At 40.5% G+C, this 121,896-nt stretch overlaps 1 protein-coding gene across 1 annotated transcript; it reads right to left on the bottom strand.

The window, feature by feature from the left end:
• Positions 1 to 762: 762 nt before the first annotated feature.
• On the bottom strand, positions 763 to 106,912 carry RNF150 (ring finger protein 150; the record flags this gene model as incomplete). The annotated part of the gene is made up of 7 exons (XM_081332721.1): positions 763 to 881; positions 10,653 to 10,863; positions 12,073 to 12,169; positions 12,765 to 12,847; positions 13,219 to 13,290; positions 34,413 to 34,663; positions 106,405 to 106,912. The coding sequence occupies 7 exons, from the start codon at positions 106,910 to 106,912 to the stop codon at positions 763 to 765; spliced, it is 1,341 nt and encodes a 446-aa protein (XP_081188847.1).
• Between the last annotated feature and the right edge of the window lie 14,984 nt (positions 106,913 to 121,896).

Here is a 121,896-nt window from a genome sequence, read left to right as displayed (position 1 = left end):
AACAATTTGCCAACCTCTATCAAACCAGCCTCTGTTTTCCTGTCTGGAAGATCCTGGAAGCACAGATCTCCAAGGGCCAATAATATCTTAATAAAAAGAGTCTTCAAATCAAGTCAAAGTTGGAAGCACCATTTCTTCCTGAAGCCATGCTTTCTTTATGTAGAAAATGCCTGGCATTCATACATTTTTGTGTCACACCATAATGTTCAGATCTCTGAACTGAATATTTGAATAAGCTTGGGTTATTGAGAAGAAAGAAAAATAATGTCCATCAACATCAGCTATAATCATTTTCTGGTATCCCTTTTGTTTAAAAAAAAACAAACCACAAGAGGTGTGTGTGTGTGTGTGGGGACTTCATTTCAGTTATATGATTATATGGTTCTAAGCCACCAAGCAGAGGCATATTCTTCTGGCACCTGGATTAGAACAATACATTTTCAACTTCTGTTTTCAATGAAATGAACAAATATAATTGATAATGAAACTGCATCCAGGCAGACACGTCTGTTACTATTGCTTTTCATGACCATCCCAGAATGGAATTAACTGGAGTTCGCATAATCTTCCGGATGTCTTTGCAGGTCATACAATTACATATGTGCACGTGTGTATATGGGTATTCATGTATACACAACTGACCCAAATTTTACATATGTGCACATATGTATATGGATATTCATGTGTGTACCACAACTGATTTCTTCTTCCTGCTACTGCCTGTTAGTTTAGTAGAAGGATGTTTTGATAGTTTCCTTGTTTTCAGGATTTCACCTCCTCGCAGTCTGGATCAGTGGAAAGCTCCACATCAGAGAGTCCAACCTCCATTGCCATAATCAATGAAATATCTGAATCACTACTAACTGCTGGTTCTTGCTCATCTGAAAGAAGAAAAAAAAGATTAGAGCCAGGTCTTTCATCATTTACAAATCATCTTCGGACTTTTATTTTGTTCTTGTCATCTGATTTTGAATAAGAAAACGCATCAAAGTGTAAGTCCACAATATTTTTTACAAGATCAGCTCTTACATTTGAATGGCATCATGAAGTCTATATTTCCAAAAGTATATAGATTCAGGACAAAACATTATTAGGATTATTCTTGCACATTCAATTTCTTATACTGGGAGCTACAATTTGGTGGCAAGAGGAGGTGACTGGAAACCTTGAGGGAACACATGTACGTCTGGATCTTTAGGTTAGATACGCCTGATTTCTCCAATTAATCAATGTCTGCTAGTACTGGCTGTCAGAGGTAGACCGGGACATAATCTGCAGTAAATTAATAAGGATTATTGATGTCTAATTAATATTATCACAAAGTCAGTATCATAATCTTGTCTCAATTTTTAAAATAGATGTAGATAATTGTTCTGGTATTTGGTCTTTCTTGAAGTGAGTGAAAATCCACCTTCACAAAACTAATGATAGAAAAGTTAAGAGGTTCTTCAATGCATTTTCACATCCCTCTGTGAAACTTTATCCAAAAGTAATATTTTTCCCCCTAATTGTTTTGATGTGATCTCTGAGAAGAAATCTGCTAACTCCATTCAATGGTTTATGTGCAAAAACTCACAAAACATTTTCATCTTGGGAGAGAAAATAGGCATTTGTCAAATACCTATTAATCTTTAGGGAACAATTGTGCTTTGCAGAATATGCTTTAAAAAGTATGGTTAGGTCATTTATGATGAATACCAACAACTGTAATTATGCCTCATGAGCAACCAATGCAGATATTTTAGTACAAACCTCATATATTTCCTATTTGTTGCACAGCTTAATTTACTTGCCATTATTTGCACCATTTCCAGACATTTTTCAAGGGCAACCTCGTATAGGCTATATTGCAGTAATCAGGATGGGATGTTACCAGCAATGTAGCCTACATGAAGTTGGCTTTGAAAAATCTGGAAATTACAAGTGGTAAAAATAATGACAGGTAAATCACTAAGCAGTACAATACATTACTGTAAAATTATTAAGCTTATAATTGGCCACAGCTGGAACTAGTAATTATATAATTAAAGTCTTTGCCACAGCCACCATTTGCAAATCCAATGACAGTACTTGCTTTTTCAGGGGGCTTGCTATCCTATCCAAACAGGCTAAAACACAATAACTTTGTCTCATGGCTCAGAATTCAGACTCTGACAAAGATGCTCTAGTTGAACCTGTGGATTGTAAACTTCAGAAATTACCTAGCCAGGAATCACTTGAAGCTGATCAAACACAGGTACCATCAGAACAGCTGGAGTAGTGAGATGATGAGGCATGAACCCCAAGCCCTTGGACTCTGAGTAGAGTGGAGTAAAGAATAAGAATGCTCAATGAGTCTCCTTGCTAAGCAAGGGAGTAACTGTCTTGATTTAAGATAACTTGGTCACAGCCCTGAGCTACCTTTGTTCGAAACAACTGTCTGATCTCTTGCTTTAATGCAGGGGTCTTCAAACTTGGCCCTTTTATGACTTGTGGACTTCAACTCCCAGAATTCCTCAGCCAGGCAGGCTGAGTTCACACAGTTGAAATATTTGATAGGGTGCTTTCTTTTGGAGTCTTAAGTGGGAAAGCCTGAATGGAAGGAACTCTTAAAAGAAATGGGGTCAACTTTTTACAAAAGATTCAAAAGTTTATATTGATCAGGTTACATTTTTCCTGGAGCCTGTACATGTTTAAGGCATCAAAGGGCAATTTGATCCTTCTCTACATGCAAACCTCTCTTTTTATATAGATAGCATTAGGGAAGAGCATTATGTTGACTCAGATTCTATATTCTACATTGAAAATGGACTCTTAGCCTAAAACTAGTAGTATAAAATATTATGTTTCAAAACAAAATAATTGCTTTTAAAAATTTCTTTTTTAGAATTTCCACTGCAAAGATATAGTTATTTACATCTAAAATTACCAATAGTCAATATTCAGCAACAAATTTTCATTTTAAATTACACAAAAGGTTTCCTTAGGAACAACTATATTCAGTACAAAACTAATTTATGCTCATGGCTCTTCATGTTATTTTCAAGAACTACAACTCCGTCTCTGAAATGCACACCCACATGCTAACCAGTGTGTACCCATGTTGGATCATAGTTACTGAAACAGTGAAAAGCAGAATGCCAGATGCATAACGTCAATATGTAAATGCAACAAACCACCAGAAGGTAATTTGAATTTTTATGCAAATATCCTGAATATACAACTGGGCCTTGAACAAAATACCACAATATGGAATTTTCATATTCAGTGTTCTACCCACTTAGTTCCATTATTCAACTTTCCCTTCCCCCCCCCAAAAAAAATTAATATTATGTAATACTCGTTTACAATTTCTATATGTGCACATCTCTTCTATCTTTTATTTTAGTCACTCTACTTCATGTTTCCTGGTTTTTACTTTTCCTAATCATTCTACTCCATGCTACATCTATAAATTTTCCCCCAGTTTCCCAATATCACGCCATACTATTTCTTCTTCAATTTGATTGTCATTTCTCTCCTTCTCTCAGGCTATCAACATTTTATTTCACTATGTTATTGCTAAAATATTTCCTCCTTTTATGTTTTTGTTTAGATAGTTTTCTATCTTTTCTCTTCTTGGAGTTTCCCCTGAATATAGGATATTCTCTATTTTTTTTCCTCCATCTCTGTATGCATGAGATTATTCTATTCATTTAATAGAAATGTAATAGGAATTGTGGTGATTTTATGTGCCTTAGGACAGGGATCCCTAAACCCTGGTCCGCGGACCAGCAACAGTCCACGGCATGCCAGAAAGCAGGTTGCGCAAGCAAGCAAAGCCCCATCCAGGAATGCAGGCAGCACACAAAACCACGGCCCCTCTGGTCTGTGGAAAAACCTCTCTCCATAGAACTTTGTCCCTGGTGCCCAAAAGGTTGGGGGCCATGGCCTTAGAAGGTACATCAAACTGATATATTTTGATGAGGGCCCTAAACGTTCATGAAATACTATTAGATCTTTAAACACAGAAACATGACATGCACAGAATACTGGAAACAAAAGAATGGAAGTTTGGGGCTAGCACTTTGCATTTCTATTCTGTATATGATTTGGGTAAATTTATAATGAAATCTATGTTATTTATTTATTTATTTATTTATTTTAATTCCATTTATATCCCGCCCTTCTCCGAAGACTCAGGGCGGCTTACAGCAGTGCTTTTTTTGTAAAAGAAAAAGGTGCTGGAACTCACACATGTCATACAACCTGCCTTGCCTACCCTACAAGGTTCCATCCAAAAAAGGTGCCGGAACTCCGTTCTGAGCGTTCTATGAGAAAAAAAAGCCCTGTATTTAAGTAAATGTAGGGTTTTTTTTGTCATAGAACCCTCAGAAAAGAGTTCCGGCACCTTTTTTGAATGGAACCTTGTAGGGTAGGCAAGGTGGGTTGTATGGCATGTGTGAGTTCCGGCACCTTTTTCTTTTACAAAAAAAGCACTGAGTAAATGTATAATGAAATCTGATCTGATTTATGGTGTCATGCCATTATAGCTGACAGCCAGTAAAAGGGAATGGTAGCACAATGACGTGTAAATTGGCAATAGCTTATATCACGTATACACAACTGAACGCCTTGGTATGAGCTGCATGCCAAACCAGCAAATGCAGCTATTGCTAACATTACACTGTAGCTGAGCCAAATTTAACATTCTGTAACTTTGAGTATTTATATAGATCTCCGTGAAACAAAAAGCCTTCACATAAATGGTTTCAGAAATCCAATGGGAGTAGATTCAACAATGTTTCTAGTGTGTATTTCAAAGGGCACCAAATCGCTATTTAAATAATCCTTATGTTCTGAAGTGTTAACATTATTAAGAGAGAGAAAATCTATCTTTTTTTTAATCACTAAAAAAGGAGGCTGGTAAACTATTTGTTATTTACCTGGGATATTGTTGGGACCAAAGTATCTGTTTTGCCTTTAACTAATTTGAAGTCAGCATCTATTCAGACATTAGACAAGGCTATCTTTACTACACTGTGAAACATAGTCAATTAAACCATTGATCATCCTCTGTATATTATGACATAATGTAAGCATACAGTCTGTTCTTACATATTCTAAAGTAAGTGATTCTTTTTAGCATAATGGACACCTTGCTTTGTATATCTCATGCTTTGTGTAGTGCTACTGACAGTTTGTTAGTTATAAAATCAGCATTTTTGCCTTGGAAAAGTCTGGCTCCCAATGTATCTCCCATAGTAAGTACACTTATAACTAAGCAGTTATATTATATTCAGGGACATTTCTCTCTGAGAAAGCATTGCTTCATAAAGAGATGCAACAACACAACCACTTGTTAATGTTATTTTAATAAAAAACACAGAGGAAATATGTTCATATGAACCCATTTTTCTCCAATCCGGCATTCTCCAGATGTTAAGTCCAGAACTCCCAAAGTGTCCAGCCAACATCTGAATTTTGGAAATTATATCTTAACACATATCGAGATTACTAAGATGAGAAGATTGCATAGAGATGATCCTAAAAATACATTTTTGGCCATATTATATTTTTTTTTAAACGCAATTATTTAAAGCTATATTTTGTGCCAAATAATTGAAGTCTGTATTTAAAAAAATAATTGCATTTATTACTTTAGATTTTCCTACAAAAATCTAAAAATAAGCTTTTTTTAAAAAAAACTTATTTTCCACATGGAAATGTTATTAATCATGTAAATAACTCAGAAAGCAAGAATAAGAAATTTCAAAGTAGGATTTCAATTGGAATTTTTTACCTTTGAAAAGGTAAACCATCTCTGCAACCATTAGAAACCACTGAAAATATATTTTAAAGACTTTTTAGTTTTATGTAAAGTGCCTTAAAAAGTAATATATTTGCACTTCCATTGTAGGGAACTAACTACCATCTAACAATCCTATTATTATAACTTTATAAATTAGGAGGACTGTCTGAAAGGTCCTGACACCCACAGCCTGTAGTTTGATACCTATAACCTCTGATCTTAATGTGATGGAACCAAATCTATGTCGTGACAACAAGAGTAAAAATTGAAAATGAATGAACTCTTGAGTTGATATTTTAGAAGGGCAATGACCTGTGTTGAACTCTAAGCACTGTAAATAGGCAGCAAGTTAAAAACTAAAATGTTTGCTGTAGCTAAAGCACAGTGTTTCTAATATGCAGTTTTGGAAAGAATAAACCTTAAGTGCAAAGAACTAAAGCGCTGCACAACATAATCCTTCATAAAACAGTAGATCACACAATGGACTCAGAATCAGTCCTCCTGAGAAGCCAGAATCATCAGACTTTGCCTCTCCTCAATGCTCATCTAGCAGCTCTTGCATCATCCAGTCACACACAGGAAGTTGAGCCACAGCAAATTTAACCTTCCTCACTCTTTCAGCCATTTTAATTCTAGCTATTCATAGGAAGACATAAGAGACAGATATTCCAGCTGAATTAAAGCTCTGCAGATTGCTATTAAAAGTTCCAGATAACTATTTTTGTAATGTTCATTTTTAATTTTAAGCCTGAGGATAGATCTGATCTCTAAATTACTCTAGGAATGAGGGTGAAAGTTTGTTCTCTGAGCTTTTGGGTTGGTTTCCGAACATTTAGTTACCAGGCTAGGTAACATATCTTCAGTGGAGTTTAGGGGATGTCAATGTTCTTCTGTAGAATAGAATAGAATAGAATAGAATAGAATAGAATAGAATAGAATAGAATAGAATAGAATAGAATAGAATAGAATAGAATAGAATATTCGATTTATATACCGCCCTTTTCCCGAAGGACTCAGAATAGAATAGAATAGAATAGAATAGAATAGAATAGAATAGAATAGAATAGAATAGAATAGAATAGAATAGAATAGAATAGAATAGAATAGAATAGAATAGACCTTGGAGGTCTTCTAGTCCAGCCCCCTGCTCAAGCAGGAGAACCTATACCATCTCAGACAAGTGACTGTCTAGTCTCTTCTTAAAAATCTCCAGTGATGGAATGCCCACGATTTCTGGAGGCAAACTGTTCCACTGGCTAATTGTCCTCACTGTCAGGAAGTTTCTCCTTAATTCCAGGTTGCTTCTCTCTTTGATCAGTTTCCAACCATTGTTTCTTCTCCTGCCCTCTGATGCTTTGGTGAATAACGTGACCCCCCTCTTCTTTGTGGCAGCCCCTCAAATACTGGAATATTGCTATCATGTCTCCCCTATTTCTTCTTTTATTTAGACTAGCCAAACCCAACTCCTGCAGCCATTCTTTGTATGTTTTAGTCTCCAGGCCTTTGATCATCTTAGTTGCTCTTCCCTGAATTTCTTCAACTCTCAACATCTTTTTTGTGCTATGGTGACCCAAACTGGCCACAGTATTCCAGATGTGGTCTTACTAGGGTTTTATAAAGCGATACTAATACTTTGCATGATCTTGATTCTATGCCTCTGTTTATACAACCCAGGATTGTATTAGCTTTTTTGGCTGCTGCTGCTCACTGCTGATTCATAGTCAAGTGATCGTCCACTAGAACTCCAAGATCCCTCTCACAGTTACTGTTTTTAAGCCAAGTCTCATCTAATCTGTACTTGTACCTTTGATTTTTCTTGCCTAAATGTAAGACTTTGCTTTTTTCCACATTGAAATTCATTTTGTTGGATACGGCCCATTGTTCAAGTTTGTCAAGATCTTTTTGGATCCTGAGTTTATCTTCTGGGGTGTTGGCTACTCCTGCCAGTTTGGTGTCATCTGCAAATTTGAAGAGTCCCCTTCAATTCCCTCATCTAAGTCATTTATGAAGATATTGAAGAGTACTGTGCCTAAGATGGAACCTTATGATACCCCACTGCTTACTTGTCTCCATGTGGATGTATTGCCATTGAGGACTACTCACTGAGTATGGTTTGCCAGCCAGCTACAGATCTATCTGGTGGTGATGTTGTCTATTCCACCTTTTTCTACTTTACCAAGGAGTAGGTTGTGGTCTACTTTATCAGATGCCTTGTGATGTGCTGTGAGGATCTTGTGATGGGCCAGGTATGATCACAAGACCCATCACAAGACCTTCACTTGACACACCCACACATGAAGCCCTTATAAACAGGAGAACACTGACACAGACATCCACTAAACACCGCTGAAAATGTTACTAGCATGATAACTAAACATTCTGAAACCAACCCACAAGTTTGGAAAACGAATCTTCATCCTCATCCTATATCCAAGCTACAGATATTCGCCACTATTGCTTACTCTAGAAATGTTTATGACTGGATACTAGGTACAGGTAGTCCTCATTTAATGAGTGTCTCAGACAATGACCATTTGCAGTTATGAAAAAGTACTAGTTCTTGATTGAGGTATTTACTTCTTGATTTTTGGCCTGATGTTAATTTTGGTGTTAATCTATACTCATCTGGGTATAGGTCTTGTGATGGGTTGATTGCTGCTGGAGAAGTGTTTGGGTCTTTTTATTCCCTTTCTGGCCTGTTGATCATCTTTTTTGCACTATGTTATTTATGCCAATATGTCTATTGATGGCCAATTTTTTACAGTGCCAGGCTTCCAGGAATTCTCCAGCATTTTTGAACTTGGCTTGGTGTAGGATGGTCACAGTTTCCCAGTCGAAACTATGGTTAAGTCTGTCCATATGTTGTGAGATTAAAGAGTTGTCATTATGTCTTCTGATTGCCAGTTGGTGTTCAGGGATGCATTCTGCTAGTCTTCTGTCTGTTTGTCCTACACAGGGCCTGTTGCAGTCTTTACACTGTATGTTGTGGATGTCTCCTGTTTTTTTCTTCTGAGGCTGCTAGGTCTTTTGGTTTACTTAGGATGTTCTGGAGGGCTTTAGTTGGTTTGTGTGCTATGCTGTTGCAATGCAGCTGTAATAATTGATTGGTGTTTCTGAGATGTTTTTGATATATGGCAGTGTTACCCTATTTACAGCTTGTGCTGGTTGTGCTATATTTGGTTGAATGGTCAGGCACTTTTTGATGAAGTTGCATGGATATCCATTTTGTTGGAAGATATTGTATAGATTATTAGTTTCCTTTTTCTGTTGCTCACAGTTGCCATAGAGAGTGCCTGTCTAAATAGAGTTCTTACATTGGAGCCATGAAATTATAATATTCGAATATGAAAGGGACAATAGTAAACAATCTTATTAATGGTATTTACTTGAATTTCAATAAATTAAATTTTGCTTTTATTTTGCCCCCAACCATTTACTTATTCTCACTCTTCCTGCTTTTTGACTTATAACCCTGGTGATCTAATTAAAGGGCCAAGTTTTTCCTCTATTTGAAAATAAGTTTTACAACCTTTCCTTAATAAATAAGCAAACAAGGTTAAACGCGATGAGGTTTTCTCGCTGCCAAAATGCGCCCTTCATCACTGACTTGAATCATAACCAAGAAGTACAGAGAAAAGGAAATATTGGTGTTTGTTATTAACATTCCCTTTACATTTCTATTTTCTCCAATATACATTATATTGAAAGATACTGAATTCTCCTTGGTCAAGGATGCAGAAGGCCATCAGATATTTATAAAAACACGTCACAGTTCTTAAGCTACAAACATTACACATAATTACAGGCAGTTCCAAGTTTAACCAATATCACAACTCTGGTCACGATGTTGATACCTTGCTGCTCTGATATATGAAAGTGGAATCTATTTCTGAAAGTATTTCATAAGTGACCCAGAAGAATATAGACAAAAATTAATTATAAAAGATATCTGGCAAGATAAAGCAGACAATCAAGAACAGTTATGAACTAATATTGGTAAGAACAGATCATGTATTGAGTTAACAGAATGATATGAGACTAGTGTATGGAGAACTGCAATGTTAAAGTGTGCAATAAATAAAGGGAGAATGGGAATCTTTGGACAATGTTATGATTACTGGAACTGCATTTTTAATACTAAAACTTGGAAGCATAAATAATGCTGAAATTGAAGCCAGCTACTGTAGCCTGAAAGCTTCAGCTTGGTTGTTTTCCCTCACAGCATATAAAAGAGTAAATCTGCAGCAATGAGATTAGAAGAGGACTAGAGGTACCGGTAGCAGCAAAGGTTTGCAAATTGCAGACACTTGCTACTGGTTTCCAGATCTATCCAAAATAACATAGACTAAATGTCAGAAAGCACAGGGCTTACAGTTCAAAGATCGCACAAAATCTTTTTCTCTTCAAGGAGGTAGATATCTAGTCTTAAATCAAGACTGAGTTATATCAGATGTAAGACCTATATCTCATACCATGTAGAAAATTTATTATTGAATTTTGTCTGTGTGAGAATAGTATTTGTGAGAGGAAAGAATACCCTTTCCTAAGCAGTATTCGGTGCAAAACGTAGTAATTTGTAACCTTTTCATCCCCATCTCTTCCTGTAAAACATAATCTTTCAATATAACAGCATGATCACAGTCTGAACATGTTCATCCTATGGTTCCATGCCACTAGTGAGATTTGGTTCTGAATTAATATCAGTGGGGAAAAAATAATTGTACTATAACCCCCTATGAAAACTCTAGTTCTATTGAATGTTTTCCAACTGGAATCCAGAGGATCAACTAACTCAAAATATTTCAGAAAAGCCACCTTCTGTACTTTTATGAATTGCATCTGTAACATTTTATTCAAAGCAAAGAGATCAATGGGGACTTACTGCTTGTAGTATTGTTACTTTCCCCAGCCTGCGGAAGAGGATCTGCATCCTGAATAACTTGTAATACTCCAACTGTCCGGATAGGAGTATCCACTGCTATGGAGCTTTCATTCACAGTGATATCACTAGCTCCCGTAATCTGATTGGTTGGTGGCCCACCTATAGAAGCTTCAAAATCCGGAGGGATGTCATCCACACAATCTGCATTAGGCTAAAAGAAATTAAAAAGAAGAGAATCATAGAATTGGGAAGAAACTTTGTAAAAGATAATGTTCAGGAGTAATATTGATTGAAAAGGTTTCCCTCTGCCCCAAAATCACCCCTACAATTTGATATGTGATTCCGTCTTAATATATTTCATGTGTTATCAGGAAATCTATTGTTAAATGTTGGGGGCAATAAGCTGATTTTGTAATAATGCCGCTGGGGCCCCCCCGAAAGCCCTAATAAGCAGGCATATACATAGAATGAAGGCTATTGCTAAGCACATTGATTGTGCTTAGATTGTAAGCCGCCCTGATTCTTCAGAGAAGGGCGGGATATAAATGGGATTAAAAATAAATAAATAAATAAAAATTTTCATTTTATTTTAAACAAAAGTTGATGGAGACCATATTAATTTGTATATTGAGCTGAAAATAAATGGTAATGTCAGAAATTTGCTAGGATAGATTTTTGTTGAAAATTGCCTGGGATTAAAACATAACTCAATTTATCAATATATAACATTTTCACATGAATTGGAATCCAAACTAGTTTATACTTACTATGGCCATTCCTTTTTTTTTTTTTGACGGTCATCTCTTCTCAATAACACACTACAGTACATGTACTTCTACTTCATAGCATTGATTCAGTTAAAATATTAAGAGAGAAACACACATATAAGAGCACTTTTTAATTAAGCTAATGCAATCTTCAACACTTTTATACCAGTACAGAGTCTACAATGAAATAGTCTTCCTCACCTAAAAGGCATAAGCAACTATTCTGGAACAAAACTAATCAAGTCCAAGCTATTTGGGAATCAGGAAAAGTTATAGCTCAATACCTCAGAAGGGATTCTGTTTGTTTTTTTTAACAACTCCTTTTTTCTGAACCTTCACTGCTTTAGGGAACTCAAGATTTAAGGAATTCATTGTGTTTTAAAAACAATGTATCAGCTGTTACACCAATACCAATGCAGATGGTACCAATTTTAAACAATTTATCTGTTTATGTTTGTGAGTACACAGAATGGCCATAAAATACTCAGACCTTTTATGCTGCATTGGAATATAATACTTGCTTTTACTTATAAATTAGTATATATGGCTTGCTTTTCATTATAAAAAAGAATAAAATTTACAAAATTTAGGTAAATACAAAACTGTATTTACAAAAATGCACTTTTACTTACTGTGTTACTTGGAATGCTTACCGGAATCCCTAGTGCTTTTAGTATATTCATTTTACACATAGGACAGGTACGATGATCTAGAAGCCATGGATCTACACAAGATTTGTGAAAGAGATGCCTATGAAATGAAGGAAAATTATATTTAGTTCAATGTTTTTTTTCTACAGGTCGGAATTTTCAAACATTAAGCTGAAATAATTTATTTAGCAATATAAAAAATTTAAACTAGCAAACTTTTTTTATCAAGCTAAAAATGAAGTCAGAGCTGAAAAACAGAAGTATTTTGAAGTTGATTATGATGCAGTATTAGAATCAAAAGAGAACAAAAAATGGAAAATGAATCTTTTTAGTATTATAAATATTACTATGATAGATTTTTTTTAAAAAACATCAATTTTGGATGTATGTAAAATACAACATAAATAAATGAACAAATCTACTGTCCATAATAACAATTCCAACCTTACATATAGATAATAAAACATAATAAAGAAACAGTTCTTGTATTTTATTTATTGTGACACCAGTGCTAAATTTGTCATAAAAGCTAAGACACATTTATACTCATCCCAAATGTTATGATATTACAGACCAATAAATGTACAAACCTCTATATCAAGCAATCTAATGAAACTTTGAAAAAGATTCTGACTGTTTCTTAAAACCAATTACTTTATTAAAATAAATTTGTTGGAATAATGATAATAACTTACCGGCAAGGCAAGATCCTGACAACATCATTTGGTTTGTAACCCTCAATACATACTGCACAGTTGTCAAAATCAGACTCTGTTTCCTAAAAATAATAATTAATATTTTAAAATAGCAAAAATGCAAGCTGAGTGAAATTCAGAGAGATGTGTCCTTGCTGATGTGGCCAATATTGATGTGCAAATGAATGGTGGTAGGATATAACTATCCAATTTTTTCCCCTTTTTGTCCATGTAAATGGATAGTCTAAACTCCAGATCATACTGGAAATTGTAGCTTTGCATGAACCCTCTTTATGTTTATCCAATCTTCTGACCAGTCTTTACACACTCCATTTTGTAGTAGCAAGTAAAAAAGTTCTAGTTTTATTTTTTAGTATTATTATTATTATTTTGTCCTTAATATTGTCTCTGAACAAAGTGGTCATTTTTAAAGAGAAGTATTTTTTAAAATTACCTTGTCTCCTTTCCTTATTGTTCTGACTTGGAGTTTGCTGATTGCTTTCTTTGCAGCATCTCCAAGACGACGCTGAAAAGGAAAAAGGAAAAACACAGAACCATTGCATTAATAATAGTTGAAAACCATTTAAAACAAAAGAGGTAAAAACAAGGATTTTATAGAGAACAAATGCTGTACAACACTTAACATAGCACAGTTTAAAAGTATTAAATTATGAACAGCATTGGTAAGCAAAAATGTGAAATTTTGGTTAAGTTTAAGCATTAAGAAAGATGCACTTTTCTCCACTTGCTTTTTTTTGTCATTTATATGTAATATGTGTATCGTACAATCTTTCATCTGTAAAAATTTGGTTCTCAACTCAAACATGATGCTGCATACATCATCTGCATGCAGCATTACCTGGACATTTATGCCACTAAGTCTCCTTAGGCTGTCTTTATACATTACTGTAGTCCATAAATGCATGAACCAATCAAGAGTACATCACACATACTCCCTAAACCAGGGGTCCCCAAACTATAGTCCGCGGCCTGGTACTGGGCTGCGGCCTATTGGCCACTAGGTCCTGGGAATAGCTGGTGAGCCCCACCCCATTCACTAGCAGCCCCTCTTCCGCATGCGTGGGGACACTAGCACTGCCGTCAGCATCACATGAGCACCAGAGGCCTATTTGCACCGGCGTCTGGGTGCCAGCACATGTGACATGGGCGCGTATGCCCCATTTGGGCATGCACGCATATGCTAGCGCTGCCATCATGTATGCGCCCATTTGCGAATGTGGAACCATACATGCGCACATTTCCCTGGACCAAAATCATCTATTGCCTCTAAATGAGGCAATATGAGCCTCTTGGCCATCTGTCCCATAGACAACTGAACTCTGCCCAATAAGGAGGAGACCAGTGACTCAAGCACAACCTGTTCCATCACAGACGGAGGAGGACACTGACAAGGAAGGGGGCTACATGAATTGGTTGTGGTCATTGGAGTACATTGCAACAGCTCCTGCCACAAAGGGCACTCAAATGGGGCCTAAGCAACTCAGGCCAGATGCCCCTGAGGTTGTACTTAAAGCTCGGGAACAGGGAGAAGTTCTTAGAGAACCTGAGTGGAAGGCTGACGAGCAGCCTGAGCAGAGAGAATGCCGTCAACTCCAGAGTCTCCTGGGCTGGAGGAGCCTCTGGAGAAAGACTCAATCCTCCCACATGCCTCACAACAACCAGAACCAGAGAATGGGCCTCCAGCCCCAGAGACTTTGGGTGTGAGAAGTCTCAGGAGGATGACTCATTCGTTGCAGCTGAGCCCAAAGAACAGAGACCAAAACAGGCAATACATCCCTTAGAAGACTGATGTATGATACTCTGGGTCACAGCACAGAAGAGGCAGTACTCACTGCTAGATGAAATTCTGATTCATCCCTTGACACCACATACCCTTGGTGAGCACTTCCCACTCTTTGGGGGGGACTAAAGAATTTTGGGTGGGGGAGTGTGTAGCAGAGAGATCAGCTGAAATGGGATCAGCCTGTGGGGTTCCAGCAGATTGGGGCTGCCCAGGATGGCCAGCTGGGTGGCAGGTGGATGGACTGAGTCAGCAACTGAGGCTGGAGCTCTGCCAGAGCCCCAAAAGCTGCCTCTTCTTCAGCCAGAAGAAAAGAGGAAGAGGTGGGGATTTGAAAAGGAGATGTTTTGGTGTGGAAAGGGAGAGTGGAGGAGAGTGAAAGAGGCGATAAGAGATAAGAGAGGTTTCTGTGGGGCAAGCCTGAGGGGGACGATAGGGATAGAAGAGGAGAAGCTTCTGTGGGGCAAGCCTGAGGGAGAGTAGGAGATAGAAGAGGAGAGGCTTCTATGGGGTAAGCCTGAAGGGTCAACAGGGATAGGAGAAGCTTCTGTGGGGCAAGCCTGAGAGAGAAAAGGGGATAGAAGAGGAGACTCTTCTGTGGGGCAAGCCTGAGGGACAGACCACTGTGGACCGGCAGCTATACCAAGAGGGCTGGGAGAACCTGGACTCCAGCAACCCTTACAGGGGTAGTGCTACAATAAAAAGGCTTGGCAATTTCAGAGGATTATTAGCAATAACACATAAAGCTGCCAAACCTCTAATAGAGCTGGTCACCCAAATGCCCAAGAAAATAATGCCTATTTTGAAAAACTATCTGCTGATACTTTCCCTATTTCAACATGGGATATGGACATGGAGGACAGCAATGAAGAGTCCTTGGGAGTAGTTCCCATGTTACCCCCCCATTCGCTAATAAAATATAATACCAAACAGAAAATGTAAGTAACAGAAATAAAATAGAGGTTGACACTCAAGTGGAAGTGAGATGCAGCCCAAATCTTTGAGATTTACTAATCAACGATGGTCTTGCAGTAGGACTCAGTTCTAAGGCTGTCACCCTTAGCTCAATGCTTCTAAAACTAGACATAAGCTCAAATCGCCAGGTAGGCCTACAGCTCATGAAGCAAAATGGCTAAGGAGTCAATTTGAGGCAAGAAATTCATCCCCACCTAGAAGTAAGGTACCACTCCTTGATTTTGATACTATTCTGAACTGCCAACCTGTAAAAGTATTCCACCCAAATTGCTGCTCACCTCAAAACCTGCCGGAGCTTATACAATAGCAAGGTAGTAGTGAAGGTAAACAAATTTTACACCAAAAGAATTTTGGATAACTTCACTCCTGTTGGATGTCTGAAAAACCTGTGTTTTTGAATCCAAAATTCCAATATCTTTCCAATCACCCCCACTAATATTAAGCATGAAGGCTCTATCCAGTTACTTGGAATACTGGCTGAAAGGAAAAGAACAAAGGATGGGGACCTGGCGGAATTCCTCTCTTTATTTGACTTCATAGCATTGCCAAAGAGCTGACTGACTACAGACAAGGAAAAGATTCATTTTCCAGGCTTTAGATCAGGGGTGTCAAACTCAATTTCATTGAGGGCCGCATCAGCATTGCGGTTACCCTCAGGGGGCCAGGTGGTTATGGCCAGGGTGGGCATGGCTAGAGTGCGTATGGCCTACTGGGTGGGCGTGGCCAGCTCTACATCGTTCGCATCAAGGGTGCCTATGGGGGCCTGGGCAGGAGTGGGACAGATCTGAGGCTCTGGCAGAAGGAGGGTCTCTGGGCCAGGGCCAAGGCAGTGGGGGGCGTTCCCTCACTGTTTCCAGGATGGCTTCGTGGGCCACATGAAACCTCTTCGCGGGCCGGATCCGGCCCCCGGGCCTTGTGTTTGACATGTCTGCTTTAGATACTTGAAATATAAGACTAAAGGGTGGACATCAGGAGGACTGACTATATTTGCCAATGCAAAGCTGGGCTGGCAAGAACGTGAATTGGTCTTGATGACTCTCCTCATTATTTTGCTGTAAAGTTTTTATATAAATTCTCTGAAATAGTTCTACTGAACATGTATAAGCCACCACATACATCTTCCCAATTTTCTCCTAATACTTGGGTGAATCTAGAAAAAACAGTGCTAAAGATATACTCAAATCACTCTAAAGCTACTGTAATATTAGCAGGAAACTTTAATGCCAGGTTAAGGGCCTCTAGAAGGTTTTGTACACCTGGATATTATTCCTGAGGATTATCTTATAAATAACCCACCTGGTTCTCTAGAGACCTCAAAATAAATACCGCAGACTCATAACTGGTCTCCTTGATTTATAAATGTAACCTCCACATTTGAGGAGGTAAAGAACCTGGTTTTATATATCACTCAGGGAACTCTAACAGTGTTTTAGATTATCTATATATTACATGAAATAAGTTTGCTGTTATCAGACATCCAAGCCCACACAAGGAAGGATAGCAATCATCAAGTACTGTAATCACAGTCCATTTCCAAAGCAGAGCTGATACTAAATTAGCTCTGCCTCCAGAACAGAGGCTATTAGCTCATCTTGAAGTAAGGCAGAATAGAAAGCTCAATGAAGCAAAAGTAAGGCAATATCTATCTTTCTGAATACAGAACAAACTCAATTTTTTCCTCTATCCAAGGTCCAGATAAATCTTGATTCATTACACTGATTTGTGTCTTTCGCTGAGAAAATCCTTGACCGATCAACTTCCTACCAGAAACCAACAGCACATAAGTTCAAATTGGTTTGATTCTGACTGTTTATATACCATAAAGTTATTGAATGCAGCAATGCACCAGGTCCAGGGACACACTAATGTAAAAAAAAATGTATGCTAAATTGTTAAAAATAAGGTGTCATTGTAAGAAAGTGATAGCATCCCAAAAAACTTCATACACAACTAAAATATGATTTGGAAGAGAGAAATTCATTTTTTTCTGGAATATTGTATCAAGTTTATTGAAGGAATGTAAATTCCAATTTGATATTGTTATTCTAGCTTCAGTTTGGAAGGATTTATATACAAAACTACTTATTAATCCTAACTAGGTCTCCCTAGATAAGCTAATTATTGATACTCTAGCTTTTGAAAACCTTCTTCCCTGGCCTCCAGTATCAGTATCAGAAATCTAATTTATTATCCAATCTCTAGATTCTAATAAAGGACCTAGAGAAGATTATTTTTATCCCCAGAACTCTTCAACAAACATATTGATTGATGGGCCCCATTGTTAAGAGGGCTGTTATCTCATATAAATTTATTTTATTTATTTATTTAGGAAATTTATATGGCCTCCTATTCACTCACAGTGACTCTAGGCGGTTTACAAGCAACAAAATAAATATATACAAAACAGCAATAGCACTTAGACTTATATACCGCTTCACAGTGCTTTACAGCCCTAACTGGTTTACAGTCAGCATATTGCCCCCAACAATCTGGTTCATCATTTTACCAATGTCGGAAGGATGGAATAAATAAATAAATAAAACCAATAACTACCCACCCACCCACCCTGGCGACAACACACATAGTCAAATGAGCCATTTGATGGGCTCAATCCCTCTCTGGGTTCCCCGGGGCCACTGGCAAATCCAGGGCCTTACAAAAGAGCTTTCAAATGGGGACCAGTCCAATTTCTGCAGGGATGATATTTCAAAGGGAGGGTGCCACCACGGAGAAGGCTTGAGTCCCACCAGATGTACCTCCTTAGGGGATGGGACCTGCAACATTCCTTGCCTCCCCGTTCTAGTGGATCAGGTGGATATGACTGGCAAGAGACGGTCCTCAGATAAGCTGGTCTCAAAGCATAAAGTGCTTTAAAGGTGACAACCAGCACAATCGGCAACCAATGCAGCTCCTGCAGGAGAGCTAATTAACACAGATTGCATCCCAGTCATATGGAAAATCACCATTATAGTCCCCATATATAAAAAGGGGGACAAAGGTGACCCAAAAAATTATAACCAGTGAGCCTTATTGGAATTGTGGCTAAATGTATGCAAAACATGTTTTGAACAAAAAAGAAGACTGGGTAATAGAAATAAATTGCTTAATGGAGGAACAAACTGGACCGGAGTGTTCCATAGTAAACAATTTATTTTACACCAGTCATCACTATGTGTATATTGATGTCTCCCACCCATCACAGCTCTTAGGTCAGGCGCAGGAGAAATTACCTATAGAGATTATTGGGGGGGGGGACTGTTGCTGAATAAGGCAATCAGTAAATGAGAAATGTCTGCATTGCAAATGAACTCATGTTAAAAGATAAAGGAGTTAACTTGACAAAATCAATATTATTTCAGTCTATTTTTACATTGAGGAAAGCAAAACTCATTTTATTATCTCCCCTTTCACTTGGGAAATTTATGCCACATTTCTTCATGTAAATCTGAAATTGGAATAATTTCTTACCCATCTGTTCCCAATTCCTTTGTCTCAAAGCAATATTTCAGGTTTCAATAAAGAGACAGCAATTCATATACACACCAGATATTTCAAATAGTTCTGTGTGTGTGTGTGTGTGCTTGTGTGTGTACCCTTATGGATATATGTATAATGATTTTGTTGTTTTTCTTTTAAAAACCAAGCAGTGGATGATAAAAATATCCATCATTTTTTAAAAAGGCAAAAGGACAACTGGCTTTAGAAGCAGGTAACCTAGTAATATTTGGATATTTTGGAGCAGAGGTCCCCAAACATTTGGGCACCAGGGACCGGTTCCATGGAGAGAGGTTTTTCCACAGACCGGAGGAAGCGTGGTTTTGTGTGCTGCCTGCATCCCACGGATGGGGCTTTGCTTGTTTGTGTGGACCGATGCTGGCATGCCGCGGACCGGGACCAGTCCATGCACCAGGGGTTGGGGACCCCTGTTTTGGAGTACCAGTTTAAGATATCCCATTTACTGTCCTGTTAGTTGTAGAATACAGGAGTGACAATTCTAAACTTCCAGAAACTATCCTTTCACCAATTCTTGTATAAATCATTTGTGCTAATTGGTGAGTTGTAGCCCATGAACAGAAATATATTTCTGCACTTACAGAATAATCCAATATTCCCATTTTCTCTTTTGCTGCTTAGATATGAAGCTACTGCTGTTCCAGACTGAGCAGTGGAAGAAAGGAATGCAAGAAACAGTAAATCTAATCAAAGGTCAAAGAACATGCCAAGCAGAGGAACAAGGCAAGCCAATATAAGATTTGTTGCAATATATGAGTTACTGAATATAGATCAGTACAAGATTAGCTGCTGCTATGTATTATCAACTAAACGTTCAAAGCCTTATTGACTGGACTACATTGCTAGGTTTCTTTTCCGTGTACATTAAATGCTGCCTCAACAGTTTTGTACATGAAACAAAAAATAAAATTATAAAAACAAGTGTAATCCAGAAATGCATAAGTACCTACCTGCTTCCAGAATCACTGCATATCATTGAATACTGCACCTGTCTAGAAATGCACAATACAGATGTTTGATGTACCTGCTAGAGTGCAGTATATTGTAATATAGAAATTTCTGATTTGTTCTTCAGCTGATACAAGTATATTAGAAAAGATATTTATTTATTAACAAATATTTATAACACCACATTATATAGGTTGTGTGATAAATCTCCAACTAGAATGGAGGGAGGTGTGAGGAGGGGACTGAGCTTACAGTCCTTGCACAGATCTATGACAATTTGCTGCGGCCAACTTGCAGTGGCCAACTCACCATGGCCAACTTGTTGCGAGACAACTGGCCACAGTGAACTTGCTGCAGGACAACTCACTGTGGGACATATCAAAGAAATGGTGGAATAGAATCATTAAAGAAAGGACGCAAAAGGAGGGACAGAATGAAATGTGAATGGCAAAAATTTTAAATTTTTTTTTAAATCATTAGAGTTGTTAAATTGTCCCACATTGAGTTGGCCATGGTGAGTTGGCCCATTCTGTCCTTGCACAGCAGGAAGCAGTGCAGGCTTATCTCTCCCAGACTCCCTGAAGCTTTGTTGGACCATTCCCAAGAGAATACAATCAGTCTTGAAAATAGGCATTGCAACAATAAAGACTTTGAACTACTGACCGTGTGGGCCTGGTTCCTTGTACCTGACAGTTCTGATCAATTTACATAAAACATTTTCCAATTCATAACTCCAACTGTCAACCATCTGAATAGCAGGTCCCCAAAAAGGAATCTTCAAGGCTTTGAAAACCATAAAAGTTAAACTTTATTGAATACACATCTCGTAACTGAAGAAGCAAAACCAGCTCTGATTTTCCCATGCAAAAATCTACCTAAACACTAGCTTCCCTTAACCCCCACCCACTAGATATTCACGTTGTCCAATTATAGCTTTTTGGTTTGTTATGAGAACAGTCCACTTCTCTGCCAGACACCTGTATTAGTGTCGTTGGCATTCTTAGGCTCTCATGGTCCCTGAACAGCTTCTTAGAATCCTGTTTACTCCCTATGCTTTCTACCCCTCCCCCATTTTTTGGCAAGTTGAGTAGCAATAAAAGTTAGCAGGCATCTTAGTGGTTCAACCTTGACATGCCGGCCCCCTGAAAGAATGAGCATAATTAAACAACCATTCCAACAATATCCTCTTGAACATTGAGGGTATTTAGCATGAAATTTTCTTAACCTGTCAGCCTTAACATTATGAGCTGTTACCCATTCAGCATCACCTAACGGATAACCTTTCCACTGGATTAAGTATTGTAACTTTTCCCTAAAAATCCTTGAATCCAGTATTTTCTTAACTTCATAATACTTCCCACCCTCCACCAATATAGACGGAGGAGGTTCCTCTCCAACTGGTCTTAAGCTAGATCCCTTGAATGGTTTCAGCAAACTGCAATGGAACACTGGATGGACTTGCTTCAATTCTTTTGGCAACCATAGTTCAACAGTTATTGGATTAATGACTTTCACAATTGGGAAGGGTCCTATGTAATTAGGACTCAGTTTTTTTACAAAGTTGCCTCAGTTTGAGATACTTGGTAAATAAGTATACCTGGTCCCCAATTCTATAGTTATCTTGAGGAGCTCTCTTCCAATCAGCCGGCTTCTTATGCGATTCCCTAGCCTTATCCAATGCCTTTTGTATCTCTCCCCAGGTAGTCTTCAGGGTATCCATCCATTCAGCTAAAGACAACAAGGAGGGAGATTCCCTCTGCAGTTCTGGCATCGGTACAAAATCTGCTCCAGTAGCTACCTTGAATGGGGTGAACCCAGTGCTACTATGCATGGAATTATTATATGCCACTTCTGCAAAAGGCAGAACTTCCACCCAATAGGTCTGCTGGTAGTTCACATAGCAACACAAATATTGCTCTATCATTGAGTTAGTTCTCTCAGCCGACCCATTAGTACTCAGATGGAACCCAGAACTAAGTCCCTGTGAGGTACCTATTAGTTTGAACTGCACTCCCCGGTCCGAGATGATATGCCTTGGTACTCAATGCAGTCTATATATATGCTGCACAAACAATTTGGCTAAAGTTCTGGCTGATGGGATCTTCGGACACACCACAAAGTGAGCTTGCTTCAAAAACAGATCAATCACAGTCCAAATCACTGTATTCCTGGAACTCTCAGGAAGTTCCACAATGAAATCCATACCGATCTCCTCCCACGAGTTGCTGGGGTTAGCCACTGGCTGCAACAGTCCAGGAAGCTTCCCTGGCAAACTTTTCATGGATGCACAGGTTGGGCACCCTGCAATGTAGCTCTCTATGTCCTTGTTCGTCTTAGGCCACCAAAACTACCTCCTGGCTAGGTGAGCATTTTCATGAAACTGAAATGACCTGTGGGTTTCACATCATGACATTTTTGCAGGATCTGAATTCTTAAGTTGGGTGGCACATACAGCTTGGGGCCCTTCCAGTCCAGTCCCTCCCTTGTCATCAACTCCCCTCTGTTTCCTGAACTATTCATCCACCTCTGGGGTTCTTTCAATTTTGGGGTGAACTTACTATCGGCTAGCTGAGGGGGAGCCAGCAAAATTGGTCTTGTAGAGCCTTGCGCTGCCAGCAGCCCAGGGGGGGGGGGATGACCAAGTTAACTATCTTTTCCCTGGAGCTCTTGTACTGGGGCAGATGAGAGAGTGCATCTGCCAGGAAGTTTTCCCCTGTTGGCAAGTACTGAAGGGTAAAGTTAAATCGGTTGAAGTATTGAGCCCATGGGATCTGTTTAGAAGATACTTCCTTGGGATCTTCTAAATTCTTGTGATCCATCCAGGAGCTCAAAAAGGATCTTGTTACCCTCCAGGAATTGTTTCCAGGTAAGCAGTGCCCAGTGAACTGCATAAACCTCTTTCTCCCACACTGCCCAGCACCTCTCAGTGTTGGTTAGTGTGTAAGCACATGGCTGGTTTCCCTCCTTTGTTCTTTTGAAGTAGGACTGCCCCCACAGCTATATCAATAGCGTCAGGTTGCATCACAAAAGGTGCTGCTGGATCTGGGTGTTTGAGGGTTAGCTCAGCTGTGAAAAGCCATTTAAGCTTTTCAAAAGCTGCTTGGCACTCCATAGTCCAATTGAGTAGCTGGTTTGCCTTGGGCTTTGACCTTCCCCCTCTCATTTTCAGCAGCTAGGTGATAGGTAGGGCTATCTTTGCGAAGGAGGGGATGAATTATTGATAGAAGTTGGCAAAACCCAGAAAGCTCTGCAATTGCCTCTGGGTACATGGGGCTTCCTACTCAAATATGGCCTTCACTTTCCCAGGGTCCATTTCTACTCCTTCACTTGATATGCGATATCCTAAATAGTCTAAACTAGTCTTGTGGGAATCACACTTAGATAGTTTGGCATTAAGCTTAGCTTTCAATAGCTTCTGTAGCACCTCCCTCACTAGCTTCATGTAATCTTCTATTGTCATATAGATTAGAATGTCATACAGGTAAACCAGCACCCCCTTTTTTATTGAAAAGTTTTACAATACATTTTTAAATACAAACACCCCTCCTCCCTCTCCCCTCTCCCCAACCCCTCCCTACCCTACCCTCCCCCCTCCCCGACTTCCCAGAGCTGAATACAGGGTATAAAAATACAAACAAGCATAATCTAAAATATGCTAACAGTAATAAGACATTAAATTCTGTCGCACTTTAACTCTCCATTGTCAAAATATTAATAAAATAACTACTAACTAGTTATACTTCATATAGATCCAGTACTTATTCAAATGCTAAATGAAACTTTTTAGTCCCATATTTATTCTGAATATATTCAATCCATCTCCTCCATTCCACAATGTATCTCTGTTGCGACTGGTCTTTCAAATACGCTGAAATCTTTGCCATTTCCACCAAGTTAGAAACTTTTAAAGTCCACTCTTCTATAGTCGGCAGTTCTTCCTTCTTCCAATATTGCGCTACTAAAAGTCTCGCTGCCGTAATTAAATTCAACATCAACTTAGTATCTATAACAGTAGTATCTGTAATAATACCCAATAAAAACAATTGCGGAGAAAACTTTATCCTTTTCTTAAATATCTTTTGCATATTCCACCAAATTTTGATCCAAAAAGCTTTAACCTTTTTACAAGTCCACCATATATGAAAATACGTTGCATCCTCACAACCACACCTCCAACATTTAGGCTGGCAGTTCGGATACATACTTGCTAATTTTTTAGGATCTAAGTGCCACCTATAAAACATTTTATAAAAATTCTCTCTTAAATTTTGGGCCTGTGTAAATTTTACATTTCTAACCCAGATCTTTCCCCAAGTGTCCATTGTTATAACTTCTTGAAAATTCTGAGCCCACTTTATCATACAGTCTTTAACAAGTTCCGTTTCTGAATCAATTTCTATCAATGCATTATATATCCTTTTTATATGTGCTTGACCTTGATCTCTAATTTGTTTTACCAAATTTTCAGCAGTCATCGAAAAACCAACTTTCTGGTCCTCTTTCCATCTAGCCTGTAATTGCCCATACTGAAACCAAGTTTGTACAATCTTTTCTTCTTTTAAAATATTATATGGCTTTAATTGCCATACATTCCTCTCTAAACTTAAGATTTCCTTATATGTAGTCTCATCATGTTTAAATCCCACATTTATATTTTCTATTGCGTGTTTAGGTATTGCCCAAATGGGTATCTTATAATTTAACTTATGTCTATACTTTTTCCAAACTCGCAACAGAGCATGCCTTAAAATATGTACCTTGAACACATTATCCACCTTCTTATCATACAATAAATATGCATGCCAACCAAATAACAAATCATGACCCTCAAGATTTAATAATCTCCCTTGTGTTAAATTAAACCAGTCACTTATCGCTGACAAGGCAGCAGCCTCATAATATAATTTAAAATTAGGCATTTTAAGACCACCTCTTTCACGCATATCTTGCATTATCTTAAATTTAACTCATGGCTTTTTCCCTACCCAGACAAATTTATTAATTCCTTTTTGCCATTCCTCCAAATTTAAATCCTTTTTAAGTATAGGTATCATTTGAAATAAAAATAAAAATTTTGGCAAAACATTCATTTTCACTGCTGCAATTCTTCCCAATAAGGATAATTGTAATTTTTTCCAACTATCTAATTCTTTTTGTATTTTTCCCCATAACATTTCATAATTATTTTTATATAACTTCACATTTGAGGCTGACAGATATATCCCCAAATATTTAATCTTTTTAACTATTTCAAATCCCGTTAGCTCTTCTAAAACAGCCTTTTGTGATACTGTCATATTTTTAGACAATATTTTAGTTTTTTGTATGTTGATCTTAAATCCAGAAACTTTCCCATATAACATTATTATCTCCATCAATTCTACAACTGAATAATCCGGCTGAGTTACTGTAACAACCAGGTCATCTGCAAATGCCCTCAATCTATAATCCTGATCTCTTATTTGAATTCCCCTAATTTTTCCCGAGTCACGTATTTTAATCAATAATATTTCCAATGTTAAAACAAATAGTAGAGGTGACAACAGGCACCCCTGCCTTGTACCCTTTTCAATATTACATAGTTCAGTCAAACTGTTATTAACTATTATACGGGCTGTTTGCTTTTGATATATTGCCCTAATTGGTTGTAAAAATTCGTCCCCAAATTCCATTTTCTCTAATACTTTCATCAAAAATTGCCAATCCAATTGATCAAAGGCTTTTTCAGCATCCAAAAAGATCAACGCTGCGGGGATCTGATTGTTTCTTTCCAAAAATTCCAATAAATCTACAATATGTCTCACATTATTCTTCATTTGTCTACCACTTATAAATCCAGTTTGATCACCATGAATCATTTGTTGTATTACCCTCATTAGTCTATTAGCTAAGATTTTTGCAAATATCTTATAATCAGTATTCAAAAGCGATATTGGCCTATAATTTTTAGCTTGGGTAGCATCCTGATCTTCCTTCGGAATCAAGGAAATAAAAGCAGTCTTCCAGGATGGAGGTACCCCTCCTCCCATTTGAATTGTCTTAAACAATTCCCTTAAAGGTTTCACCATTTCTAACTGTAAATTTTTATAATACACGGCAGTCAAACCGTCAGTACCCGGCGCTTTACCCACTTTTAATTGTTTGATTGCTAAAAGAATTTCTTCATCAGTTATCGATTGATTCATCCCTTCCTTTTGTTCTTGAGTAAGAACAGGAATATTAGCTTTTGTCAATAATCATCTATATCTACATCTCTAATCTTATCTCTAGCATACAGCTTAGAATAAAAAATCAACAAAAGTCTTTTTAATAAGACTCTGCTGGTACACTATTTTACCCTTATATTCTATTCTATCTATATTAGAAGCCCTTTGCTTCTTCCTTAACAAGTAAGCTAACCATCTACCTGGTTTATTAGCATTACAAAAAGTGTTATGTCTAGCATACCGTAAGTTAGTTGCCACTTGATCTGCCATTAACTTATCAAACTGACCCCTTAGTAAAGTAATTACCTCTTTGATCTTCCCATCAGATGGATTCAGAATTAAAGCCTTTTCTTTTTCCTTAATTTCATCCTCTAATTCTTTCCTCCTAAATTCCAATTTACGTCTATGTTTACTGTTCAAATATATTAATACACCTCTCATATAAGCTTTACTTGCATCTCAAACCATCTCAATAGAAGTACCTTTATGCATATTAATTTTAAAAAAATCCTTCATCTGTTTTTTACACTCTTCCACATTTTCCTAGTATCTAAACAAATTTTCATTTAAACGCCAAGACCGTCTATCTCTATTATCTTTTTCTATCTCTAACCATACTGGACTATGATCAGATATAGTTCTTGGACAAATCTTGATCTTCTTAATCCTAGAAAAAAAAATCATTAGTAATTAATACAAAATCAATCCTAGAAAAAGATTGATGCCTGTCGGAGAAAAAAGTAAAGTCTTTTTCTTGCAAGTTCCTTTCTCTCCAAACATCTCTCAATTCCAGGTCATCCTTCATCTCAAAAAAAGATTTAGGCAGTTTAGCATGACTTGGGATGCTTTTAAAAAGACCTCCCTTGTCCATTTGTACATTCAAAACACCATTCCAATCTCCCATAAAAATACAAGATTTATAAACCCACTGAATGATCTTGCTGTGTAATAAACTGTAAAAATCTCCTTGTTGTTGATTAGGAGCATATAGTCCAACCAAAAGTGTTTTCTTGCCTTCTATTAATAGTTCAATCATAACATATCTTCCTTGTTTATCTGCTTCAATTAAAGTCGCTGTCAAAGTATTCTTAACGTAAATAACCACTCCATTTTTCTTATCAGTCGCAGAAGCAATAAACTGTGTACCCAACCTCAAGTTTACCAAATACTTTTGATCCGTCGCTCTAATATGTGTTTCCTGTAAGCAAATAACATCGTTTTTAAATTGCTTTAGATATTGAAATACTTTCTTTCTCTTATGTGGTGAATTTAAACCATTAACATTCCAGGTTAGAAGCTTTGTCGCCATCTTTTGCGACCTGAAGCTTTTGGAGCGCCTCTTCCAAAATCACCTGCACTCTCTTTGGTCGCGCTCCTCCCACTGCTTCACTGTAAGTAAGTTTTTGAGGTGCCGTCATAACTCTCTGCTGTTCTTGCTCTTGTCTCATTCGTCTAGCAGCAGCACGCGTCATTCTTTGGTCTCTAACCTCCTCCGATGATATTGAAATTTGATCCACTCCTGTAACTTTCTGGAATTCTCCATCTTTCAGCTGCATAACTCCTTCAGCACCTTGTACGTTCTTACTTTGTAATTGACGCTCTCCTTCACCATTCTTCTTTTTAGATTCCAAAAGTGGTATAGGGACTGCCTTTAAAATATTGGCATAGAAATCACGTGCCTGTAACACTGTAAGAAGACGATGTCTCGTGCCTGCATACATCACTACCATACCCACTGGAATCTCCCATCTGAACTGAATATCCCGTCTTCTTAATTCTTCTGCCAAAAAAGCAAACTCCTTCCTTCTCCTTAAAATTCTTGGAGGGATCTCTTTTAAAATTAAAACTTCTTGCTCTGCAATTGCGAATTTACTATTATAAAAAGCTTGAATAACCTCATTTCTAATTGCTCTCTTTGTAAAATAAACCATCACATCTCTGGGTAATTTCCTTTGTCTTGCAATCCATGAATTAACACGAAATATTTTATCTATATCCACCATAATATCTTCTGCTGGACGCCCCAAAACACCTTCCAGGGCTTCTGAAACTACTTTTTTCAATTTTTCCTTAGAATCCTCTTTTAAACCTCTGATTCTCACAGCAAACTCCATCTCGTGGTACTGCACCAAGGTTAAATCATCATCAATCTTATCCATCACAGTTTCAGCATCCGTCATTTTAGCATCTAATCTGATATTATTTTGGCTAAGTTCTTCCACTCTCTCGTCCAAACGTTCAATACAAACGGCCATGCCTTGAAATGCAAGTAAGATGTCTGCCCTCATTTCTGTAAGCTTCTCCTCCATAAGTTCAGCTAATTGTTGAGATTGCTTTTTCAAAGCCTCTTGCAAATCATCCTGCAAATCTTTTACTGTCAAAGCTGGTGCAGGTGCAGGTGCAGGGGGGGCATTAAAGCCTGTAACGAAGATTGCTGCACTGGGGAAGCCCCTGCGCTTCTGGGAACTTTAGATGATTTGGCAGCCATTTTCGCCCACTCAATTCTGTTGCGCACTTTCACTTTTAAAAATCTCCACAAAATCCACTGAGTTAAAGATCATATACTTGCTCTGACATGATTCTCCTGTACAGCTCTGCCTGCATCCAAGTAATCCAAAGTTCACTCTCGCTGGTAGGGATGGTTGCTGCATCCTGCTCTGCTCCAAAGCCCTGGAGCAGAGGTGTCCCGAGGTCCGGAGCAAACTCAGGCTTCGGGGGGGCTCAATCCTTCAACCACCAGAGTTTCAACTCTGGCAGTCTGGGAGAGCTCTACCCCTGCCTGGGCGCTCACCCCCTCCTCTTCTCCCGAGGAGCGGGCTTTCAAGCCGCCAAAACAGCTGATCATCGCTGTTTTTGGCGGTTCTATGGAGCGACGGGGCTGACAGCCTAAATGGCTGCCGGCAACGGAGCCTTGTCACCCGGAAGCCTCTTTCGGTAAACCAGCACCCCTTTGTACAGGTGATCATGCACACCTCATTAATCAGTTGCCTGAATACAGCTGTAGGCCCCTGTAGCCCAAAAGAATCACTTGGAATTGGTAGCACCCTAAAGTACAGTTAAAAGCTTTCTTCCACTCATCCCCCTCCTTGATCCTCATACAGTAATACGCTTCTCTCAAATCCAGTTTGGTAAACACCTTCCCCTTGGACAGGTGGCCCAGCATGTCCTCCATAAGGGGGAGGGGGTACATATTCTCCACACAAACCCCATTGATCCCCTAAAGTACATGCATAATCTCAATGATCCATCTTTTTTCTCATTAAAGAGCACCAGTGCTACCACTCTGGATTTAGCTGGCTGGATGAAACCCCTAGCTAAGTTTTTATCCATAAGGGCTTGGAGATCTTCCATCTCCCCTGGGGTCATAGAGTACATCTTTGGCTTGGGAAGTTTTGCTCCCGCAGTAACTCAATTGCACAGTCTGTGGGACAGTGAGGGGGGAGTGCATCTGATTCCCGCTCACTAAACACTTCTGCTGATATTTAGTCTCGATATTTTTGGGATGCTTGGCCTTGCTGGGCTGCTCTCCATTAGCGTATTAACTGACTTTGCTTTCATTTTCTCAGCTGATCATGTTCACCTAGCTTTTAGTTGTTTCTTCATACCCAGCCCCTTCTCAGGTTTGCTCTTCAGTTCCCACTGTTATTTTGGGGGGCTACAATAAACCGGATAGTCTCTTCGTGGCTCCCTGTCCTTAGGCTCACTGGCTCAGTTCAGGCAGGTTGCAGGCATACACCCACCCAGTGAGCGAGCCATCTACTTGCTCAAATGTCATGGGCTGCTTCAGCCTCTTAAGTCTCAGTCCCAACAATTTCACCATCTGCAGGTTGATCAAACAGCGAGTGCACCCTGAGTCTAACAGGGCAGTAAAGACCCCCCTTGCTCCTGACTGGGGCACTACCATCTCCACCTAGGCAGTTAATGGGGCGATGGTGCCACTTACCATTGGGTCGTCTTCCCCTTGCTGTCACTTTCATAGAAGAGCAACCCTGGCTTGCTGGGGTTCAGAGTTCCCTCTCCCTCCCATGACTGGGGGGAGACCTCCATGACCTGTTTCACTGTCTGTGTTTCCTCCTTCTTGTTCAGAGTTTTCTTTGGCTTGGGTTGGCTTGGGGTCCTTGGCCCCATTTAGGGCTGGGGAGCTAGGCAGTTGACTGCCTGGTGGCCTTCCTTCCCAAATAAGCGGGCACCTGCAGGCCTTCTCTAGCGATTGAAGGGAGGGCTCCCCCTTCTCTGTGTATTGGTGGGCACTTCTCTTGGCTTCTGTGGGGGAAGCTCTCATGAGCTGCATGCTGTTAGTATTCCATCAGGTCCAGTTCTACTGTAGTGGCCAGCTGATACCAGGCTTGTAGGTCATCAGGGATTCCTAGGGGCAGGCAATTCTGGTACAGCTCCCTGTTTAACCCATCTCAAAAGTGGTAGACCAGTAGGTATTCTGGCCACCGTCTCAACCTCCTGGCTTGGCTGTGGAACTCCTGAATGTACTCGGCTATAGACTGGCTCCCCTGATTTACAGAACGGCCTCCATTCAACAGGCTGGGATGGGGTCTCCAAATCTGGCTCGAAGCCCTTCTAGGAATGTGTTGACATTTCCCAGCTCCAGAGCCCCCTGGTTGTGAAGTGCCATCACCCACTCAATGGCTTCTTCCAGATTTGTGGTGATGGCATTTACACAGGCCCCTTGTCTGGGAATACTGCTCCATACAGCTCCAGGTAGTTCCACACCTGGTTCAGGAAATAGGTGAGTTTCTCTGGCTGGCCATCGAACATGGTTCTCAAAAGCAGTGGCTCATGGTCATCACAGACCAACACATAGCCCAGTGGCACTCCCACAACCTGCGGGGTGGCACAGGCCAGAGCTCCTGCCACCGCAGAGACCAGCAGGGGCTGCCCGATGGCCACCAAAGGGAGCCCAACCATCACCCAGGCCCCTGCCACTCCCTGCCACACCTGACTTAGTACCATCAGATGAGGTGGAGAAGGGGATGAAGTGGCCAAAAGCCTGGCCCATTCCAAGCACTATTCCCTGTGTAGGTGACTTCACTGGCGCCGCTCCCCACATCTCCATTCCGACAAATTTCTTTAGCAGCTGCTTCACTGATGGTCTACGGATGGTGGTCATGGGTCTCCATTCTGCCAACTCTTCCCATTTGGCAGCCGTCTTGGCCTTCCACTTGCTCCTCCAGGTTACTGCAACCCCCAGCAGGATTAGGGAGAATTCCATCTTGACTGCTTTCCCCACACTGCCCTTCCATTGGAGCTTCGGACCAGTGTAGAGGGATCCTACTATGATTCCTTCTTCTCACACTGGCAGTTGCTCCATCTTTTCAGCCCTCACCTTGGACCTCGTCACCACCAGCTGCGCCTGGAGACCACTTCCCGGGAGGGGTCACATCAGTCTTTGCTGCGGCATTGACCTTCTTCTCAGTTATATTTATATTTATTAAATTTTTATACCGCCCTTCTCCCGAAGGACTCAGGGCGGTGTACAGGGCAATAAATATTAAAAACGAAGTACAAAAGTTAAAAAACAATTAAATATTATGCCCAATATAAACAATAATTAAAACCATGTTAAAACCCCAACCCTTAACCCATCAAACCAGGCCGGATTGCTCAAATAAATAAGTTTTTAAGTCCCGCCGGAAGGAGCGAAGGTCGGGGCCCATCCGGAGCTCGACCGGCAAGCGGTTCCACAGGTCTGGCGCGCCCACAGAGAACGTCCTCCCCCTGGGGGCCACCAATCGACATTCTTTGATCGGAGGCACCCTGAGGAGGCCCTCTCTGTGGGAGCGCACTGGATTGAGGGAAGTTGACGCCGGCCACAGGTGTTGCCGTAGGTAATCCGGACCCATGCCATGTAGGGCTTTGTAAGTCATTACCAACACCTTGAATCTCACCCGGAGGGCAACCGGCAGCCAATGCAGCTCGCAGAGCAAAGGTGTAACATGGGAGTATCGGGAGACTCCCAACACAACTTGCGCGGCTGCATTCTGCACCAGTTGGAGCCTCCGAGTGGTCTTCAAGGGCAGCCCCATGTTCCCAACATCGCTATGCTACAATCCTCTAGGGGCATCTGAGCAGGTTGCATTCATAACTGGAGAGCTGGTTTAATATCAACTGTCCAAATAGCAGACCCCAAAAAAGGAATCTTCAAGGCTTTGAAGGCCATAAAAAATAAGCTTTATTGAATACCCCTCCCTGTTTCTATGGCAAACTGAGTAGCAATAGAAGTTAGCAGGCATCTTAGCGGTGCAACCTTGACACCAACTTGCCAAGTAAAATATATAAAAAGAACCCTAAATGGCCATCTAATGACCACTGGGTTATTGAATAAATGCCTACTGAAAAAGAATTGATATTAGAACAGTACTGTAAGTGCAAGGAAGTCACCATATTCCGTAGGGTTGGGACCATATGCAAAAAGATTTGTCTTCTGGCTTATGTATCTTTTGGAGTTTCCTGAGTTTGGTTGCTTGCTTTCAGACATTTAATTACCCAACTAAGAAATAAAAACCTGAATCTAAATATATAATACATGTGTAATCTATGTGATATATTTTAAGTTACATGTTTTCATTATGTGTTTTTTATCCAATTGTAAAAATTATAATCTTACCAGGTTTCAGTAGAAAATGTCTTTTTTCTTCATATAGGACATAAAATGTCCATGTAAAGTTATCTGAAATCTATTAAACTCATATGTTTTGTACTGGAATATAAATAAAATATAAAGAAAATAATCAATTAATAGATTCTAATATAAGGAAAAATGATTGATTCAACTATTTACTGTACTACAATTCTTTTGAATTTAATGTCCATCTCCAATGGAAATAATTTCTCTTAATTTTTAGCTTAAAATTTCTGAGACTTTTTCTGATATAATGTTTTTGTCTCCTGTTTCTCAAAGTTATCTTCTAAAATACACTCATTGCTCAGTGTATTTCTCTCAGAAGCACTTCTACCTTCTTACACCCAGACACCCAAACATACATTATTAAACAGGTAGCCAAGCATTTCAGCCTATCCAAAAAAGTTTCCATTTATTTTTCCAGCCCCTGTGCTGAATCTTTCAGCCCATTTTCATCTGTCTTCCAGGTCCAGCTGCTTTCCTCTCTTTCCTCTTTGGAATTATCCATGCTGAAGGATAAATTTTGATGTCCCATATTAGTGGCGCAATCACATCAAGCTGCAAATTCTTGCACTCAAGTAAGAAAGAGTGGCATACATTGTGCTGCTTATTAACTGAGTTCATTGCCTGCATTATGAGATATGAATTTTATTAATCCTCTCACTGATGTATTCCAAATTAAAAACTATATTAAACAACATTGTGCTAGCTTATGTGCCTTAAAAGTAAAGGTAAAGGTTCCCCCGCACATGCGTGCTAGTTGTTTCCGACTCTAGGGGCCGGTGCTCATCTCCGTTTCAAAGCCGAAGAGCCAGTGCTTGTCCGAGGACGTCTCCGTGGTCATGTGGCCAGCATGACTAGACGCCAAAGGCGCACGGAACGCTGTTAACTTCCCACTGCAGTGGTCCCTATTTTTCTACTTGCATTTTTACCTGCTTTCAAACTGCTAGGTTGGCAGAAGCTAGGATGAGTAACAGGTGCTCACTCTGTTACTCAGCACTTGGGATTCGACCCGCCAAACTGCCGACCTTCTGATCGACAAGCTCAGCGTCCTAACGCACTGAGCCACCGTGTCCCTCTTTATGTGCCTTAGGCAGGGCTTTTTTTCTCATAGAACGCCCAGAACAGAGTTCCGGCACCTTTTTTGGTTGGAACCTTGTAGGGTAGGCAAGGCAGGTTGTATGACATGTGTGAGTTCCGGCACCTTTTTCTTTTACAAAAAAAGCACTGGCCTTAGGTAAGAGGAGAGGGACCTAGCTGATCAACTTCCTGTTCTTTGTCCCTATCTTTAACTGTACGAAATACACTCTTCTTTACTGTTTATGCAAATATTATAAATAATGCTCTCTTTAATACTCATTAAGAAACATTCATTATGATGGACACTAAACAATTTAAATATGACATAAATCAATTCAGTTTTGACTGTTTACATTTTAACAAAAATTCCCAATCAGTAATTCTCAGATTTCTGGAATCTGAAGGTAAAAACATATATACACCATTGCTTATGTTGATTTTTTTTTAAAGGAAGGGAATTGATATTTATTTTCAAGTAAAGTACCACTCACCTGATTCCTGTCTCTGGCATTTGCATATCTGAACCTCTGAATATAGTAGAAGACCAGCCATGCTAAGGAGATGATCATCAGCACAATGAAGGAGATGGATACAAACACCACAGAAGTACGACTAACATACTTCTGCAGGTTACGGGTTCCGACTGTTATGTGCATCATTACAGTAATATTCCGCTCCAATAGGCTCACTATTTCTTTCCCCTTTGGCTCAGGGATCATTATCGCCACAACATCATCAATACCTATCAGAAAAGAAAGAATTATTAACAAAAAAATACTTCAAGTGATCTCCAAAACAATTTTATTTTCTTCAAGAGTGATATCATCAGTGGAAAAGAAAATACAAAAACAATAGTCCAGAAGTCACCAACTGCTTAGCAGCTTTCCTTTTTTATTCCCCAAAGATGTGAGATCAAAATATAAGACCATTCCTCACAATTTTTTGATTTTCTGTGGGTTTTAAGAGGCAAAATGGATTTCTTAAGCCTTATTAAAATTATTCCGGGTTGGTTTCTTTGAGAATATGGCTCTCAGCATGTCATATAAAACCTCATAATGCCTTCAAGACAACAGACATTGTTCACTTTGTACAAAGATAAAAATGAAAAAAAAAAAACTAATGGCTACATCCGAGATCAGCAACAAGCATACTTCATAGGATCTATCTTAAGATTTACATATTTGTAGTATAATTTTTAATAAAATTTTAAAATAAGAAGATAAAAGCTAAGACAAACTAGTAGTAAGGAAGAAAAAAGGAATTAAAGCAAAAAGTGCAAGAAAAGGAAAAAGTAAATATATATATATATAAAGAAGTATTGATATTCTATATTCTTCCCAGTAGTTATAAGTACAAATTCCAACTCTCTCTAAAGTTACATCATTTTACTCTTCTTTCTATAAATTATCCTGACTATTTATCAAAACCATGTCACAAGTTAGTTATTTTCATTTTTACACCAAAAAGTCCATAAGAGACCTCTAGTCAGCATTAAACAAAGATAATATTTTTTTTCTATAATTCAATAAATTAATTTACTCATTTCAGAAAATCTAATTGTGTACATTTTAGCAATTACATGCTCATCAGTACACAACTGTCAAATTGTGACTTACTTTGCTCCATACCCTAAGTCAGAGTTCTCCAACCTTTTTGGACCAACATGGGGAAGAGGGGATGGTTCCACCCATGCCCTCAGGAAGCATGCACGCGTAGCTCCATTTGAATAAGCAGAGGGCATGCGCGCCCACCACTTGCACAAATAGAGCACACATGCGCACACTCACCAACTATTTCCACAGACCAGTTCCAAAAGGCTCAAGGGCCGGTAGTGGGCTGTGGCCCAGGAGTTGGGGATCTCTGCCCTAAGTCTTTATATACATTTTAAATCTTTCAGATTCAGATGTAAATGGGAGAACTATTATAACTATATCCTTCTACTGCAATAAATCTGATGAAATACCCTTACTGGTAAGTTGTTCTAGTGAACTTTGCATCTTTCTCCCAGTTTGGCAGATTTTTTTTGTGTGGTTGCCATGATTAAAAAGTGAAAGCACAGTATATCAATTACTATGGTGAGAATAAAAGATAGGGGTTTTTTTTCATTTTTGTTTTTTCTGCCTTGAATCTTTTAGTCTATTTAAGTAGTCAGATTTCCCAGGTAGGTACAGTCTGTTAACCTAATTACGTTTATTATATTCAAAGATACTTTCATCAAAGGAAAAAGTTCTATTTTAAAAAATCACTGCCCTTGCTTTCTGTTTGATACTTTCTAATATCACAATCTTGTCAAGATTTTTGTCTTCAAATTAAAAATTTCTAAAACAGAATCCCTCAAACAAATACCCACATTCACTGAGATTACTTAAACTTCACTGGTGTTCAGAATATCTGTCTTAAGTTGTAAAACAGTTAAATCATAAAGTGTTTAAGAAAATGAGAATGTTGCCCATGAAATGTCCACAAAAGGCCATGCAGCATTTAGGGCATAATTTAAGGCACATTGTGAATCCTCGATTCCAAGCTATTCAGCTCACAATCAAAAACAACAAAACCTAAATTCCTACAATTTTTGAGAGGAACAGCACTTCCAGAACACAAATGGATAAATACTATAATTTCTCCTTCTTGCAGAAAAATTTTGTCACCCAGAATTGACCCTTTGCTGGTAATTTCACCACTGTTCTATCCAGTGCTTTTTTTGTAAAAGAAAAAGATGCCGGAACTCACACATGTCATACAACCCGCCTTGTCTACCCTACAAGGTTCCATCCAAAAAAGGTACCGGAACTCCGTTCTGAGCATTCTATGACAAAAAAAGCCCTGCATATGTGCATAAGTGTAGTCAGTAGCAGACGCCTTTTTAAAAATATCAAACATGCAAAGAAACAAAAATAAGTCCAAAATATCTGTATTACATCCAGAAATGCCAACTTTGCAACCAATATTTCTCATCCATAACTATGGCACCCTAAGGATACCTGCATACATGCAAATGCTTCTTTGGGATCAGTAACGCAGCAGGGATTGCTTTTTCCTTCCAGTAACAGATTGCTGGGAAATACCAAACATGGCCTTGAGAATTCCAATGTTTGTTACAAATTTTTCTGGATGTGGTTGGAAAGAGGCTGTTTGGCGCCAGAGACCACTGCCATGAGAAACACAGCTCTGGGTTGGGGTTTGAAGCAGCTCCGGGTGGGGGCTCAGCATGGGCCGCGGCGTGGCAACTGTGGGGAGGGGAATCCCCACGGTGGCTGTGGGGAAGGGAATCCCTATGGCATGTGGCTCTGAGCCGCAGGGGCGGGGGTGCAAAGGATGGGCAGCGACGCCATAGCAAGACACCGGCATCGTTCCCAGTGACAGCACCTCTGAGTTCCGGCACCTTTTTTTTTTTTTTAGAAAAAAAAGCACTGCACATACGTAACATCTTTTGCTAGGATACATGACTACTGCTTGTCCAGAATGTGAAAAGTGAAAAATTGTGACTAAACAAAATTTTAATGTACAGATAATATCACCAGAAATTATTTTAGCCTTTTTAATAAATGTTATTGATGTTAAGCTCACCATGGAAAACATCATATATTGTTATGTATATACTAGGTTAATTATTTAAAGACTGAAGTGCAACATAACTAGATTCTAAATAATCTATTTTTCAAAACACACAACAGTCCAAACAGTAAAAGTAAAGTCCAAATTAAGAATATTTCATTCTTAAGAATTGTTTAATTTAAAGTGGTTTAGTTGTAATAGATGGTTATAGATTCAAAATAGTTTTCAAGAGTGTACAAAAGATACTATTTTTTCTAGCATCAGCTAAATTAGACATATTACATCGAGAAAAATGTTTCTCATTTCTTTCCTGTTACCTTTATTGATTTCATTGCAGAGATGTTAACATAGGAAATAGATTATTTTGTTATCTAATTTTACCTTCCAAAAGACAGAAGCAGATGAAAAATGTGAGGTTCTTTCCTGTTGGCTTTTTTGAATTAACTGTTTTAGATTTTAAAAGTTTAGTTCCTTAAGAAGTAACCTTGTAAATAATTTTAATGTCCTCCTCTAATGCAGCTAGGCAACCTTGGCTCTTTTATGACTCAAGGACTTCAACTCCCAGAATTCCTGAGCCAGCATGGCTCAGCTTGGAAACCTCTCTCTTTCCCCTCAGCATGGCTGGCTCAGGATTTCTGGGAGTTGAAGTCCACAAGTCATAAAAAAGAGCCAAGATTGCCTACTCCTAAAGCCAATAGAGGGAGCTTTTTTTTGCAAAAAAAAAAAAAGGTGCCGGAACGCCGTCCTGAGTATTCTATGAGAAAAAAAGCCCTGTATATACCGCTTCACAGTGCTTTACAGCTCTCTCCAAGCAGTTTATAGAGTCAGTATATTGCCCCAACAATGTGGGCCCTCATTTTACTGACCTCAGAAGGATGGAAGGCTGAGCCAAACTTGAGCCGGTGAGATTCAAACTGCCAAACTGCTGGCAGCCAGCAGTCAGCGGAAGTAGCCTGCAGTACAGGTAGTCCTCAAGGTATGAACCTAAATGAGCCTGGCCATTAGGTTCATAAGTCAGAAAAATCATCAAATAAATCAGACTCAATTTTACAATTTTTAAAAAATAAATTAAAGTGAACAACAACTGCTGCTACCCGGTTCAAGCCTCTTCAGCTGCCCATGGGGGTGGGGGTGAAGCTGTTGCTTAAAAAAAAACCACTTGCCAGCTTAAGAGTCTCCAGCCAGGTACCCAGAGCTAGATGGGGGGGGGCGGGATTTGCAGAATTCTCAGCTTGTAATAGTAACAGAGATGGTAGGGACCTTGAAGTCATCTAGTTCAGGACATTGGCACCTGGCAGGTGGTATGCAACCATCCTAGAAAAGTGGTAGCGGGGGAGGGGAATGAGCTGAACCAGTGGCAGCACCATACAAGCCTGAGCGAGAGATGGCTGGAGCTGCAGGGCTCAGCGGAAGCACCAGGATCAGCTCTTCTTCGGGGCTGTCAGGGCTCAGTGAAAGCGCCAGGATCAGCACCAGGCTACAGCTGGAGCTTGGCACTGATCCCGGCACATCTGCTGAGCCCAGAAGAAGCGCCAATCAGTTGGAATGTTGCAGCATCTCCAGGGTCTTGTGATTTACATTCAGATGCTTAGCAACTGATTCATATTTATGATGGTGTCCTGCTCAGCTGTGGCTTGGGGGGCACTTTTTTCAGTGCCATTGTAACTTTGAACAGTCACTAAGCAAACTGTTGTAAGTCGAGGACTACCTGTACTTCATCACTTTTTTCCTTCTTTTTTTTTTGGTCATCACGTTTTTGACACCTTGCCAGGCGACTGGTGGTACTTGGATGTTGCCATATCCTAAAAGTGGTACAATGGGTGAAAAGGTTGAAAAGCCCTGATCTAGTCTAACCCACTGCTCTCACAAGAGAGTACAGTATTTTTGATAAATGCTTATCCAGTCTCTTCTTAAAAGCTTCCAGTGATGGGGCACCCATAACTTCTGGAGTCAATTTAAATTTAAAACCTACAAACTACAGTAAAATATGCTAATCTCCAAAATAAAAAGCTCGATAGTTCGCAAACACAATAGTTTGTAACGTACAGTATTTTGTTTGCAAAGAAACAGTTTGCAAGCTCTATAGCAGTGGTGGCGAACCTATGGCACACATGCCAGAGGCGGCACTCAGAGCCCCCTCTGTTGGCACGCGTGCTACCGCCAGCAGCAGACCTATCAGGTCGCCACAGCTGCCCAGAGCCGGAGCCCCGCCCAGCACAAAGGAGGCAAAGCAGCCGACTAGCAAGCTCGAGTAGAGCAGAGGTCACCAACCATTGTCGATTGGCGGACTGGAAGAAAAGGAAGGGGGAAGCATTTTACATGCATGTGTACATGCATGGGGCCGTGAGCATGCACATGCTGCAAATGGGGCAGGGCTAGTGCCTACGTGATACTCACTAGCCCTGCCTCATTCTTGCGTGGTGCAGCACCTTGTATCTGCACCCTGCGGTGCCACGGCGGCCGTATTTGCGCCTTGCAGCACGTGGCCCATTTTTGCGCCTCTGGGTTTTGCGTGCCAGAGGCGGCACTCAGAGGCGCTTCCCTGCCCCCCCTGAGGGCACCACAATGCTGATTCACCCCTGGGACTTTGCGACAAATAAGTGGGTTTCGGGTTGCGGTTTGGGCACTCGGTCTCTAAAAGGTTCGCCATCACTGCTCTATAGAGTAACAAAAAAATATTTTAAAATACTTATAGAAGTAATTCTACAGTAGCACTCCAGCCCAGGCAGCAGCAGCAGCAGCAAAAACAAACCAGCCTCAGATTCACTCTTGTTTAGCCATGAGACTAGGGACAACCAAAAATCACAAAAAAACCCTTCTGGTTTCTGGTAGACCTGAACAGCCCAGGCAAGTTACCGATTTAAAAATGTAGCAGAGACTGAATCCAAGTTACATGGCTACAGAGGCCTCTTTTTGGTTGCAATGTTACATTTCTAATGTAAGTACCCTTTCAGAGTTAATTCGTTTTTGTGAAAGCTCGCTACATAAACGTTCATACCTGGGGGGGTTAAAAGGTAAAAGGTAAAGATTCCCCCCGCACATGCGTGCTAGTCGTTTCCAACTCTAGGGGCCGGTGCTCATCTCCGTTTCACGAGCATCTTCTAACTCTTTCGATGTCAATGCAGCAGGAGGAAGGAAAGCTTGCAACGATGTCTGTTGCACCGGGGAAGTTCCCGCACTCCGAAGAGTTTTTGAGGGAGGTTTAGCCGCCATCTTTTCACTTTCACTTGTTGCGCACTTTCACTTTAGGTTTATAAAGTCCATTAAGCTAGAGAATAAGAATAAAAGTCCTCTTCACCTTGACCTCCTGTACCGCTCTGCCTGCTCCTTTTTATTCCATGATCTTTCCTTCTGGCAGGGGTGGTCGCAAACGCCTGGCTCTGCTCCAAAGATCCCGGAGCAGAGACGCTGAACAGCTGGGAGCAACCCAGGCTACGGGGGAGTTCAATCCTTCAGCCGCCCAAGCTTTAAGCTCAGGCGGCCCCGGAGAACTCAACCCCTACCTGGGGCCTCACCCCCTCCTCTTCTCCAGAGGAGGGGGCTTCAAATCCACCCGAACAGCTGATCGGCGCTGTTTCGGGTGAAAACAACTCAGCTGAGCAGCGGGCAGCCCGAAACGGCTGTCTCCGGCGCCGCGCCGCCACCGTTTCAAAGCTGAAGAGCCAGCGCTTGTCCGAGGATGTCTCTGTGGTCATGTGGCTGGCATGACTAGACGCCAAAGGCGCACGGAACGCTGTTACCTTCCCACCGTAGTGGTCCCTATTTTTCTACTTGCATTTTTATGTGTTTTCGAACTGCTAGGTTGGCAGAAGCTGGGATGAGTAACAGGTGCTCACTCTGCTACGCAGCACTCGGGATTCGACCCGCCAAACTGCCGATCTTCTGATCGACAAGCTCAGCATCCTAACCCACTGAGCCACCGCGTCCCTCTGGGGGGGGGTTACCTGTACTCAAGTATAACCACTGCGTCACCAGGGCTCTTAATTAATGTTTTTTAATATCCATTAGAGAAGACCACTCATTTAATCTGGCTGATTAACCAGCAAACCTAGTCCTCAACTAAGAGCTCTTTTTTTTACAAAATCATTTTCAGATGTGAGTTAACAACTGAGACCTGGCAGCAGTGGCATACAAAATTAGCACCATAACTTTCTTCATTAAGGCCCCTTTTAGAGCATCAATTTTTTTAGTAACATTAAAAAAAACTACAAAGAGATGAAAAGAGACTAATATGTATAGAATGAGGGGTTATTTTATAAATAGGAACATCAGACCTAATTCAGACATAAGCCAGTGATCTAATATTTTATAAATTAACAGCCTACAACATGTACAACTTCTCTACAAAGATCTCTACAAAGTCTTCTGTTCACTAAGGTAATGTTATCAGAAAACCCTGTAAAATCTTTTAGGCCAGTTTAGTGTTGCACACAATATTTTGGAGGTGGAGAAGGATGGATATATTTATGACGCTAAAATGCACTGAGAAACATATACAAGATTTTCTTTAACATGACATTATATCATTAAACTCCATGTTCAAGTGATCCTGAGTGAGCCTAAGTCAAATACAAGTATATGCAAGTGCTCTCAAGGTTTTTAGGCACTCAATTTCATTAAAAAAACCAACAACCATAACCTAATGGGACTCAAAGAAAACTGTAATACAGCTATTCCTCAAATTATGACCATAGCTGGGGCCAGAATTTTCATGCTAAGCAAGGCAGTGAAGTGAGTTGCACCTGATTTTACAACTTCCTTGTCATGGCTGTTAAGTAAATCATTGCAATTTTTAAGTGAATATATGACTGTTAAGCAAATTTGATTTTACACCCTTGACTTTTCAATTCAGAAGCCAGCTGGGAAGGTCACAAATGGCAATCACCTGACCTCAAGACACTGTAAATACACGCTAGTTGCCAAGCACCTGAATTTTCATCATGTGACCCTTCGGATGCTGTGACAGTTGTATATGCAAGGACCGGTTGTAAGTCATATTTTTCATGTCATGTTATTCTAACTCTAAATGAACACTAAACAAATGGTTGTTATGTCTAGGACTACCGGTAGTATTAGCATTATTCGAAGCACATTAGACATTAAGAGCAAGTCTCCGTGAAAGGAAAACTACCAAATTACCAAAAGCAGTATAGAAATAAAAGGATTAAATGCACAGGCCTCATGGTTATGCTTATTATTTTAAAACTGGACTTCTCATCACAAACAGTATGAGGAATATGGAACTTAGAGGGCTCCAACTTGAAAGCAATCAAAGAGTGTTACCACAGGAAAAAGAACTTACGGTACTATGAAAAAGAACATTAAAAAGTAGATTTTTATGATGAAAGATAACATGTTCATATAAAATATTTTCAGAGCCAGATTTCTCTTCTTAATGATCCTGTTCTTGGATTAACTGCATCACAGTACAGAAGTCTAACAATATAATATGGTAATCATACTCTAGCTGATTACATTTTGTTCCAAATTATTGTCATTTAATATCTGCTATGGAGAAATTAGTCAGCATTTGCTTTTCAGCTGTTAATCAAATAGTACAGATAAAATCTGCTCAAATGCTAATTAGGATTCCTTTCATAATTCAGATCAGAACTCAAGATAAAATACACCTGATGGTGATACTTCTGATATTGCACAAATCAAGACAGAATGTAGAGAAGTCATATTCTCTTCTCAAGTTTCTGAAATCAACGTCAAGGCCTCAATTCAAAAACTGTCCATTTTAATTGCATGTAGACACTTTGCAAATTTGCTAATACAATAAACATAATCAATGGGTGTGTTATATTATGATCTTATGCTTCCTCATCTTTGCCCAACAGTGCAAAATGAAATATACTTTGATTCTATTAAGTTAAGCATTCACAGACTATCTAAGCATTAACATCTCTATTCAAAATTATGAAAATGCTCCATTTATTGCTTTTGGCTTTTCAGAAGAATATTACTTCTCACATTTTAAGAGATTATTTTTATTTTATTTGTGCAGTCTTCTATATGTTTTTCTTTTTCTTTTTAGTGGAAGCATGGCCTTAATGTGAATAGTATTAAGACCAATTTAATTTTGCAAATCCATATTTTTTTAAAAAAATAATAATTCATAATCTTCACAATAATTGTTACATGCTAAGAGTGCTTGTCCTGGAAGCTCATTCAGGTACTTGTTTTTCTTCCCCCATTTAATAGATTCTCTTTCCGAAAATCTCACAATGGTAAAACAAATGGAGCTTCAAGTCATGGGAAGGATCCTCAGTTCATTGAGAAGCAAATCTGGCGTGGCTGATATGAAAATTGTGGACAGAGCATCCATTGTGCTTTAGTCTCTTTTTAGTTATGTAGAGTCAGCTTTGCTGGTTTATTTCACTGTAAAGCAACATCTGCTTGTGATTCCCACCCCCCACAGCCTTCTGCATTTTCTAAATCTATTCCAGAGAATTGTGATATCCTCTGAAGCAAATCTGGGGCATGCGAACATATATTGGAGAAGAAGAAAACAAAGACATATTCTGCTGAATGCAATTCTGCTTTTGAAATATTGAATTTAGCCCCAATTTGAAAGCCTGGTTAATTCAGCCTTGACATTCATAAAATCTAAGATGGAAGTTTATTTCAAATAATTATTTCATATTTTGTATGCTTTCCAGGGGAGAAAGTTCAGCAGTCAAGAGAATTAGCAAATACTTCTAGCCTCTATCTAGTAATAGTTACATCTGATCAAACACAATGAAGCTAAGCATTTTTAATCACAAAGTGATATAATTCTATGTGGCAACTAATATACATCTATGGTTTTTGTGTAATCACTATGCATCAATAAAAAGACTGTAATTTTCACTAAAATGTAACACAGAATTTCTATAAAGATTTTTTTATCTATCCTAGAAATGCCAGGATAATTAGTTCTATTTCCTAATACCCTGAACAATTCAAAGACAGATCTAAAGTAATTTCTATTTTCTTAAATGGAGAAGAGCTGTTATCTGAAAAATGAATGATGTTGCTTGGTCTTCTCATAATGTTATGCAATATTAGATCAAAAGAAAAATAAATATGAATACAAAAAGAGCATTTATAGCCAAGATAAGTGCTTCAAAGAGGATTTTTAAAAAATGCTTTTATCTGGATAAAAACACATTTATATATGCAAGATATAAAATTATCTTTGTACTTTCTATGTAAAATCTGACAACTACGTAGCAGAATGCAGATATTTACACATGCCAGATATTTTCATTTTGTTATTTAAAATTATATTATTTGCATTTATCCTTACAATAACCTTATGATTAGAGGTGGCAACACAAGACAAAGGACATGGCAAATGGATAAGAGCAGTGCTTTTTTTGAAAAAAAAAGGTACTGGAACTCACACACGTCATACAACCTGCCTTGCCTACCCTACAAGGTTCCATGCAAAAAAGGTGCCAGAACTCTGTTCTGGGCGTTCTATGACAAAAAAAGCCCTATATAAGAGTATATCTCTGCTAGTGCAGTGCGGTAGTAATAAATGTGTTTAAGATGGGAACCATTTGTCCATACCGTCACCAGGAATTGACTCAACAGCTCCTAATTGGTAAGGCAAAGTCCTCTAAGAAATATCAAAGTTTAGTGGGAGTTTGAACTTGAGTTTCACCAGTCCTGATGCAATATTCTAACCATGGCATAATATTAGTTCTAAATATAGTATGTATAGATGATATAGATGGGTAGGTTCTGATTGCCTTGAATGCAACCTCCTATGAAAAAAATGTTCTGTAAGAATTCAAGTACCATTTTGCCTTTAGAAGCATAAGGCAACAAAGTTCATGGATGCTTAGAAACCAGATCTCTTCATTTTTAAAATCAAGGATTTATTAAATACATTTGTAAAAACTTAATAGTGTTGCCCTGTCCTCCTGGATCTGCTTTGTTAGTGATACAAATAAGAAAGTAATACTGAAGTTAAAAGAAAACTAAGTTTCTTCCTTTTAGTAAATTCAAATCAAAAAATACAGTAAAATAGGAGAAGCAAAATATATCTCACATTCAAGCGTATTGTAGAAAGATACGAGAAATGTAACAATGGATAAGATTGCTCATTAAGATCTTCAATCCCAACATATATTATTTTATAACTAAAAATGATAGACAAAAGACGAGTTAAATTTTATGTTTGTGTGTGTACATATGTACAAATATGCACACATACGTATATACACACAAACCAGTAAATTGGTATCATAACAAATCTTTGCTATTTATTTCACTACTTCTAGTTATTTTTTCTTGCTTCTTAGTTTGCAGAGTACTTTAAATGCAAACCCCATTCCCTACTAGTCCTGATGAAGTTATCTAAAACAAGAAAACAACCAAGCTCATAGAACACCAAGAACTCCAACTGTCAGGTTTATAAATTTAAGGGTACTGCATATTGATTGGAATAGTAGAGAAACAGAAAGCTAATAAATACTGGAAAACTCAAATTTGCTACTACATGCACCTAAGCCACTTCCATTTAGGCAGCAACCTTAATCTCAGAACTGCTTGACACTACTAATATTGTAGCTTTAAACACTTGCCATCCCTTTGATTTTCATAAAAGTTGTCTGATTTAGTTTTTTTCACCCAGTTAACTAAGCTGTAGGTTACCAGGGTTCAAAAGCAAACATATCCAAACAACTTAGAGTGCTCTGGAGAGCTATTCTATAGTAGTAACAGAGGACAAAAAGACATTTTACCTCCTTCCATTTCAGCTGAAATTGCCCCAAATAATTTTTCTATATCAGGGGTGTGCGAGAGGGAGGGAGGGAGGGAGGGAGAAAAAGAGAGAGAGAACATGTACCTATGGTTACTGAAATTTGAATGCCAGCAGCTCTGGAACTGTCACAATCTAAGAGGATCATAGGTAGCCCCTTAGTGTTTTTAGCAGGAAATTGTGAAGGCTTTATGAAATTTTTCATAGATGAAAAATTCATTAATAAATGAACTAATAAATAAACAAATCCACTGCTCATAATAACAATTCCAAACTTAGAAATAGATATTTGTCCCAGTACAATAAAGAAACAGTTCGTTGTATTTTATTGTGACACCAGTGATAAATTTGTCATACAGCTAAGACACTTTGGTACTCATCCCAAATATTATGACATTATAGAACAATTTTTAGAGATGACTGTGGAATGGATGCCAATACACTACCTTATTCTGTGCTCTGGATCTGTTTTCAATGGTATGCCTTGATGACAGGGATTGGTGCTTAAATTAATTTATGTTACTCCTTAGCTGGCAGTGGGAACAAGGGGTAAAATGAGGGAAAATTTTTGATATTTTTTTTAACATCCCACAAATAAGAAAGTGTGTCCTGCCTTGAAGGAAGCTGTGGGCATCCCCCTTTTTTTAAAAAAACGCATCTCTAGGTCCTTCTCCCTTTTACCACTATTCTCTTTTGGCCAGTTTCAAATTTGCAATTTCTTATCAAGATGTACAGGAAGGTAGTGATAGAACAACTACAAATATTCCTGGAAGAAATTCATTCTCTGTACTCATTTCTATCTAGAATTCAAACTGGGTCATGGCAGGGACAGGTATTGAGCACTTAATGAACTATCAAGAGATTGATCTGGAATCTGGGGGACTTCCAGTGGCGACGCGACGCTGAAGACAGCCATCTCCGGGCTGTCCGCTTCGCAGCTTTGTTGAATCACTGAAAACAGCGTCGATCAGCTGTTTAGGTGATTCGGAAGCCCCCTCCCCGGGAGAAGAGGAGGGGGTGAGGCCCCAGGTAGGGGTTGAGCTCTCCGGGGCCGCCTGAGCTTTAAGTTTGGGCGGCTGAAGGATTGAGCCCCCCCCGAAGCCTGCGCAGTGTCTCTGCTCCGTGATTTATGGAGCAGAGCCAAGCGTTAGCAACCACTCCTGCCAGAAGGAAGGACTCTTGAGTATTAAGACGCAGGCAGAGCGGTACAGGAGGTCAAGGTGAAGTGGACTTTTATCTTTACTCTCTAGCTCAACGGATTTTATGGATTAAAAGTGAAAGTGCGCAATAAGTGAAAGTGGGGGAAGATGGCGACGAAAGCCTCTAAAGTTCTTCGGAGTGCGGGGGCTTCCCCGGTGCAACAGACTTCGTTGCAAGCTTTTCTCCCTCCCACACCTGCTCCGGCACTGACTCTTAAGGATTTACAGGATGCCTTTGAAAAGCAAACACAATTAATGTCAGATATGATGGAAAAGCTGGAGGAGAAATTGGAGGAGAAAATGGAAGAGAAGTTGGAAGAGAAGTTTAGAGCAATGAGGGCAGACATCTTGTCTACAATTGAAAGTGTGGCTGTATGTGTGCAAAGTTTGGATGAAAAAGTGGAGGATCTTAGTCAAAAGAACTCTATATTAGAAGTAAAAGTATTAGAGAATGAAAATATAAGGGATAAAATGGATGGAGACCTGAGTCTGGTCCAGATGGAGTTTGCTATCAGAATCAGGGGCTTAAAAGAGAACCCTAAAGAAGATTTAAAGCAGCTGATTTCCGAGGCTTTGGAAGTGGTACTGGGCCAATCAGCAGCTGAAATTGAGGGAAGTATAGATAAAATCTTTCGAGTGAACTCATGGATTGCAAGGCAGAGGAAGCTACCTAGAGACGTGGTGGTTTACTTTACAAAGAGAGCAATTATGGATGAAGTTATTCAAGTTGCTGATGACACTAAGTTGGTGGTTGCTGAGCAAGAAGTTCTGGTCTTAAAAGAGATTCCTCCCAAGATTTTAAGGAGAAGGAAAGATTTTGCCTTCCTAGCACAGGAACTTAAGAAATGTGACATCAAGTTTAGATGGGAGATCCCAGTGGGCATGGTGGTGATGCACGAAGGTAAAAGACACCGTCTGGTTACAGTGACTCAGGCACGTGATTTTTACAGCAAAGTTTTAAAAGCAACCCCTCTATCACTTTTGGAAGTTGTAAAGGGATATGGTGAGGGAAAGCCTCAAGATGTTGATGGAACACAGACAGAGGAGAATGGTGCTGGAGGGGATCAAATTACAGTTTCATCGGCAGCTGCTGGAGAGCAGAGGATGACGCGTGCCGCTTCAAGACGAGTGAGACAAGAGCAAGAACAAGATCAGCAGAAAGTTATGGAACCTCCAAAGCGTACTTACAGTGAAGCTGTGGGAGGGGCACGGCCTAAGGAAGTTAAAGGGGTCCTGGCAGATGTGCTCCAGAAGCTTCGGGACGCCAAGAATGGCGACTAAGTTCCTAACCTGGAATGTTAATGGATTAAATTCACCACAGAAGAGAAAGAAAGTTTTTCAATATTTAAAACAATTTAAGACTGATGTTATCTGTTTGCAAGAAACGCATATTAGGGTTATGGACCAAAAGTATTTGTTGAACTCAAGGCTGGGCACGTAATTTATTGCTTCTGCAATTAATAAGAAAAATGGAGTGGTTATCTATGTCAAGAGTACTCTGACAGCGGAACTAATTGAAGTAGATAAACAGGGAAGATATGTTATGATAGATTTGCTGTTAGAAGGCAAAAAAAACGCTTTTAGTTGGACTGTATGCTCCTAATCAACAACAAACTGATTTTTTTAGTTTACTACATACAAAGATTACCCAGTTGGATTATAAATCTTTTATTTTTATGGGAGACTGGAATGGTGTCCTCGATGTACAGCTGGATAAATCTGGTTTCTTTAAGCGTGCCCCGAGTCATGCTAAGCTGCCTAAATCTTTTTTTGAAATGAAGGATGACCTGGAATTGCGAGACATCTGGCGAGATACACACGTATATGAAAAGGATTATACTTTTTTTTCTGATAGACATCAATCTTTTTCTAGGATTGATTTTATATTACTGACTAATGACCTCTTTTCTAGGACTAAGAAGGTAAAGATCTGTGCAAGAACTATATCTGACCATAGTCCAGTTTGGTTGGAGATCAATAAGTACAATAGGGATAGGCGCTCCGGGCGCGTAAATGAGAATTTGTTTAGAAACCAGAGAAATGTGGAAGAATGTAAAAAGCAGATGAAGGATTTTTTTGAAATTAATATGAACAAGGATACCTCTATGGACATGGTTTGGGATGCTAGCAAAGCTTATATGAGAGGGGTGTTAATATATATGAACAATAAATATAGACGTAATTTGGAAGTTAGAAGGAAAGAACTGGAGAATGAAATTAGGGAAAAAGAAAAGGCCCTAATTTTGAACCCATCGGATGCGATGATTAAGGAGGTCATTAAACTGCTAAGAGGACAATTTGATAAGTTGATGGCTGATCAGGTGGCAACTAACTTACGGTTTGCTAGGCATAATACTTTTTGCAATGCCAATAAACCAGGTAGGTGGCTAGCCTACAGGCTAAGGAAAAAAACAAAGGGCTTCTAATATAGATAAAATTGAATACAAAGGAAAGGTTGTGTTTCAACAGGATCTTATTAAGGAAGCCTTTGTGGATTTTTATTCTAAACTATATGTTAAGGAGAAGATTAATGAAACAGATATTGATGTATATTTGAAGAATGCTAGCATCCCGGTTCTCACACAAGAACAAAAGGAGGAGATTAATCAATTGATAACAGAAGAAGAAATCTCTATAGCAATTAAGGAATTGAAGTTGGATAAAGCGCCAGGTACGGATGGTCTGACAGCGATCTACTACAAACATTTACAATTGGAGCTGATAAAGCCATTAAGGGAATTGTTTCAGACAATTCAGAGGGGGGGAAAGGTGCCTCCGTCTTGGAGAACTGCTTTTATTTCTTTGATTCCGAAGGAAGATCAAGATGCTACTCAAGTAAAAAACTATAGACCAATATCACTTTTAAATATAGACTACAAGATATTTGCCAAGGTGTTAGCTAATAGACTGATGAGGGTTTTGCAACAGGTGATTCATGGGGATCAAACCGGGTTTATTAGTGGTAGACAAATGAAAAATAATGTGAGGCATATAGTTGATGTGGTGGAGTTTTTGGAAAGGAACAACCAGATCCCTGCGGTGCTAATTTTTTTAGATGCTGAAAAAGCTTTTGATCAATTGAATTGGCAATTTTTGATGAAAGTTTTAGATAAAATGAATTTTGGGGATAAATTTTTACAACCAATTAGGGCATTATATCAAAAACAAACTGCCCGAATAATAGTTAACAATAGTCTGACTGAAGTATGCAATATTGAGAAGGGCACAAGACAAGGGTGTCCGTTATCACCTTTATTATTTGTTTTAACATTGGAGATATTATTGATAAAAATACGGAACTCGGAAAAAATTAAGGGTATTCAAATTAGAGATCAGGATTATAGACTGAGGGCGTTTGCAGACGATCTGGTTGTTACGGTGACTCAGCCAGAAAACTCTGTTGTGGACCTGATGGAGATAATAATGCAATATGGGAAGGTTTCTGGATTTAAGGTTAATGTACAAAAAACAAAAATTTTGGCCAAAAATATGACAACACTGCAAAAGGCCCTTTTAGAAGGATTAACTGGATTTGAGATTGTTAAAAGGGTCAAATATTTGGGGGTGTATTTGTCACCCTCAAATGCAAAATTATATAAAAATAATTATGAAAAGTTATGGGGAAAAATTCAAAAAGAATTGGAGAGTTGGGAAAAATTGCAATTGTCTTTACTGGGAAGAATCGCAGCAGTGAAAATGAATGTCCTGCCTAAATTTTTATTTTTATTCCAAATGATACCGATTCTTAAAAAAGACTCTAATTTGGAAGAATGGCAACGGGGTATCAATAAATTTGTGTGGGCAGGGAAAAGGCCACGAGTTAAACTTAAGATCATGCAGGATACTCGTGAAAGAGGTGGTCTTAAAATGCCTAATCTTAAATTATATTATGAAGCTGCTGCGTTGTCAGGAATAAGTGATTGGATTAATTTGACACAAGGGAGATTATTAAATCTTGAGGGCCACGACTTGTTATTTGGCTGGCATGCATATTTGTTGTATGATAAGAAGGTAGATAATGTATTTAAAGTGCATATTTTAAGACAGGCATTGTTGAGAGTTTGGAAGAAGTATAGACATAAGTTAGATTGCAAGATGCCGTTGTGGGCAATCCCGAAACATGCAATAGAAAACATAAATGTAGGCTTCAAACATGATGTGACTACGTATAAGGAGATTTTAAGTTTGGAAAGGAACGTCTGGTGTTTGAAGCCGTACAATTTCTTGCGAGATGAGAAGATCGTTCAAACTTGGTTCCAATATACTCAATTACGTGCCAGGTGGAAAGAAGACCAGAAAATTGGTTTCTCAATGACTGATGAAAATTTGATAAAGCAAATTAGAAATCAGGGTCCAGCACATATTAAACGGATTTATCTTGCATTGATAGATATTGACTCAGAAACAGAACTTCTTAAAGACTGTATGATAAAATGGGCCCAGAATATTCAAGAAGTTATTACAATGGACACTTGGGAAAAGATCTGGGTGAGGAACGTAAAATTCACGCAAGCTCAAAACTTAAGAGAGAACTTTTATAAAATGTTTTATAGATGGCATTTAGATCCTAAAAAGCTTGCAAGTATGTATCCGAATTATCAACCTAAATGTTGGAGATGTGGTGGTGAAGATGCAACCTATTTTCATATATGGTGGACCTGCAAAAAGGTTAAGGCTTTTTGGATAAAAATTTGGTGGAATATGCAAAAGATCTTTAAGCAAAGGATAAAGTTTTGTCCGCAATTGTTTTTGCTAGGCATAATTACAGATGCTACTGTTGTGGACATTAAGTTGATGTTGAATTTAATTACAGCAGCAAGACTCTTAATAGGTCAATATTGGAAAAAGGAGGAACTGCCGTCTATAGAAGAATGGACTCTAAAGGTTTCTGACCTGGCGGAAATGGCAAAGATCTCGGCTTACTTGAAAGATCATTCGCAAGAACGTTATATTATGGAGTGGAAAAAGTGGATTGATTATATACAGAACAAATATGGGACTAAAAAGTTTCACTTAGCATTTGAATAAGTTTTCTTTTCTTTTTTCCTTTTTTTATATGTAACGTTAGTATTGCTTGTAGTCATTTTATATGAGCTAGAGGGCGATAGAATTAATAGTTTATTGTTTTTAGCATATGGATGTTTATGATTGTTTTTTGTTTTTATACCTTGTACTTAGCTCTGGGAAGTCGGGGGGGAGGGGGAATGGGGGGGAGGGATAGGGAGGGTTAGGTAGGGGTGGGGGGAGGGGGGATTGTTAAAGATAAAATGTACTCTAAAACTTTTCAATTAAAAAAAAAGAGATTGATCTGGAATCTTATGTACACAAAGCAAGAAGTGCTCTTTCAATTTAAAAGAAATCTTCCCAAAAGTAGAGAAAGACATTCTCCTTATCTGCTAATCAACACTTATTCAGAATAAGAGCATGAATAAGAATCATACAATGTATAATTACAATATTGTTTTGAATAGTGGTTCTGCAATTCTGCAGCCTTCCTGCCAGTCTAAATGTCCGATAGTGTCTTGAGTTTGAATACACACCTCTCTCAGTCGTGGTCATCGACCAAGATTTTCTCAAGCCCTTCCATGCTACGTAGGGGGGTGGGGGGAAGGCTTGTTTTAAAAGACAGGGGCACAGTTAGAAGAAAAACAAAAGGTTTTGCTTCAGTCTCAAGTTTATCTTTAAGAAATATCTAAATATTTTATATAGAAGTGGCATTAAATTTAATTTATTTTGTCTCTTGGTGCTGAGGTCCAATATTCTTTATAATTTGTACAAGCTTAGTAATTGTATAAATGTTGCATTCATCACACAATTCATCAGCTAATGTATCAGGACATGCATGTATTTATTCCAAATATTTTGAGTTCATACTTTTCCTATGGATGAGGATGAGAATTATAATAAATCAGCATCATCTTGTATTATTGGGATAATATAGTCAAACGTGCCCCATACTGAAGAAGCAAGTCAAGGTTATCCCCTTTCCCCTACTTATTTTTATAGGCATTAGAGCAATGGGCAATGATAGTACATCAAGAATATAAAATACCAAGAGTCAAATTATAAACATAAGAATTGAAATTGCATGCTGATAATCTACAGATAGCTACTGAATAAAAAAACACCTGTTTTGTATTGATAGTGAAATACATAGCAGTATGACTTTGTGTCAGATTATTATATCAATAAAATAAAATTCAAATTTTGTTGTGGAATTTAAACAGAAGAAGAAAAACAACACCTGCATTTAATAATGGGGTTTAACACTACTGCAAAAAGGTCAAATATATGGAATTTACTTGACAACAATATGGATTTATTTAAAAATAATTATTCACATATTTCAAAAAATAGTAGATATTTCCAAATGGAAAAAGTTGAAACTGTCTTGTTTATAAAGAACTGCAGCTGTTAAAATGAATCATTTATCAAGACAACATTTTCTTCCATGGACATATATTGAAAACAAAATATTAAGTGACTGGCATAAACAAGTTATGAAGTACATATGGTCCAATAAAAAGCCAAGGACTACATTCAAAACTTTATATGATTGAAAAGAAAAAGGCAGACTGGTGTGTCCAAATATTAAATGCCAGTTGCTTAATATGGATTAAGGAGTAAAGTGTTTATCTTTATAAATCAGCCACTTCTACAGAAAGGAAAGACTTCTCAACAATCTGTATGAATATATCTGGATTGATACAAAGAGAAAAATCAATTTATAAGACATCATGGAATATTAAGCAAAATGGTGAATGTCTGGTATAAATACAGAAATAGAATTAATCCAGATTTTTCTCTTTTTGCTCTGTTAAATGATTACTTTAAAAAATTCTATTTAAAAATATGCATTTTTTAAAAAGGTATTATATACTAATGGACAGCTAATCATTGAAGTGATAATGCTAACTGTAATCTATATACTATAAAATTCTCCTGTTTGTAACTTTCAATTAGCCAAAATGGTACATTATAGGACTTGTAGCTGCTGCAGCACCACTGCGGTCATCCATGAAGATGTGATTGGGATTTTGATGTTTTCTGCCAGTTTCCCACAACTATTGGCAAAGGGGAAATTTGCAGGAAGTCGCTTCATCTTCCAATGGTTTTTGCTCACTCGTGGCTTTTCTATTTAAGAATAAGAAAGTTTCCTGGCTTCTGGCCTTACTTTTTCAGTAAATTCTAAATCAGAATTTAGCTTGTAAGCACCACTAAACAAACTATGGAAATAACTATAGTTATTTAGTTATATAACTATAACTAAACTGTTCTGTTTAGTTCCTCTTAATGGCCAAAAAGACAACCAAGAAACAAACCCAGCATGTTGTTCATCTCCAGTAACAGATAATTTAATTTGTATTTTTGATTTACTGTGTTATCTAGTGTGGCCAGCTTGTTGATCTTGTCTGAAAAATAAATTAATAACAACAGTAGGGGTTTTTTAAGCCATAACACTCTCTGTTAAGAATAAAGAAGCAAATATCAAGCCCAACGTCTGTTATTATGATAGCAACACTAATACATTGTTTGCTTTGATCCATACTGTAGTCCATATTTAGTTTGGGCATTTGAAAATAACAGATGGAATCCTATGGAATTGAAAAATTCTTCATTTCATTTCTAATGCACAAATATTGCTCTACCATCATGTATATTGCACCTGAAATTAGAACTTAGTAGAAAATTAGTATGTCATTTGAGTTCATAATGTCTATGAAAGGAGGTCTAGAGGCTAGATGCTGAATCTCTAAAGAGTAGATTTTCTAATGAACTCAGATGTAAAGTAGATAAGATCTCTGGGTTTAATATCCTGAAGGAGAAAGGAGTCCAGGTAGAATCAGAAATGCTGTAATTACAAAATGCTGAAAAATAAAGGGGATATGTATAGCAAATGGAAGAATAAAGATAAAGGTATATATAACAGTTACCAGAAATGGAAAGAATGGTGTCACATGATCTTAAACTGAAAATAAGGCTCTCAAGAAATGTCCAAACCAACAAGAACAACATTCCTAGCTGTGCCAAAAACAAAAAGCTGTGTTTCTCTTGTGTGGAGACAAAAAGCAGAAAAGCTGTGTGTCTCTTGTGTAGATAACAGGTGGCCATCTTAACTTGTATTTTTTATTTCCATCTTCCTTTAGAAGGGAAACAAATCTCTTGCTGACCGTTGCTGTATTATTGGAATAGGAAGGGAGCTGCAGTTTCAAGATAGACCAAAGAGGACAAACAAATGCTTAGCTAGAAGTAAATAGAATTTAAGTCTCCAGCATGAGATGGGGTGTTGTCTTACCTGAACGCCTTTCTCAGCATGATGATGGATAATCTACAAATGGGTTAACTCTGTCTTCCTGCCCAATTAGACTAAGTCAGTCAAACTTGCAACGCCTCTCCTGGGTCAGGACACCTCCCAGTCACGACAAAGGCGAAGCAAATGACAACAGTCCAACGTGTTGGCTCCCATACCCCTGACACAGGACCTGACGGACACTAAGGGGTGGGTGTGGATTCTCCATCATCATGCTGAGAAAAGGCGTTCAGGTAAGACAACGCCCCTTCTCCAGCATGATAGATAGAGAATCCACGAATGGGACATACCAAAGCTGCCCTGTCCCTATGGGAGGGAATCAGTCTGGGCCTGTGTCCCACCTTGTGGCACTACCTGTTGCAGCACTCTCCAGCTAAATGAGGTGTCTGCGGAGGCAAACCTATCCAGTTCATAATGCCTCATGAAAGGGGAAGGCGAGGACCATGTTGCTGCCCTACAAATGTCCTCAATGGACGCCTGTGTCGCCCAAGCCACAGAAGTTGCAGAACTAAGAGTGGAGTGAGTAGTGATATGCCTGGGAACTGACAGGGAATGCGATTGACACGCCACTGCAATACAAGCCCTGATCCACCTGCCTATAGTGGAGGCAGAAACCTTCCGCCCCATAGTAGAGGATTGAAAGGAAACAAAGAGGGCTTCCGACTTGCGTAAAGACGCTGTCCACTTAATATAGTGGCGCAAAGCCCTGCAGACATCCAGATTGTGCCATTGCCGTTCCAAGGCATGAGATGGATGAGGACAAAAATCCGGCAAAATGACTTCCTGCACTCTATGAAACAAGGTATTCACCTTAAGAATAAAGGAAGGATCCAATCAAAGGACCACCCTGTCAGCATGAAAAACGAATAAGTCCTGTCTGACAGAGACAGCTGCCAATTCAGAAATGCGTCTAGCCAATGTGACGGCTAACAAGAAGGCCGCCTTAATTGTCAAGAACCGCAGAGTACAGGTCCTGATGGGTTCAAATGGAGGAGAGGTAAGGGTCTGCAAGACCTGTTTCAAATCCCAAGAGGGATACCAGTGAACACTGGAGGTGTGGTGTTGGTCGCTCTGAGAAATGAGCGTACCATAGGATGTTGAGTCAATGCCTCTGAATTGCCCCATGTAAATATGGTGGAGAGAGCTGCTACTTGTCAGCAGATGGTATTGGGCGCCAAGCCCTTGTTAAGCCCCTCCAATAAATAGTCCAAGATCCTCGGGATAGTAATAGCCGAAAGATTTAACTGGTTCTTATCACAGCAACTACAGAAACTCTTCCAAGTCCAGTCATAGATCCTGTTTGTTGTAGGCCATCTGGAGGCCTGGATCATCGTAATTACCTCCAATGAATAAGACTCATGTGTCAGGAGCCACCGTTCAAGTGCCAGGCGGTCAACTGGAGCCACTGGAGTTCTGAATGATGCAAAGCTCCCTGGCTGAGTGGAACGCGATCTGGAGGAATCCTCTACGGGGGAAAGATTGACAGACTCACAAGGTCAGCAAACCACGGCCGTCTTGGCCAGTGTGGTGCAACAAGTATCACCTCTGCCCACTCTTGCAGTAACTTTTTTTTTCCTGCCCAAGATGGCGACGGCCGCAACTTAAGCTTCGGGCGCTCTTTGAGGGCCCCAAAGGAATTTGCTCCGGGAAGCCCTAGGTATGTGGAGGCGATTCTGGGGGTGGGGGATCTAAAAACAGCTGCTACGCGCTGTTTTTGTGGCGCTGAGCCCCCCCCTTCGAACTAGCGGCGTTTGACATCTGCCGTCTGCCGACCTGCCGGCCTCATGATGGCGCCGAGCGCAGCTATACCGTGAATCCTGGACGTCTGCCTTGCTTCTTTTCATCTGCTGCTGGCTGAGCTGATTTCATGCTGTTGCTTTGGGGATTGGGGGTTTTCAAAACAGCTGCTGGGCGCTGCTTTTCGTGGCGCTGAGCCCCCCCCCTCCGGAATAGCGGCTTGTGGATTCAACCAAGCGGCGCTGAGAACTGAGAACTGCCTGCCGACCTGCTGAGCTCTATTATGGCGCCGAGCGCTGCTTCGCTGTGAAGCTCGGGACGTCTGCCTGTTTTTATCTGCTTGCGGGCTGAGGCGACTTGGGGATTGGGGGATCTTTGAAACGGCTCCTGGGCGCTACTTTTCGTGATGCTGAGCCTCCCCCCCCCCGAGCTAGCGGCCTGTTGATCTGAATGAGCAGCGCTGACAATCCCTGCTGACCTGTTGAGCTCTGTTATGGCGTCAAGCACCGCTACAGCGCCGTGAAGCCCAGGACGCCTCACCTGCCTTCTTTCCTCTGCCTGTTCGCCGTGGATACCCTCTGCTTGTCGGAGGGGCAGCGGCGACGACCCCACCGGACGGAGATTCTTTTACGACCATCTGCTGGCTGACACCGTTTTTTTGGCGGTGAGGAGCCTCCTTCTTCTTCCGGATGGTGGTTGCAGATTGTGGGCCTGGTCATCGGCCTCGGCGGACATGTTAGTGAATCCCCGGACTCAACATAGCTGCTGGGATCACCTCTCTCCGCCGTTGAAGGATGGTTTGGACTGGTGGATGGACATTGGGGAGAGAATGTTTTGTTCTCCCCCCCCCAGACTGGCGGTGCGGGCTGGCGGTGTGAGGATCGACAGAGGCCTGGCCTGCCTGTTCCTTACTTCTTTTGTTGACAGGCAGGCACTACGGCTAGCTCCATACCTGAGGGGAATTAAGATCTCCCAATGGATAATCCAGTGTGGACGGGACCGAACCGTGGTGGGAGGACGGTTTTGGACTGGTCAGTGACCACCTCACTGGTGTGGGAGACCAGTTGGGGTGGGCCTGGCTTAGGACTCCCCTTTTCTCTCTCTGCTCCAGTTAGACTCCTCAGCCGGAGTGAGAGGATGGCTGAGGTTGTCCCTTGGAATTCCATCTCAGGTGAGAGCTGAGATGGCTTTGCAGATTGAGAGTTATGTCCACTGGACCTCTTCTTTTTCCATCTTTGTACCATCAACGAACAATCCTTTGGCCATATTTACAACATCGGCCCTAAGAGACTATTCGAGCGCAATATGATCCATCGTTATTCCGAAGCGGACTTGTATGCCCTTAGGGCGGTTCCTGCCTCATGGGCGCGACCTGTCGCCTGTTTCCATACTCCCCTTAATGACGGGCCCAAGCTTTGGGACTCCGAGAGGTGGTTGGGCTTGGATAGGGGCCTCGAGTTAAGACGTGCTAAGAGGCCCCTGATCAGATTTTTAGCCGGTTATTTTAAGAGGTTAGGGAGGGGGAGGGAGGGGGGGTGGGGAGGGAACCTGTAACCGGCACTCAGTCTGGACCTGTTAGAGGTCCTGACGGGACGGGGTCGGGGGAGGTAGCTGCTGGCGCTGGGAATGTGGGGGTGGGGCATCGAATCCCCACGGCGATAGGGTATGGCAGCAGGTGTTTGCGCGGAGGGTCATATCAACATCTGGGATCGCGCCCCCGCTATCTTCGAGTGGTGGCGCGCTCCGACCCTCCGGTTAGCACCCTCTTACCCGGGGATGAGGGTGATCAGGCCCCTGAGCTCAGGCTGGTCTATTTTAACGCTAGATCCGTAGTTAATAAAGCTCCCCTCATCCGTGATCTGATCGAGGAGGAATGTGCGGATCTAGCGTGCATCACGGAAACTTGGCTGGGCTCGGAGGGAGGGGTGCCTCTCACCGAGTTATGCCCGCCGGGTTTCCGGGTGCTGCACCAGCCACGGGCTCAGGGCAGGGGTGGTGGGGTGGCAGTGGTTATTCGGGAGACTTTGTGTCCCCGGGAGGCCACCATTGTCCAGATGGCCGGGAGTGAATCCCTCCTCTTGAGGTGTGGTCCTCGGGTTCAGTTGGGCTTGTTGCTTACATACCTGGCGCCCAGCTGTGTGGCAACAGCCCTGCCCGAGCTGCTTGACACCCTCTCAGGGTTGGCGGTGGAGTTCCCCAGGCTTATAGTCCTGGGTGACTTCAACCTGCCATCACTGGGAGGGTCGTCGGAGTTAGCTCGGGAGTTCATGGCTTCCATGTCAGCCATGGGCCTGACCCAGGTTATTGAGGGCCCGACTCATGAGGGGGATCACACTCTCGACCTGGTGTTCCTGTCTGGACAGTGGTTGGATGATCTGGGAGGGGGTTCTCCATCTATCACCCCTCTGTCATGGTCAGATCATCACCTCCTGAGGCTGGTTTTCCGTCATGCCATCCCCCGCCGCTGGGCGGCGGAGCCGACCAGGTGGTTCCGCCCCAGGCGCCTAATGGACCCAGATCGGTTCCAGAGGGCGCTTGGGCCTATACCTATCACCCTTACCCACAGCCCAATCGATGCCCTGGTGGAGGCCTGGGAAACGGCAGCCACCAGGGCACTCGACTGCGTTGTACCCATGCGACCTCTGACCCGTCGCAGATCCCGTTGGGCCCCATGGTTCTCTGTGGAGCTCCGGGAGATGAAGCGTCGGAGACGAGGTCTAGAGAGCGGTTGGAGATCCAGCCGATCCGAATCTGACCGATTGCAGTTAAGAACCTTTATAAGGTCTTATCTTGCGGCGATAAGGACGGCGAAGTCTAACTACTTTGCCGCCCTTATCGCGTCCGCAGATAATCGCCCGGCCGCCCTGTTTAGGATGACTCGCTCCCTCCTTAATCAGGAGGTGAGAGAGGATCCCTTGCAGGGACGAGCCGAGGAGTTTAGTCATCATCTGGCGGACAAAATCGCTCGGATCCGGACCGGCTTGGACTCTGACTGGGCAGAGTCTAATGTGGAGGAATCAGGCGGTCTTGAGCACGTTATCTGGAATGAGTTCGACCCTGTTTCCCCTGATGATGTGGACAGGATCATGGGGAGACTGAGCACCACCACCTGTTTGTTGGATCCGTGCCCCTCCTGGCTAGCTTATGCGGCTCGGGAAGGAACACGAGGCTGGTTCCATGCAGTAATAACTGCTTCCTTGAAGGAGGGTGTCTTTCCTGCCGCCTTGAAGGAGGCGGTGGTGAGACCCCTTCTCAAGAAGCCTGCTTTGGACCCGGCTGTTTTAAACAACTACCGTCCAGTCTCCAACCTTCGCTTTCTGGCGAAGGTTGTTGAGAGCGTGGTGGCGCATCAGCTCCCTCTGTTCCTGGAGGAAACTGATTATCTGGACCCATACCAATCGGGCTTCAGGCCCGGACACAGCACGGAGACGGCATTGGTCGCGCTGGTGAATAATCTCTGGAGGGCTAGGGACAGGGGTTGCTCCTCTGTCCTGGTCCTATTAGATCTCTCAGCAGCGTTCGATACCATCGACCATGGTATCCTACTGCGGCGTCTCAGGGGGCTGGGAGTGGGAGGCACCGTTCTACGGTGGTTCTCCTCCTACCTCCAGGGCCGCTCGCAGTCGGTGTTGACAGGAGGGCAGAGATCCGCCCCGAGGTCTCTCATTTGTGGAGTTCCTCAGGGGTCGGTTCTCTCGCCTCTCTTGTTCAACATCTATATGAAGCCGCTGGGCGAGATCATTCGTGGTTTTGGGGTGGGGTATCATCAGTACGCTGATGATACCCAACTTTTTCTTTCCACCCCAAACCAACCCAGTGATGCCCTCTCCGTGATGTCCCGGTGCCTGGAGGCGGTTCAGGTCTGGATGGGGAGAAACAGGCTTCGTCTCAATCCCGCCAAGACTGAGTGGCTGTGCATATCGGCATCTCGGGTTAACCAAGTTATTCCATCCTTAATGATGGGGGGTGAGGTGTTACCCCCCGTCGATAGGGCTCGCAACTTGGGCGTCCTCCTGGATTCACGGCTCAATTTCGAAGACCATATAGGAGCCGTGACCAGGGGGGCTTTTGCTCAGGTTCGCCTGGTGCGCCAGTTGCGTCCCTATCTGGACCGAGACGCCCTACGCACAGTTACTCACGCGCTTGTGACCTCCCGTTTGGACTACTGTAACGCTCTCTACATGGGGCTGCCCTTGAAGACCACTCGGAGGCTTCAATTGGTGCAGAATGCGGCCGCGCGAGTTGTAATGGGGGTTTCCCGATACTCCCATGTAACACCTCTACTCCGTGAGCTGCATTGGCTTCCGGTTGCCCTCCGGGTGAAATTCAAGGTGCTGGTTATCACCTATAAAGCCCTACATGGCCTGGGCCCAGGATATCTGAGGGAACACCTGCTGCCGGCATCAAACGCCCTTCGCCCAGTGCGCTCCCACAGGGAGGGTCTGCTCAGGGTCCCGCCGGTAAGAGATTGCCGGCGGGTGACACCCAGGGATAGGGCCTTCTCGGTGGGAGCGCCTGCCCTCTGGAACCAGCTGCCGGTGGAACTGAGAACTGCCCCCGACCTCCGATCATTCCGCCGGGGCCTGAAGACCTGGCTCTTCGAGCTCTCGGGCCCAGACTGAGGAGAAATTTTTAATTGGGGTTCTTTTTAATTGAGTACAGGGTCAATTTAATATTTTTTTAATTTGGTTCTTAACTTTTGTATGTTGGATTTTTAATTCCCTGTAAACCGCCCTGAGTCCTCAGGGAATAGGGCGGTATATAAATGTAACTAAATAAAAAAAATAAAATAAAATAAACTTGCGGATGACTGCCGGGATCAGAGGGAGAGGTGGAAAGGAATACAGCAAGCCCCCCGGCCAAGGGCTGTGGAGGGCATCCGTCCTCACTGCCCCTGGAGAGGGGAACCAGGAAGAAAACCTCGCTAGCTGGGAATTTGCCAGAGAAGCGAACAGATCCAGTACTGGCCGACCTAACCTCTCCGATATCTCTTCGAAGAGACTGGAAGGCAGGCGCCATTCGGAGTGATCCACTGTCAACCTGCTGAGAAAGTCCGCCTGCTGATTTGCCTCCCCCAAGATGTTCTCGGTCCTGAGTAATGAGAGGTTGGTCTCTGCCCAACAGCCCATAAGGGACCTGGAACGGGTACCCCCTTGTGTTATGACTCAGGGCCAGCCGGTGGGTCCGGCAGCCGGTTCAGATGTATCGGATGACTCAGATGAGGGGGAGGAGGAGGGTGTGGAAGACGAACCGGCTGATGATGGCTTGGAGGCTTCGCAGAGCCCTCAGCCGGGGCCCTCTTCTCAGCTGCGTGAGCCCGATAGTGCGGAGGATGATGACCCACAGCTGGCCCTGTTCAAGGACGCCCGACGCAGGAGGCAGTCGAGCAGGAACAAACAAAGAAAGGCTGTGGGACTCCTCGGGAGGAGGCACAGGGAGACCACGCCCTGAACTCTAAATAAAAGGAGTGTTTGGGGAGGGGCTGGTTGCTGAAAGCAACCCTTCCGCTTGAGGATTCAAGTTCCTGTGTTTCTTGTTCTGTTGTTTTGCTTGTGAATTAAACTTGGCAGACGCTTTGCAGCCTCAGACGCTCTCCAGTCTCTACTGCTTGAACAGGGGTTTGCCTTATTACAAGGCCGGTAGTTGGCTGGTTCAGAACACCTTGCCAGTTCACATGGGCTTTTGCCGCTACATTGTCCATGAGGACCAGGACATGTTGTCTCGCCACCCTGCTGCAGAAGTGGCGTAGGGCCAGATGTATGGCTCTGAGCTCCAACCAATTTATGTTGTGCTTCAGGTCAGACCGGGACCACCGGCCCTGAGCCAACTGAGACCCTAGATGCGCCCCCCACCCAAACAGGCTGGCGTCCATAGTCAGGGTGATCCGAACGGGCTCCTGGAACAAAGAGCCCCTGGCTACCACTGGCAAGGTCCACCACTGGAGGGAGTTTAGGGTCTGAGATGGAACCCCTTACCCTTTGGTTGGAATGGGAGCAAAATGGGAGCAAAAACCATTGAAGGTCCCTGGAATGTAGTCTGGCCCATGGAACTATTCCCATGCAGGAAACCAACTTCCCTAACAGTTGGGAAAGAACAGCCAGGGTGACTACATGCTCCCTCTGGACCTGAAGGACCAGGGCTCTGATGCTGTCCTGACGGTCCTGAGATAAACAAACCCTGCACAGTTCGGTGTCTATGACTACGCCCAAATGAAGAAGGCGGGTTGAGGGAACTGTCTGGCTCTTTTGAAAGTTCACCGAGAACCCATAGTCCTGGAGAGTCTTGATAGACAAAGCCAGGTCCAATTGAGCTGCCTGGACCGATAGGGACTGGATGAGAATGTCATCCATATAGCACTGGATGCGTACGGGGACGGAGCTCAAATGCGCGGTCAGCACCACCAAGATCTTGGTAAACACTTTTGGGGCCTACTAAAGGCCGAACGGTAAAGCTCTGTACTGGTAATGGTGAGTCTTGTAGCAAAACCTGAGGAACCTCTGGTGGGCGGGAAGGATGGGAATGTAAAGATATGCTTCCATGGGGTCGATGGACGTCAGGAAGTCTCCCCTCTTGATGCTGGCCAAGATGGACTGTAGTGTTTGCATCTTCAACTTATTGTATGCGAGATGAGCGTTCAGCCCCTTTAGATCGAGTATTGCCCTCCATCCTCCAGACGTGTTTGGAATGACGAAAAGGATGGAACAGAACCCCCTTCCTAGCTGTCCATCCGGGACTGGTTCTATGGCTCTTATTTCTAAGAGGTGCTGAATAGCCTCTGACATGAGAGCTTCCTGACCGCATTTTTTGATAGCGGACAAGGAATGAAGCACTCTGGGGGGACAGACATGAATTCTAGGGACAGACCACTCCTGACATCTGTGGTGGTGGTCTCCCATTTTTGAACAAACAACATCAGTCTGCCACCAATTGGGGAGACCGCCCTGAAGTCATTTAGACTTTCTGAAGGGACGGCCCCCCGTGCCTCAAAAAGGCTGCTTTGCTTGGAATTGCGACCTGGGTCTGTCTCTGGTTCCTGGTCGGTCGAATTGATGGTCAGACCTGGGAGGGAAGGAACGGGGGGGGGGGGCTGAGCAAACTCCAATCCTGACCCTGACCTGAAAAATTGTCTACAGATGTATGGGATAGGCCGTCTATCTGCCCGTCTAAGAAGATGAGACATCACCTTACGCTTGTCCTTGTTTTCCACCAAATAAGGTGTCAAGACCTCCCCCAAAAGCTGACCACCATGGTAAGGGGCAGCCACCAAGTGCCACTTGAATTTAACATCTGCTCACCAGTGTTTGAGCCACAGGAATCTGCGAGCGGTAACATTGGAGGCTATGGCCCTAGAAAAGAACCTGGCAGCAGGTAGAGATGCATCTGCCATGTACTCCAAAGCAGCCACTAACTTGGCTAAGTCCTGGTGCATTTGGACTTCCTCCAGGGGTACTCTGGCCTGAAGTTGGCAGAGCCAGAGAAGGGAGGTTCTGGCAAAGAAAGAGGTGGATGTGGCCACCCTCACTGCCCATGCTGAGGCCTGGTGGGTCCTACGGAAGGAAAGTTCAGATTTCCTGTCCTCCGCCTTCAAGGTCTCAGCCATATCACCAGACACCATAGAGGAGAAGAGTGGAGTCAGAGGTTCATCCACAGAAGGAACCTCTAGCACTTCTGAAAAGGCCGGGTCAACATTAAAGAGCTTCTTGTCTGTCCCGCCTGGAGAGGGAAAAGTGCCAGGTGTTCCCCATTGCTTCTGTACCATGTTGAGGAAGAGAGAGGGATGGGATGTGACACTCAATGACCACATGCTCTGAAAATACCAGCCTTGCGTCTTGGCTGGTGGACGGACCAGGATGGGGAACATGGTCAGGACTAATCTTAGCAGTAGCGCTGGCCTTATGAAGCAGAGATTTAAAGAGTGCCGGATTGAATACACCAACAAAGAGAGGAGGGTCCGGAGTAAGATCCTCATCCTCCGAGAGCAGCATTTCCATCAGGTCGTACTCCTCAGAAAAAGATACTCCGCTGCAAGGAGACCAGGCAGGAGAAATAGGGTCAGAATATTCTGGTGCTTCCAACTGAGAAAGATAAGGTGGTGTCATTGAGGCCACCGATTCAGGTGCATACCTTTGTTGACGTTGTAAGGCCAATACCCGGGCAACTGCCTGGGAGATCAAAGCCTGAAACTGCTCCGGTGACCACACTCCCTGTGCCTCAAAGCCCGGCTGCTGTGGGCATAAAGGTGGCCTCGGGCCTGGACTGCATTGCTCTTGGAACTGGAGGCGTCAGTCAGATACCTGGTCCCTGGGTAAAGGAAACCATCTGCTCCTGCTCAGCCCTGGGAAGATAAGGTTGGTCATCATCATCCCCCTCAGTAGACCAGACCCTCTGGGCAGATGAAGGAAGAGGAGCAAGCTGTGGCCCAAATACAGATTCCTCTGCCAGAGGAGAAGAGACCTGTTCAGCACCCATCATGCCCTGCTTCTGGGCCTTGGCAAACTGCATTTCTAAGGCCTGGTGCCTCCTGCTGGCCTCTTTCTCTGCCACCTTGGAGGACATTTTGCCAGAGATGGCCTTGGTTTTGGCCTTGAGCTTTCCAACAGCCTCCAGTTTGGAGGACTTATGCTTTGATTGCGCAGGAGTGCTGGGGGCACCGTGTGAAGCCTGAGGTGTGGTGTTGTCTGCCATCACAATTGGGAGATATCTCAGTGGAATGCTGAGAGGGATCTCAAACAGAGGAGCAGAGTACTGATCTGAGACTGTGTGCCACTCCCAGGGATCAATAAGTACTCTATGGCAATGGTGGCTGCAGGACCAACTTAATGAACAACTGGCACACCTGCAAAGCTTCTGATGGACTTAAGACCAGTTGAAGCACCTTTGGAGCACAGGCCAAGTCTACTGTGGTGGCGGATCACCTCAGTGATAACAGCCAGTTCACATGTAGAAACCTAGTGGTGACAGATTACCTCGGTGATAACAGCCAGCTCACTAGTCCTAGTTGGTGGTGGCGAGGCCAAGAATGGCACGGCCAGCACACATCTTCTGTTGGAATGGACAATGAGACAGCTAGATTGAGGCCTAGAGCTACAGTTGAAGCCTCCTGTATTCGACCATCCACTTTGAAAGGTTTTGGGCAAGGCAAACAATGATTGTGCTATAGTCAGAAGGAATCTGAACTCAGAACCCTCTGCAATGATTGGGAGAGGAGAAGCCTGAAACCTCTGCGAACTGACCAGACGCTCAGGGAACAACTGGAAGGCAAGGTAAGTACCTTTGAAGTCTGTGGTTTTGTTTTTTTGTGTTTTTTTTGGTGGGACTGAAATCTCCCCCTCCTTCTCAGAAGCTAGCAAAGAAGGCTGCACAAGCCTTTTTAGAGGAAAAGCAATGCGATTGTGGTGCCCAAAATGGCGGCCGCTACTGCTGATAGTGAAAGAAGAGACACAATCTGTCCTTCCCCCTTAATTTAGAAGAAAAGGCAGGCAGTTCTGAGAGTCTTTGTGTGCCTCTGATGCTATCAGCACGCTTAAAAAGGCAGCTTAAAAAGGCTTTCTGACAAAGAGCCTCCTCTTGGCCAGCTGCTAGTAAGCTGGAATTCAAAATGGTGGCTGCAACTAGCGTGCTGCAAAAGAACAGCCTGGGGCTTCTGAGAAAAAGATAAGATCCTGAAAAGAACTACAGCGAAAACTATCTAATTGAGAAACCTTCCCCACGGACTTGCAACAGTGAAACAGTTGTCCGGAGGGCTGAAGCTCAATCAGAGCTACAACTCAATCAGAGCTACAGCTGGAAGGAGAAAAGCAAACTCTGTATCCTGAGAAGAGTGCTATCTAATTGAAGAATCCACAAAGGGGGAAATATATATATATATGACCTGCTTAATTACTCAGAAGAGATGACTCAGCAAGATTCTGGGAGCCAAAATTACCACATCTATTCTGGGCACAGACTAAGTCATGACTGGGAGGTGTCCTGGCCCAGGAGAGGCGTGGCAAGTTTGACTGACTTAGTCTAATTGGGTAGGAAGCCAGAGTTAACCCATTCGTGGATTCTCCACCTATCATGCTGGAGAAAAATTGCATCATAAGAACCTAAAGAAACAGAAGAGATGACTGCAGAACTGCTAACTGTAGTTTTTGAGAACTCCTGGAGAATTGGCAAAGTCCCAGAAGACTGGAGAACAGAAATCTTATCCCCATTTTCAAAATAGGAGGACCACCCAGGAAATTACAGACATGTCAGTTGGGCAATATCTATGAACAGATTATTAAACAGCATGTCTATGAGCACTTGAAAGTAATGCAGCAATTAATAAGAGCCTGCATGGGTTTGTTGCAAATACATTATGACAGACAATTCTATGTTTTTGACAGAGTTACTAACTTAATAGTTTGGAGAAATTCTATAGACACAATGTATCTTGATCTCAGCCAAGTATTCAATAATGACCCACAATATCCTAATTAAAACTGCTAAAATATACAGTAGGCTGGATGATACAAGTGTTAGCTGGCTTTGTCAGTTGTTGAATGATTCTCCATCAAGTTGGAGAGTAGTATTGAGTGGAGCACCACAGACTTGTTTTTATTAATGATCTAAAAGAAGGTTTGAGGACCTGGCATACAATATGCATGACATCAAACTAGGAGGACTGTATAGTATTTTAGAAGACAAATAAGAGACTTTAAAAATATACAGAGAGAGGTTTTAACAACGAGCTGAAATGAACAGGATAAAATCCAGCATAAAGAAATGTAAACTTATGCATCTATGGAAAAAAGAAAGAAAGACACAAATACACAATTTGGCTTTGCAGTTATACATGGGAAAGGAACTGGATATTGTACCAACTCACAAGCTGAACATATGTCAACAGCATGTTGCAGCTGCTAAAGAGGCAAATGCTATTTTGGACCTAGCAATGTTTGGACCACAGAAACTAATTGACCTGCTCTACACTTCCTTTTTGGCCCCACTTGAAATACTTTTTTTCCAGTTCTTGCACTACAGTGTCAATAAAGAGATTGACAGACTAGAGTTCAGGGGACAGTTAATCAAAATGGTCAGGGGACTAAGTTGTGTATAGAGTAGTTAAACAAAATGGGTATGTTTCAGCTGAAGTAAGGAAGACTCAGATGAGACATGATTTAGAATTATCATGTAGAGAATTGTCCTCTGTTGCCCCAAAGAGCAGTCCAGAACCTTAGGTTAACATTTGAATCATGAGGAAGTAGATTCAAGTTTATCTGATGATAAGAGCTATCCACCAGTGGAACAGGCAGTTCTTTGAAATGGGATGTTCTCCTTCACTGGAATTCTTGAAACACAGTTAACAGTCACCTGTCACAAATGGTTAGCAGAATCTAGACTGAGGAGGGATTAAATTATCTACAAAGTACTTCTAAATGTAGGATCAATGAAGCTTGTCCCATCTGCCATTCTATAAGTCATTTATTTATGTGCTGGGGAATGTAATAGGTAGAAGCTGGGAGAGGAAATTGTACTTTGAAAGAGTTTAGGCAAATAAAGTATGGAACTCCCAGAAGATGTACAGTATTTGGCCTGTGGGCTTGCTGTAAGCTTCCTCGGTAATTTTATATTTAAATAAGTTCTGATGAATCTCTAATATTTCAGATATGCTGAACTGCAAGAGGCTTACAGTAATATTAAAAATAGAAAATATAAACTATTTTAATATAAAGTGTGTTTGTATACATTTATGCTACTGTATTAAAATCTGAATTAAATTTATTCTAATAAATTAGCTCTTAATTTTTTTAATGGAAAAGATATACATTTCACCATCTTCATGAATATTGGAAGAGTGGAAGCCAAACATATTACTCTAGGGATTGTATTTCAAAATCTGGGAGCCCTGCAGGAAACAATTTTTCCTGAATATTAGATGGTCCAGGTTCTGGAGGTTGAAAGGTTGTTTCAAGTAGCCAAGCAAATTCATAGCAGGACAGACAGTCGTATAGAGAAGTTAGGGCTCAAGCTGTTTGAGATCAACACAAACATCCCATTTATCAGTGAATATAAAATCTGTAAATCTAAATGAAACCCGTCCTCAGTACAGGAATCCACTAACAGATGGTCCTCGATCTACAATCATTTCTTTAACAACAAAAAAGGTCATAAAATCAGGTGTGACTCAACAATTGCATCATTTAGTGGCAGAAGTTCCAGCCCCAATTGCCATCATGATATTGAGGACTACTGTAGTACAACAGCTTTGACAGATGGTCATCCAGTCAGTTTAACTCTCTCTAGCAAAAAAAAAAAGCATTTATTAGTGGAGTCACGATCCATGTAATTTGCAGTTATTTAGATGCTGCATTTTATACTAGTTGCAATTTACATTTTTTCAAGGTACCCCCATACACAGCAGATTACAATAGTCAAGGGTGGTTATAATGGTTCAGGAAGAGTCACAGTTGTATAAATCCCTTCTTCACCAGAACTGTCAATTACAAATGGCAGCAGGATTCAAGGGCAACCCCAAATTGTGGGCCTCTTTCTTCTGGGAAGATCCCACCATTGTAAACCTTAACCAACTTTAAAGTTCATTATTTTTTCCTGACAGCATGTCCATTTTGTCTGGCTTTATTTCAAATGGTACTTGATCATTCAGCTCATTATTGAGATTCAAGGGTGCTGATACTCTCTTTGAAATTGCACAGTAAAAAACATTAAGCTTCCTTTTATCGGCACATTGCTGATATCCTAGTCCAAAGTTCTGTACAACTTTACCCCAGATGTTTCCTGTAAAAATGAAACAGCATAGGTAGAGTCCTGAGAGACACCCCAGGTAAGAGATAAATAATATTCCTATCGTAAAAAATCATTGAAATAGTTACCCAGTTGACTAGAAATCATGTCCTTAGCAATGCAGTCTTAAGGCTGGTATTAATGAAAACAGACTTGCTGAATAAATAATGAAAATGATAATCAATGCATGTTATAATATTCAAGTTTTTATACATGTTTTTGTACTGGTAGCATAACACAAATTAGTTTTAAAATCTAAACAAATCTGAACCACTTCTTAATCATCTTATTTAACAAAAACAAAATATCATCCCATAATGTATTTGGAACCCTTTAATACAGTACATGATGAAGTATTACCATCAGCCACAATTACATGACACAGCTACATTTGAACAGAACAAAGATTTAAATTAAACTTGATAAAAACAAATGTAGCTTTGAGAGGCAGTGGTTGTTCTGTTTGAAAATGCACAAGCTATAAATTTCAGAAATTTACTAAGCATCATTCAGTTGGTCTTTTATGATAACCTAGAGAAGGGCTGTTGAGCATCTTCCCCCTTATGAGGTATATGGGATTGAGACAAAATATAATAGCTTCCACATTCAGGAATGCCTCCAGAAATAACATTGGATGGACTCTTTTCTCACTTAGAAAACATGTTTATGATTTCTTCTAGATTTCTGTTGATCAAAGATTTTGATTCTAGTTAGGTGGTTGTTCTATTGAAATATTCGTATTCAATGCTTAAATTTCCTTTAAATCACAAAAGCCAATTTGTCAGGAACAGTGTTCAACAGCTACAGCTTCAACTTGAATATATAATGCATTGAAATTGTCACATCAGGCTGCTAACATGGAACAGAATACGAGGTTCACAAACTTTGGATAAGCATGTTCCCAAATGAACATATTGGCACTCCATACTTCCTAAAGGAAATTGCACTCAGATTTCTGAAAATAAAGAATTCTGAGAAATATGTTATTTCAGAAACCGGTCATGACCAAGGATCACATGAAAGTGACTTCTGCTGCCAGAAATGTTCAGCTTATCGTAATATTTCAGTTAAAAACCTCTTCAACTGCTCTACTTTAGAGTAATTGTTCATCTAAATTAGAAAATGCTGACCATGATGCATATATGTGTGCATGTATAATAAGAATAGCACAATTTTAGATCTGGATGAGTGGTTTTTAGGCCTCTTTATGATTAATTAAGATTATAATAATTAGAACTCTTTACCTGGAATGAGGGTCTACAAGGAGAAATGTAGTAGAGGTATAATAAAACCATGCATGGAATGGAAAGTGGGAATAGATTGAAATGTTTCTTTTTGTTTCATGATGTTCTAGGTCAGAAATGTCAAACTACCGGCCCACAGGGCAGTTTCATCAATACAAAAAGAGTCGTGATACGTCACATGATGTGGTGAGTTTGAGACCCGTGTTCTAGGTCATCTATAGAAACTGCAAGGAGTGTGGAAAGATTCATGACTGACAAAGGAAGGCCTTCAATGTACAATGTAGAGTTAAGTGTGAAATCTGAAATTTTCTGTCATGAAATTTAGATCATTTTTAAAAGGAATTGGTATATAGAATTGAGCTATTAAGTACGTCTACTCTTGATAGTTGCTCACTATCCCCAAATCACAGATAGCATATCCTAAATAACAGTTGTTAAGGATAAGCTGGGAAAATGGTTTGTTGTTCTCTGTTCATGCTTGGTGTTTGCATGATCAGCAAATTTATAACACAGAACATATGACTAGAAAGATCTTTGGCCTGATGCAACAGAGCTTTCCTCTATATTTTTATAAGGCTATTTTATATTTTAATAGAATTCCAAGACATCCCAGCTGCAAAAAGGTAGGCAAAAGAATTTTGAGCCTCATATTTTGTTTTACCAAAACTAAAATGAATTCTAAATGCATACATATTGAAATCCTTAAAAAACTCATTTTCTTCTTGTCAGAATGTAATTATAGTTGCACTGTTAAATAATTGGAACACAGAAACCCTTACTAATCTACTTTAAATCATCCAAAGATCTATCAATAAATTCTAACCTGCCATCTGCTCACTTTTGTTTAGAAATGGGGCATAATAATAAGTTGGAAGGGACCTTGGAGGTCATCTACTCCAACCCCTTGCTAAGGCAGGAAACCCTATACCATTTCAGACAAATGGTTGTCCAGTCTCTTCTGAAAAACTTCCAGTGTTGGAGCATTCACCACTTCTGGAGGCAGGTTGTTCCACTGGTTAGTTGTTCTAACTGTCAGGAAGTTTCTCCTTAGTTCTAGGTTGCTTCTCTCCTTGACTAGTTTCCATCCGTTGCTTCTTGTCCTGCTTTCAGGTGCTTTGGAGAATAGCTTGACTCCCTCTTCTTTGTGGCAGCCCCTGAGATATTGGAACACTGCTATCATGTCACCCCTCACCCTTCTCTTCATTAAACTACACATACCCAATTCCAGCAACCGTTCCTTATATGTTTTAGCCTCCAGTCCCCCGTCATTGTTTTAGACTTCATAATAGTCTTTTTATTTAGAATTTTTTTAAAGCTAAGACCATACACTTGTACTCAACTCCAATATTTAATGCCAATTTCGTGGTTTTTTTTCTAAACTGCTACAAACAAGTCCAATTTTATAAGCATAAAACAAATGAAGAGCAGAGGTTAGGCAAAACTCTTTAAGATTTAACTCCATGCAAAAGACTCCTCATTAGCAAGGTCAGTTAAAGTAACTGATATTGCTCATGTATACATAAGTATTCATTAAAGAATTATGTTACTGATAAGGGGCTAGCCTGCAGTTTCCTCAAATTAATATCCAGTTACTTTAAACATTCTGTATACAAAGCTGCATCTATTCAGTGTAAATGTTTCCCGATTCCCTTGTATTTTAAAACATTTCCCAGATACTAGATGTCCATCTGTCAGGGAGGCATTAATGCAGATTCCTGCATGAGTGGGAGGTTGATTTCTGTGGGCTAAACGGTCCTTTTCAACTTTATGAATTTATGATATATCTTTTCTTTTTCAATTGGTGAATGTAAAATCAGAAAAGCTGAATTAGAACAATCTTTCTCATTCTTTTTCCCATTTATATTGGATCCAGAATCATTGTAAGAATGTTTACATTATTTCCAGTGCTTTCTTGTTAATTTTTCACTGTTGCTTCAAATGTCATGAATTGTGGGTCTCTATTCAAAAGCAGGGGACTCAGCAAGCCATGATTCTGGAAAATTTATTGAATAAACTGTCAGTCATCTCAAAGACAAATGGATGAAGTGATCTTAGAAACTAGATAAACTATTATTAGAATAGACACTTGTCTTGCAGTTGGACAGTTACAAATTCTGAAGGAACCCTATTCTAATTGCTGAAAGGAGGAGATGCAATGAGACAGAGATTTGCAAGCTTAGATTTGGCACAGTGACAACTGGGGCAGGAAGAAACATCCTTCTTAAAATTTGCTCTAATGCAAGTTCACCAAAAGAATTGATGAGTACTTTTAAATATTTCAAAATGTCCTAGCTAGCAGATTCTTGTGGCAGAGGAGAAGACCTTCTCCCTTACGGAAAGAAAAGATACATACCCAATTATTTTGGCACAGTTCTCTGTGTTCTCAGGAAAAGGGGAAGGGAGACAAAAGCATTTCATAAAGGATGTGCACTTGTGCCTACATGTAAGGGTCACACTCTTTTTTGTTCCCTTCCAGCTCCAAGAGTCCCACAGGAGAAATTGAAGAAAGAAGAAAATCAAGATTTCACAATGCAGATTGTAGGTTGGAGAGGCTACCATTATAACTATAGGTTATATCTGAATTAGAGAAATGTGTTTATCAGGTTCAGAACAAGCTTTGCTACCCAAGAGCATTACCTCTGGACCCAGAACCTAAAGTTTGCCATATACGTCCTCCTTTTTTGTCCTCATTTCTTCCATCTGGTAAGTATAACCTTAAAACCAAGCATTGCCTGGCTTTTTAAGTATCTAACATGCTTATTTCTTCCTAAATAATTTTTTTTCTACGGTGCAGCTCTTCCCTAATAAATGCTGACTTCAAGTTAACAAACCCAGTTCTGTCACCTTAACTGGTTAGTATTCTCTGTCCAGTTGTTCTCCTGCCCTATTTGAAATTGACAAGGCCTTAATCAGTTTCAGGCTGACAGCATTTGTCTCCTAACCTGCAATTGAAAATCCAGTCTTTCAGATATTGAAAAAAGTAATTTTATATACATATAGATCTAAGCACATTTTGTTTCATAGTTTTTCACTGAAGTATTTGTTGCTAAAGCAAAAAAAACTTAAACAGATTGAGTCCTCTGTTATTTATTCAGATATTTGGTAACACTAGTTATGTAGGACATAATATTACTACAGAGCTGCAGATCTGTGTCCTCTTGTTTCAGTATTTTTGTTATTAAGACAGACATCTTCTTTCAAATATTTTATTTCATGGTTTTTTTTACTTGAATTTCAAAATCATACCTTTCATCTAATCAAGACTTTAAAAATGATGCTTTGCAAAAATGTACATCTTTCCTATAAGATTTATCAGAAATGTAACCATTTACTCCATACGGCATAGTTGTTTTGCTTGCCATAATACACTGTATTTATAGCTAACAAAAGCTTCCTTTGCCATGTATTCAGAACAGGAGAAAATCCAGTCTAACTGTATGTTCTCTGTTCCTTGATTTGTGTACTGAAAAAGCAAATCTGAATGATTTAAAATGAATGCCATGATATATAATGTATACAAAAAAGAAGTTGTGTAATGATGTCAAAAGCTTTAAAATCTTTTAATTCCCTGCTTCTGCATGAGTACACATCCGGCTTGTTCTCTAGAATTTTTATTAATTAGAGGGGAATACCAAACCTTAGTATTAATAAAACAAAATAAAACAAAAGCAATAGAAGAATCCATTTCATAATGGATTTTATGCTTTAAAGCTGTGTGTTTGGGAGGGAGAGAGAATATCAGTGGAAAACAATACTCCACACAATTTCTGTATTATCTAGGCATAGTAATCTTTTAAACATGGACTTAATCTAATATATATGTATGTCTTTATTTACCACAGCTCTGATCTATAGTACATTATCTCTTCCTTATCTCAAGCTTTTCTTTTAATTCCAACAATCAACCAAAGTGAGGAGACAGGATCTTTGCATGGCAAGGAAGTGAGGGCTCTGGCATTCCAATGGAGCTTAACCTAGAATGAAAGCCTCGCTATCTCTTAATGCTCCTTCCTCTTTTAATACATTTTCTCTGCTTTTAGAGCTTTCTGTTGAATTAATGAATATCCATTTCAAACAAATCTGCTGCCATTATGAAACTACAGCACAGAGTTTGGTGTGGTTTGTTGTGCTGTTATTCAGATAGTCTGTGAACATTCGTACACAGTCTTTAAAATGTAGTGGCGCACTGAAATTAATACTAGACAATGTGAAAGATTAATTTTAATAGGGAACACAGTTAAATCATCATCTCACAGTCAGTCAGACTACAGATATTGGGATGGAAACAGAATATAATTGGAGTTATTGTCCATAAAAAATGTTAAAATATGACAATGCAATATTTCAGGATGTTACTTGCATTTAATAAGGCAGTATTCACCAGCTGTTACATTTTATTGTATAAGATTCGTGTACTCAATACTCTGACAATTGATAAAACTTTATTTACAATTGTTTTATAACAATTTTTATAAATTTTAAGTTTATACATTTCCAAGACATATGCTCTTCTGTTTTTGATACTTCACAATGACAAGAATATCAAAATCCCATTGCATTTAATTGCACAGAATAGGATTCAAACATCGGGAAGGAGAAAACAAAAAAGATATCTTTTAAACAAAACAAAACAAATTCAAATTACCAGGACAAGTAGATTTCCAATTCAACATCTTTGTATCCATTCCCTTGTTGGTGTAGGGAATAAAGCAGGAGAACAGCAGGTGGTAGAAGATCTATAAAAAGTGAGATGCTCTACCCTTTAATTATCTGCTGAAAGCATCCGTAAACAGATCAGAAGAAACAACTGGAGCCATTATCCTCTGCTCCTTCTTCTACATGCTGATTCTTCTCTCAAAGGAGCTGAATACCATAATCATGTTAATATCATAAATATTTTGGGAATAGACAATTCTCTTGGTGAAATTTTTCACCTTAGCACTACACTATAATCTTACTAGTCAGATGGTCTTTTCTCAAGATAGTGGGATCTTATTCCTTTATAACCTTTTTATGCTATATTTAATTTTGTTCATACTTTTTAAAAATGCATTATTCTTTAGAGTGAACATACTGGAAAATACAAGGAAGCTTATTCATGCATTTACTAAATATTTTATATACTAAGCTATTAATGCACAGAATCAAAGAGGCAAAAAAATTAAAGCTGTCACCAAACATACTTAAATTACCAAACTGAAGGGCAGCTAATAGCTTCTTTCTGTTCCTAAGGTGACTATTAGAGTCTGCTGCTCCATTAATTTCTAACTTAAGAAGAATTAAGTTAAAATATTCAAACTAATATTCTTCAGTGGAGATACAGAAGATGCCTTCTATTCACTAATGTATACTTTTCTTCAGCTTCTGTGCTTCTTTGTTCTGATTCCAGCTTTTTCCTTTATTGTTTATTAAGTCTCACATTCTACAACAGTCATTGGTCTGGAATAGTATTGGATCACCTGCTTGAGCAGGGGATTGGACTACTAGAAGATCTCCGAGATCCTTTCCAAGTCTGTTATTCTATATTCTATGTTCTATTCTACTCTATCAGTTATCAAAAGCTGGCAGAAGAATATTCACCAATTGTATAGCCAATATTTATAAAAAGTACATTTTGTAAATGAACAGCAAATATAATTCCCATTTCTTTTTATACCAGAACTGAAAGCCTAAAATTGCTGCTTCATAGAGGCTGGAGAAGACTCACTGGAGAAGAGCCTAATGCTGGGAAAGATGGAGGGCAAGAGAAGAAGGGAACGACAGAGAATGAGGTGGCTGGATGGAGTCACTGAAGCAGTAGGCGTGAGCTTAAATGGACTTCAGAAGATGGTAGAGGACAGGAAAGCCTGGAGGAATGTTGTCCATAGGGTCGCGATGGGTCGGACACAACTTCGCAGCTAACAACAACAACAAGAAGAGGCTGTTTTCTTTTAACCTTTTTCTTTTAACTTAGCCACATGTAATTTTTTTAAAATTTCATGCCAGCTGCCTTCCTAAAAATATTTATATTTTTACTGTCCATTCACCTCTATGTCTGTTTCAGTATAGCTATGGCTTCTTTTCTAAAAGGATTTATTCTATCTCTTCCCTTTTCATGTTTATGTGCATATTATTTGGAGTGAGACATAGCTATTTGTATTACATATCATTTCCTTAAATTATTTTATTGGCAGTGCAATAAAAAAAACCAGAAATTCACCAAAAACCATTGAAATGCTGGGCAACTTACAGAGAACATACACCATTTGTCAATTGGAAGTGCATGCTATTTGATGTATTGGGGTTTTTTTTAGCTACACCATGGTTAGTAGATACAATACTTTATAGATCTTTACATACAAAGTGCAAATTTTGATCCGTATTGTAACTGTAAGAGTTATATATAAAGGTTTTGAGCACTTTTTTTTGCTTTTCATCACTTTTATGCCTCAACTCATAGGACACCAGTTGTTTGGAAATGTTGATGTTAGTTGCGAAGTCGTGTCCGACCCATCGCGACCCTATGGACAATGTTCCTCCAGGCTTTCCTGTCCTTGTTTGGAAATACTGTATGTATTTTGCAACCAACTGGTAGAATATACATTTCTAATTAACTGGTGTCCAATGAGAAGAGGCATAAAAGAGGATGAAAAGCAAAAAATGACTATCAAGACTATTAAAAGGTAAAGATGAAAACCCAAAGAAGGAGTTTGACAATGGAAGTTATGTGGCCTGAAATATACAGGTTATGCAATTTTTAAATATATTGTACAGTGACAAAAGGATTGAAGTATGATTGAGTAGATGTCAAAAGGGATAAGAAAATCACCACCACCAGAAAACAAAATCCTGAAAAAATATTTTTCATTGTTATGTATCTTTTGTGTTGTTTTCTGAGAAATTTGAAAAAAATTACATTGTGCATTTTGGCTAAATTTTAATTGATCCATAAAACAATTAAAGATATGAATATACTACTATTTGGTATTGATTCTCCAAAATGTTTTAATACAATTCTGTATAGAAAACTATCAGTTGATTTCAGTTCATGTACATACTCTATATAGATGCTCAATGCATAAAAGCAAGAAAAAACATTTCTTCCTGTAATGTATTGGGCCTTTTTACTTGAACTGTTTTCCACATGTCTTTGAATGCTGCTTGAGATTGCTTAATCAGGGAGTCTATGTAACAGTCGCAGGCTGCCCAGACATGCAGTCTCCAGGACCACCATTGGTTGGCTCTGGGGCGGGAATAGGTTCCTTCAAACCTATTGGCCGCCACCTAGTGGCCAGCTGTATAAATAGCTGCGTAGAAGCCTTGGTTACCAGTTCAGTTCCTGTTATTCAATAAAGCAATGTTCCTGTTTGAACTCTCTCGTCTCGCCTCCTGCTTGCAAGAAACCCAGTACACAACACTTCCTTTAAGCAATACTGTCATTTTCACAGGAAAAAGAAGCACTGAGTCCTTCTTTGGTCAACTTAAACTGTGTGACTTCTGATTGTGAGATCCATTCTTGTCCTGCAGTAAGTCTTAAAGTACTATTCTCAACATATCTTTGCATGCATTAAAACTTCTGGCCAATTTTTATCAATTGCTTAAACATTTCTGTTTTTTTTAAAATGTATTTAACTAAAACCAAATGAGGAAATGTTTATACTAAAGCAAACCAAGACCGAGAAGTATATCTCAGGATAACTGATGGTATGTGTATCTGTGTGTGTTTTTTGTGTGTAATAAATAAATAAATTGAGGGATAAGCAGGGCTAGATTTAGACATTAATTAAACAATTTAGAACTTAGGGCCTCAAAATCTGAAAAACATTTCAGATGTTTTTGATTCATTACAATTTTATCATAAGCTCATATTGGAAATTAAATTAGTTCTTTGAATTTGACTCACATGACCTTCATTAATTAAAGTTCAAAGAGGACCTTTACCATCTAATCACAACTTAATTGTACATCTTGGCAGCATTCTTGCTAAGTTCAGTTGTTACTTTTTGTTAGCTCATGCCAGATCTGGCCCTTACATTTTCCTAAAGTCTGGGGCCTTAATCATTTCTAAATCAATCCCCAGGTGGAAATCAGTTTGATGGAGGATGAAAGAATGTTTCAGATATAAAATAGGATGTTCTGACTGCTTTGGAAGTGAATCTAGTTCTTCATTAAGTCCAGAAGGGCATTTTGAATTCAAAATGTGGCATTTCGAGCTAAAAACAATTTAAATGGACAACGTTTGGACAGCGTTAGTAAGCAATCAAGTAAAGGCAGATAAAAAAGTTGAAAGTTCACATTGGTAGTTCTTGCTTAATGATTGTCCTGTTTAGCGACCATTTGAAATTACAATGGTGCTGAAAAAGTAACTATGATTGAGCCTCACATTTACAACTGCAGTCACATGATGCCAATTTTCATACTTATCAGGCAGCTTCCAACAAGCAGAGTCAACAGAGAAACCAGCAATAAAATCATAGGTTGCGGTTACATGATGTCTCACTTAATGACTATGCCACTTAAGAAAACAGTTGCTGGTCCTATTTGTGGTCATTAAGTGATTACCTGAATTTATCATCTCCTGTGCGGTTGAATTAACATTGTCACCTTTTTTAAAATACTCTACTCAATAGTCAGCAAAGCAAAATGAAATGCTGTACTGTATATATTAACATTATGAGCCTTAAATCTTCAGCCTTTTAAATTATTCCACTCTTACAACATTTCAAATTAGTTTTACAGTGTTGCAGATAATTTAAAACAGACTCTTATTCTTCCTTTTCTTTTGTGAACTGGTACCATTTAACATGATGCTCTCCAGATTTAGAGGGAACGAAGGCTTGCTGTTGTTATCCAATTACTGAAAGCAGAAGGATTAATGAGTCAGTCAGTACGAGAGCTGGCTTCCCTTCTTCTTCAGAAATGTTAGGTACATGATTATTATTTAATTTTTGCAGTTTGAGGCAAATCTGAGTACCTTAGAATGTGATAAAATATGCAACTGTTAAGACAATTATAAATATAAAAACAGATTAAAATACAAAAAAATAAAAAAACTAAAAATCCTGGGTTTGGAGCAGAGAGATGGTGGTGCCTTCTCTATTACGGCACCAGTCATCTCCAGTCAACAGCTTCTCCTTTACGTCTCTAAGCCAAGCAGCATAGCCAGGTTTTGAGGTGCTTCCTGAAGACTAAAAGAGAGAGGGGCAGATCTTGCCTCCTGCGGCAAGATGTTCCAAAGGGTAGGTGAAAAGGACTGTTGCCGAATCTAAGGGGTGGCACTCATCTCCATTTCAAGGCCATTGAGCCAGAGCTATCCAAAGACATTTCCTGTCATGTGGCCAGTATGATGTCATAGAACACTGTTACCTTCCCACCGATGGTACTTATTTATCTATTTGCATTTGTATGCTTTCAAACTGCTAGGTTGGTAGCAGCTGGGGCAAGGATGGGAGCTCATCCCTTCACACGGTGCTTGAGTCCTGAACCTAGGCCGCCAGGTTTTCAGATGACAAGCCCAGCATCTTAATCAGTGAGCCACTGCACCACCCAAGGGGCAGGAGCCGAGGCAGAAAAGCCTTTTCTCTTGGACCCACCAGCCAAAATTCTTTGGCTGATGGAATCCACAGTAGGCCCTATCTGCCAGCATGCTTGGGGCAGGCCAATCCCTTTGGGGAAGGATGGTTCTGCAGATATCCTGGACTCATGCCACAGAAGGCTTTAACAGTTTGAATTGCATCCAGAAGCAGATTGGTAGCCAGTGCAGCTTGTGTTAACAGTGATGTTACATGTACTACCCTAGGGGGGGCCTTCAAAACTGTCCATGCTGCTGCATTCTGGACCAATTGTAGCTTCCATATACTCTTCAAGGATAGCCCCACGTAGAGCACATTGTAGAACATTTTAGCGACAAAGCTCTATCTACTGACAGGTAGCGTTGCTTTTAAATTCATAAAACATTTTGGCTTACTGGGTTAATCCATAATATGAATAATTTGATTTTGTGTGACGCTACCCGTTGTGGTTGACAATCCATAGCTTAACAGAATGTGTTGACATAATCTGTGTTCAAAATGGGTTATCTTGATATGTGTGTGTTTGTGTATGTATATAACATTTGCCTACACCAAAGAAAGATTCAGAGCAATGTTGACTACAAAAACATAGATGACTGTATCACATTGTTTAGTTTCTTCCTGTCCTTCCAGTCCATTTTGGTCTCATAAAATGGCTTCAAACATGCTGCTTTTCTTTTTTAACACCAAGAAACCTCAGTGTGGCACTGGCACTTTTAAAGAACAAACACTTGTTTTCTCTGAGTACTTCAGGCAACTGCTTCTCCTCTACTGTAATTCAACAACTGATAATAACACTTAACCATTATTACAAAAGTAGCACTTAAATGATTCTTCTAAAATGGCAATGAACTTGGTGTAGGAAACATCACATATGAGCATTTAGGAATCTATATGTAGTACTATGAGATCTGAAACAAATACGTTATAGCATTTCAATGATGATGTCATCACATACATATTGTCATTTATTCCCTCTTGCCCACCCACTCCCCACCCCACATTAGGTTTATTTGGTGATGCTGTTGATATTAAAGCCATAAAATCATGTTTCACCATTTCCTTTAAAAATGTATTACTCGAACAGACTATTTTGTAGACAATTCAAACCACTGTAATCTAATAAAATAATCAGCTGATCAAATAGTAGTAGTTTCCTGAAATCTGTAGATTACTAATATAGCTTGTTAGCTTTAATTTATGGGAACTATATTCATGACACTAATGAAATTATTAAACTTGTTTGGGTTTTGCTTGAACAACTAATTATAACAAAGTTTGCTAGAGCATAATATATGCTATATGTTTAATTAATATGTTTAATTTCAAATGACAACTTTAATGATAGTAAACAAAGGAAAGCATTTTGGTATATGTTATTCATTATCTTACCCAGGGCTTTTTTTTGTCATAGAACACCCAGAACGGAGTCCCAGCACCTTTTTTGCATGGAACCTTGTAGGGTAGGCAAGGCAGGTTGTATGACGTGTGTCAGTTCCGGCACCTTTTTTTTTTGCGCAAAAAAGCACTGATCTTGTTGTTGTTAGCTGCGAAGTCATATCCCACCCATCGCAACCCCATGGACAATGTTCCTCCAGGCCTTCTTGTCCTCTACCATCTTCTGGAGTCCCTTTAAGCTCACGCCTATTGCTTCATGGACTCCATCCAGCCACCTCATTCTCTGTCATCTCCTTCTTCTATTGCCCTCAATCTTTCCCAGCATTAGGCTCTTCTCCAGTGAGTCCTTCCTTCTCATTAGGTGGCCAAAGTATTTGAGTTTCAACTTCAGGATGTGGCCTTCTAAAGAGCAGTCAGGGTTGATCTCCTCTAGGACTGAACGGTTTGATCACCTTGCAGTCCAAGGGACTCACAGGATTCTTCTCCAGCACCACAGTTCAAAGGCCTCAATTCTTTGGCGCTCAGCCTTTCTTATGGTCCAACTTTTACTGCTATACATTGCAACTGGGAAGACCATAGCCTTGACTGTACGCACTTTTGTTGACAGGGTGATGTCTCTGCTTTTTAGTGTGCTGTCTAGATTTGCTATTGCTTTCCTGCCCAGGAGCAAGCGTCTTTTAATTTCTTGGCTACAGTCCCCATCTGCGGTGATCTTGGAGCCCAGGAAAATAAAATCTGTCACATTTCTTCCCCATCTATTTGCCAGGAATTGAGAGGGCCGGATGCCATGATCTTGGTTTTCTTAATGTTAAGTTTCAAGCCAGCTTTTGCACTCTCCTTCTTCACCCGCAACAAGAGGCTCTTTAGTTCTTCACTTTCTGCCATTAGAGTGGTATCATCTGCATATCTCAGGTTGTTAATATTTCTCCCAGCAATCTTAATCCAACTTTTGATTCATCTAGCCCTGCCTTTCTCATGATGTGCTCTGCATATAAGTTAAATAGGTAGGGCGACAGTATACAGCCTTGCCAGACTCCTTTCCCAATTTTGAACCAATCAGTGGTTCCATGTCCAGTTCCCACTGTTGCTTCTTGACCTGCATATAGGTTTCTCAAGAGACAAATAAGATGGTCTGGTACTCCCATCTCTTTAAGAACTTGCCACAGTTTGTATTGATCCACACAATCAAAGGATTTAACATAGTCAATGAAGGAGAAGTAGATGTTTTTCTGGAACTCTCTAGCTTTCTCCATGATCCAGCGTATGTTGGCAATTTGATCTCCTGCCTGTACTTCTGGTAGTTCTTGATCCACATACTTCTGGAGTCTAGCTTGTAGGATTTTAAGCATAACTTTACTAGCATGTGAAATGAGTGCAATGGTGCGATAGTTTGAACATTCTTTGGCACTGCCTTTCTTTGGAATTGGAATGTAAACTGATCTTTTCCAATCCTGTGGCCACTGAGTTTTCCAAATTTCCTGACAAATTAAGTGTAGCATTTTTACTGCATCGTCTTTTAAAATTTTGAATAGCTCAGCTGGAATACTGTCACCTCCACTAGCTTTGTTGTTGCTCAGCTTTTCTAAGGTCCACTTCACTTCACATTCTAAGATGTCTGGCTCGAGGTCAGTGACCACTTCATTGTGGTTATCAGAGACGTTAAGCTCATTCTTGTATAGTTCTTCTGTGTATTTTTGCCACCTCTTCTTAATCTCTTCTGTCTCTGTTAGGTCCCTGCCATTTTGGTCCTTTATCATGCCCATTTTTGCATGAAACGTTCCCTTCATCTCTCCAATTTTCTTGAAGAGATCTCTGGTCCTCCCTATTCTATTGTTTTCTTCTATTTCTTTGCACTGTTCATTTAAGAAGGCATTCTTATCTCTTCTAGCTATTCTCTGGAATTCTGCATTCAATTGGACGTATCTTTCTTTTTCTTGCTTGCCTTTACTTGCCTCCTTTCCTCAGCTATTTGCAAAGCTTCCTCAGACAGCCATTTTGCTTTCTTGCATCTCTTTTTCTTTGGGATGGTTTTAGTTGCTACCTCTTGTACAATGTTGCGAACCTCTGTCCATATTTCTTCAGGCACTCTGTCTATCAGATCTAATTTCTTAAATCTATTTGTCACCTCTACTGTATATTCAACAAGGATATGATTTAATTCATACCTGAGTGGCCTAGTGCTTTTCCCTACTTTCTTCAGTTTAAGCCTAAACTTTGCAACGAGAAGCTCATGGTCTGAGCCACAGTCAGCTCCTGGTCTTGTTTTTACTGACTGTATAGAGCTTCTCCATCTTTGGCTGACTGTCTGATGATGTCCATCTGTAGAGCCGTCTCTTGGGTTGTTGGAAAAGAGTGTTTGCTATGACCATCTTATTCTCTTGACAAAATTCTATCAACCTGTGCCCTGCTTCATTTTGTACTCCAAGGCCAAACTTGCCTGATATTCCGGTTATCTTTTGGTTTCCTACTTTAACATTCCAATCCCTATGATGATAAGGACATCATTTTTTGATGTTAGTTGTATAAGGTGCTGTAGGGCTTCATAGAACTGGTCAATTTCATCCTCTTCAGCACTGGTGATTGGGGCATAGACTTGGACTAATGTGATATTGAATGGTTTGTCTACGCAGGGACTGTCAGCGGCTTTTCATCTGTCTACTAATAGAGCTGCTGAAAAGGCTAACTCGATGGTGGAGCAATATATCAGGTGCTATGTGGATTACCAAAAGACAACTTGGGCTGATCTCCTCCCCTTCACTGAGGTGCTAACTCATCCCACTGTCCAGCAACCAAGTGTTTTTCTCTGTTAAAGTTGCTGCCACAGAAAATGTCAGTTGTGTAGCTTTACGATCATGTTTTGCTGCTCTTCTGTTTCTCCTCTCAGGGCAGCATCACTGGAGATGCTCTGTAGAACCACACGTGAAGCAGTGTTTCACTATGCAAGCATTCTCGGCTGCTCGACTTTGGATGTTGCCGTTTTAGGCCTGGTCTGTGCATTGTCACCTCCTCTCTGCTGCCTTTCCAGCTGTTTCTGTTCCTCCTCCAGCAACTGGCCAATCAAATAAGTCATGGTTAAGTTCCTCTCCTGCATGGACTCTAAACTGGTCACTAGGATGTCCCATGAATTGTCCAATGAACTGAGCACCACATACACCTTGTGTGCCTCGGTAAATGTCATTCCTTTTTCCTCTAATTCTAGGAATGTCTTTCTCATGGACTGCAAATAAGTAGACATGCTTTCTCCCAGTTTCAGCTGGGCCTTATATAGCTTTCTTTTCAGCATTACTTTGCTGCTTGCAGTCTCTCACGTATACACTGTGCAAAGCTTCCCAGCACTCTTTAGCAGACTGGAGACCCCTCATGTGTATCAGCTGACTATCTTCCAAACTCAGTATTATGCTGGTCAATGCTTTCTCAATCTTTCTCCGTTCCTCATCATCCAGGGCTGCAGGTGGATCAGCAACTATCATCCACAACTTCTCCCTTCGCAGGTACATCTCCATTTTCAGACACCAGGAGAGGTAGTTTGTCTCATTCAGACAAGATACTATGAAACTTCCTCCCATTATGCTGACAGAGTCCATGTTGCCTGCTATCATCACAAACCACCACAAACCACAAGTCTTAACTACTCTGGGTCAAACTCTCACTGGGTTTCTCCTCTCTCTGGGCCCATAACCTGTCAGAGCATGCAGTCTTATTGCACTGAGATAACCCAGGAGTAAAAACAGTAAACAGTGGTCTATATTAAATGGTGGTTTATCTTACACTATCTACAATATCATACAATATACATACACGTGTTAATACAGCAGGCTCCAATACACAGAAGTTACAGTAAGAAAATGGAAGAGAGAGCACACATCTGCGGAGCCTTCCCTTTTATACAAAGCTCTTAAAGAGATACAGATCCTGCTTGCTCTTAAAAAGACACAGACCCTGCTGAGTCATTCCCATCATTACATCTTACATTACATCAACTGGTTAGCTTTTAAATAATTACCTTGACATTAAATGTTTTTAATTTGAAATAAGTAAAAAATATAAAAATACAGAATTATTTACAGAAAGTGGTAACTATTTGGTATTGTAAGAAGAGATGTGGTGACAAAAAATCAGGAATCTGAGAGCACATTTTCTAACTTTAAATCTAAATTAGATTTTCAAGAAAAAGGATACAGAAGCAAAACATGAGAGAAACTAGAGTGAAATCAGAACGACTGCAAGAAGAGGAAATAGGAGTCCTGCATAAAAATGTTTCAGATAGCAATAGCAATAGCACTTAGACTTATATACCACTTCACAGAGCTTTACAGTCCTCTCTAAGCAGTTTACAGATTCAGCATATTGCCCCCAACAATCTAGGTCCTCATTTTACCGATGTTGGAATGATGGAAAGCTGAGTCAACCTTGAGTCGATGAGAACTGAACTGCCAAACTGCTGGCAGCTGGCAATCAGCAGAAGTAGCCGGCAGTTCTGCATTCTAACCACTCCATCACCACTCAGAATGAATGGACAGACAAGCTTACAAAGATAATATGACTGTTACTTTTATTGGGAGGTGGGTGTAGAACTATAGAATCCTTGTTGCTTTCAGAGCTTGATTGTTTGTTTGCAGATGTTTTACTATCCAACTAGGTAACATCAGTGCTAGTAAGTGTGGGTTTGTTCCCTGTTTTTATAGAGTAGCCTGCTCTTCCAATATTGAGAAGCGACAATCAAGCAGAAAACAATACCCTAATCAAGGATCTACCAAGGAGAAAACCACATCCTGACCAACACTTGTAATGTTCCCATAGACTCACAGGCAATGGGCAATGAGCTATTACATATGGCTTCATTTTTAACAAAGCCAAGCCTATGAGACCATGAGGCTTCTAGCAAGTCTACCTAAAATAATAAGCTAATTTCTGAAGCATCAGGAGGTTTTGATTTACTGCCAAGTCATAACAGGGAAGCCCAGGAGCAATGGAGAGGTGTCACTCAGTGGTACAGGAATACTTGCATCAAAAGGTTTGATTCCTGATATTTTGCATGATACCCTGGAGGGTATGACAATGATGGATTATAGAGATCATAGTCTGATCTGACAGCCATTTTGGTGTATTGGTTAAGGTATCAGTCTAGGAACCAGGAGATCTAATCCCACCTTAAGTTTAAAACCATTTGGGCGACGTTGGACCAGTTACTTTTTCTCAGCCCTAGGAAGGAATTAATGGCAGAACTTTGTTAAGAAAACTGCAGTGGCTTGTCTACATACTAGAATCAGACATGATTGTATAGGGATTTTTTTTTATTCAGTATAAAAACATTTATGTTTGGTTTTCTAATATTTAATGGATAACAATTTCTGACTGACCAGCAAGAGGTCACATATATTCTTCGGCTTCGTGCTTGTGTAAGCAAAGCGTGATCGGAGCTGCCGTCTCTCTATAAATATTGGTGGGGGGGTGTGGGGTGCTGGCTTTGTTGCTGTAAGCGGGTTGGTTGGCTGTTTTGTTACATGTTGATTGCTTGATGGCGTTATTGTTTGTGGATTAGTTGGCTGTTTTGTAACATCCTGTGTGGCTGAGGTGTTGGCTGTGTGCCCATTAGTCTTTTGTGTTGTAACGACCTGGGCTGTGTGATGACATCCTGAGCTCTTGTGTAGTGATATCCTGAGTTCTGTGCTGCAACATCCTGGGTGGTTGGCTGTGTTGTGACATCCCAAGCTTTATCATTGTAACCTCCTGAGTTCTGTGATGTAATGTCCTGAGCAGAAGGCTGTGGTGTAACATCCCGGGCTTTGGTTTGGTTTCGAGTTTGCGGTCTGGCCTTGTGTTCATGGTGTGTGTCAGTTTGCTTTGTGTGGGGGTCGGGGGGGTGCAGCACCTGGAAATGCCGCCATGGTTTGGCTTCTGGATGGTGGTTGCATTTCGTCTATGGGGTGGTTTGGGTTTGAGTCTGGTGAGGATGATTGGTGGTGGCGTCCTGTGTTGTTGTGGCTCCAGTGTCGGTTTTCGTGGCTGGGACTCGTTTGTTGACTAGGGCTAGTTTCCAGATGTCTGGTAGGCGGGAGGTATTGTCACGTTTATTCATGTTGTGGGGGTGTTTCTCTATTTCGATGGCTTCCATAATTATTCTCTTGTTGTAGTGTTCAGTTTTGGAGATTAATTATGTTCCTTCAAAGTCAATGTCATGTCCTGTTGCTTTAAGGTGCTGGAAAAGGAAGTTTTTTCTTCTTTTCTGACTGTGTTCTTGTATTCTGCGATGCGTGCATTTATTCTCCTATTAGTTTGTCCAATGTATGTGGCTGGGCAGATTTTGCATGGTATTTCATAGACTCCTTGGTTTTCAAGCTGGATCTTGTCTTTGGGGTTTCTTAAGATGTTGGCTATTTTTTGGCATCGACCCCCCACCCCTCCACCAATATTTATAGAGAGACGGCAGCTCTGATCACACTTTGCTCGCACAAGCACGAAGCCGAAGACACCAGCCTGAAGATGACGAGTGGGACCTCGTCGAAACGTCGCCAAGACATTATCAATCTTACACGGTAAAAGACCCGAGTACGCCAAGACCTATACACACACACACACACACACACACACACACATACAGTCCAAATAATTTGTGTGTGTGTGTATTCTATTGATTTGATACTGCATTAAAAATAAAATAAAAATGTAGCAGCTCCTCAGAAATTAAACACCTCAAATCTCAGCTGTCCTATTCATACTACCTCACATTATCTCAACAGTCAAGAAAAAAATAAGTTTGGAGGGCTCGTATACTAAATCAGACTATTTACCTCCCTAAGTATATATGGTAGTATTCAAGATTTTTATTAAGCAGATTTTCTGATGGACACTGCCTTTAGCTGTTATTGCCAACTTCTTTCTGCAAAGCTGGGAAAGATTAGGAAACTACAGTTAGAATTAAAGAATTCACTGTAGAATTTGAGCATTGGGTTGTTGCTCAACAGAGGCCACACTCTTAATATACAATCTTGTAACTGACCCTGTCATAGGAAATAAAGTACACAATTACAGTTCATGAGACATCTAATATGGATCAACTTCATCAAGGAGCAATTGTTCTATATTAGTTATTATCTCTTTTTACTCAATCTTAATATTAGCAGGGATAGCAAAACCTAAACTGATAATCAGTTTTGAGTTATGAAAAGCAGACATGTCTCTGCTGAACTTTTACAGTAACATTGTTCTTTTAAACTGGGATGTTAGTAATTGTGAAATGTTTACAATTATGTTAAATCAGTCTTTTCTGACCCAACGTATTCTGTATGTGTCATAACTTATGGAATTCCCAGTCAGAACTCTGGAAACAGCCTGCCAACACATCTGTAGAGCATCGGGTTAAAGAAGACTGCATAGGTTATGAAAGGACAGTATTAAACAAAAGACAGTTGGTTCTTCTTTGCAATCAATGGGATTCACAAACATGGCAAATATACATCTGTCTTGGTGAGTTTTTTATATTTTTTTACAATATAAATATTTGATTTGTGCATATATACAGAGCTAAATGATTTGCTAGATTTATGTCCTGCCTTTTGGTCAAGAGTTTAAGGCAGCATTTGCATTCACCCCTCTACTGTATTTGTATACTCAACAAAGGTAAGGTAGGCTTAGCTTTGAAGTCACCTAGGAAACTCCTATGGCTGATGATAAATGAGAACTTGAGTCTTTCTAATGTCAGCCCAACACCTGAACAACTATACAGTACCAGAATTAGCAGAAGAGTTTTAGTAATCTTATAAAAGTACCAGGATCCAAACAAGTTGGCTTTCTATATGTGCTTTTTAGACACGGATGACCATCAGCCAATATTTTGGCTATTTGCATCTAACCTTGAGAACAAATTTGACTGTTTGGGTTAGTCTGGCTGAAGATTAAGCAACACTGATATTGAAAATTTTCTATAGAATTCCAGGACTGAACTAGCTAAAGGCTAATTGGCTGCTTGAAGGTGCGGTTTTTATATTCCTTCAAGTGATCATTTTGAAATTGAATCTGAAGTGTTGTACCAGCCTAGGCAATATTGTGTTAATACAACTGGCTTGTAGTTGTGAAATACATGATAAAGACTACAATGTCCTTTTCTTAGTAGCAACTTTTGCTAATAGAGAAGTGATATAGATGCTTTGAAGTGATGCAAAAGCAATGGGATATGTATAATACTCCATTATCAGGAGGTATTACACAAGTTAATGAACTTTTTAAATATCACACTGCAATAAGTCAATGAATGAATTGTGAATTTCATAAATCAAATAATCCACAATGTGAAATGAAAAAGACAGAAAAGCACCTTGACAAGACTGAATACTGCCTTTGTTTAGCATGACCATGCAAAGGGTATTGGAATGTGGAGAAGGCATTTGAAATTCTTTTAGTCCAGTTCGCAGGCAGGGCAAGAAAGGGGGAAAGTGAAGGGAAAGTCAAATGATCCCTTGATTAGACCCACTCCTTGTAATTGATTACTCAGTCCTTTTTCTTGCTTTCGGAAACAAACGTTCTTTTTTTCTTTGTGCTTTCTGACCCTATTCATGTATCTGTTTTTACCCAACTACATATTCACTGTTATTTCTAGAAAAAAAAATCATATGCTAAGTGCATTGTTTACCACAAGATTTGTCATGGAACTCCACTATGGAAGAAACCATTTTTGCAGACATGTTTAAATGTTTAAATTTAATCACCCCTGGTTTTAACAGAAAGCTTCAGCATTAAAATATAGTCCTATCACTACTCTGCAAGGTTCTTATGGAGAGCCAGTTTGGTCTAGTAGTTAAGGCACCAGGCTTGAAATTGTGAGTTCTAGTCCTCCCTTAGGCATGAAAGACAGCTGGATTTTGGGCCAGTCACTCTCTCTTAGCCCACAACATACAGTTGGTCAATTCCACAGTGACACTGATTTACAATAAAATATTGCAACAATTAACTTATTCTTTAGGTTGTTTTTACATGTATGAGATATTAATCAGTAAACCTATATCATAGAATTAGCTTGACAGCAACTATAGATTAAGAACATTAGAACCATCATAATGTAAGATCATAACATAGCCTTTTCCAACCCAGCATCAACCAACTCCTTTAACAATCAAGATCAACACTTTCAATAATACTAACTGGAGAATGTGAGAATTGAAGCCCAACACATCTGGAGGACATTAGTCTAGTGAAGACTGCTACAATGGGAAGCACTGTTCAAATTATACTAGGATGCCCTTTTTATTATTATTATTATTCCCCACTATGATATCTCTGTTGGTGAGAATAATATTGTAGAATCATTTTTAAAAGATTCAGTAATTTTGCCGAGGCCAAGATTATGTTATTTTGTTTCTACCATCATGGCAGCAGAGCACATAGTTGGTAGCGGAATATGGCTTTTAGAACTACTGTTGACAGGCAGGAGAGTGATTGGAGTCTTGAAGAACAACACAGAGCAGCTCTGTAAGTAAAAGCTGGACAGGACAGTCAAAAAAGACTGCCTATGTTGGGTGGAATGATGGAAGAAAAACAAGGAATGATATGAGAACAGACTTAGAGAAGGGAGAAGGTTAATGAGGAGAGACAGCTTACTGAAAGAGACTGACAAATGCTGACTCAGTCTATTTTGTTGGAATAGTCCTGCCTAGACAACAGGTGGATTGGTGAGTTACATTTATAAGACCTTTACAAATGCAGACAGATAGGTGAAGGGTAGACATACCAAGGCTTTTGGGTGACTGGAGAATGAAGAGACAATGAGAGTGATACAGGGAGTTTATAGGAGATGAGGACATTTTTTTGTAAAGAACAGTCTAGAAGACTTGATCTTTTCTGCTGGCCCCAGTCTAAGGTCCTATATACTGGATGATTGGAGGCCTTAAATTCATACTGGAACTATTGAATACTAGGCCCATCTGTAATAAGTCCTTGCTCCTGTACAATCTAGAGGTGGAAGAGCAAGTAGATATTGCATGTTTCACCAACACTTCTCTAGACCAAGGATGGAGGGATTCCTCTGTCCAAAATCTGCTAGCTGGAATCATGTGATACACCAATAGCACCTAGCAATAGCAATAGAACTTAGATTTATATACTGTCCCATAGTGCATTCCAGGGCTGTTTACAATGTCAGCAGATTGTCCCCAACAATCTGAGTCCTCATTCTACCGACCTTGGAAGGATGGAAGGCTGAGGCAACCTTAAGCTAGTCAGGATCGAATTCCAGGATATGGGCAGAGTTTGTCTACAATACTGCATTCTAACCACTGTGCCACTATCTCTATTCCAGGGCAAGGGAAGAGAGGCAAAATTCAAGGTGATTCCAGAGAAACAACTAACCCAAAACAAGCATGGCTTCAGGCAAAGTCTTCTATATGAAATTGGATGCTGGGGACAACCTGGAAGGTTTGCTACATACCATCTCCCAAATATTCAGGTACATCCCTTCCCAGACTTCTTGACCTCACTGCTGGGCTAATGATATAAAAAAATCTTCATTATGTATATTTAGAAGGACTTCAATTACCATCACTGAATACAGGTGGGTGTTTTAATTCATGATTGCCATGGCAACCATAGACTTGTCCCAAGATAGCATGATCTGACTCATATGAAGCCACACACTGAATCTAATATTCACAATGACTAATTTGTGATCTGATAGTGCAGAACATTAATATTAGTCCATTGTCCTGATCAGATCACATTTGCTTTGCATTGCAACCTCCATGAACTTGGTCCATTCCAGGCACCTTATGGATCAAATTGCTTAAACTATACAGTGTTATACAACTCAGTTTGCATGTAGAAGACCATAGCACAGATGAAAACTCATGTTTTATAATTTAAGAAAATTAGAATTCAGTTCTAGTTACTTTTTCAAACATCTAGTTAAACTACCTGAATGCTGCTGCCACACAGGAATGACAGTACAGGGCTAAACAAATAGTAGACTGAAATGGTAGAAAAAACTTTCAGCTGTTTTACCCTCAAGAAATATGTGGCTCCATATAATCAAAGGGAAAACATAACAAGATTTGCTTGTACTATACAGACAACTGCATTTAATAAGTATGTTCCTATTTTCATACAGTATAAAACTGTTTACAAGCAAAACGAGACACAAAAAGGAGATGGATAATATTGCCTGCAATTGTAATGTATTATACATTATGTGGGCTGAAAAAAGTCTACCACAAAATGAATGGCATTGGAATTAAACCTTTACCTCTGAATATTTTTAACTTTACTTTGTATTTTTGTGGGCTTTAATACATTTCATTCTTCTCCCATGATAATATAATATTTTAAAATACTCTTTTATTAGAGGTTGAAAATCCAACAATTTCCTCTATCTTGGTTTTAAGGAGAGTTTGAGAAAACATCTGGCAAAGCAGAGTTTCAATTTAGTGAGCCTCACTAAGTAATGCAAAGATTGTTTGGTTTTCCAGATTCTGGAAATACTAACCACCCTGTCATTCTAGGAGTCTATACTTCTACTAAATATACAAATTCAGGAATGCTGCACACGTAAAACACATTAGTGGCAAAGAGAAATGTAGATTATGTATATAGTGGTTAAAATGGCTGGGTTTGCATATCATACACATACCCATTATTTTTTTTAGCCATTGTTTCTTGAATATGTCACAGTGAATGGACTCGCTCATCTCATAAAACCATAACCCATGGCTATATATCTACGTAGCTACACAAATGTGAAAAATCAAGATCAAATCAAATTATGACAAGTTGATAAATTTACACAATCACTATCATCTTAATTCCAGGTTCAGATTTCCAGCAGTCATGATAATCACTAGATGACTGTATGCTAGTCATCAACCTTTTCTTGTATTGAATTAACTATGCTACATTCAGTGCAGCAACGCATCAAAAATTCCTGTGATAAATAAAATGAACAAACCATATATGCAGGGTTTTTTTCTTAAAATGTGTTATGCTGGCTCAGAATTATGGAAAAGTGCCAATATCTCTTATGTTATTTCCAGATCATGGAGCAATACAAGTTATTCTAGTCAGGATAACTAACACCAAAAGCTGAATCATAATTATATTCTGTCCTCTAGATACATTTTTCCCCCAGAAATATAATAAATAGTATCTGCCCCTCTAGCTAAACTAGACCAAAAAATTCAACTCCACAGGAAGACCAAAATTATATTTTATTTGGTTAGGCTATAATAACAGAATGCTGTAAATCTGATTGTGCTGCACATCCTTCTCCCTCTTAGCCTCCATGCATTAGGAAGGCATTTTTAAAGACACATTCAAATATTATCTTGTTTCCAAGTTTAAAGAATTTTTCAGCCCCCTTTGTCCAGATAATGGTGCTGGCATATTTTTTTCAAGGCCATCTCCCTTAAACTTTGCACCAACAAAGAGGCATTTATTGACCAGTACAATTCTACACTATAGTCACAATGACACCAATCTCTTTGGAAAATGCTGAAATGGCATCAGTATGCTGACAATGTTTAAGTTCATGTCAAGTGAAGCACCCTAACAATATGAACCTTTTCTTTTTTATTTTTTGGATAGCAATTTAAAAATATAATTTCTAAGTAATTCCAGACACCTTAGTTAGACATGTCAAACTCACAATGTCACGTGATGTCGTGCGACGTATTGGAGCTTTTTCCCCATTGCCGGCAATGGGGTGGGCGCGGTTTCCTGGTGACGTGTCTGGCCTGCAGGCTGGCAGTTTGACACCCCTGCCTTAGTTCATCACTAATACTACTATGCTTACTGCTTTGAAAGGGAGGTATGCAGAATTAGTACCCCTTAATTATGCTATGTTCAACAAAATCTTTGCTTCATCTTGTCCTATATTCAAAATAAAAGGAAAGTTCCTTGCCAATTTTTAATGCTAAAAATACCCAGGGCTTTTTTTTCTCATAGAACTCTCAGAACGGAGTTCCGGCACCTATTTTGGATGGAACCTTGTAGGGTAGGCAAGGCGGGTTGTACAACATATGTGAGTTCCGGCACCTTTTTCTTTTACAAAAAAAGCACTGAAAATACCAGTTTTGTTCCCATATATATTAGATGAAATATACACTGATGTAAGGGGTACAGAAAAGTATCCATTTTCCTCTACTGACTAATCCAGTTAATCATTGGGGTTGTGTATTAAGCCTCAGAAAGAAAAGAAAGAAAGAAAAAAGAAAAGAAAGAGCCAGAAGAAGAATAATTTCAGGAGTGGTACTGTTATTCTTTCTGCCCAGTAGTACTTTTCCTCTTTATTGAAAACTGTTTTTACTTAGTTATCAGCAGGAATGTATTATTTGCCATATAAATGCAAGATAAAAGTCTTGTGTGCCAGAGAATTCAAAGCTATATATGGAGAAGAAGAAACAAGATGAGGAAACTAGATACCAGAAAGTCTTCTCCAACCAAGAAAGGGAACATGCAAAAGGAACTAAAAACTTTAGAGGAATATGTTCTGCATTCAATGACAGCAAAACTAATACTTCAATGAGCCTAGAAAATTTAACTGAATGGATCTAAGCTAAGGAAAAGGTCGAGAATGTACTCCTTTCAGTGAGTAAACTTTTCTTTTTCACTTCACTATATTTCCATATATATAATACACACACACAAAATTTGAAGCAAAGCTTAACAAAATGCACTTAAGCTTACATATCAAAACCAATAAACACATTTGACAGCATCACCACCAGATGGATTCGTAGCTGGCTGACAGGCCGTACTCAGCGTGTGGTCCTCAATGGAACCGCATCTACATGGAGGAAAGTGTGTAGTAGAGTGCCCCAGGGCTCTGTTCTGAGCCCAGTGCTCTTCAACATCTTCACCAACAATTTGGACGAGGGGATAGATGAGGAACACATCAAATTTGCAGACGACACCAAACTGGCAGTAATGGCCAACACTCCAGAAGACAGACTTAAGATACAGGAGGATCTGGACAGACTTGAACACTGGGCGCTATCTAACAAAATGAAATTCAATGGTGAAAAAAGTAAGGTTCTACATTTAGGCAAGAAAAACCACATGTACAGGTATACTACAGTATAGGGGGTGCCTTGCTCAATAGTAGTAACTGTGAGAGGGATCATGGAGTCCTAGTGGACAATCACTTAAATATGAGCCAGCAGTGTGCTGCAGCTGCCAAAAAAGCCAACACAGTGTTAGGCCGCACTAACAGAGGGATAGAATGAAGATCATGTGAAGTATTAATACCACTTTACAATGACTTGGTAAGGCCACACTTGGAATACTTCATCCAGTTCTGGTCACCACGATGTAAAAAAGATGTTGAGACTCTAGAAAGAGTACAGAGAAGAGCAACAAAGATGATTAGGGGACTGGAGGCTAAAACATATAAGGAACAGCTACTGGAATTGGGAATGTCTAATCTAATGAAGAGAAGGACAAGGGGGGACACAATAGCAGTGTTCCAATATGTCAAGGCTTGCCACAAAGAAGAGGGAGTCAAGCTATTTTCCAGAGCGCCTGAAGGCAGGACAAGAAGCAACGGATGGAAACTAATCAAGGAGAGAAGCAACCTAGAACTAAGGAGAAACTTCCTGACAGTTAGAACAATTAACCAGTGGAACAACCTGCCTTCAGAAGCTGTGAATGCACCAACACTGGAAGTTTTTAAGAAGACACTGGACAGCCATTTGTCTGAAATGGTATAGGGTTTCCTGCCTGAGTAGGGCATTGAACTAGATGACCTCCAAGGTCCCTTCCAACTTTACTATTATGATAATGATTATGATTCTATGCATCCTCTTGCTGAGAAATCCTTGTGAGGTCCAGCAGCCAAAATGTGTAGACTATTTAGCTGTAACATGTTGCCCAGGATACACTATGATGAGGCTTATGGATACACAAGGGCTGTCATGATCAAATATCCAGGTTCAAATCTCGGAAATAACTGGACAGCAATTAATCAGAGAAGATTTTAACATTGAGATAGCATGGCACCAGAAGTGGGCAACTTCTAACCAGATCTGTTTAATTTAATGTCTGACCCAGGACAACATCTCTTTGGCTTTGATTTCTCAAAAGAAAATTGGACAGCACTGAACTATCTGAACTAACCTTGGCAAGTGCCAATATTGGAAACATAAATGGGGGCTGGTTGACAATCCTAATTGTGACTGTGGGAATGTTCCGTAAACTTTACATCATATTGTGCCCCCGAGAAGGTTCCCTGAATCCCTGCATGATATACATCAGCTCAAGGGCTGCCCGCTGGCTAAATATATCTGGCTACAAGTTTACTCACTCCAGTTACTCCTCATAATTTAATTTTATTCCTAATTTTATTCATTACTCAAACTTTTTAAAATAATTCCCTGCTCTGGTGTTTTATATTTTGATACACATTTTATGTATTGTTTCTGTGGATTTTATGCACTATGCATAAAATAATAATGTGCATAATAATGGCCAATTTTATGCAAAACACCACCAACCTCATTCACCTTACTCTAATGTGCCTGACTAGTCTTGATATAAATCTTCCAAAGTTTCAGATTAATAGCAGCAGGAATGAAATTATTATGATAATTTCAAATAATTGGTTTAGGAAAGTCTCCCTTATCTTATCATTACTTTATTTGTTCCTGGAACAAGAGATAAGAGAAGATCATTACAGTATATAATTATGCTAGGTTGCCAGGGTATTAGGTTGCATCCAGAGAAAACCAAAAGTTCTGATTTAATTTTTGTTGAAGAACAATTTCAATATTCAATATTTTCACACTGTATCCTTTAGATTAGGTGTGTCTGGACCACAATGAGTGAAGAGGAAATGTCTTGGGCCTCATATAAAATATATAATACAGTTAATGAACTCTGGTGTGCATGTATGTGTCTGTATGTGTATAAATGTTAAAGCTTTATGAGCTTGTGGGGCCACATTACTACCTATCCAGGACTGCATGCGATCATGGGCTTGCTACCCCTGCTCTAGACCTTCCATACCATGGTATTACAAGACAGGCTTTAAACCTATAGTTTCTTTAGGTAAAGAAAATTGCATGGTTCCCTGTAACTTAAATCTTTCATAATATTGCAGAATGGTTTGAAATGTTGCCCTGAACTCCAATTTCTATACGTATAAATGATTAGCAGAGGAAAGTTCATTCTTTTATCCTATAGGTAAAAATGACAACAATATTTATAAGCTGCCTAAAAGAACCTTAAGCACAGCTATGAGTGTTCCAAATAAGAATGCTGTTTATGACACAGCTAATAATTTTCACGATCCTGAGAAACTGTTGAGTCACTTGTTATTGCTCACTTGAACGGACTGGACACTGTCTGCTGGCCAATTAAAAAAGACTAACACCTTAGCAGTGGTGCTTGGAAATTTACAGAAATAACTTTCTGAAAGACTGCAATGAATAGTTTTAACCTTGCAAAAGGCATAGAGATGACAATACAATATAACTTAGTGTTTCTCAAACTTGGTCACTTGAAGATGCATGGACTTCAACTCCCAGAATTCATGGCTGGCTGGGGAATTCTGGGAGCTGAAGTCCACACATCTTCAAACAGCCAAAGTTTAGAAACTTTAATCTAGCTGATAAAAATCCAGTTCAATTATGCAACAGATGAAAGAATTGGAGCAGTCAACTTGCAAATCATTAGAAAGTGCAGCCCTCTTGCAAAAGTTTTGCAAAAAGAACTCAGAAGAGCTAAGGGGGAAAAAGAGATGAATAGTATAAACAATTCTCTGAAGCAACTCACCTTCCCTTTTCAAGCTGCAGGCAAATGATATGGAAAAATTAACATTAGATGATTTGCCACTGTAGAAACTGTTAATAATTAAGACATTTTGTTTACATAAAACTGGAACTTCTAGGATGGTCTGTTTAATACAATATTCAAAGTCATAAAGTGGTTTGATTTTGTCTGCATGTATTGAACAAACTCAGTCAACTACAGTTTACAGATGAAACACAACTAAATTATGCAGATATATTAAGTCTACTAGCTAGGATAGTCAGATATAACTTCGGATATTACTAGGAAATACTTGTCTAAAACTTCTGAATACACTGGAAAACATTGTAAGACAAAGATTGTTGTTGTAAGTTATGGGAAAACACCCATAATGTACAGAAGCAAAATGTTGCAAATGTTGCAAACAAGCAAGCACACTAGATTAATAGACATAAATAATAAAATCTCTATATCTTTATCTACAAGTAGTCCCTGACTTATGAGCATAATTGAGCCCAAAATTTCTGTTGCTAAGCAAGTCAGTTAAGTGAGTTTTGCCCCTTTTTGTGACCTTTCTTGCCACAATTGTTAAGTGGATCACTGCAGTTGTTAAGATAAGAACAGGTTGTTAAGTGTCTCTGGCTTTCCCATTGACAGTTGCTTGTCAGAAGGTCACAAAAGGGATCACATGACCCTGAGACAATGTAATCGTCATAAATATGACTCAGTTGCCAAGCATCTGAATCTGATCACATGACCATGGGGATGCTGCAACAGTTAAGTGTGAAAAACTATCATAAATCACTTTTTTCAGTGCCATTGTAACTTTGACTGATCAGTAAATGAACTGTTGTAAGGACTGTGTCAGAATCCATTTATATCACATTTCATAAATGTATAGGTAGAACAATGTGCTTATTCTGGGGATTCTGCCATCTCTCCGAGGGGGGGGAGAGGATAGTTACTTAAGGCGATCTTCAAACAACAGGGAAATGGTTGAACTGGGGGAGGGAGGGGGAGACACAGATCTGGATAGCACCTTCATTTACAACTGAAAAAGGAAGAAGCAATAACAATAAAAACAAGGAGAGTTTCCCTTTCCCACGGAAGGGCCTGACACCTAAGCAAATGATGAGAGCCTGACCAAATGGATGAGGGGAGGGGCTGAAATGGGAATGCTTTATATGGGATTGAAATGTAACTTTGTTAGATTCCGTCTTGTATTGCCACAATCGATTCCATCCTAGTAAACATTTTCCTTTTGGACTAAACTTGCATCCAAGAGTTCTTATTTCCTAAGATGTGGATTGAGGTGGGTCCTGACAGACTGCCTGTATTAGATCTCTTTTATGTAGTAGAAGGTCTATGTCAGAGCTTTCCAACCTTTCCAGGTTGGCGGCCTGAAGGGAAAAGGAGGAGGGAAATGTGTGCGGTGCGCGCACAGCTAGTGCCCACATGATGCTGGTGGTGGTGCTAGCGCCCCCACGCATGCACAAATGGGGCTGGTAGCACCCACGCGGCAGCACTAGTATGAGGAGGTTGTGTGCACACGTGCGCACACTTGTCAGCCATTCCCACTGCCCTGTGGCTAACAGGTCATGGACTGGAACTGGGCCATGGCCCACAGGTTGTGAATCCCTGGTCTACGTTATCCAGCTGCTATACCCTGTACTTCTTCCCTTGCTGTCCTCAGTAACCAAAGTTGTGTAGGTTCTAAATGAGTAATACTTAAGATCAGTCTTCAAAGTTCTGGCCATTGCAGTGCCCCTGCAATCATGGGATCACAATTCAGGATTTCACACTTAACAATAGTTGCAGCTTCCCACAGTCACATGTTCACTATTTGCCACCTACCCTGCCAGCTGTCCCCAAACAAAGTCAATGGGGAAGCCAGCAGGAAAACTTGCAAGTTGCTGTGGTAAGTCCCCTTCACTTTCTGCACTATTCCCCTTGTCCTGTCATCCATCCCCTGGCCTTCCTGCACTCACATTACACCATCCACCTCTCTGCTAACCTGTACTCACACCACGCTACTCCATCCACCTCCCTGGCCTTCCTGCCCTCCTGCACATCCTATCCCAGACCTCCCAAGCACTCCTTTGCCTCCTTCAACTCATATACCTCTTGCTCTTTGGACCTTCCCCTGCAGCACACACCCCTCCATAGCACCCATGCTGCACCACCAGTCACACTTCCCACTTAATGACTCACATATCTTTGGATTATGAAAGCAACAGGGACTCCAGGATTGTCACTGGCAAAGCAATGCACTTATCTGACACTTTCCTTTACGACTGTATTGCTTAGCAACGGCAATCCTGGTCCTATTGCTGTTATAAGTGGTACATTTCTTTTAACTGAGAACACAACCAAATTTATAAGCAGCAGAATTGTCGTAATTCATTATTAGCCCTTGCACCACTTAACCTAGCATCTTCTTAATATTTAACACTAGCACGCTGTTAATGATCTGGCCCTATATTTTAATTCTGGCTCTTCCAATTCTGCCATTCTTTTGATATATGTGGCATACAAAATAGGAAACCGGCAGTCTTTTTTCACTCCTTTTCTCCAATTTTAGCTCATAAAGGAATTCTTCATTGTAAAGATTCTCTGGAAAACTACAGCTATGTTTTGGCATTATATCAGTGTAATAGATAATCTACACTATGGCATAATCTATAAAATCAAAACCTTTTATTTTCAATAAAAGATAAAAGGTACAAAATGTTTTCGTTTTGTTTTCTTCATTTCTTCTACCTTACATTATTTTATTTTTAATTTATTTATTTTAATCCCATTTATATTAACTATTTACATTAACTATCTGATCACACCCCTCTACTTTTCGGAAACCAGACTGTACATTTGAAAGGCTTCCCCCATGAATGGGTTAACTTTATCTTACTGAAAAGCTTGCTTGCATGAGAAATTAGTAGAATAGTCCAGTGTTTTTCAACCTTTTTTGGGCAAAGGCACACTTGTTTCATGAAAAAAATCACGAGGCACTCCACCATTAGAAAATGTTAAAAAATTTAACTCTGTGCCTATATTGACTATATATAAAGTAATTCTCTTGAATAGGAATCAAATAAACACAAAGAAAGTATTTTATAATTACTTTTCAATTTTTCCCACGGCACACCAGGCAACATCTCGCGGCACACTAGTGTGCCGCGGAACAGTGGTTGAAAAACACTGGAATAGTCAGTTACAATCTCTGGTATCAGCCTTCTTTCATTTAACTCTCCTCCCTAATAATTTCCAATCTCTGGACCATACAGCTTTATGCCATATTGCTGACTCAGATCTGCATTTCTCCTGCAGCTTTAATCAGTTCTTTGGGCATTTCAGTTGTACCAGGTGCTATTCTACTTGACAGTTGGTCTATTATTTACAATATCTCACTTTTAAGTGCAGTCAGTTCCTAAATATACTCTTTCCCTGCAAATGTTTGCTATTTTTTTCCACCTCATTTGTAAAGGGTTTCCTTCTTCTTTCAATTCCATTTGCTTGTCTTAGATTTCTTCCATGATCATTCAAATATTCTTATCATAGCTGTAAATTGCCCTGTGATTTCTGATTTTCTTAAAAAAAACATTGTGCACTTTTACTGTGATTTGTTTTAGCTTCATCTCTCTCTTTCTCTCTCTCCAGAAAAAATAACATTACTGGAAGCTTCTGGCAACATGACTTCCAGGTTCATTGAAACTAACAAACCAGTTGGTTCTCAAGTTTTAACAACTAAGAACTAACCTTAGGGCTATATAAGAAGTGATCTGTAAAAAGATACACAAATATGGCATTATCCATGTGAAAGGCTTAAGGTTATTTTATTTGGCATTATGTATTTGCCTGTTTTACTATTCAAAGTTAACTGTCTGGACAAGAGTATTCAAACCTGTGAATATAAGGTTTACTTTTCCAATACACAAATATGCTGCACAACACAACTAGACATTTTCAGAGGCAGCATTATTGTTTTTATCTAGGGAGTCATTGGTAGAAATGGGGAAAATGTGGAAGAACATTCCACTGTAATGCTTTCCATATGAGAATAAGTCTGCAACATATTATGTTAGCACTAGTAGGTAGCTATGAGAATTGTTATAATCAGAAATGCCAAAAACAGACAATACTAGGAATGATACAAAATGCTCTCTGTGTTTTTTGAAATCAGTTCAAATGACATTCATATAAGCTCTATTTTAAAAAGGCAGGAGTGCTTATCTTACTTATCTTACTTATTGTGAGATAAGTATCTCAAGCCTCATACTTATCTAGTTTTCTCCATTATATCCATGCAGGTTAAGCAACTTGCACATAACAAGCACCCTGATATTCTGTTGCAACATCTTTAATTGTCCATCATTTTGTCTTATTCTTTTAAAAGTATTATGTAACTAATAGGATTTTTCCTCAAAGGAATAACTTCTATAATGTATTTGAATTTTCATAGATTGTTGTAGTTTTCCCAGCTTGTGCAATTGTTGTACGGGTGACTGATCCTGCCAATGACATAAAGCCTTCTTTTAGCCATGATAAATTCACAAGTATGTGAAGATCATTTTTTGTCTGTTCAAGAGTAATGCTGGTATACTTGTGAGAATTCCTGCGTGACATATTTACAACTTCAAACTCTTTTTTAACTACTGCAGCTCTTCAGACTGGACTGAATTCTGTGAAAGCCTTTCAGAGACAGGCAGTCAGGAGCTGTGGAATATAGGATTTATATTTGCAGAATTCTAGTTGTGCTTTTTTAGATTCTAATTAATAATACTGACATGGTTGCTGTTGCAAAATATACAATATGAATGTAATATCTGTTTTACAGGATTATAGAGAAGTCACTGAAATAATTATCCTTTCTTTTAAGCAGAGAACTTCTAAATACAGTATATTTGCATATGTCCATAAAATTAAGACAGATTAACTTCAGTACTTAAAAATAAGCATCCAAAAAGCTGGGAACTCTGAATGACAGTTCATGAGGATGCTCATTAGTAAGAGAAATCATGAAATATTTCTTACAACACAAGCTATATGAAATTATATGGAAAAAATATCATTCTTTTAAACCTGTATCTTTGTTAAATATTCTCACACACATGATTTCCTATTTAAGTATCTGTTATTCTATTTACAATCTAAAAATCAAAGAACTGAACCAGGTTTTAGTGTCTAAAAATCTATCACATTCCTTGCTAAAGCAATCAATATGCAAATGGTAGAGATGAACATAAAGGAGTGATGCAGCATTCTATCATTTATTATATTAGAGTTATTGAAATTAGTAATATAAAAATATATTGCTGTTATAAAGGAAGTTTCAATTATGCCTAGAAAGCATAAAATCAACATGTTTTAAAACAAAATGCTGTACTTCCCAAGTTCCTTATCTAAAACATACAGTTTGAGTTTCTAAGGAAAACAGGAGACTGAATCAACAAAATACCTTCATGTTGCCTGTACAGTAATTCTTGTAATGCAGGAAACTTTATTACCTGTCTTCGAAGTCATTTAGCTGGAAATAAATCCAATGAGATCTATATGTGTAATGCTTCTGTTTTAAAACAAAAAAAATCTAATTTTGTCTAACAGACTTCTTCAATTTGAATAACTGCAACATTGTAGAAGGTTACTTTATTAAGCACCTTTTTTATTTCATCATTGAAGAAACCTCATATTTACTCTTATTTTGGAAACAAACATGAAACAGTAGGCTTTGGCAAGTAAATTGGATACAGAAATGTCTTAAAATGACATATAACTGTGTATAGAAAGTTATTTTTGAAATTATAAAAAAGCAATATGTCCTTGGTTCACTAGGATAGTGTCCCTGAAGAAGCAGTCACAGGTGTTATTATCTGGCTATATGTTGAAGCTCCAGTTTGTCCAAAGAACAGTGTTTAGGTAAATACATAGCATGGACATTTTATAACATATAATTTTTAAATTTATAATTATTTTGTAAGATTTTCTAACACTACAGAAAACCAGATTATGTCCAGAAGCGCATATATATATAACATGAAATGAAATTAGATAAATTATTCTGTCCCTGAATCACAGGTATTGTAACAAGATTGCAATTCCTAAGTAAAATCTTGCAGCAGTAATTAATCTAATTGCTTTCCTGGCTAACACAGCTGCTTCTCAACTACAGTAACAGAAGCCAAAGAAGCCACTAAAACTGCTTACACTATTGCTACTCAGCACAGAAACCACAAACCTATGAACTCAGGAAGTGGCCCAAAACTTTCAAACTTTCCATGTTGCATCAAAAAGCAGAGTATCAGCCAACACAGCTACTCCTTATTGGTCTCTGCAACTGAGATTTATACTCTGTGCTGCTGGGAAATACTTTAGAAGATGAACAACCTAAAAAAAAAAAGAATTTAGCACAATAATCCTAGTGATCAGCTTATTGCTTACAGCTCAATTCACCAAATTTGAAGGGGAGGTCAAAGACAGTGAAGGATTTTGCAGCTTTTCCAACATTATTTTAATAGGTACACTATCTTGATTTATGTTCCCTCTACTCCATTATAAAGTGCACAATATGCCATCAAACCTGCTGCTTGCAGCAGTTTCTACTTCCTGTTCAACTCCTGGTGAGCTTCTGATGTCTCATTTTTCAAGGCTGCGTTCATATCCTACCAACGTTTAATGAGCAGTGATTGACTAAAATCTATTATCTGGTTTTATACAAGCTGGGGAGCCATAAACCAAGTTCGTCCCACCAATATTTATGAATAAACTTGATGGTTCATTGCATTGTGCAAAGTCAGTTAACCCAAGTTTTGGTTAGCTATGTGTTCGCATCTTGTGCGACACACTAGCTAGCCTACTGGGCAACCACTGACCTTGCCCTCCCCCTTGATGTCTTCCCAGTTTTTATCCATCGAAAAGCCTCCTTGCATACAATCCAAAAGCCCTGTCATGCAACACAACACCTTCCCTGGTAAATTTCCCTCACTTTCACTGCTCCACGTTTGAAGATAACACAGAAGACAGGAAAGAGCTCACTCAATCTTGCCTGGTAATTAAGACAGGCGCATAGCCAAACCTCAGGGTAAGCCCGGGCTATTAATAACCTCCTTGGATATTTAGTAGCCTAACCAAGGCTGGGGCGGGTGGGGGGGGGGGAGCCGAGTCCAGAAATGAAATCCTCCAACAGAGAGATGCAAACGAACGTGTGCGTGTGTGTGTGTGGGGGGAAGTTGTGCCTCCCACTCACCTGCGTGTGGCATCGTAATCGTCTCGTTGGCGTTGCCGGCGCCAACGTTGTAGATGACCACGGCCGAGGCGTTTTGGGAGGCGGCATGCCGAATCTTGTCCTTGTAAGTACAATTCCCTTTAGGAACAAGGGCGATCCAGAGCTTGCCGGAGCCGGGCACGGCGAACCTAGCGTTGGGGTCGCAAGCTTGCCTGTCAGCGGTCGCCGAGGTCATCGCCACCTGTCCCCAGACCTCGTTTTTGGGCGAGTGTTCCCCGTAGCGGCCACACTCCGTTTTTTCGCTACGCAACTCGCTGCCGCCGCCGCCGCCGCCGGGATCTGGATAAGTGATGTTCACGAAGGCGGTGTACCATTCTTCTTTTTCGGCCACGGTGAAATCCAGGCAGAGCAGATGCACGAAACAAAAGGAAAGCAGCCATGTTGAAAGAGCCAGACTGCGGCACGCTTGTATCACAGACATTGCCATCTTCGGCGGCTCCTGCTCGCCCCCCCGTGCGCGAGTCTGCATGGGGGCGAGCGAGCGCGCGCGCGCGCCGGGAGGCGCGTGGGAGGGGGGGGGGACGGGACCCGCCGGTCGGCGCGAAGCCGAGAAAGGTGGGCGAGCGCCTCTCACCTTTGCAACCCGAAGGCTGGCATTTCGCCTCGGCCGCGCTTTCCCCTCTTTTAAAGGGACTCGGAGCGGAGCGCTGCCTCCCACCCCCGATCCGTGGCCCGCCCGAACCCTCCCGCCTGCCTCGCCTCTGCAGCCGCCGGCTGCTGAAGGAAAACGGGAGGTTTCGGCTGGCGCGCTTGGCTTAAAAGGGCGCCTTTTCGGTCCCGGCGGGGCTTTTGGAAAGAAAAGGACGAGCCCCGGAGAGACGGGCTCGGCGCGCTGCTCCGGCGGCGTCGAGTCGACTTCTGCTCTTGACCTCTCCCATTCTTCCCCAGCCCTGCCCGGCTAGGTTTACGGCCGACTCTCGCCAGCGGAAATGTTTTGTTTGGGGGAGAGAAAAGGGGGGAGTTGAAGAGTTGGAAGGGGTCGTGCGCAGGAGGAGTCTGGATGTGATGTCAAGAGCTCCCGCCGCTCCGTTTCGGAGCCAGCTCGGTCCCGGAGAAGCAGGGTTGACCTCTGCCGGTAGACGAGGAGAAGGCAGGGCAAAGACGCGCTAAGGCGGGAGGCCGCCGGTAAGGTGAGCCCCTGGGAAGCGTCGCGGCAGCCCTGGCTCGAATCCCGAGAGAATTCCCGTCTCCACATTCCTATCCCTAAGACTCACAGATCGACGTCGGGCGCTGAATGGACGGTGCCGCTTAATAATCCTTTGCCGTAAATCCAAGCCACAAAAAAGGGTCGGGTCGAACTCCAAGAAACATCAGAATGAAGAACTGTTGCTGTCCTTTGGTGTGAATTTAAGGCATTCCAGCTTTCACGTTTACTGTGTGGTGGCGCACCAGCTCCCTCTGTTCCTGGAGGAAACTGATTATCTGGACCCGTACCAATTGGGCTTCAGGCCCGGAGACGGCATTGGTCGCGCTGGTGAATGATCTCTGGAGGGCCAGGGACAGGGGTTGTTCCTCTGTCCTGGTCCTATTAGATCTCTCAGCGGCGTTCGATACCATCGACCATGGTATCTTGCTGCGACGTCTCAGGGGGCTGGGAGTGGGAGGCACCGTTTTACGGTGGTTCTCCTCCTACCTCCAGGGCCGCTCGCAGTCGGTGTTGACAGGAGGGCAGAGATCCGCCCCGAGGCCTCTCATTTGTGGAGTTCCTCAGGGGTCGGTTCTCTCGCCTCTCCTGTTCAACATCTATATGAAGCCGCTGGGCGAGATCATTCGTGGTTTCGGGGTGGGGTATCACCAGTACGCTGATGATACCCAACTTTTTCTTTCCACCCCGAACCAACCCAGTGATGCCCTCTCCGTGATGTCCCGGTGCCTGGAGGCGGTTCAGGTCTGGATGGGGAGAAACAGGCTTCGTCTCAATCCCGCCAAGACTGAGTGGCTGTGCATATCGGCATCTCGGGTTAACCAAGTTATTCCATCCTTAATGATGGGGGGTGAGGTGTTACCCCCCCGTTGATAGGGCTCGCAACTTGGGCGTCCTCCTGGATTCACGGCTCAATTTTGAAGACCATATAGGGCTTTTGCACAGGTTCGCCTGGTGCGCCAGTTGCGTCCCTATCTGGACCGAGACGCCCTACGCACAGTTACTCATGCGCTTGTGACCTCCCGTTTGGACTACTGTAACGCTCTCTACATGGGGCTGCCCTTGAAGACCACACGGAGGCTTCAACTGGTGCAGAATGCGGCCGCGCGAATTGTAATGGGGGTCTCCCGATACTCCCATGTAACACCTCTACTCCGCGAGCTGCATTGGCTTCCGGTTGCCCTCCGGGTGAAATTCAAGGTGCTGGTTATTACCTATAAAGCCCTACATGGCCTGGGTCCGGGTTATTTGAGGGAACACCTGCTGCCGGCATCAAATGCCCTTCGCCCAGTGCGCTCCCACAGGGAGGGTCTGCTCAGGGTTCCGCCGGTGAGAGATTGCCGGCGGGTGACACCCAGGGATAGGGCCTTCTCAGTGGGAGCGCCTGCCCTCTGGAACCAGCTGCCGGTGGAGCTGAGAACTGCCCCCGACCTCTGATCATTCCGCCGGGGCCTGAAGACCTGGCTCTTTGAGCTCTCGGGCCCAGGCTGAGGAGAAATTTTTAATTGGGGTTTTAATTGTGTACAGGGTCAATTTAATATTTTTTAATTCGGTTTTAACTTTTGTATGTTGGATTTTTTAATTCCCTGTAAACCGCCCTGAGTCCTTAGGGAAAGGGCAGTATATAAATGTAAATAAATAAATAAATAAATAAATAAATAAATAAATAAATACTGCATTTTTGGCATAATGAACACTTATGTACTTCGAGAGTGACCTTATTTTTATTTCTTCAATTTCTACCCATCGTTGCAGTTAAAAATATGCACAGCATCAAATGACCCTACAATGCCCACGTTACCGACAATAAGAATTAAAGAACGAGCAATCAAAATAACATTTTAAACAACAGTATGATAAAACACAGTTGAATTTAAAAATGGACCTAGAAATCCCAGTTCTCATAATTCAAAAGCTCTCCCAAACAACTTTGCTTTCAATTCTTTCCTAAAGCCTAATAAAGTGCAAGCTGATTGAATATCAGGAAGAAAGGTAACACATAAGATAGATCCCACACCAGAAAGACTGCAGCTGCTAGACTTCTCACATCACAAAAATGATTACATATCTGCTGAGTTAAAAATGAGTGGAGAAAGCAGTCCTGGACATACCTCAATCCCAAGTCATAATAAGGCTTTAAGAGTTTTTAAGAACCTGCCATTTGAATGGTACTTGGAAGTCAATAGGAAGTTACTCAAGAACTCAGAACACTGGTATCCTACATTCATATAGAAGTGTAACACCAATTGTAGCTTCTGTATAATCTTCAAGGAGAATCTTCTCTAGAGTTCATTACAGTAGTCCAAGCAAGTATGATGAGAGCAATATCATATTCCAAGGCTCAACCACTTGAACTGAAAAAAAAAGTTTCCTGATCCCTATCTGTCCATCAAACAGTACTTCCCAAGGTGTGCAGTTAATTAAGTAATTGGGGAAATTCTAGAACAGAGCAAATAGCAAACCAATTCTGATTTGTTGTAAAGCAAACTACATTCTACATTTAGGCAAGAAAAACCAAATGCACAGGTATAGCATAGATGGCACCTCACTCAATAGTAGTAACTGTGAGAGGGATCTTGGAGTCCTAGTGGACAATCACTTAAATATGAGCAAGCTATGTACTGCAGCTGCCAAAAAAGCCAACCCAGTTCTAAGCTGCATTAACAGAGGGATAGAATCAAGATCATATGAAGTGTTAATGCCACTTTATAATGCCTTGGTAAGGCCACACTTGGAATACTGCATGCACTTTTGGTCACCGTGATATAAAAAAGATGTTGAAACTCTAGAAAGAGTGCAGAGAAGAGCAACAAGGTTGACTCAGCCTTCCATCCTTCTGAGTTAGGTAAAATGAGGACCCAGATTGTTGGGGGCAATAAGCTGACTTTGTAAAAATGCCGCTTGGAGGGGGCCAAAAGCCCTAATAAGCAGGCATATACATAGAATGAAGGCTATTGCTAAGCACATTGATTTGTGCTTCTTAGATTGTAAGCCACCCTGAGTCTTCGGAGAAGGGTGGGATATACTGTAAATGGGATTAAAAAAAACAATACAAAGAAGATCAGGGGACTGGAGGCTAAAACATATAAGGAACGGTTGCTGGAATTGGATATATCTAGTTTAATGAAGAGAAGGACTAGGGGTGACAAGATAGCAGTGTTGCCACGAAGAAGAGAAAGTCAAGTTATTCTACTAAGCACCTGAGGTCAGGAAAAAGAAGCAATGGATGGAAAATAATCAAGGAGAGAAGCAACCTAGAACTAGAGAATTTTATATGAGAATTTCCTGACAGTTAGAAATTAATCAGTGGAACAACTTGCCTCCAGAAGTTGTGAATGCTCCAACACTGGAAGTTTTTAAGAAGAGACTGGACAACCATTTGTCTGAAATGGTACAGGGTTTTCTGCCTGAACAGGGGGCTGGTCTAGATGACCTCCAACGTTCCTTCCAACTCTTCTCTTCTCTTCTCTTCTCTTCTCTTCTCTTCTCTTCTATTCTATTCTATTCTATTCTATTCTATTCTATTCTATTCTATTCTATTCTATTCTATTCTATTCTATTCTATTCTACATGGATGTAGCCATGTGGTCATCAGGAATCAAATGTAACTTGAAGATTGTATTTCCAGAGTATATGGACACTTCTAAGTTAGAGGTTAGGACGCTGAGCTTGTCGATCAGAAGGTCGGCAGTTTGGCGGGTCGAATCCCGAGTGCCGCGTAACAGAGTGAGCGCCTGTTACTCGTCTCAGCTTCTGCCAACCTAGCAGTTCGAAAGCACATAAAAATGCAAGTAGAAAAATAGGGACCACTACGGTGGGAAGGTGACAGCATTCCGTGCACATTTATTTATTTATTTATTTATTTATTTATTTGTTTTATATACCGCCCTTCTCCCGGAGGACTCAGGGCGGTGTACAGAGCAAAGTAAGTGTACAATAAAGCAACAATAAAACAGATAAAACCCCAATCTATCAGGCCAGGCTGGCTTGCTGGAATAGATAGGTTTTTAAATCACGCCGGAAGGTGCGAAGGTCGGGGGCCATCCGGATTTCGGCTGGTAAGCGGTTCCAAAGGATTGGAGCACCCACCGAGAATGCTCTCCCCCTGGGGGTCACCAGCCGGCATTCTCTGACCGGTGGCACCCTGAGGAGGCCCTCTCTGTGGGAGCGCACAGGACGGAGGGGTGTTGACGCTGGCAGTAGGTGCTCCCGTAGGTAATCCGGACCCATGCCATGTAGGGCTTTGTATGTCATCACTAGCACCTTTGGCATCTAGTCATGCCGGCCACATGACCACGGAGACGTCCTCGGACAAGCACTGGCTCTTTGGCTTTGAAACAGAGATGAGCACCGGCCCCTAGAGTTGGAAACAACTAGCACGCATGTGTGGGGGAACCTTTACCTTTACTTAAGTTACAGGTCAGTGATGAAAACATTTTAGCAAATGTTTTAAATAAAAGTATTCATGGATTCTACTGTTATGCACAAGGAAGAGATTAATTTCTATTACATAATGAATTGATTTACACACTGTATATTCAGTTCATTAACTAAAATATACAATGGTTCTATGTTTTAGATCAGGGGTGTCAAACTGCCGGCCCATGGGCCAGATGCATCACTAGGAAACCACACCCACCCCATTGCCGGCAATGGGAAAAAAGCTCCAATACGTCACTCAATGTCACGTGACATCACGAGTTTAACATGTCTGTTTTACATGAACAAAGCTCTCTATAAAGCTTAGCTTTATACAAAAGAGGAAAGGAAATGAGGAGTTGTGACTAGTTTAAGATGCTACAACATCTTTTGCATTTGTTTAAAAAGAGACTCTTTCAAGGGAAAGAATGAATGCAGAAGAACCGTATAAAAAGGTTTGGACACATTCCAGGTTGTGAATTGCAAGCCTGGAGCAATCATTCTAAATCAAACATCTCCAACAGAGCTTATTTTGTCTGTCTCTTATGTGCAAAGGAACAGCCTTAAGTGCAGACACTTCCACATTTATCTGTGAAACACCAGTTTTGAGTCATCCAGTGATAATGTGTAGATTAGGCCTTGAGAAGCAGCATCTAACCATTCAATCTGTTAAATGCATAGTGTGTATGTTACTTCATGTGACTACAAAATCATAGTGTTAGCTATCTATTTAAAATTAAAGCAGTGCTAATGAGATTAGGCACACATTTAAAACTGTGTTAGAAACAAATTGTGAGAACATATTAAGTATGAAGTCCATACTATAATCCAATATTAAAAAGGAAAAGATAAAGATCTGTTCAAACAATAGAATCTTACTTTCATTCTTGTCGGTCTAGAAAGTGTATCAAGGAGCTTTTAATCTCATTAGTTACTAACACTATTTCATGCAATTGCTTGTGAGAACATTCCATTTAACACAATATGATTTGCTTCTGAGCAAACGTAAATTAATTGTGCTGCATGTGGATCATAAATTTCCTTTCTTCCCTAGTGAAGCAAATTGAAGGATATCACAAAACCACAATGTCCAGCTCTCTCCACTTGGTATCCTTTTATATAAGCTGATTGTAATTACAGTATAGCTACAGAACATTTAGTAGTTCTGTGAGATACAGCACCAAACATTTACAGTTTGGAGAAGTCTGATCATCACCACCTGTATAACATTTATATGAGTATCTAAAGATATCTAATTGAATCTCCTCTGTAAGCAAGATACTGAGCTAGATGATTTTATTTTACACAATAACCAGTCTCCCATGGTTTATTAAAATCTTAAACTGTTACGGTACAATTGGCTAGTTACTACCTGATAAGCTATACATCTTGATTTAAAAACTTCAGTGATAGGGGCACTCTATCTACCAATAAAGGAGAATATTTGTAGCTCAGGGTTTAAATGAGGGATCCTTAGTGCTCTCTGAGCTTGCTTGTTTTATTACCTGGTTTGTTATAAACTATTTTTTTATAAATATTACATGTATATATCTCCCACCCTTTTAGTGGGTGATGTTTCATTGGCAGAAAAAATGGACTGTTCCTGGCATTTGAGTAATACATTGCACTTAGCTTTCCAATGCATTCTTGTTGCTTTATTCTACACTGTTCAGAGTCGGCATGATGGAGACATTTACAAATATTTTAATTAAAGAAATATGTTAAGATTTATTTCTCTGACTTTGTATCAGTTGGTTTTTCCCAACATTTAACTTCAGCTTAGATTCAATCCTGATCTTTTTTTTTAATATCAAAGCTGAACTTTGGGATCTAGACATTTACAATAAAAATACCAATTGAGCAAATGTGAAGTACTTTTCTCCTCACTGCTGAATAAAAATTATAGTGGCTAAGTCCACACAATGCACTACCATGATTTGTTTAATCATAGTTAATACAGTAGTTAATTGTTTGAGTTCACACCACACATTAAACCAAAAGTACAAACCATGGAGACCTGGGACGCATTGCAGAACTCTAGAGTGGGTGAGGTCTACTTCTTTTAGCTGTTCTGCATTCAATGGATTGGGGAGATATCAAGTAGTAAAATAAATCTTTTAAAAAACTATTTGGAACTGTCCAAAGTCCCAAAAGCTCTACATATTGTGTTTTCCCCAAAATAAGACCTAATCTTATAATTTTTTGTCTCCAAAAGAGGCAGTATGTCTTATTTTCAGGGGAGATCTTATTTTCCCCCCAACACCTGCTTCACCTTGTGGCAGTGGCACCAACAGCCCCATCCAGCAGGAGCCTGTGTGGCTGCTGGCCCACTTCTGTGGCCACTTGGGGCAGGAGGCTGTGTGGCCCACCATGCTATGCTACCGCCATGAGGCGAGGCAGGTAGGGGAGGGGGTGGAGCTGCCCCAAGTGCCCCATAGGCGCCCAAACACTTTTCACCCAGAGGGAGACTGGAAGCTTCATCTGCTTGCAAATGGGGCGCTTAGAAACCGAGCGATTCCTTCTGTTCCCAAGTGCCCCATTTGCAAACAAGATGAAGCATCTGGGCAAAAAGTGTTTGGGTGCCTATGGGGCATTTGGAAACAAAGCATTTGGAAATGGAGAAATGACGCTTGGAGATGGAGTGAATCACTCGGTTTCTAAGCGCCCCTTTCGCAAGAAGACGAAATTTCCAATCTCCCTCTGGGCAAAAAGTGTGTGATGTGTCCGGATTGCCTGCCTTCCCCCTGCCTTTGCTTCCATGCTTGAATTTATCTATGCTGCACTAAGGGGCCAGTGGGCTGCGGCTGCTGCCAGACACCGTCGGCCCCCCGCGCTTGCCACTGGTTGTGCTGGCCACGCCCACCCCCTGGGCTTATTTTTGGGGTAAGACGTATATTAGGCCTGCTCCCAAAAATCAGGCTAGGGCTTATTTTCGAGATGGGTCTTATTTTCACAATATTGTGGCTTCTTTCTCCTATCCCTTAAAGAAGTTGAAAGATAACAGTGTTTTTGTTTTATCAATAGAGGGAGCTATAATCTTGAAAAAGTTTCTCATTATCTAATGAAGGAACAATAACATACAGATAGTCCTGGACTTGCAACCATTCATTTGGTGATCATTTGAAGTTATAATGGCACTGAAAAAATGACTTATGACTGCTTTTCACACTTAGGGTTATTGCAGTTCCCCATGGTCATGTGATTTGGCTGCTTAGCAAGTGGCATGTACTTATGACCGTTGCACTCTCCCGGGGTCTTTTGATCACAATTTCTAAGCAAGCAAAGTGAATGGAGAAAGCCAGATTTGCTCAATCAAATTATGATTCATTAAAAAAAACTGCAGTGATTTGCTTAACCTGTGATAAAAAAGGGTCATAAAATGAGGCACAACTGACTTAACAAGTGCCTGGCTTAGCAACATTAAGTTTGGGTTCAGTTTTGGTCATAAATTGAGGACTACCTGTACACTATATTTGAAAGAAGTACTTACCCCACATAATATCAAAATAGAAGGTAACAGTTACAAAATAATGAAAAAAAACCCACTTCTCCCACATTTAAAATGTAGCCCTGGTCAACCCACAATGCAATCAAGGCTATGTCCCTGGATGTTCAGTTGTCATTTACAATTACAGAAACTGGGTTCACATAAGCATATAATTCCATAATCAAAATATATGGTTGCAATCCCTGTGATTATTTTAAGACTGTCTCTCCTCAGCTGCCAAAATCTTATTATACACAGCTGTAGAAGAATTGTGAGCCAATATTTGGCCTGAATCCACAATTCCTGCTCTCTATCCAATTATAGTCTAAGATCAATCACTCAGAGAAAGAAATGGGCTTCTGAAAATCTAGTTCAACTTTGCAGCAGTGGCTGGAGTTGATGGAAATTGTTCTCACCTCTTATTCTCTCTTACAAACTTTCATGTTAGGATTTTGATAAAAACAGTTTTTGATGTACAGTATATACAGCTTACTAAAAAGAATGCCCCAGTGCCAGAATTAATGCTCTCTTTATGTTTGACAACACACATGCATACATAAACACAAAGCTGGTTTCAAGATATCACCTGGGATTTACAGCTTGCTAAGTATGATTGGGGATTAATTATGCTTAGGGAGAGCCAGTTTGGTGCAGTGATTAATGCACCAAGCTAAAAACAGGGAGACTTTGAATTCTAATCCAGCCTAGGTATAAAGCCATCTGGGTGGCCTTGGGCCAGACAATTCTTTCTCAGCCCTAGGAAAGAAGCCATAGTAAACCACTTCAGAAATCTTACCAAGAAACCTACAAGAACATCTCCACGCAATCACAAGGAATCATTAGTGATCTGAAACTCCCACCACCCAAAAAATATGTTCAAGATGTTGGTTATCATTTTTAAAGCCCTACACAGCATGGATGCAGGTTACTTAAGGGACTGTTCATCCCAATGGGATTTGCCCACCACACCCATATCAGCAAGTGGAGGCAATCTTTGGGCCCCGTCAACCATCCCGTGTGGCACATTCAACTATAGAAACTCTCAGCTCTTTTAAATTACCAAGAATGTAGCTTTATTGAAAGATCCATCTAGGTACAGTGGAAGCAAAGTCAGTTCTGGGATTTTCCCCATGAAAGCCCCATAGGTAAAACCCCTTTTCCCCTCCAGGCCACACACAGTTCATAGTTCACCAATTGGGTTGAGTTCTCTTTTGGGGGGCAAAAACTGTGCTGCTCAAACATTTAATAACTTGACCTTGGCGTCTAACATCTCACCAGCATCAGAAGGCATCCTTGCATTCTGGAGCTTCCCTCCCTCCTTAGGAATTCGCCTACCCCACTCCCTTGCTGTTTGGCAAACTGCGAGTGACAACAGGTGCAGCTATGGAGTTGAGTCAGGTTTGATATGCTGACCCTCCAGCAGAATGATAGTCCTGGAAAATAAAACACAACAGGGCACACAACATTACTTCCACGACCTCCTTCACTTGGGCTGAGCTGGATGCTCAGCATGAAATCTGTGTACGAATCTAGCTGCCTTTACATCTGTTGCTACCACCCATTCTGCATCGGCCAAAGGGTAGCCTCTCCATAATGCTAGATACTGCAGTTTCCCTCTATGGTACTGGGAGTTAAGAATCTCCTTAATGCCATAGTTCTCTCCTTTGACCAGAGGAGATGCTTCCACAGCAGGTCTTAACTCCAAACTGCAGAAAGCTTTCAACAGGCTGAAGTGAAATACTGGGTGGACTCGCCTGAAGCTTTTTGACAGCTGTAATTCTACAATAACCAGATTTACAATCAGGATAATTTGGAAAGGTCCTATATACTTGGGGCCCAACTTCATACAAGGCTACCTCAGGTTGAGAAACTTTGTAGACAAGTACACTTTATCTCCCACTTTGAATTCCCCCCATGGTGCCCTCTTCTTGTCTGCTTGCCTCTTTTGTGTCTCTCTAGCCTCTTGTAACACTCTCTGCACTACTCCCCACATTTCCTTTAAGGTTTCCATCCACTCAGTCAATGATACTGAGGAAGGTTGTCACTGAGGGATCTCTGTCATTGATGCAAACTCCATTCCACTAGCTACCCTGAATGGGATAAATCCCATACCACTATGCACGGAGTTATTATCTACCACTTCCGCAAAAGGCAGTTCAGCCCAATTGGTCTGTTGGTAATTTACATAATACCTCAGGTACTGCTCTAACATGGAATTTGTCTGTTCACAGGCTCCATTGGTATTGGGGTGGTAGGTGGAGCTAAGACCCTGTGAATAGCCAATCAGCTTAAGGAATTCCCACCAAAATTTTGTGGTGAATAGCATGCGCCGGTCTGAGATGATGCGCTTTGGGACTCCATGCAGTTGGTAGATATGTTGTATGAATAGCCTAGCCAGGGATTGGGTGGAGGGAATTTTTGGGCATGCCATGAAATGTGCCTACTTGGAGAACAAGTCCCTAATGGTGCAAATTATAGTGTTCCCAACACCCTCTGGCAAATCCACAATAAAGTCCATGGAGATTTCCTCCCAGAGGTTCATTGGGTTGACTACCAGCTGCAGCAGCCCGTGGGTGGTGGTGGAGTGTTCCTGGACATCCATTTCATTGAGGCACACACAGGGCAGCTGGGCACATATGCTTCTATGTCCTTTTTCATTTTTGTCCACCAGACGTTTTTCTTCTCTAGGTGCAGGGTCTTCACAAATGCAAAATGTCTAGCGTTGTAACTCCTGTGTAAAATCCAGGTCCATTGGCTGGTTGGGAAATATATTTTGGTGCCTTTCCACACTAACCCCTCCTTCATAGATAGGTCATCTTTGTGCTGCTGGAACCATTCATCACTTACTAGGGCATCTTTTAAGGGTTGCGTTATGTTCTGGGCTGGCTCCTGCTGAGGCACTGCTTGTTGTCAGGTGAGAACCAGTACTGCGTGCTGCTCAGATGGGATGATGGATGTCACCACTGCCTCTCGGGCACTATTGCATTGTGGCATATGGGAGAGGGCATCTGCAAGGAAGCTGATACCAGAGAACGAAGTTGAATTGGTTAAAGTGTTGGATAGGATAGGATAGGATAGGATAGGATAGGATAGGATAGGATAGGATAGGATAGGATAGGATAGGAGAGGAGAGGAGAGGAGAGGAGAGGAGAGGAGAGGAGAGGAGAGGAGAGAACAAAAGACTTGGAAGGGATCTTAGAGGTCTTCTAGTTCAACCCACTGCTCAGGCAGGAAACGCTATACCATTTCAGACAAATGATTGTCCACTCTCTTCTTAAAAGCTTCCAGTGTTGGAGTATTTACAACTTCTGGAGGCAAGTTGTTCCACTGATTAATTGTTCTAATTGTCATGAAATTTCTCCTTAGTTCTAGGTTGCTTCTTTCCTTGATTAGTTTCCATCCATTGCTTCTTGTCCTGCCTTCAGGTGCTTTGGAGAATAGCTTGACTCCTTCTTCGTGGCAACCCCTGAGATATTGGAACACTGCTATCGTGCCACCCCTAGACCTTCTCTTCATTAAACTAGACATACCCAATTCCAGCAACTGTTTTTTATGTTTTAGCCTCCAGTCCCCTGATCATCTTTGTTGCTCTTCTCTGTAATCTTTCTAGAGTCTCAACATCTTTTTACATCATGGTGCCCAAAACTGGATGCAGCATTCCAAGTGTGGCCTTTCCAAGGCATTATAAAGTGGTATTAACACTTCATAAGATCTTGATTCTATTCCTCTGTTAATGCAGCCTAGAACTGGGTTGGCCTTTTTGGCAGCTGCAGCACACAGCTGATCCATATTTTAAATGATTGTCCACTAGGACTCCAAGATCCCTCTCACAGTTACTACTATGTTTAGCGATAGTCTCCTGCGGGCCTTTAGAGCTTCTAGGTTCTTATGATCCATCCAGACCTCAAAGGGGATCTTGCTGCCCTCCAGGAATTGCCTTCAGGTTAAGAGAACCCATCGGATTGTGTAAGCCTCCTTTTCCAGATTGCCCAGCACAGAGTTCTATCTCCCATTTGGCATTCCTTTGGAGTAGGACTACCCATACTGCTACATCACTGGCATCAGCCTGTTCACGAATGGCTTCTCTGGGTCAGGGTGCTCCAACTTTTCAAATGTGACTTGGCAGTCAAGGGACCAATCCAGGAGCTGAATGGGTTTTAGTTTCATTCCCCCTCCCCCCGTTTTTAGCAGATTGGTGATCGGTTGGACTATCTTGGTGAAGGTAGGCATGAACTGGCAGTAAAAGTTTATGAAACCCAGGAAAGACTGCAGTTGCCTCCTGGTTCATGGGGGCTCCTACTCCAATATTGCCTTCATCTTGCTAGGCTCCATCTCCAGTCTCTGGCTGGAGATCCAGTATCCCAGGCAGTCTAAGTGAGTTTTGTGAAATTCAGACTTAGACAGCTTCACATAAAGTTGGGCCTCCTGCAATTTTCTGAATATGGCTCTGACCAGCCTCACATGTCCTCAAGGGTCTTGTGTATATAATACATCATCCAAGTATGCCAAGACTCCTGTGTACAGGTGCTCATGCAGGACCTCATTTATCAGTTGCATTAATATGGCGGGGTCCCCTTGCAGCCTAAAGGATATTAGTGGTAGCCAGCTAAACTGTGAACTTCCTATTAAAGTGTAGCAGAATTGAAAGTTTTTATTGCCTTAGAAACAGAAGACATTTGGATGGAGATTGTTATGAGCCAAGCAAATTCATATGGTGCACATGTACTTTGTCCTCACACTGTTACCAGCACTAATATATTGTTAGTAATATTTTAAAGTGGCATATCCTTTCTAAATTTGGTGCACAATGCATTATAAATCCCAATACAGCTTGAGGAAAGCTCATCTAAGTAGGACTATTAGATCCAGGAAATAAAAATTTGAATGACCAGTAGATGGTAGCAAAAAGATACAGAATATTTAAACATCCTTTTTTTTTGCAGTTTGGATAATATTCATTTATTGGATTTATATCTTGCCTTTTATCCACGGTCTTAAGCTGGTATTATACAACTCCCTCCTTATTTTTTCTTACATAATAACAATCCCATGAGGTAAATTGGTTTGCAGGTGAATGATCATTTCAAAATTAGCCATCAAACTGTTCCTAGCCCAATACTGAATACAGAATGACAAGGTTGAAAAGGACCCTGAAGGTCTTCTAGTCCAACCCACTACCCAAGCAGGAGACCCTATATCATTCTGAACAAATGGCTGTCCAATATTTTCTCAAAAACCTCCAGTGTGGAAGCACCCACGTCTGAAGACAAGTGATTCCACTGATTAATTGTTCTCACTGTCAGAAAGTTTCTTCTTAGTTCTAAGTCGCATCTCTCTTTGATAAGTTTCCATCCTTTACTTTTTGTCTTGCTCTCAGGTGCTTTGGAGAATAGATTGTTCCCTTCTTTTCTATGGCAGTCTCTCATATATTAGAAGACTCCTATTATGTCACTCCTAGTCCTTCTCTTTGTTAAGGCTAAACATACCCAATTTCCACAACCATTATGTTTTAGCCTCCTGATCCCTAATCATCTTTGTTGTTCTTCTCTGCACTCTAGAAGTCCCAACTTTTTTTTTGTATTTTGGTGACCAGAACCAGACACAGTATTCCAGACGTGCTCTCACCTCGGCAGTATGTACTAATACTTCATGTGATCTTGATACTATTCCTCTATTGATGCAGGCAAGGACTGTATTGGTTTTTTTTGGCAGCTACAGCATATTGCTGACTCATACTTAAGTGGTTGTCCACTAGATCAGGGTTTTTCAACGGTGGTACGTGTACCATCTGTGGTACTTTGCCACATGGCAGGTGGTACGTGACTGCTAGCTAAGTGTAGCAGGAGAGGGGAGTGAGTGTAAGCAAGCCAAGCCTGAGGGAGAGGCAGCTGCAGCTGCATGACTGCCTGGGCTTGGCAGAAGCCCCAGGAGCTGGCAGAGTTCCAGCTGATTGGCACTTCCAGAAGCAGCTGGAGTTGGAGGTGTACTGAAGAAAAAGGGGGGGGAAGAGAGGAGAGGCTATAAAAGAACATGGTTTGGGTAAGAGAAGGGAAAAAAGACAATAGGAAAGGTTTAATCCCTTTAAACAAATGTAATTAGTTTTAACCCCTTTAACTGAGTCTGTCTATGGCTTTTAGAAAGTTTCCTTTGAAGGTAAACAGGCTTAATTTACAGGTAAGTCTTTCACAATTGCTGGAGCCTTTCAGTCTAGAATTGCAACATTGTGTCATGTGACAGGCCTGAGGCAGCTTAAAGAGAAAAAAATGGAGTTTGTGTTTATTTTATTTTCTTGCTTTGCACTTGATTTCTGTGTCTTTAAGGGTACAAGGAAAGGATTGGGGGTGTGTGTGCATTCTTACTACACTGTGGAAGACCTCAGAAGGGAAAGAGGAAGAAGGGCTGA

The sequence above is a fragment of the Vipera berus genome (assembly GCF_964194415.1).
Source record: "Vipera berus genome assembly, chromosome: 7".
Classification (NCBI taxonomy): Eukaryota; Metazoa; Chordata; class Lepidosauria; order Squamata; family Viperidae; genus Vipera; species Vipera berus.
Note: the sequence above shows the minus strand (reverse complement) of the source record. Positions and strands in the feature narration are given on the sequence as shown.